General features: G+C 44.1%; 4 protein-coding genes across 13 annotated transcripts in view; 3 read left to right on the top strand and 1 right to left on the bottom strand.

Moving 5' to 3' along the window:
* The window catches only part of CDCP2 (CUB domain containing protein 2), an 11905-nt gene extending 3554 nt beyond the window's left edge, over window positions 1-8351 (top strand). Inside the window, 4 exon segments of the mRNA XM_018046499.1 lie at window positions 1-171; window positions 1365-1718; window positions 4650-4828; window positions 8025-8351. The exon segment at window positions 1-171 is cut by the window's left edge and continues 165 nt beyond it. Of these exon segments, the coding sequence (XP_017901988.1) occupies window positions 1-171; window positions 1365-1718; window positions 4650-4828; window positions 8025-8351 (1031 nt within the window).
* On the bottom strand, window positions 42440-90306 carry TCEANC2 (transcription elongation factor A N-terminal and central domain containing 2). 2 transcript variants are annotated; one of them, XM_005678377.3, is made up of 5 exons: window positions 87289-90306; window positions 85206-85348; window positions 68162-68303; window positions 50822-51015; window positions 42440-43478 (listed from the first exon to the last, which is right to left on the bottom strand). In XM_005678377.3, exons 2-5 carry the CDS (start codon window positions 85305-85307, stop codon window positions 43290-43292), a joined length of 627 nt encoding a protein of 208 aa, XP_005678434.2. In that variant the 5' UTR covers window positions 85308-85348; window positions 87289-90306; the 3' UTR covers window positions 42440-43289. The 2 variants fall into 2 exon arrangements, with proteins under 2 accessions (XP_005678434.2, XP_005678433.2); XM_005678376.3 differs by lacking the exon at window positions 87289-90306 and adding an exon at window positions 85936-86087.
* Window positions 86265-110965, top strand: TMEM59 (transmembrane protein 59). Of its 4 annotated transcripts, none has more exons than XM_013962817.2 (9): window positions 86322-86690; window positions 90313-90345; window positions 91346-91451; window positions 92963-93057; window positions 95768-95920; window positions 97927-98008; window positions 99673-99754; window positions 102075-102183; window positions 110322-110965. In XM_013962817.2, exons 1-9 carry the CDS (start codon window positions 86502-86504, stop codon window positions 110475-110477), a joined length of 1005 nt encoding a protein of 334 aa, XP_013818271.2. In that variant the 5' UTR covers window positions 86322-86501; the 3' UTR covers window positions 110478-110965. The 4 variants fall into 4 exon arrangements, with proteins under 4 accessions (XP_005678432.2, XP_013818271.2, XP_013818270.2 ...); XM_013962816.2 differs by having other exon boundaries at window positions 99670-99754; XM_005678375.3 differs by lacking the exon at window positions 90313-90345 and having other exon boundaries at window positions 86265-86690; window positions 110322-110964.
* On the top strand, window positions 118715-129668 carry LDLRAD1 (low density lipoprotein receptor class A domain containing 1). Of its 6 annotated transcripts, XM_005678380.3 has the most exons (6): window positions 118715-118832; window positions 119338-119392; window positions 122033-122161; window positions 124264-124401; window positions 126828-126956; window positions 128377-129668. In XM_005678380.3, exons 1-6 carry the CDS (start codon window positions 118812-118814, stop codon window positions 128526-128528), a joined length of 624 nt encoding a protein of 207 aa, XP_005678437.1. In that variant the 5' UTR covers window positions 118715-118811; the 3' UTR covers window positions 128529-129668. The 6 variants fall into 6 exon arrangements, with proteins under 6 accessions (XP_005678437.1, XP_005678438.1, XP_013818272.1 ...); XM_005678381.3 differs by lacking the exon at window positions 122033-122161; XM_013962818.2 differs by lacking the exons at window positions 122033-122161; window positions 128377-129668 and having other exon boundaries at window positions 124295-124401; window positions 126828-126950.

Below are 144179 nucleotides of genomic sequence, written 5' to 3'. Positions count from 1 at the left end.
GCACGTACGACTACGTGGCCGTGCTTGGGGGGCCCGGCCCTGCCCAGGGGCACCACTACTGCGGCAGTGCCAGGCCCCCCACACTTGTGTCGCTGGGCCACGAGCTGCAGGTGGTCTTCAAGTCTGACTTCAACATCGGAGGCCGTGGCTTCAAGGCCTACTACTTCTCAGGTGGGAGGACTGCAGCAGAACCCCGAGGGCTCTGTGCATGCTCGGGGGCGGGGGAGGAGTTCTACTTTTCTGCCTCTGGGTTTGGCACTTCCTGCTCTTTCTCTGCCTGAAATGTTCTGGCACACTCTTTCCTGCCTGGCCGATGCCAAGGCACAAGCATGTCACCTCCTCTGTGAAGACTTCCTGATACCCTCCGAATAATTCTCTTCCTTCAGCTCCTTTGAGAAGTGTTTTCATAGCAATGATCTAACGCTCATCACTTCTTTATGTGGTTTGCATGTCAATCTCCTCTGCCTGACTGCGAGTTCCTATAGATTTATCTTTATACCTGCTACATAGAAGACATTCAATTAATGTTTGTACAAATGAATGGATGAACCTTTGGGAATTAAACTCTAGTGGAGGAGATGGAGAAGAAAACAGTGAATACTCGCTGGGATCTGTGGTATCTAATAGTAAGAATGATGGATGACTTCCTGGAGGTGGAAAGAATTAAGCAGTGCTTTGAAGGAGTTAAACAGTGGCAGAAGGAAGGGAAGTATGTTCAAGAAGTGCATGGTTGCTTCAGTTGTGTCTGACTCTTTGCAAACCTAGGGACTGTAGCCTGCCAGGTTCCTCTGTCCATGGGATTCTCCAGACAAGAATACTGGAGTGGGTTGCCGTGCCCTCCTCCAGGGGATCTTCCCCACTCAGGGATCAAACTCATGTCTCTTAAATCTCCTACATTGGCAGGTGGGTTCTTTACCACTGAGCCACCAAGAAAGCCCAAGCAGCAGGATCAGTATATGGCATGGAGGACCGAGAGGGTTTGTGTGCTCATAGTGCTAGGAGATGTTTGGTGAGGCTGGAGGGTGGGGCTCAGTGAAAAGGGGCAAGGTCATGAACCACCTTGCCCATCAAGTCCAGGTTTGGACTTAACTCCAAGGACAGGTATTATACATTTTTATTGAATTATCAGTAGGGTCAACACTCAGGCAATGGATTACCCATTGGAGTGAGAGTCCCAGTTTTCAGCTAGTTACAGTTTAAAGCAGCCTTTGGGATTACTTGTCTGGTTTTCTGCATGGTGCCCACAACCTGCCAGGGTGGTTTTAGGATCCCTATGGTGCCTGCTGCTCAAGCTGTGGTTGCAGAAGGTAACAGTCTCCACCCTTCTCACTGTTGCTCCTTTGGACCTGCTCTCCCCAATCCAGGAGAATGCCAGGAGGAGTACACTGCAGTTCAGGGCAACTTCTCCAGCCCGCAGTACCCCAGCCCCTACCCCAACAACCTCCGGTGCCACTGGACCATCCGCCTGCCTCCTGGCTACCGGGTCAAGGTGTTCTTCCTAGACCTGGAACTGGAGGAGCCCAGCAGCCTGACCAGGACCTGCGACTTTGACCATCTAGCAGCCTTTGATGGGGCCAGTGAGGAGGCGCCTCTGCTGGGGAATTGGTGTGGCCACCACCTGCCACCCCCGGTCACCTCAAGCCACAACCAGCTCCTGATTGTGCTGCACACGGACCGTAGCACCACCCACAGGGGCTTCTCTGTGGCCTACATTGGAGGTCAGCTGGGGTAGAGGGTGAGGGTGTGCTGCGGGGGAAGGTGAAGCTGGGGTCCCAGGACTTTGCAGTCTCCTTCCTCCATCCCTCTTTCCTCTATTGCACCAATTTCTCTGGTGGCTACATCACTGCCGACTCCTGCCCTGGGACCTCTGAGGCTGTACCAATGTGACTCCTGCTTATTTTCACTATTATAGTGACCTATTTTTCTAGCTTCCAAATCTACGATTCCCAATTCCTCTCTATCTGTCCCCATGGGCCCCTGATTTCTCTTGTGTTATGGTTGATTCTCATATCCAGGGGCAATACACAAAATATGGTGATACTATTTATGTTCATAATGCTGAACAACGTTGCTTGTACAGTCGTAAGTCCTGACTGACCGTGGTTTGAAAAACTACTGATCTTTCAAGACCTTTGATCTCCTTTTATAACAAGAAGTCTAGAGCTAGTCAGCTGCTATATTGGTTCAGGGACTCAACAATATCCCAGTTTGCATGTCTGAGATTTTCTCAGCCTCATGACCACAATATGGCTGCCACAACTCCAGGCATCATGTCCATGCTCAAGCCTGGAAGAGGGTAGGGGAAGTGCCGGCCACAAATGTCCTTTTATCAGGAAAGTAAAAGCATTTTTGGAAGCACTCAAATTTCTCCTTCTTGATCCTATTATTTTAAGCTTGATCATATGGCTGTGCCTAGCTGAAGAGTTGGCTAGGGAACTTGGCCCTCAGCTTTTCCATCCTCCATAGTGCCAGTTAGATTTGCCAGCTGTCAGCATCTACCATCTATTCCCTCCTCTCACCACCCTTCCCTGGGCCATGGGCCCAGAAAAGCCTGTTCTCTGGACCCACTTTGCCCTCTACCTGACCAGGCTAGAGCCTCTTATGCAGGCGTAGAAACGGAAATGCAGAGAGGAAAGGACTTTGCTGATGTCACACAGGCAGCAGTGGCACAGGCAAGGCTAGGACTCACATTCCTGCTTTCTGTGTGGCTGAGAGGGACTGAGGGGAGGCTCATGGCTGAGCTCAGACAGGCTGGGGCCACATTCAAGTGCTGCTGGGCCTCCCCGGTGGCTCAAACAGTAAAGAACCCACCTGCAATGCAGGAGACCTGGGTTCAATTTCTGGGTTGGGAAGATCCTCTGGAGAAGGGAATGGCAACCCACTCCAGCATTCTTGCCTGGAGAATTCCATGGACAGAGGAGCCTGGTGGGCTACAGTCTATGGGACCGCAAAGAGTCGGACACGACTGAGTGACTAACGCGTGCACACACGCTGAGCATCCACTGGGGCTGACCTGTAGGGGAAGGAACCAGGAGAGCTGCAGCAAGCTAGCGGCAGCGAAGTGACCTGAGCAGAGCCCCCCTCTGTCTGCTTCAGTCACCTCCACCCAGAAACCTGCAGGAGGACTCTTCCTCTGTTAGAGTGACCTCTTCCTGGATGGCACTTGGAGATCCAAGTGCCACAAGCTCTGCCACAGCTGGCTGACAGGTCTCAGTAAACTGAAGATACCGGCTGAAGGTGCTGCAAAGTCCCCTTTGTTCTGATGGGCCTATTTCCAGGCCTGGGTTCTCTCCCAGCCGTGTGTGATCTTGGATAAGCCCCTTCTCCTTTTGGTCCCTCCAGAGACAGAGGGTGGGCCTCTCCTCTCCTGGCTCCTGTTTCAGATGCAAGGGCCCCACTCCCACCCACCCCCTCTCTCCCTGATGTCCTTGGGAGCCTGGGGTCAGACAGGGCATTCGTGCTGGGCCAGGATCCAGATGTGGCCCAGGCTGTAGCCGGCCTCCCGGCTGGAGGACGGCCTCAGCATCAATCAGGGGTGACACACAGTTCAGCGCCACCAAGATCATCGTGGGAGACGGCAGGCCCATAAATCGCCGACTGCCCAGACACCAGAGGCTGAAATATGTCTGAGGCGTTTCCCGGAGAGGGGTTGAGAGTTCCTGGCCTCTGCCTGCCAGCTCCTTCCTTTTCCTCCCTCCAGCTTCCCACCCCCACGTCCTTCCTCCTAACCTCACCCGTGACCCAGCAAACACCGCCCCCTACACACCCGCATGCGCACAAGCACGCACACGCAGGCTCGCGCAGACCCAGTGGCTTAGAGTCAGATCGTCCTTGCTGGGGGGGTGCGGGGGCTCCCGCGCAGGGTGGAGAGACCAGGAACCGTGGAATCTTTCCAGACTCGATGGTTAAAATGCCAGCTTGGACACTGCAGACAGTGTCACCTCTCAGAGCTCGGAGCTCTAAAACTGTAAAATGGACTTAGACGTGTCTGCCTCATGGGGTCGTTATGAGGAGGGAGAATGAGACTTTCTTCACTACCCTTTTCAAACTGCAACCCGCCCCCCCCCCCGCCCCACCAACTCCACCCATGCATACATGCTGCTCTCCTCATCTCCATCTTTTTCTTTCCTTGATTTTCCTTCGACTACTCTGACACTTAGGTGTATTTTACATCTTTATTGCTCCCTCATCCGACTAGAATATAAACTCGAAGAAGGTAGGCATGTGAGGCTGGTTTTTTTCTTTTCATTTCTATATCTGGCATTCAGGATTGTGCCTGGACATCGTAGGCTGTAAATACTTGTTAAGTGATTGAATGAATTGCCTGGTATATGGCAAACATGATCAGCAAATAGTAGCTTCCATTATGATTAACAAAATTCATTCATTCAATCGTATATTCACCTTTCAAGCTCTGGGCTTAGAGGACTCTGAGAAGTAGGAATGGTGCCTGCCTTGGAGCTCATAGCCTGATGGAGTTAAATGGATAAATACCTGTAAATATGTCCTTGTAGGACTGCATATGAGCCATTCACGCTCTTGGCCTCGGTTTTCCACCCACCACCCTTTGGCCAGGGGCTTGAGGAAGGTGCGGGGGTCAGACTGCCTGCCCACATGGCCTCCAGCTCCCCTCTCCCATCCATCCCCAGTGGTGCCCATGAATGTGAGCTGCTCCCGCACCGACTTCCAGATCCTGATCTCTGCACAGGCGCTGGCCCCACTAGAACGGACCAAAGTCTACCTGGGAAGCCGGAGCTGTGCCGCCCAGGAGATGGGCAGCAACTTCCGAATCCAAGCCCGCTTTGACACCTGCGGCACTGAGTCTCAGGTAGGGGGATGAGGGCTGGCACGAGGCTGGGGCCCTGATCCCTGGGGAGAGGCACCTGCCAGACTTGAGAATTCAGCTTCTCTTCCTGGCTCTGGTCATCACACCTCCTGGATATGGAACTCAGCCTCTTCTTCTCCTCAGCAAACTTGTTCAATGTAGACACAACAAGGAGCTCAAGTAGGGGAGATGGAGAAGGGCGATCCTGCTGCCGAACCTGCTGACGACCAACAGCCCCTACTGGAGGCCCCTCTGTCAAGGTCCTGACGTTTCTGGAGGCTTTCCTGCTGTCCCCTGTCCTCCCTGGAGCTCCCCAGGGCCACATAGTCCCCACCTCTAACATATAGGGGTGTTTGAGCACTACTGCCTCCCGCCTGCCCACCCCCTCCCTTGTGGGAGGGGGTCCCTTTGGACTACCTTTTGATCCAAATCGTTTTCTGGGTTCCACAAAACAAAAGAGCCCTTCAAGTGACAGGATCCACCTGCCTCCAAAGGCAGCGAGGTGTGCAAATGAAGATTTTCTACTATCCTTGTATTTTGGAAGCCTGGAACCCAGGTTTGGGGCCTTTAGCATCACTGGGTGGTTGCCCAAGCACCCAGTGTTTGTATTCTTAGGGGCATGTTGGAAAGGGGAAAGGCCTTGGTATCTGAGGATTCGTGATTTGGCAGAATCACCTGATTTCCAACAAACCGTGTTTCCCCCACACCCAGCATTAACCAAGTGTGTACCTCTGGCTCTTCCAGTTCCCCCTCTGCTCCCCAGCCTCCTGGCAGCCACCATCCTTTTGATCTGAGTAGAGGAGAAGTGGGAGTCAGTCTTGGCTTCCAAGATAATCTGCCCTTGCCTCTACCCTATGCCCTAAATCCCCGAGCGGTTTTCTTTAGGGGCAGAACCACATTCCATAGAATCATAAGGTGATGGGGACAGAGAGCACCAGAAGCAGGGAATCATGACATCTAGAACAAAGGTGGGTCTCAGAGTTGCAGAACCTCCGCTAGAACTTAGAGCCTCATAATCATAGAAGCTTGGCGTCAATATCATGGAAACATAAAAACCGGGAACCTTAGACTCACTGGTTCTTAGTGTAACACGTACAAGTCGTAGACCCATGAGGACCAGTCTCTGCATTGAGTTGCTTTCGCAGATGCACAGTTCAAGTGGCCAAAAGCAGGACAACCTTTCTGTGCACGCGTGCTTTGTTGCTTAATCATGTCTGACTCTTTGCGACCCCATGGACTGTAGGCTGCCAGGCTCCTCTGTCCGTGGGATTTCCCAGGCAAGGATACTAGAGTGGGTTCCCATTTCCTTCTCCAGGGGATCTTCCCAACCCAGGGATTGAACTTGTATCTCTTGTGTCTCCTGCATTGGCAGGAGGATTCTTTACCCCTGTGCCACTTGGGAAGCCCCCAACCTTTCTGTACTTTTCTTAAAGACCGCAGAGACTTGGTCTCATAACCATAACACCGCGTATGTGTGGACTGTCTTTCCTCCTCCAGTCTCACTCATCAAAAGCCCCTGACCCTTTCCCACACACCTGTTTTGTGTGGCTTTCTCTCCATTCTTATTACGTGGATTCACTTTGGCCCTTTCACTGGGCCCACTTTCACTCTCAGATCCTGTCTCTCCCACCCTCCCAATACTTTGTCACAAAATTTCAGGGCTCTGGTCCTCCTCAGAGAGTACGGTGGCAAGACAGGCTGAGGGCACCAGGCAGAAGACACGGTCTCAGAGCCTTTTGGGAGCCCAGAGTTGGGAGAGACCTACACGGTCTCCCGGTCCACCGAAGTCCAGATCTGCAGCTCGCCTTCAGTCTCTTCCTGAAAGGGCTGCCCAGCATCCAGTGATGGCAGCTTCCTCCTGTGTGTCTGCACTTTCTAGGCAGCTTTGATTTTCAGAAACGCCTCAGCTCATAAGTGGGACTTCCCAGGTGGTGCTAGAGGTAACGATCCTGCCTGCCAATTTGCAGGCAGCTTAAGAAATGTGGGTTCAATCCCTGGGTCTGGAAGATCCTCTGGAGGAGAGTATGGCAACCCACTCCAGTATTCTTGCCCGGAGAATTCGATGGACAGAGGAGCCTGGCAGGCTATAGTCGATGGGGTTGCAAAGAGTGGGACACCATTGCAGTGATTTAGCACACACGCACTGCTCAGCACTAACGCAACCAGACAGGGCAGTTGGGGCGGTCTGAGAAGTGTAATGGCTGCTCTAGATTTGGGGAGAGTATCCCGGCGTAACTGCAGCCTCCAGTCAAGACCACAACAGACTGTCTGTCAAAACGTTGTCCCTCAGTCCCCAGCCCCAAAGCCCCACTGTCTCAGGGCACCTGGACTCCTGTCTCCTTCATCCGTGCAGGTGAGGAGGGCAGCAGCGTGACAGGCTCCCCACATCTCACTCCTCAGTGGCTCTTCCCAACCCCTGGGTGATAAGCTGGACTGACCTGGACTCAACCATAGGGACACAGAATCGCTGTAGACACAACTGGGCCAAAAGATTCCAGAGGAAAGTCACATCACACCAGGGAGACGGCATCTCATGGGGAGGCAGGAGACTGGCTTCTGGACCTAGCTCTGGGCAAATTATGGCTTTGCTGGGCCTCAGTGGCCACATCTGTGTATTGCCAAGGAAGGGAGATTAAACTAGATACCCTGAAAGTCCCCTCTGGTTCTACATTCTTTGGTTTGAGTGAGGTGCAGTGGTTAACAGCACAGTTAAGAATCGAGCAGCTCTGGGGAGAATATATTCCCTATCACTCATGTGCTGTGTGACCTCAGACAAGGGATTGAACCTCTGGGCCTCACTTTCCTCATCTGGCAAATGGGGATATTAATGGTACCAATTAGAGGAGGTTGTCATGAGAATTAAATGAGATAATGCACTTAAATGCAGAGCGTGGAACATGGCAAATGTCCCTGTTGTTACAGTTGCTATCTGTCATAGACTCCACCTCCCTGAAGCCAGAGCAAATACTGACCCATCGAATCTCATACTGTCCTTCCAGACATCCTGGTAGTGCCCCTTTGACATGGAGGGGGGGCAAGGAGCTTGAGGCTCTGAGTGGGAAGGAGTCAGTGGCCAAGCTGGGACTGGAACCCAGACTCTGGAGTTCTGTCCCCTTGGCACTGAGTCCCCACATTGCTGGGGCAGCAGGGGCAGTCCTGGCCCCCTTAGGTGTGAGCAAGTGCCCCTTGACCCCCACAGAGAAGAAATAACACCTCAGTGATCGTCAGCGTGCTGTACATTGACTTCTCAGCTGGTGGGCAGGAGGACACCCACGAGTACAAGGTCCGCTGCGAGCCACGCCGCAAGGAGGCCTCCGTGCACCTGCTGTCCGGCTCCCGCTGGCTCGGGCCCTATGCTGCCACGGCCGAGCACCTTCAGGAGGCACCCCCCGGGGATGAGGCAGAGGCACTGGAGGGCCCCGTGGCCATGGTGGCCCAGGACACCAGTGACGTCGTCTTCCTGGGCCTTTGCATCCTGGCCGGAGTCCTCATGGTGGTTGCCATCGTGGTCCTGATGCTGCTGTAGGCGGGGGGACCTGGCGTCTGACATCCCTGGGACCCCAGAGTAGGGGTGAGAGCAGGTCTTATTGACTTGTTAGTGACCATGGGCAAGTCACTACCTTCTCTCTGAGCCTCAGTTTCCTGGGGCCCTTGACTCTATCCTGCTTATCTTGGTACAGGTTTGGCATGAGGCTCAGAGAAGAGCATAAACGGATAAGAGCTATGTAAACTATAGCATGCCATGCACACGTGTGCAATTGTTTTCATTGTCATTAACTTTAAAGATTTTCTGCTATAGAAAAGAACCCTCCTGTGTGTGTTGTTTGTCAGTGTATACGGTTGTGGTCACTGGTGACAGAGTTGACAAAACTGACTTGTAACTTGTATGAGAACTTCACCATTTCAGGATGCAAATAAGTCACCTCCTAATTTTCCAACTAATTGCTCGTCCTAAGCCCTCATTAGTGGGAAGTTCAGTATCCATCCAGGGGCCTCCACTCTCCTGAACCGACCCAGGAACCACGAGGACTTTGTCTAAAGCAGGCCAGTCCTGCCTCCAAACTCCAGGAACAGAGAGGATTGTTGAAGACGGGCTGTGTGCATCCTGACAGATGCCAGTCCCGCCAGGTGGACAGAGCCCTGCCTGTGGACACCCACACTGGACTCAGTAATGAGGCTGGAGACTGAGGACTGGTGGCTCTTTCATGCTGGTGTCTTTCCCTAAATATTCAGTGATCTTTTGGGCTTCCCAGGCGGCGCTCGTGGTAAAGAGACCGACTGCCAGTGCAGGGGTTGTAGCAGATTGGGGGGTGGGGCTCAGTCCCTGGGTTGGGAAGATCCCCTGGAGGAGGGCATGGCAACCCACTCCAGTATTTGTGCCTGGAGAATCCCATGGACAGAGGAGCCTGATGGGCTACAGTCCTTAGCGTCACATAGAGTCAGACATGACTGAGGCGACTTAGCAGGCACGCATACATAGTGATCCTGGCCTGAAACGCTGATTGAAATCCCATGTGTCTCTGCCCTCACCCTTAATGTCAAGCTTAGCTCACCAGCCCATCCTTTTCCTCCAGATGAGTTTTCTTTGGCGCCCTCTGACCTTCCCCTGTTATTGGACTTCACTCAGAGATACTCCAGTCTACTCAGAGCTACTCCAGTCCACCCACGTTTTTCCAGGTTTACACCACAGTGAGCAGGGGTTGGATTCCCAGTGCTTTCCTGTGAGAATATCTCTGGCATTTTCTTGTCCTCTCCAGAGCACTATATATCAAGAAGTGGAGCAATCTTGTTACTGAATAATGAACAAAAAATGCATTTATAATACATCACTTTCCCTTGTTCACCTTTATATTTGCATAATGAATCACTCAAGTGAGTCCTTTCATGGCACCAGAAATTGACTGTGCTGACCACTTGCATCAATATAAAAAATTGTAGTCCCATTACAACCCCTTCAACAATCCAACAGACATCCACTGATTTCCAGCCTTGTGACTATTACTGTCTTAGGCACCAGGCATACAGGAAAGAGCAGATCAGAGGAGATTCCTAACTTCCAGATGCTTACAGTTGAGTGTAGCCAAATCTGGGAGAGGGAGGCCAGACGAGTTGGTAACTTGCAGAGAAAAGAACTAGAGAGAAAAGAGCTGATAAAGTAAGACATGAATTAAGCAAGGGAAAAAGAGTAGTCTGAACATTGGGAGAACTGGGTTCAAGTCCACACTCTTCTTTCTAATTGAGTGAGCCTGAGCAGAGTACTTTGATTCTATGAACCTTGATATCCCCACCTGCAGAATGGGACCACAGGTCCTGGCTTGCCACGAGGGTGTGGCACCATGATGAATTAGGGGTCAGTCAGGGTCATGTGCCAGCAGGAGACTCTGGGGTGTTTGAAGAAGAGGCCCCAGGCTCTTTCTCTCCCACTGACCTTCTTACTCTCAGACTCCTCAAGCCATTGAGCCAGGCTTCCTTCACCAGCCTGAGTTGTGAACACCTCACAAACTTCCCAGGTCTCAATTTCCCTGAATGGGCAAGACTGGACACACAGCATGCCCTCTTTGAGGACACCTTTGTGGTTCTGCCCTCCAAGCACTATGGGCTAGATTTTGGGGCTGCATCTGGACTGAAGCTCACCTTGTCCTTATCAGCTCATCAGAGTGGGGGAGATGATAGCCCAGTCTGTGGCTGGGCTCAAGCTGGGATGGTGTGTGTGCACAAATCCGGGAGTCTCGATCTCCACCCTCAGCTGCCAGTCTTCAAGCGCTCCAGCACGGAGGCCAGAGCCGCGGCTCTGCAGACAGACCATCCCCAACTGAACTTCAGCCCCACTACTTGCTAGCTGTGTGACCTTGGGCAGGTCACCCCATCTCTTTTAGCTCAATATTGTCACCTGCAAAGTGACGCCAACGGCATCAGCCCCCTGGGGGGATTAAGTGAGATAATGCATGACAAAGCCCAAGTCAACAAAACTCTCACTTAATACCATTGACTTATGAATGTGACCTTGGGGGAGCCCGTTTCCTTCTCTGGCCTCAGTTTCCCTATTTCCAAAATGTGACTATCATCACTATCACCCCCAGTACTGTCACTGTCATCGCTAACTATTCTTAAGCACCCTACATGGCAGGGATTTAAGACATGTCATCTCACTTAAGCCAACTTGTGAGGTAGACATAGTTGTCTCCATTTTACGGATGAAGAAACTGAGGTTTGGGGAGGGAAAGTGCTGTGCTCAAGGTCACGTGGTGATGTTATGTTGAAACTAGGCTAAGAGAGACAGTGCATCGCTGAGCTGGGGGACAATGTAGCGAGCTGGAGCCTCTTGAGACCTCAGGCGAATGGCCTCAAACATGAGGGCTGTGCCCACCTGGAAAAGGACTGGACTGGCAGAGAAAGAGAGGATGGTTTTGTCTTCACAAACGTGCCCAGATACTGCCATTCCCAGCCCTCCGGGCAGCCAGCACATTGATTATCCTGCGTGAGCCACAGGAAATGACAGTCTTTATGACAGCGCAGTGTCTCCAGAAATGAAAGGGCTGAAATGATACCCATTAGCCAGGGCTCCCCAGCCCTGGAAGCGTCGGCATGGGAAACATGGCGCAGCTTTCCTGCTCACCGACTATTTCCCCTTTTCAGAGGGCAAGGGTCTGCGGAGAAAGCCGGCTTAGACCCCAGGTCCCTCCCTATTGGCATGTGGCCTTGAACTGTGCCTTCCCCCAGCCCAGAGCTTTGGCTCCTCCAGACAGCCTGGGCCTGCAGGGCCAATGTTATCGATGAGGGAGCCCTTGCAAATGGCTGTGCTGATCCTCGAAATACCTCTTCTGGCCTGTAGGTCAGGCAGACCTGAGTCCATTTCCAGTTCTTTCTCTGACTCCATGCAACCTTGGGCAGGTTGTTAACTTCTCTGAACCTCAGTTTCTTTATGTGCAGAATGGGGCAAGAAAGACCTTACTTATGAGGTCACGGTGAGGACTGAAAGAACAAGGGAGTGCACCCCACATGGGGCCTCCTCCAGGGTCATTCAGGAGGTGCTGCTGGCAGCTGCTTCTCTCAGGACAGTGATGGAAGCAGTCCTTGTGTCCTTGGCTTCAGAGTGAAGCCCACTGGACCAAGAGGGCCATGTGGTCACTCTTAGCTGTTGATGCCTTCTCCTGGGACACAGCCCGCCATGTAGAAAGGCTCTTGAACTGTTGGTACCACACACACTGTTCGGGAGTAAACCAGCTGGGCACAGTGAGCTCATGAGCTAAGTTCATGTCTGTTTCTGCCACTACCTGGCCAAGTAACCTTGGTCTGTCGACCCTTTGGTTCTCTGGGTCTCCTTAAGAGACACTACTCCAGCACCCACCACAAGCCCGAAACTGGGCCAAGGCACTGGGATCCAGAGAGAAGTGAGGCAGAGATGGTGTCAGAAGTTGGACTTAGGAGTAGGTTTCTCAGCTTGGCTCTGCCCTAACCTCTCCAAATCTCAATTTCTTTATCTGTAAATTGGGAATAATAGTAGAAGCATTTTTTTGAAGTTTAGGCCAGGCATTTTTCTAGATTTTTTTTGTATTTACTTCCTTCTTTAAATCTCTAAACGATAACTATGATTATTCTTTATTCAAAGAAACAGTGGAGGCAGAATTCAAACCCAGGCACTAACTAGATCTGTCTGCAGATCCCAGACTTAACAGGAGAGCAGATGAGGAGAGTCAATAAGAAAATCAGGTAACAACCGTAACTCACATTTGTAGCTGTAACAGAAAATATTTTATTATTTTTAAATATTTTTTTCTGTGTGTGTGGGTTTTTTTTTTTAACTGACAGAAAGGAACTTTAAAAAATATATATTTGTTTGGCTGCATCGGGTCTTAGTTGAAGCACATGGAATCTTCACTGCATCGTGCAGGATCTTTCGTACAGATTCTCTCTCCTTGTGGTACACGGGCTCCGGAGCTCACCAGGCTCAGTAGTTGCAGCACACAGGCTTAGTTATTCCAAAGCATGTGGGATCTTCCCAGATCAGGGATCGAACCCATGTCCCCTGCATTGCAAGGCAGATTCTTATCCATTGGACCACCAGGGAGGCCCCCAAAATACATTTCAGATATTGATATTAAACACTTTGTGCCTGGTGTTCTAAGACTCTGAGCACTTCCCATAAGCTAGTTCCTTTAATCCTCATAATAATGCTGTGGGACAAGAGTACTGTTATGAGGCCCATTTCACAGATGAGGAAATTAAAGTGCTGAGAAGTTGAGTAACTTGCTTGAGGTCACAGCTTATAGCTCCCATTAAAAAAAAAGGCTGATGCTGATAGCATGAATTGTTCTACACACGCTTGTTTAGGCCTCACAGGAGACGAGCTTGGGCAGAGAAGGTGGTGTTCCACCTACAGTCGAATCACTAGTTAGTGGTGGAGCAGGCTTCTAATCAGGGGTCTGATTTCAGAGTCTGGCAATGCTAGCACTTCGGGGCACAGTGCCCAGTGTGGAGCATGACTGCGGTAAGTGTTGACCAGCCCCAGCCTGAAGCTGCAAAATGATTCGGGATTCCCGAGGTCCCAGAGAGGCCCTGACAAACTGGGGCCCCATCATGGGTACCTGGTCAGAGGCTGCTCCTGGTGGAGCCTTCCAGAAACCCATGGCCACCCTGGTCTGCTATTTCGTCCCTGAAGGCCTGGAACACGTGGTGCCCAAAGCCAGGCCCAGCTGCCCTAGAAACTGAGCCTAAGGCCTCCCAGGGCTACTCCACATTCCCCTCTGAAGTCAGCGAGGCTCTAGACTGGCTCCTTCCCAGAAAATCAGTGGGCTCACTGCCCTCTGCTGGCTTCCTCCAAGCCCACCCAGGCTCTAGGAAGGCTGCTCCGGCCATCTCAGCACCCTGGCTTCACCTGGGCTACACTGAGCATGCCTGGCCAGCTCTGGGGGCTACGCTGCAAAGAGCCTGGACACCATCTCTTTTGGTCTTGCTGCAGAAATGGAGATATAACAGTAACTGCTCCCGCTCACCGCTCACCGAGTCCCCAGGCATGCAGGTGCCCCACCCACTCTAATCTGCACCACCACGCCACTTTACATATGAGGAAGCTGAGGCTCAGCCAGGCTGAGGAGTTTACCAAAGACCACCTGCTAGTAAGTGGTTGAGAGGGAACTTGAATTCAGCTCTTTCTAGGGCTCTTTCCACAAAATCAAAACCACATGGAATCTCCCAGATGGTCTTCCTGATGTTTGTGCCAAGAATATCCCCTTCAGGGATATTCATTCATGCCTTTGAGTACCTGATCCTGAACTTATAGGTGTTGGGGAAACAAGGCGATATGAATGGCGTGGGTAGCCTGCTCCTAAGCCAACAGTGACACAAGGAGGGTGAGCACTAGGACCAGCAGAGGAGCCTCAGCACTGCCTGGAAGCAGGGAGGGTCCCCTGGGGGTGGTGGCGCCTGGGTGGGGCTCTGGGGAGTGCAGAGGCACTGAACAGGCGAAGGGAGAGAGAGGGAGGGGAGGAAGGGCTCTTCAGGCAGGACATGGCTAGAGATTAAAGACTGGGGATCCCCAAGTCCACCAGGTGGGAGTGGAGGTGGAGGTGACAGGCCAGAAGCGCAGGTGGGGACAAAGCCTGGCTGTCGAGATACTTCCCACACAGCAGGGCCAAGTCCTGGGGGATCTGGGATGGCCACGTCAGGCTCCCCAAATCATAAATCCTGTGCACTGGCTTTATAGCTGACGCCCGGACAGAAGGCAATTGGCCTACGGTCACCCAGGAGAGCAGGAATCACACCCAAGTTGCCTGACTCCAAGCGACACCCTGTCCCTGCAGTACAGTCTCATGGCCCTTCCTCCTTCCTGGGGGGTGAGATTCTACCTGATCACCATGGGTAGCCATCGGGGACCCCAACCCCTGGGATTCCCCTGGCCACTCTGTTGACAAGGCCCCACCCGCATCACCTGGACGAGGGAGTTTCCCTGTCTTTGAATTCAAACACAAACAAACCCCAAACAGAAACTGCCCCACACCTGAGCTCCAGGTTTTCACAGCCCAAGCCTGTGGAGTGTACACACCTTTTGGCTCGCACCCAGGAGAGGGAAGGAAGCTGTTTGAATATAAAAACTCCTCTGGATGAGTGCCCAGCAGTTTACAGTTTGCAAACTGCTTTCCCCAAACATTCTGTTCTTTGATCCTCACACCTGTCCTGAGAAGGAGGTGTTGCCCATTTTGCAGAGGGGGAACCTGAGGCCTGAGAAGTAAAGTGATGTGCTCAAGATCACCCTGAGAGTTACTGATGGGGCTAAGGTTAGAAACAAGCAACTGCAGGAGGCTGTGCATGCTGACCCCACACCAACCAGGCGGCTCGATCCTGATGAGTGTAGTGGGTAAAGCCAGGAGCCCTTTGGTCTGGGTAGAACAGAAGAGGTGCCACTGGGGCTAGGTCATTCAAAGATGCACTGCAGTCACCAGGCAGAATGGGGAGGAGGGCTTTCTGGGCAGAGGGAGCAGCGTGGGCAAAGGCCTGGAGGTAGGAAACCAGGAGGATGGTCGCAAACAGGGAGTATTCCAAGAGGGCTGGTGTACAGGGTGTGTGGGGCCAAGAAGGAGGCTCTCCTCCGTCCCAGGGGCCCTTTTCTCCCTTCCTCTGTCTCCCAGCTGCCTCTGTCAACATCTGCCTTGCTGTCGTTGTCAGCGTTCAGATCTGTCTCCTCCATCATTCTGGAAGCTTCTGGAGGTCAAGGACCCTATCCAGTTCATCTCTGTGTCCTTGTCCTCTAGCACAAGCCTGGGCTGGCAAAGAGCTATAGTCAGTGAATGAATAAAAATGAATAAATGAATGAGCCCACAGTGCTGGTTGCATATGAAATAGCAGCCAACAGAGTTTTGAATATCAACTGTGTGCTACCAGGTGCTTGGCTAACTGCTTTCTACATGTATCCTCTCTTTAATCGATTGCCTGTTCTAGCTTTGAAATTTTATTATTCTTATAATCTGTTTTATACGTGAGGAGCCAGAGGCACAGAGAGGTGAAGTAACCGGAGCAAAATCACAAAGCCCAGAAGTGTCTCTGGACTTCAAACCTAAGCCACAGGCTCATCTGGGAGAGTCTGCCCATGTTCCCTGGTGGCTCAGATGGTAAAGAATCTGCCTGTAATGCAGGAGACCCAGGTTTGATTCCTGGGTTGGGAAGATCCCCTGGAGAAGGGAATGGCTACCCTCTCTAGTATTCTTGCTTGGAGAAATCCATGAATAGAGGGGCGTGGTGGGCTACAGTCCAGGGGGTCACAAAGAGTCTGACGCAACTGAGTGACTAACACTTTTACTTTCTCAGGCACGTGGAGTGATGTCCTCCTGCACACACACATGTACACACACACGTATGCACACACACAGCATGGATATCCAGGCCACAGGCCCGTGCTCTTGGGCACCCACTCCTCCCTGGGTTCACTTATGCCTGGCAGGGCTGGTGCCAGGCTGAGGGAAGGCGGCTGGGAAGGAGTCAGGGGGACTCTGAGCCTCTCACTCCCTTCCCCTCTGTTGCAGCTCCCTGTCCTTAGGTACCTCCAGCTCTGTCAGGGTTGTGGAAACGCTTTCTTTACAACTGACCCTGTCCATACAATCCCCAACACAAAATGTTGGTTCCCTGTCATGAAGGAAGTAAAGACTTCTGGTCTGCCTGTGGTGTAGCAGGCCCTGTGCCAGACGCCTTGCTAACTGCGTCACTCCTGGAAAGGTTCCTCAGGATGCCCATGGTCACCCAGAGTCAGAGGCGGAAAGGGAGTTCCAATTTATGTGGGTGGGACCCTCGAGACCAGCGTGTCCCTCACTGCCCAAGTTTCCCACTGGGACCCCCAAGCCTCTTTGAGGTCTGACAGAGGACAATCCAGCTACAAGGAGCAGAGTGGGGACCAGAGAGGGGAAGGCCTGGCTTGAGGCCACGCAGCCAGTGGAGAGGAGCTGGAACTAGGGCTAGCTGTGGGGCCAGGTCACAAGAGCACCTGTCCATCCAGAGCTGAGATCGAGGCTGGTTAGGGGCTAGTCTGAAGGTTTGGGGAAACCCTGCCTGGACACCCGTCCTCTTTGCCGGCTCCATCTCAAAGTGAAGGGAACCTGGAAGGAAGGGGCCCGCTGGGTGTGGGGTGTCCAGACCAGGCCTGCAGATCTGAATAGCAGGTGCCTTGGTGTGCGCGCATCCCTGCACTGGCTTTCACGTGTGCAGCCGCACAGGACCTCCAGTGAGTGCGGCTGGGGGCACAGGTGTGAGGGGCTGTGTGTGGCTGCATGTGCGGGTGCATTTGGAAACATACATGTGCGTCTAACATTACGCCCACTGCACTCTCACGTGTGCCCGGCCTGCTTGGCTCTGTGAAAGCCCGTCTCTTCCAGTGTCTCCTTTGATCCCCACCAAAGGGCTGTGAGGGAGTCGTGGAGAAAGGGAGGTTGAGAGGAAAGCAAAGGGAGGGGTGTCTGACTGCAGGAGGTGGCTACGTGCATGTGCTCACTTAAAGGGGTGCTCCTATGCATGTGTGTGCATGTTTGTGTACTCTGGAAGGGACTGGGAGTGGTGATCCCTGAGGTCCCTCCTGGTTCTACTGAGCCTGTTCCCCCAGAAATGTCGGGTTTGGGGTTTTTGGGGGCCTGTGTGGGCAGGAGAGTGTGTACATGCCTGGTGAGAGAGAGCCCTTGTGTGCACTGTGGGTGTCTTCCTCCACCAGACAGTTCCTAAGGACCTGAGGCCTGAGGCGGGTAGGGGAGCCAGCCCAGAGGGTTGGACAGATGCTTTGGAGGCCACTCTGCCCATCCACCTGGCAGAGGTCTGGGTTGGCGTTGGGCACAGCGCCACCTTGTGGGGCCGCAAGGTGGGCTCTGCGGCATCCCAGGGAAGCTGATGACCTCCCTGGGGAGGATGGAATGTGACAGGGAAACATGGTCTGAGGGATCTGGCAGGTCAAACCACCAAGGAGCCAGCCTGAGCAACTGCATCCTGGTTGTGCCAATTTCCCAGTAGAAAAAAGGCTTTAAACGCCTCCTGGAAGGTTTTCTCCAACATCCCAGACATGGCCCTGAATCCTCCTGGCACCCTTCACCTTGCTTTTAATCTTAAGTCCTATTACCGTTGCTGAGAAAGACAGACACTGACCAAATCCTTAAAACTGGTATGTGTGAGAGGTGATCAGTTGTCCCAGCTTGCCTTGGCTTGCCAGGACCGAGGGGCTCCCCAGGACATGAGACTTTCAGTCCTAAAATCAGGGAAGCCTTGGGCAAATTGGACTTGTCAGTCCCCTAGATGGGTGAGTGTGTCAAAGGGGCAACACCCAGCGCAGTGGAGACAATCTCCACTAGCTTAGTGTGAAGGATCTAAGGAGGCTTCTGTGCCCTCACCCAGCAGGCTCTTGGGCAGTCTTGTCTGTCCTGGGAGTTTTGTTACCATCTCTGTGGTATTTGGTGACTCCCAGTCTGGGTTCTCCATCCAGGCCTCTCTCCTAGGTTCAGTCCTCGTCCTCGTCCCCACAGGACGACTGCCACACAAGCCTCCAGGGGAGTCATCATGTTCCCTGAGCCTCCTCCCCTCCTGTGTTACTCTCTCAGTGAGCCACTCTGACAGATACCTGGGCTCCTCTTCGATCCCTTCCCCTCCCTCACCTCCCACATCCAGCCAGTCAATTGCACGTGTCCCCGTCTCTCCAGTGTGTTCCTGTCTCTCTCATCCCCACTGCCACTACGCTGTCACTGGTAACCTCTCCTGGCCTCCCTGCCTCCAGCCATTGCCCTGAGTTCATCTAGAACCTGGACAGACCACAGAGTCTGGGCATGGCTCAAAAATGAGTAAGAATGTTGGTTTGGACTTGGTTCCAGTTTCTAGGTCCTGAGAATTCTTGCCATGCTGGTCTGGGGACACTCCTTACCTACCCTGCACAGGAGGGATGGCGTGGGTCCCCTTTCTGTCCTTCAGGGTCTGTCTGGGCCCTAACTGGAGGCCCCTCTATTTCACCTGGGGATCTTCCTGCCCAGGCCCCTCCAGTGCTCCCCATTGTCCTCAGGATGAAGCTGGAGCTCCACAACCTTGCCCACAGGGCCCTGATGACCAGCTGTCATCGTTCTCAGAGTGATACTTGTACCCATTGCTCTACCCACTGTGCTGCTGGTTTTCTAACTATGTTCTGTAGAGAAAGATGCTATGTGTGTAATGGGATGTGTGCGTGTGTGTGAATGCTGTGTGTATGGTGGTATTTGTGTATGTGATAGTTGTGATGATGGTGTGTGGTAGGGGTGATGTGTGTGGTGGTGAAGACGATGTGTGTGGTGGTTGAGGTAATGGTGTGTGTGGTGGTGGGGATGGTGTGTGTGGTGGTTGAGGTAGTGGTGTGTGTGGTGGTGGGGATGGTGTGTGTCATGGTGGGGATGGTGTGTGTGGTGGTTGAGATAATGGTGTGTGTGGTGGTGGGGTGATGTGTGTGGTTGTTGAGGTAATGGTGTGTGGGGTGGTTGAGATAATGGTGTGTGGGGTGGTGGGGATGGTATATGTGGTGGTTGAGATAATGGTGTGTGTTTTGGTTGGGTGATGTGTGTGGTGGTTGAAGTAATGGTGTGTATGGTGGTGGGGGTGATGTGTGTGGTGGTTGAGGTAATGGTGTGTGTGCTGGTGAGGATGGTGTGTGGTGGTGGGGATGGTGTGTGTGCTGGTTGAGATAATGGTGTGTGTGGTGGTGGGGGATGGTGTGTGTGGTGGTGAGGATGGTGTGTGGTGGTGGGGATGGTGTGTGTGTGCTGGTTGAGATAATGGTGTGTGTGGTGGTGGGGGGGTGATGTGTATGGTGGTGGGGATGGTGTGTGTGCTGGTTGAGGTAATGGTGTGTGTGGTGGGATGGTGTGTGTGCTGGTTGAGGTAATGGTGTGTGTGGTGGTGGGGGTGATGTGTATGGTGGTGGGGATGGTGTGTGTGCTGGTTGAGGTAATGGTGTGTGTGGTGGGATGGTATGTGTGGTGGTTGAGGTAATGGTGTGTATGGTGGTGGGATGGTGTGTGTGCTGGTTGAGATAATGGTGTGTGTGGTGGGATGGTGTGTGTGCTGGTTGAGGTAATGGTGTGTGTGGTGGTGGGGGTGATGTGTATGGTGGTGAGTATGGTGTTTGTGGTGGTTGAGGTAATGGTGTGTGTGCTGGTGAGGGTGGTATGTGTAATGGTTGCGGTAATATGGTGTGTGTGGCGATGGGGGTGATGTGTGTGGTGGCCGAGAATATGATGTGCCGTGATTTGGACAGAATTGGGCTTTGAGACCACTCAAGTCTACTTCAACCAGACCATATCTACTTGTATGTCTTGTGTGTTGGGTCCTCACAAAACTTCATTTGTAAGGCTTCTGCAGCTCTGAAAGTTTTATGAGGAGTCACTGCCCTAATATGACTGGCTGTTCTCCGCTCCTTGTCCATGCCAAGCAGGTTCCCATCTCCATGCTTTTATCCATGCTCCTTGGAGGCCTCCATCTCTGTAGAAATTCTGTCTTCTCAAATGCCCATGCCTCGAAGAAGCTTCCAGGGCTCAGTGTCAGGGCAGGACCACTCCCTCCTCTGTATACACTGCCCTTCATCCCTACTTCTCGTGTTCTTGTCTGACTCACATACCTAGGCTGAGAGCTTACCGCCTCAGCCATCTCCACGCTAATGTTCCTCCTTTCTTCTCTGCTGACTCATACACAGAGATGCATAGAACCTCGTAAAGATCTGCCTGCAGCACAAAGTCCGGGAGGCAGGGGAAGACAGACACATAAATGGATGATACTGTGACATGAGTGTCATACGATGGAGGGGGGCCCAGAGGCCCTGGGACAGGGATGGGGGAGGGGGAAAAAGGCTTCTTAGAGAAAAGACTCCTCAGCATGGTTTAAAGGACGAAGTGTGAGCCTAGAGAAGTGGGAGAAAGTGTCCAGGCAGAAGGCATAGTGTATGCGGGGGCCCAGAGCATTACAGAGAATGGCTGGCTGGTGTGACGCACTGTAACTAGTGTGTGGAATAAAGAGTGTATGTGGGGAGGAGCAGCACATGAGGCCTGGGAAGTGGGTGGGGAGCCAGATTATAGACAGCCTTGGGTACCAGACTGTGGAGCTGGAACTTAATCGTAAGAACAATGGGGCCTTTTCAGGGAACTGAAAAGATACTGACAAGGTCAGATTTACTTAAAAAAATTTTTTTATTGTGGTAAAAATACACATAACATAAAACTTACCATCCTAGTCATTTTTGAGTGTGCAGTTCAGTGGTATTAAATACATTCACATCGTTGAGGACTTTCTGTGGTGGTCCAGTGGCTGAGACTCCGTGCTCCCAGGGCAGGGTCCTGGGGTTCGATTCTTGGTCAGGGAACTAGATCCCACATGCCACAACTAAGAGTTTTTGTACTGCAACTAAGACCTTGTGCAGCCAAATAAACAATTTTAAAAGCCTATAAAAATAAAGCATTTAAAAAAATATCCACAGGGAGCTCAGCTCTGCGCTCGCTGATGACCTAGAGGCCTGAAATGGAGGGTTAGGGTAGGAAGGAGGTTCAAGATGGAGGGGATATACATACACATAGCTGATTCACATTGTTGTATAGCAGAAACTAACACAATGCTGTAAAGCAACTATACTCGGATTAAAAAATAAATAAATGAATACATTCACGCTGTTGTGTAGCCAGCACCACCATCCATTGCCCTCTCTCCTTTCATCTTTTAAATCTGAAACTCTACCCATTCAACAAGACCTCCCCATTCTCCCCTCCCCACCAGCTCCTGGCAACTACCATTGGCCATCCTAATGAGTGTAAGAAGGTATTTTAAAAAATAATTTACTGAGATGAAATTCACATAACATAAAATTAACCATTTTAAAGCAAACAGTTATGTGGCATTAAGTACATTCACAATGTTGTTCAGCCAGCAACCAATTCCAAGACATTTTCATGACTCCAAAGTAAAATCCCTTACCTGTTAAGCAGTTTCTTCCCATTCTTCCTCCTCTCAGTCTCTGGCAACAATCACTCTGCTTTCTGTCTTTATGGACTTTTCTATTCTGGACATTTCATTTATAGAACCATACAATATGAAACCTTCTACGTCTGGTTTCTTTCCCCTTACTTAATAGTTCTGAGGTTCATCTGCATTGCCATCTATCAGCACTTCATTCCTTTACATGCTGTGCTGTGCTAAGTCACTCAGTCATGTCCAATTCTTTATGACCCCATGGACAGTAGCCTGCTGGGCTCCTCTGTCCAGGTGGATTCTCCAGGCAAGAATGCTGGAGTGGGTAGCCATTTCCTTCTCCATTGGATCTTCCCAACCCAGGGATCAAACCCAGGGCTCTCGCATTGCTGGCAGATGTTTTTCTACTGCCTGAGCCACCAGGGACGCCCTCATTCCTTTATACGGATGAATAAATCCCACTGTATGTACAGTTGTCCTTTGGTATCTGTGGGGACTGTTCCAGGACCCCTGTGGGTATCAAAATGCACAGATGCTCAAGTCCCTTACATGGTATAAAATGGCACATTTTCCAGTATACTTTAAATCATTTCTAGATTATTTACAATATCTAATACAAAGTACATAGTTGTTAATACAATGTGAGTACCGTGTAAATTGTTGCCAGCCCTTGCCAAATTCAAGTTTCATGTTTTGGAACTTTCTGCAATATTTTCCTGAATATTCTGGATCCACAGTTGGTTGAATCCGTAGATGTAGGACCTGTGGATATAGAGGGCCAACTGTACGTACTACAAATTGTTTATCTGTTGATGAACCTTTGGGCTCTTTGGGTTTACTTTTGATCCCTCTAGCTGAGTCCATGCAGTTGTTTGGAGGGGACAAGTCTGGATGAGGAAGATGGATGCAAGCATAGGTCACTGACATGGGAAGACAGAAGGGCTGCACTGATTTAGAAGGCAGATGTTGTAAGTGCTAGAGGGAGGAGTGAAAAATGTCTCCCGAGTTCATTGCTCTTGAGACAAGCTATAGGGGAAGATAAGTTTTGGGAGAAGATCATGAGCTCGGTTTGGACCTTGCAAATTTGAGTTGCTTGTAGACCATCAGGTGCAAATGCCCTCCAAGGGGTTAGAGATGTGGATCTGTGTGGATCTGGAACTCAAGAAAAAGTCTGGGCAGAAGAGGGGGGTGTGACAGTCATCAGTTTGTAGCTGAGATTATCAGGAGGGAGTAGAGAGGCGGCAGGTGGGAGGAGGCTCAGAACAGGACCCCGAGGGTTCTGGAAGGCAGTTCCTGCTCATCCTGACCATCTTGCTCACCATTGAGTAACCAGGCCCAAGTGCAATGACTAACACAAACAAGTAGCAACATAAATCCTCGTTGAACAAATGAAACAATCCACAGAGGCCTGAGAGACCTAAGAGGAGAAACCAGAAGATTGTGATGTCGGAAAAATTGAGAGGAATTCAAGGATGAAATGGTCCACAGTGCCGATGTTGCAGCCATTATTCTGGGTAAGAACCAATGACCTTGACTTCTATCTGGGAAGGAGGAAAGCACTGATAACCCAGGCAAGTGACACAGATTTGCAGTGGTGCAGAGTAGGGACAATCCCGAGAGGCCTTGCAGGAGAGGAGCTCGGAGCAGAGAGGGTGAGCTGCAAGGTCCTGTCTGGTCAGTCTAGGCTCTGGTCAGGAAGCCAGGATCTGACTGAGTGACTTGGCTGAGTCCCTTCCCTCTCAGGCATTTGAAAGGCCGCTCCTGGAGAATCTGCAGTGACTGCTATACATCCTCACTAGCTGTAACCCCACCTCCCAGAGCCTCCGTAGGACCTCCTCACTTCGCAGGTCCCTTGGCTCTGCACAGGGAAGGGCTTATCTCAGGGAACACTAATGAGTCCCTTTTTTTTTTTTTTTAATATTTGGCTGCATTGGGTCTTTGTGGCATGGAGAATCTGTGTTGCTGGGCAAGGACTCTGTAGTTGTGGTGGTGAGGGTTTAGTTGCTTTGCAGCGTGTGGTATCTTAGATGCCTGACCAGAGAGCAAACCCACATCCCCTGCATTGCAAGATGAATTCTTAACCACTGGCCCGCCAGGGAAGTCCCTGGGGTCCCCTGTCTATACGTGGCCCTCAGAAGTATGTAGGTGGAGAAGGGAGAAACAGAAGCTTCTGGCAGCTCGACCAGCATTTCCAGGGTTCCATAACAGTTTTCTTCTCCTTTCTCTAAAGCTGAGGTTTTTCATAAGCCCCAGGCACATCAGATGGGAAGAGGAAAGGTATGTGGGAGAGGCTGAGAGACCCCAGGAGCACTAAAAGTTAGAGGGAGGGCTGACCTTGCATCCAGATGGCTCACAGGACACCCCCCACACACTTACACACAACTCCCTGCTAGCTCAGAGAAGATGCCCACATAGGTGGTGGGAGATCTAGACACCCGGGGCTTTGGATCTGGCTTCTCTCTGCTTCACTAAGTGACCTTGGGCTAGAGCTTCTCTTCTCCAGGGCTGCTTCTCATCTCTACCATGGATCCACTTGGCCACCTCATGCCCTGACATTCTAGGGCTTCAAACTGCCATACCAAGACCAATGTGGACACAGCACAGCACGGCAGATCCCAGCCAGTGAGGGGCTGATACACTCTCCAGCTCCCTCACCCCTTGACTGGGACAACTTTGAGGCACATTCTATGTCATCATCCAGAATTCCTTGGTGGAATCCTTGGTTATCGGAAACTTATTTGAGGGCCTTCCTGGGTGGCTCAGTGTTAAAGAATCCACCTACCAATGCAAGAGACAGGGGTTCAATCCCTGATCCGGGAAGATCCCACATGCTGCAGGGCAACTAATCCCACGTGCCACAGCTATTGCATCTGCACTCTAGAGTCCAGGAGTTGCAACTACTGAGCCGGTGTGCCATAGCTACTGAAACCCGAGAGCCCGTGCGCCGCACCAAGAGAAGCCACCACGTGAGAAGCCTGCTTACTGCAACTAGAGAGTAGCCTCCACTCGCCACAACTGGAGAAAAGCCTTCATGGCAACGAAGACCCACACAACCAAAAATAAATAAATTAAAACAAAAAAATTTAAAAAAAAATTGATAACATCCTCCACTTCTTTCCTTTCCTTGTCTCACCTTCCAACATGCCTGCAGGTGCTCCCTCTTGTCTCAAATCCTTTTTTAGGGACTGTTGCTGGGGAAACCCAGCCACAGACAGTGCAATAATAATGGTGAAAGTCGCTCAGTCGTGTCTGACTCTGCACCCAGTCCTATCGAATGCAAGGAGTGGACCCCCTTGTGGACTGAAAGCTTGTCAACTAGGAGTCCTGGGTCAGGCCACCTCCCCTCTGAACCTGAGGCATCTCAACAGAGACATGGGAGGGGGTGCAGCTAGTAAGGATGTATAGTTGTCATTGCAGATTCTCCAGGAGTGGCCACTCAAATTCCTGAGAGGGAAGAGACTCAGCCAAATCAGTCAGATTTTGGCTTCCTGACCAGAGCCTAGGCTGACCAGACGGGACCTTGCAGCTCACCTCTCTGCCCCGAGCTCCTCTCCTGCAGAGGCCTCTTTGCAACCCCATGGACTCTAAAGTCCATGGAATTCTCCAGGTCAGAATACTGGAGTGGGTAGCCTTTCCCTTCTCCAGGGGATCCTCCCAACCCAGGGATCACACCCAGGTCTCCCGCATTACAGGTAGATTCTTTACCAGCTGAGCCTCAAGGGAAGCCCAGGAATACTGTAGTGAGTAGCCTATCCCTTCTCCAGCGGATCTTCCCGACCCAGGAATTGAACCAGGCTCTCCTCCATTGCAGGTAGATTCTTTATCAACTGAGCTATCAGGGAAGCAATAATAACAGTAACTGCCATTTACTGAATGCTTGATATGTGCCAGCCTTCATGTATATATACCTCATGTAATCCTCCCAACAAGCCTTCCAAGGGGACGTTATCACCTCTATGTCTCTGTTGAGATGCCTCAGGTTCAGAGGGGAGGTGGCCTGACCCAGGACTCCTAGTTGACAAGCTTTCAGTCCACAAGGGGGTCCACTCCTTGCACTCGATAGGACTGGGTGTCAAGGAACCTGAACCCAGGGGCCTGGCCCCAGTGCTTATTACACGCAGAGCAAAGGCAGTGTGGGGCACTTTTAAGCCCTGACACTGTCCCCATGACAGCACCGTGAACAGTGGCGGCAGTCGACTCCTTCCAAGGGTATCACTGGCTGAGGATACTGATGAAGACGGAGTCCGAAGCTGGAGAGGAGGAACAGGCAAATATGGTGGCTGCCATCGACAGGCTGGCTTGCGGCTACTCTTGAGGATTCCTCGCAACACCTGGGGGCCCTTTGAGAGAGAGAAACTCCCACGTATGCAGAGTGAGGCTCAGGATCATCGTCCTTTGGACAAAAATCAGACTCCATTTTGTAATCACAGGTCATTAAACTTGAGCAGTGTTTAGGCTGCGTCCAATACATTCTTAATGTGTTTGTGTAGACAGACTATGCCTTTGTTTATGGAAGAATAGAGATGTTTTGCTTTCGGTTTAGGTTTCAAAGCATGGCTCCATAGTAAATATTTTAATTATATAAAAAGAAAGTTAGGGATTTCCCTGGTAGTCCAGGGCTTAAGAATCCACCTTCCAATACAGTGGATGTGGGTTCAATCCCTGGTCAGGGAATTAAGATCCCACATACCGCCTTGCAACTAAGTCTGAGCGCTGCCAACTAATGAGCCTTCATGCTCTGGTGCTTGCAAATCACAACAAGAGAGAAACCCAAACACCGCAACTAAGACTTAATGCAGTCAAATAAGTAAATAAATATTTTTTTAAAAAGTAAAAAGAAGCAATAAAAATTAAACTCGTGTTATTAAACAGAAGAAAGCTATTTGAGTAAAATGAAGTAATATACTCATGTACAGTAAAATAAGCTCCCTTGATGGTATTGAGGAGGCTACATTCCACTTCACACTGGGCCTATTTTCCCAAGTGCAGCTCGGAGTAAACCCTCATTTCTGGCCTCAGTTTCTTCACGGGTGACAAGCGGAGCCCCTGGGTGAGCCCCAAGCTCTCTGAGGTCCCAGACTTGACAGGGCCAGTGGCTCTCCCCTGGGGCTGTTCGGCAAATCTAGGCAGGTTCCTGCCCCCCTGTCTAGCCTAGAAGCAGATCTGTAATTGAGCCTGCAGGGTCACAGTGACAAGCACAGTCGTAAATCTCAGCTGAGGAAGCAGCCCCTGGGAGATAAATTGTACTGCGGCTGGCTCTTTCCTGTCTCTGGGGTTAACATGGAGAGAAAGGGAGCCGACAAAACCGTTCCCTGTGGATTAGACAGTCCACAGGCTGTGGGGCCCCAGGACCCAGGCCACCCATGGCCGGGAGGGAGTGGCTACAGAATGCTCTTTGCTCCTCGGAGCCCTTGAACATGGGCAGAGGGTGGTTTAAGCCAAACAGCGACCCGGTTAGAATGAATGCTTTGTCATGGAGTGTCTACATGTTTCTTTCCTCCCTTGGATTCTGCAGCCAGAGAGTGCGTCTCAGTCAGCTTGGTGTGCTCAGCACAGGGGCTGGGAGAGAGGAGGTATTACTGAATACCCATGAAAGACGATAACAATGAGAACTAATATTGAGTGCGAATTCTGTGTCAGCCCTGTGCTTATTGTTCTTCATGTATTATTTACTCCTCACAACAGTGCCAGAAGGTACCCTCAGGAGACAGTTGAGAAGATACAGCACAGAGATGTTAAGTAACTCATCTAGCATCACTCAGCTAGTTGGTGGCTGAGCCAGGATTTCAACGCAGGCAGTTTGGCTCCAGAGACGGGGCCCTGGGTCACAGTGCAAAGTGGTCCACAGCGCAGTCATGACAACAACAGTGCAAACAGACTGGCAGGCACCGATCACGGGGACTGTAGAAGGAATTAAGAAGGATGGCAGGAGCCCACCAGGTCGTCTGGCGGTGGGAGCACCGGGTGAAAGACAAGGGGCTGAGAACAGCCATTGCCATTTGAGGAACAATGATACACTCGGTAGATAATCGGGTGTGCTGAGAGATGAACATAGGAAGCGGGGGCCTGATCCCAGTGAGCTCAGGGGCCAAGCTAAGGAACACGGGCTCTCTCCTGCAGGAGAGGGCAGAGCATTGACACAACCAGGTATGAGGACCCACCTCTCACTAATTCTGTGACCTCAGGCGAGGCACTGCCCCTCTTGGAAACTTGGTTTTCCGAAACTAAGACCATGGCATTTGGTCCCAATCACTTCTTGGCAAATAAAAGGGGAAAAGGTGAAAGCAATAACATATTTTCTTTTCTTAGGCTCCAAAATCACTGCGGATGGTGACTGCAGCCATGAAATTAAAAGATGCTTGCTTCTTGAAAAGGAAAGCTATGACAAACCCAGACAGTGTATTAAAAAGCAGAGACATCATTTTGCCGGCAAAGGTCCATCTAGTCAAAGCTATGCTTTTTTCCAGTAGTCATGTACTGATGTGAAAGTTGGAGCATAAAGAAGGCTGAGCGTTGAAGAACTGATGCTTTTGAACTGTGGTTCTGGAGAAGACTCTTGAGAGTCCCTTGGATAGCAAGGAGATCAAACTAGTCAATCCTAAAGGAAATCAACCCTGAATATTCATTGGAAAGACTCATGCTGAAACTGAAACTCCAATACTTTAGCCGTCTGATGTGAAGAGCTGATTCTTTGCAAAACACCCTGATGCTGAGAAAGATTGAAGGCAAAAGGAGAAGGGAGTGACAGAGGATGAGATACTTAGATAGCATCACCGACTCAGTGGACATGAATGTGAGCAAACTCTGGGATACTGCAAGACAGAGGAACCTGGAATGCTGTGGTCCATGGGGTCACGAAGAGTCAGACACAACTTAGCGACTGAACAGCAACAAAGACTGGGGGTGGTCGTTCCTGCTGCATTCCGCCTCTCAGGGCCCCGGCAAGGACTAATAAGACAAGAGACAAAAACGATTGTTTAAATTGTAGCAGATCTGACAGATGCAGGTTGGTGGGAGGCATGGAAAGAAGTGAGCAGACAGCAGCTGTGAGAGTAGCCAGCTGTTTTCATCTAGAGACTACCAGATTGCCTCCAACTTTTATTGTTATTAAAAGGAATAGCATTTGCATGAGGCCTTGCTACTGCCATGTGGCTTTTATCACCTCAGTTGAGGGTCCTCAAACCTTTTAAGTTAGATGTAATTATTCATCTTGGGCTTCCCTGGTGGCTCAGTGCCTGCAGTGCAGGAGACCCGGGTTTAATCCCTGTGTTGGGAAGATGCCCTGGAACAGGAAATGGCAAACCACTCCAGTATTCTTGCCTGAAAATCCCATGGATGGAGGAGGCTAGCGGGCTACAGTCCATGGGGTGGCAAAGAGTTGGATATGACTGAGCGACTTCACTTTTATTCAGCTTACAAGTGAAGACACCGAGGTGCAGAAAGATGAGGTGATCCCCGCCCCTGCCGAGCCCTACAGGCCAGGGGCAGAGCTGAGCACAAGTTTGGGGTTCCAGGTGCACAGCTGTGTCCTTTCAGGATCTCACGTGACCTTCTTTATACTGTCAGCTTGTCAGAGCCAGAGGGCAAACCAAGGGCACGAAGGTACCAGGAGGCAAGAAACAGCAAGAACTGAAGACGAGAGGTATTTGAGGTCTCTAGCACTGGTCAATAACCTCGAAGGTCTGACAGGTCATAACTTGTCATTTTACTGAGGTCCAAATCTGAATTCTTTGCTGCAAGACTGATAAGTGAGGCAAAACCTGTCAGAGAGGCCACCCGGCGGACTGCCCAGTGGGCGGTTCTCAGCTCAGCTGCCCGGTTTTCTTCCTAGCGGAGGCAGAGAGGCCTGGGGTTGAAGTTGCACAGGGTTAGAGGCAGTCCATCTGGGGAGAAATCCCAGCTCTGCCACTTGAAGCTGTGTGAGGTTAAGTGACTTCCTGTCTCTGAACTTGTTTCCTAATATGGGATATAAGAATAATAACATCTACTTCCAACGATGTTGAGAGGATTAAATGAGATAGTCATTCATAGGCTCTCAGGACAGCCAAGGAACTGGGTGGTACAGGGTAGCCTCTGGGAGAGGAAGTGGGAGGCAGGGATGCAGAAGAGGGAGGAAGGCTTACTGCTTACCATATACCTTTTTGTAATCTCTTGTTTTGTTTTAATCATGTGTAGAGGGTTCCTTTTCAGATATATTAATAGAATTTCAAAAAGTGAGATAATGCATATAAAATACTTGGCACAGTCTTGACGTATAACACCCCATAACTCTTAGCCTTATAGTTGTTATACATATTAGTATAGTTATTATGAACTCTTTGTGGAAAATGACTCCCTCCTGCAAAGATGAAACACTTGATGGAGCTGAGGAGGAGGATGCTAAAACAAGGGGTGCTTCTTACCTAGAGTTTCATGGAGTTTCAGGGGAAATACTAGCCTTTGACTGGGCTTCTTGTTAAGAAAGGTTAGGCTGACACCTGGGCACCTGGAGGATCATGGCAGCCTCATTGGAGTAGGAGGCTGGCCTTGAACGTACATCAAACCATTGGTCCATAGGCCTGGGCTTGGCACCTGTCTCTGTCATTCACTGGCAGAGTAACCTTGAGCAAGTCATGGAACCTCTCTGAGCCATCAGATTTTCAATTGACAAATGAGGATGGTGAGAGTGGTCTGCCTTGCAGGGCCATTGGGAGGATTTTGAGAGAATTATGTGGTACCTCCCATCATCACATCTTCATCTTCATCACTGTAAGGCTTTTGTCCTTCATCCGGACACAGCGGGAGCCAGTTAAAGGTTTCTGCCAGGCGCAGTAGGGTTGGATTTTAGGCATGAGAGGTCACTCTGGAGGTCAGTGTGGACAGGGGACTGAGTGAGGAGGGGACTGAGAAGGATTCTGTGTGGACCCCCATGCCCACCCCACTTGACTTCTCTGAGCAGCACCTTCGGCCATGAATTGTACTTACCCTGGAAAAGGACTGTTCTGGATGTGGCAGGGAAACAAAATCTGATGTAACTAACAGAGCTTTGCCTTATCCACTTGCCTGGGATGATATTTATGTTAATCCTATTCCAAGCTAAAGCAACTCACTAATAAAAGCAGCGCCTCGGCTCTGGGCTCCACACCATCTGTCAGTTCCACTCGGGAGGCGCTCTTCCCAGGGAGCAAGGAGCCCATGGCTGGGCTTCATGGGCCCTTGTGGGCCAGCCTGGAAGTCCTGTTTACCTTGCACATACATACAAAGCCCTGCTGGGGGCCAGGCACTGGGGACCCGAAGGAGAGAAAACAGACAAGGTTGCAGGTGCTCTCATGAAGCATGGGAGCTCCCAAGCATTCTGTTGCTGCTGCTGCTAAGTCGCTTCAGTCATGTCCGACTCTATGCAACCCCAGAGATGGCAGCCCACCAGGCTCCCCTGTCCATGGGATTTTCCAGGCAAGAGTACTGGAGTGGGTTGCCATTGCCTTCTCTGTGCACTCTGTTAGGAGAGGCAAAAACAAAAGCACAAGTAAGTAAATAAGTGACTAAGATAAGTTCAGATGGGGTTAAATCCAATGCAGAAAAAAAGCCCTCATGTGTCAGAAAGTGGCCTAATGAGAGAGTGAGGGGAGGCCTTGTTGAGAAGGTGAATCACCCTGGCCCGTCAGGTGTGCCAGGCAGAGGGAACAACAGAAGCAGATCCCCCAAAGAAGGGCCACTGTCAGCAAGTCTGAGGACAGAAACCAGAGCACTGGAGCCGGGGTAGGAGATGAGACGGAGCCCACCGGTGGCAGGGGTCAGGACATGGGGGACCCTCTGGGCTGTGGAAGGACTGTGCGACGGGAACCACAGGAGGGTTTTGACTGGCTGCTGGGTGGAGAATCCATTGCAGGAGAGACAAGACTGCTCCCAGAAGACAGATAAGAGGCTCTGGCAACTGGAGATGGGAGAGAAGTAAGGATCGGGGTTCCCTTTGAGGGTAACAATGTGAATAAGATCCAGAGTGTAGTTTACCTAGCACAGCATCTGACACTCCTCGGGAGCTCCCTCCATGACGGCTGGGAGTTTGATTATTAATATTTTGATTCTCCTCTGCCACAGAGCTTCTCCAAAATAATACTCTTTAAAAATGCTGATATTTGATCAGCTCAGGCACAATGCTATGGGCACTTTCCCCAGTGGGCTGGCCTCCAATCATGTCCCCAGTGGCCACGTGGGCTGCTGACCTCTGAAGTGACCCTCCCAGGAGCCATGCATTCATTTCCTGGCTCTGAAGCAATCCAACATTTAGTGCCTCCTCAGCTCTCTGCTTTAGGCAGGAGGGGGTGGGACTCTTGAACGTAGAGAAATTTTGAACCTGACACAGTCCCTGCCTTGGAGTGCATATTAAGGTGGAGGGGGAAAGTGTCTGATGCGCTACAGGTGCTCCGTATCTGTTGATTCACAGCTCCCACGTATTAAGCCCCTCCTACAGTACCTATAACTTTACTTGGGTATTTCCTCATCTCAAAACCTTTAAACTTCTCCAAGTAGAAACTCCCAGCCCAGAATTCAGGCCCTTCATAGACTGGCCCCTACCCCATTCTCCAGTCCCACTTCAGGCATTCTTCCCCTTCATGCACTTTGCCTCCTGCCACAAGACACTGGGCCTTCCCTGGTGGCTTGGTGGCAAAGAATCCGTCTGCCAATGCAGATTTGAGCTTGATCCCTGGGTCAGGAAGATCCCCTGCAGAAGGGAGTGGCAATCCACTCCAGCATTTTTGCCTGAGAAATTCCATGGACAAAGGAGCCTGAGAAATTCCATGCACAGAGGAGCCTGAGAAATTCCATGGACAGAGGGCTACAGGCCATGGAGTCACAAGAGTCAGATATGGCAGCGACTAAACAATAACAGACACTTATCACTGTCCCCTGTTCTCTGACATTTCTCTGACTTGCACTACCTTTCCTTGTACCTAGAATATCACTTCTCCCATTCACTACCTGGTAAACTCCTATACATCCATCAAAGCCCAGCTCCAGGGAACTCCCTGGCAGTCCAACAGTTAGAACTCTGTACTTTCACTGCCGAGGGTGTGGGTTTAATCCCTAATCAGAGAACTAAGATTCTGAAAGCTGTGCGGCAAGGGCAAAAAATAAAAAAGGTCCAGCTCCATCATTAGAATCTTCGCAAAGCCTTTCTGATTGTCTCCAGACTGAGACACTTAATAGGCAGTGTTGGTCCCCACTCCACGATACTCCCAAAGTCTTCATTACTCGGGCATGTCAGACTGCTGTGGATCAGTGCTTCAGTCCTTCCACTGGACTGTGAGCCCCTAACTGGTTCATCTCGGTGACCCATAACAGGGCCTGGCTAGAGGAGGGAAGTGGTCAGGGAGCAATTTTGTTGGGTGACAAGGATATCAGTGTGGCCACAGTTACAGGTAGATGAGAGGCAAAAGCATGGGGCCAAAGTGGCCAGCAGACGCCTGTAGGGCAGGGCCTTGGATGCCAGGGCTTGGGTGGATTTCAGCCCCTGGAGAGAAAGATGAGGAAGAAGAGGAAAACCAAATCCCACTTAAAAGAGCTGGGAAGGAGAACTATATGGCATGATGATAGGGGATATAAATATTAATTATGTTTCCACAATGTTCTCAAAGGCTATTAGCTCTGGGTTCATTTTCCAACATAAATAAGAGAAGATAACCCTTGCCATTAAGAACTTCAAGTCTACTAATAGGTAACAAAATAGCTGTGCACCTATAAACATATAAAATTGTCTCTTTCTTGACCTCTGACTTCATCTCATCAAACATTCCCTTATGCAGATGTAGAAATCGAGTCACGGAGAGCTGAAGTAGCTTGTCTAAAGTTGTTAGTTGAAGCAACAAGCCAATGACTACCCAATTCAAAGGCAGTCGTGAAGTGCTTTGGAGGAAGAAATCTCACCAGTCACAGCACTTGTTTTTCATCCAGTATGGTTGCTCGTGTTTTCTGCCTTATACATGGGTTGATAGTCACTGTGAAAAAACCCAGATTGGATTACAACCCAAAGTGTAAAATAAGTATGAGTCCATACTACATAAAATAAATAATGACTAGGGAGGAATGGGCAAGTCTTCCTTAGGAAGAATTCCAAATAATATATGTAGATACTGTACCCTCCTCCGGGAGGTAGAGTTCGATTCCCATCACTTTTGAGTATGGTCTGGGGAGGAGAGTCTGAGATGAAGATGAGCACACAGGAAGTTTATTAGGGTTTGCTCCCAGGTGGAGGGAGGGAAATGGGTAAGATTAGGCAGAGGTAAGTTGGGAGATGGAGTAGTAAGACCTCAGCTGGTGCCACAGAGCTGTGAAGCTCCGGTCCTTCAGAATTGTGCTGAATTGGGACAGTGGAAATAAGCCTTTATAACCGGGAATCAACCTGCCCTGGGGGAGGGGTCTGACCTGGGGGGAGGTAACTCTCCTCAGCTGAGGGAGTTCCCAGAGAGCAGTTGCTAGCTGAGGGGGAAGTGGGTGTCAGTCACAGGGATAAGGTCTGGGCAACACAGGGCAGCACCCTCCAGAGCCCACACTTGTGCCAGCCAGCCCCAGTTCATTTAAGTTCTGGGAGCATCTCTTCGGGATTCTGGTGGGCCTCTTTTCCTGTGGGAAACTTATAGAGAAAAGCTGGTGAGACAAACTGCCACCCTCACCACTGTGACTGTCTGCGGTTGATACTCAGCTTCCTCTTCTGTTACCTGTTCTAGACTCCCTGTACCCTCAGCTAGCACCTCTTCTGGGCTCAGTGACCTATGTTGGTGGCATGATCTTACCCTCCGGCCTGAGAGCCTGTGGTCACCTGATTCTTCTCAGGCCACAGCTCCTGCACTGTCTGTTTACTGTAAGTATTGGGAAAGGATCCCCTGGAGAAGGAAATGGCTACCCACTCCAGTATTTTTGCCTGGGAAATCCCATGGACAGAGAAGCCTGGTGGGCTAGTCCATGGGGTCATAAAAAGAGTTGGACACAACTGAGCGACTAAACAATCTGCCAAGGGAATGCCAAGGGATTTCCAAATGGATTAGCTGGGTATGAAAGATATACCTCTCTGCTCTCCAGTGCTTAACAGCAGCCTTATCACTTCCCGATGATCAGGGTTAATTATGCTGAAAGAATGGTGACTCTGCTTCTTGCCTGCTGGTCCCTGGAAACGAGGATCTCAAAGTACCTGGGTGTCAGACATGGTGAAAAGTTCAATAGTCATCTTGATGTTTCCCCAGCTGAAGCGTTGCCTCTTTGGGAACCAGACCGCCAACCCTGCAGATGCCAGAGTTGTGGGGAGTGATGATAAGTATGAGACCACTCCTGCTTTCATCTTTGGTTCCTGGACCCAAGTATTTATTCTCCCTATTGGAGACAAAGCACTGTGTAACGGTCTTTGATATACTGCTTCTAGGAGGATGGCATCCTGTCCTCACAGAGTATTGTTTCTGAGCTGGTGGCTCAGCCGGGCCTTCTACAGACAGTTCCAAACTGGCAGCTTAAGGACAGTGCAGTGTGTGGAGGGATGAGTTGCCTCCATGGCCATGTGCCTACTGATGTAGAGTCATGCTGGATCCCACGCCAGTAGCTTAAACGCCCTGTAATCTTTGCAGAATTGTGCAGGATGAAGCCCTACAAAGAGATACCTAGGATATATGTCTATTTCAGGAAGGATGAATCGCAGCTCTTTCCAGGGTAGAAAGGGTTTAACGTAATCAAGTTGTCAAGTGGCTATTTTTCTCAAGGAAGGAGACATATCTAAGACTGAAAGTGGGGTTTTGTTACTGGTAGCTTTAACAGTTAGCATCAGCAATAGCTAGACGAGTCTTGGTGAGTGGGAACCCATGCTAATGGGCCCATACATTCCCTCTCTCCATGCCATCATGGTTAGTGTTTACTGACACCCCTATCGCCAACTCTGGGATGGTCTTATAGGCTGACCACATATACATGGTTGTTTAATGCTTCTCCCACTGTCTGGTTGGTGTTAACACAGAATTCAATGACCTTCACACTTGGTGCCCATTTCCATAGGTCCATCCATATGCCTCTAGCCCAGCTCTCCTTGTCCATGGTTTTCTAATCTTATCCTTCCAGACCCACAACCAAGCAGCCAAACCATGCACTGCTACCCATGAGATCCAGTAATACTCCATCCTTGGGCCCTTTTTCTTTCCACAGAGTGGATGACAATGTGTGCTATTCAAAGCCCTGCCCACTGGAATTATTTTCTCCTCTACTGTCTTTCAATGACACCCCTATGTGAGGCCTGCAGTGCAGCAACAGTCTATTTTTGGCTTGCTCACACGTACTGAGCCTACCCACTCATAAACAAATTTTGGCTTTTTTTCCTCCTTCGGCTGGATATAAGGAGCTCTCCAGGCAGCCGTAGGTGAGCAGAGGAAGAGACACTGGTGCAAAGGCGGGGGGTGGCAAGGTGTCTGGGCCACCTGTTCACGCAGCTGCCTTCTGCCCTGTGGTCCTGTGACCAGTCCCAGCTGTACCACATCTGTCTCATGATGAACTACTGCAGGCCTTGTCTGACCTTCCGACTTGGTGGATCTGATAGAACCCAGCTCACAATGAGCAGCCCTGGCTATGTGGTCAGCTTGATGATGCAGAGTCAGACGATCTAACCTGGTAGCAAATCGGGAGCTGTATTTTGAAAAGTGTGTCATTCCTGGCTAGAGATGACATGGCCCTGCTCCAACCCCAGGGGTCTAGATGGTGATTCTCCTACTAGGCCTTGTCATAAACTCCACAGGCATCTTTTCCCACTGCAGCTGCCTCAGATACCATGGGTTCTGCCAGATCACATGGGCCACACAGCAAAGCTACTTGTCTCACAGCCTGGACCTGCTGCTGCATTCCGACCTAAACTCCGGGTCCTGATCTAAATAGACAGCCTTGGGGGCTTCTCTGGCTCAGGTGAAGAATCTGCCTATCAGTGCAGAAGACTTGGGCTGGACCCCTGGTCTGGGAGGATCCCACATGCTGTGGAGCCACTAAACTCGTGAGCTGCAACTATGAAGCCTGTGCTCTAGAGCCCAGGGGCCACAACTACTGAGTCTATGTGCCCTAGAACCCTAGAACAAAAGAAGTCACTTTAATGAGAAGTTCACGCACCACAGCTAGAGAGTAGCTCCCACTCCCTGCAACTAGAGAAAAGCCTGTGCAGCCGTGAAGACCCAACACAGCCAAAAAAACAAATACATAAAATTATATATTAAAAAAAACCCAAACAGGCAGCCTCTGTGTTATCTGATACATGGGAGGATATATGGGAGGAAATAGTATGTACTCCTAGGTACGGAACAGGCTTCCTCCAAAACCCAAAGAGGCATTGAGCTTCCTTCATAATGGAGGAGGAGATGCAACACTTTTGTCTTTTACTTTGGAGGGAATGTGTCTGGCAAATCCCCGATGACCGGCCCCTAAAAATTTCACTGATATATCAGATATGCAGATGATACCACTTTAATGGCAGAAAGTGAAGAGGAACTAAAGAGTCTCTTGATGTGGGTGAAAGAGGACAGTGAAACAGCTGGCTTAAAACTCAACATTCAAAAAACTAAGATCATAGCATCCGGTCCTATCACTTTATGGCAAAGAGAAGGGGACAAAGTGGAAACAGTGGCAGATTTTACTTTCTTGGGCTCCAAAGTCATTGCGGATGGTGACTGCAGCCACAAAATTAAAAGATGCTTACTCCTTGGAAGAAAAGCTATGACAAATCTAGACAGCATACTAAAAAGCAGAGACATCATTTTGCCAACAAAGGTCCATCTAGTCAAAGCTATGATTTTTCCAGTAGTCATGTATGGATGTGAAAGTTGGACCATTGAGCACTGAAGAATTGATGCTTTCAAACTGTGGTTCTGGAGAAGACTCTTGAGAATCCCTTGGACAGCAAGGAGATCAAACCAGTCAATCCTGAAGGAAATCAACCCTGAATATTCATTGGAAGGACTCATGCTGAAACTGAAGCTCCAATACTTTGGCCACCTGATGTGAAGAGCTGACTCATTGGAAAAGATCCTGATACTGGGAAAGATTGAGGGCAAAAAGAGAAGAGGGCGGCAGAGGATGAGATGGTTAGATGGGATCACCAACTCAACAGACACGAATCTGAGCAAGCATCGGGAGATGCGGAAGGACAGAGAAGCCCGTGTGCTGCACACCATGGAAGTCGCAGAGTCGGACACAACTTAGCAACAACATCAGGCTCCTGAATCTCGGTAGCGTTTTCTCCCATTCTCTGCAATGTGTGTGTCTCACTAAGGTTTCCAGTATACTTGCTGTTTCTTGCTCATCTGTTTCAATTAGCTGCTGGGTTTAGTACAATAGATATGTGTGATATTCTGCAAGACACCTAGTTGGTACTGGTCTTTCAAGACTAGATTGTAAGACAGCACGAGAGTTAGCCCTGGAGCAAGACTGTAAATGTATACTTCTGTCTGTTCCAAGTGGAAAGAAGAAAAACACTCGCTACATCAGTGGCTACATACTATGTACTGGAGAACATATTAATGTACTCCAGGAAAGATACCACATCTGCCATTAGAACGACCACCTGGCTGATCTTGCTGGGTTCACTGTCACCTTCCAAGGTACATCTGATTTTTGTAGGGGACAGACCAGTGAATTAAATAGAGAGACAAAGGTAACACTATTCCTGCAATGTTTAGGTCTTTAAGGATGGCATTAATCTTTGCCATTCCCTGATTACCAGTGAGGTTGAGCATTTTCTAATATGTTTATTGGCTTATTTCCTCTTCTTTGAATTCCTGTAATTCGTAATTGTTTGCTTTTTAAAAATGGTTGCTCTATCTTAGTTATCCCTGTGATCCTCAGACTTGGCACATGAGAACTCAATAAATATGCACTGAATCAAAGGTTTTCCTCTCTTTTTTTTTTCGCCGATGCTGCCCGACTTGTAGGATCTTAGTTCCCCAGCCAGGGATTGAACCCGGGCTTTCAGCAATGGAAATGTTGAGTCTTAACCACTAGACTGCCAGGAAAGTCCCTAAATCAAAGATTTTAACAAGATGAAAAAGTAGCATTTGATTGGACATCCTGGTCATCTGGGATCTTGAAAGCAACCTCCCTAACTTATGGGTAAGCCTATTCCTGACAGCAATTGTATCATTTTGGTTGATTTAAAAAGAAAATACAAAGTTATCCAATCAAATCATCTCTCGTCTGAAACCGAGGCAGCGTCACCAAACTAATCGAAGCTCCAAAGCCTTGTTTTCTGGATGGACTCCCTTTGATAGCAATAATGGGCAGTAACGAACTGATCCCTCAGCCCATCTGGCTGTGATAAACGCATCCAAAACACATTACAGATCTCAGAGTGAGGCTCTGAGGCCTGAGGCTGCAGCAAAAGAAAACCAAGGCTGACAGGCACAAGTTTAAAAACCTGATATTTCATAAATGAAAAAAGGCCAGCTGCCTGTTCCTTCACCACTGAACACAGTAAATGAATTATCTGAGCTTCCTGCCATTTTTCAAACTTGGGACTCTCAGATATCATTAGAGTGTATCATCAACTCTAAACTTCATTTGTCCAAAAAATAAAAAAAATCTCTAGTTTACTGAATCTCTAGTGTTTCTTTCCTTTGCCTTAAATTGTTTGTTGTTGTTTCTAAATCATTAAGTTTTTTTTCTTATGTATCTGTTTATACAGGAGCATCTTTATCTTTTTAAAACACACATCTTATTAGGTCTCTCACTTCCTCAGAAACTTCTCATGCCTTCCCATGATCTGAAGGCCAAAGTCCAAACTCCTTCACAAGGCCTCCAGGGCCCTATCTACCTTTTTTGCCCAATTTCTCTCCATTCCTAAGACCCTTAAGCTTCTACCACCCATTTTATTTGCCTTTACTGAAATAAGCCATGTACTCTATATCTCTGTGCTTTTGCACACATACTGACCCCTCTGCTAAGAACTCTGTGTGAAGACTTCCTTTCCCTTAGAATGGTGTTAATCACCACTTTCTCCATTTTCTCAACATTGTAAACAAATATCTACAGTAAGCACTTAATATGCTATACTGTAATTATTTTCCTATGTGTTTGTCTCTCCACCAGACTAAGAATTTCTGAAAAGTAGAAACTGTATCTTAATTACTGCAGTTCCCCCAGTGCCAGTCTAGTCCCTGGAACAGAGGAGTTGGGCAACATTTGTTTATTGAGTGAATGAACAGACAAGCTCCCTACTCCGAAGACCAGGACCTCCAATTTAACAACCACAAGAAAAGGATCAATAAGCTGCTGGAGCAGATTCTAAGAGTATTTACTCACCCGAATTTTTTCTAGCAACTGAACACACTTAGAAGACATATTCATGCCTAGACTTACGGGCAACTCAGAGGTCCCAGGAACTTCCCTCACTCCATTTCATGACTTGACCCTTTCATTTTTAAGAGGCTGGAGCTCAGAGGTGCTCCTTAGTGGGTGGTAAAGCTTGGGTGGATGTCGGCAAGCTTCCTTCCCTTCAGCAAGCACTCAGAATAGCTCCATTAGTGTTCATGGAAATTCTGCACAGGTATCAAGGAGAAAACAGCCACAAATAACACAGCCTGCTTTCCAAATCTCCAAAGCACATCTCTGCAATCATTTTACTTTTCAACTATCACCACCAAAGCCTTTCAGCCATAGAGCGATTTGTCTTCAACTTACTCTGGGCTCCTAAGTTAGCAGAACCCTTTGGCTGTTTATAAATGAAGCTTCCTATTTCCAGTCTCTCTCCCTGCTCCAGCTTCTCTTCTACACAGCCACTTATCCAAAATACTAACCAGTTCCTGCATGGCATCAGTCCAAATACCTTCACTTGATGCTCAAAAGACCCTTCAAACTTGATCCTGGAAATCTAGGGGTTGACACTTGGGAGACAGGGATGGGCTGAAGATACAAACTGGAATTGCCACCAGCATGTAAAAGATGCTTGAAACCAGGAGAGTGGATGAAATCAACCAGGGAAGCTATATATAGGCAAATCACCTGAGTTCTGAGTCCTAGATCTGCTATTCACCATCCGTGTGGCCTTAAGTAAGTTATGAAACTATTGTGAGCCTTACTTTTCTCTTCTTTAATTGGGTATTTTAAAAAATGCCCAGCACAGTGCTGAGCAATTAGTATTTAATCTCCCAGAGTTACTAGCAATGGGAAACTGAATAAGATACTTCTGCTTGTTAAGCTTCAGGGTCTCATCTGTAGCTCCTGCTAGGTATCCACAAGGCACCATGGAATGGGTGCTCAGCAAATGACTGCCAAATAAAAGAAGAAATCTTAAAAAACTGAAACAAAACTTAGTAATAAAATAGATGAGATGATTCAACAGGCTTTTTTAAACTGTATAAAGATCACTGTAAACGCTAATAAATTATCTTAGGAAAAGGTTCTAGCACTTAGAAGGTAGACAATGTTAGGCCCTTTCTTTCTGTCCTTGCTTTAAAAAACAGACAAACAAGTTTCTAAAATAAACAAATCTCTGATAAGCTTAATCCACTATAACAGCAAAAATACAAACACAAGTACATATAAAATCATACAAATACATTCAACATCATTACATTGGCATATTTCGTTTTGCTACAGACTTTTTTCTTCCCCATCTCCTATTTTCTCTCATGCCATCTTCCGGCTCCCCTCTCCTCCCTAAGGCAGCCAATGGAAATAGTCCGATACATACCCTTTCATACACTGCTCATATAATCCTGTACAAAGACATGTATTCACATATAGGATTCTTTTCTTGTTTCCTTTTTATAAAACTGGATTCTTATTAAAGACATTTCTCTGTAAATTCTCACCACCCCCACCCCCCCGACTCCGCACCCCTGCACTTAATGATACATCTTGGTCAGTCCTTCAGGTCAGTGGGTGCAGAAGTCACACTTTCTTTTCAATGACTGACTGCTCACTGTCAGTCTTCCTCCTCCCACAATAAAGCTGCGCACAATGTCCTTGCAAGGACTGTCCTTGCAAGAGGTTTCTTTAGGAAACGTCTCTGCTGGGTCAGTGTATACACGTGTCTTAAATATGAGCAAATATTGGCAGATTATTTTCCAAGAGGGATGTGGTCATTCATATTCCCACCATCAGTGTAAAAAGGGACCATTTCTCCACATCTTCAACAGAAGCTGGCATTTTAATTTTAAATCTTTTCCAGTTTTATTGGTGAAAATGGCATTGTATTATTGCTTTATTCTGCATTTTCTTGAATATTTTTGAGGTTCAGCATAGTTTATTGTTTACTGGTCATTTGTGATAAAGATCTTCGATGTATACAACTTACTATCAAGAATATCAGAAAAAAACTGTGTGTATGAGAGAGAAAATGAGAGCAAGACGGTGTCCTTGCTTTTTTAATCTCTCTCTTCCTTTTCTGGATTTTAAATCTCTTTTTTTGGCTCAAGTCCCAAGGCTAGCAGGACCTTAGAGGTCCCTGACCAGGGAATCCAGAACCCCTGCAGTAGAAGCAGAGAGTCCTAGCCACTGGACACCAGCGAAATCCCCAAACTTCTTCCTTTCTACTGGCTCCTTCTTTTCAGATTACAAACATGCTCCAGTCTCCCCTAGCCTAAAGTCTTTTTTGGGTCTCATTCTATCTCCCTAAATTCCTGCCTAATCATTCTTTATTTTCACCAACTATACTCTTTCTCACCTCAAAACACTTTTCAATGAAAAAGCCATATCTTTGGTTTTAGGGGAAAAAAGCCCCAGTTTATTATTTTTTTTAAAAAAAGCAAGTATCATTTCCATAATTGTTTAAGCAAGCCTATATACAGGTATTTTGTTTTAAAAAACATATGTATATAATTTTTCTCTTACAGTAATTCATTTCAAGAGCAATTTCATTTTGTATCTTCTACAGAGCCCTAAATGGAGGCAGCCAGCATATTCAAATAAACTCCAAGGAGTGGGCATGCTTCAGGCCAGCTCCTCATTAGAAACCCCAGCATGGGGGCTCTGGAGACCAATGCGCGGAAGGTCTTCCAGGGAGAGCTGAAACGTTCAGATAAGTCAGTTCTGGAAAGAAGGGGTAGCTGGCGGGCTCCGGCAGGCTCACCCCTGGGGTAGCGCAAAGAGAACAGACAGGGGAGTTCTGAGAGGCACTGGAGCTATCTAAACTCGGGGGGATGGAACCGAGTGAGCAGCAGCGGTAATTGAGTTTCAGTTACCTGCAGGGTGGTGAAATAAAGCAGTAACTTCATCTGCCTGACGTGGGGGAAGTTTAGAGGTGTCCTTGGCATACTCACAGTGAAATCCGTCACCCTTTCACTGTGTTGGGTGATGGCAACCGTACTGCGCTTCCTAGTGACAGCGAGCACTCGTCCTGTTAGGCAGCCCCAGCGCACTCCAGCTAATGAAGCATTTCCTGCAGGCCTGTCTCCAGGGCTCTGCATCCTCTGTCTGAAGGAATGGCACCATGGGAAAATTTAGCACAGCCAGCATCAACTGTTGCCCAAACTCAAAAGAATCTTTGAATGGCAGAGAGAGGCCCATTTTCCTTTCTGCCCAGCCCAGTGCTGGAACCACCCTCAGGTCACTTTTTGTGGGTCTGTACAAACGTGCCGACTGGCAGCATGCCGTTCTTCACCTGCTCCCGGATTTCAGCTCGATGCTTTAATGTGAAGACCAGGGCTCTCACCGTCCGCCGGTATGGCCCATTAATGAGGCGGGAGCAGAGATGAAACGTTTCCCGTTCAATATTTTCAACCAGTAGGTGATCCATCTAAAAAAACAGAAAAATTATCAAATTAGGGCCTTGCATTGCATAAAGATTAAAAGTAAGAGAGGCTGGAGCACTTTGCTCAGAGGCCTCCATTAATCAACTGAAATTCAAGGACATCTACTTCCTGTCACAAGAGAAACAGGAAGAGCAAATTAATTCCACCCTGGCAATTAAGGAACAAGGCCATGTGCTTTGTGACAGGGACCTCATTCACAACCCCTGCCGGGTGGTAATATTTGCCATTATAACAGGAAACTGGCTTGAACCAAGCAATGGGTTCTGGGCTCTGGCCCCTGTACTTTACCAACCAGGAAACGAAGACCAAGGATAATAAATCAGTGTAAGAGTTTATACTTTTTGTTTGTTTATTTGAAAGTGCTTTTTAACCCCTTATAGCATTTTTAAACACTGGGTCTGGATCCTAAATGTGTGTTAAGCAGTTTATAAATCACTTTTCACATTTAACACTTAATAACTCCTATTATCTCATTTTACAGATGAGGAAACAGGTTCAAAGGTAAAGAAATGCTCCAGATTTTACAACTATTAAGAGGAGAAGTTGGGACTCTGACTTGAACACTCATATTTCTTCCCTTTTACCATACTCACTGCCCCCATAACCTCCTGAGGGACCATGTGAGTTTGGAGAGACCCCGGCAGGGTCAGCTAAGCAGAAAAGGGCCGAGAGGACAGGATCTGTGGCTATGCTGGGGTGTGCGGCTCAGGTCCAAGCCCTCCTGAAGTCACAGGCCTGATCAAAGAAGGACAGGTCTGGGATTTCGTCCACATGATCCATATCTAGGCCAGACTGGACTGCTGGTCGGGGACCCCCTCACTTCCTGCCTTTCCAGGCGCATTGCTCACTCTTTGCCTCCTGGTCCTGACTCCAGCCTAGCCTGAGCGTGCTCAGTTGCTTTCACACACCTCTACACCTCTGTTCAGGTACTTGCTCCCTCAGCCAGACACAATTTCCCAGGAAATGCATTCCTATTTGTATGTGTAGCTAAAAAACAAAAAGCAAAAAAGCCAATCCTAGTTTAAAGGACTACAAGTTCTTCTCAGGGCTGCTATAATGTCCTGAGCTCCCCGTAGTCATTTTCACAACAGAACGGTCTTGTCTTCCCTGAGAATGAATTCCTTGAAAGCAGGAAACAAATTTCTCTCTCATTAGCTTTTTTTCCTTCACTCTTTCCCTCCTGCCCGACCATATAGTCAGATACTTACTCAGCACTTACTATGTGCTTGGGCTGAGAAAAGAGCAGTGAACAATGTCAATACAGCTCTTGACTTCACAGAGAGCACGGGCCAGCTGGAGACGGATAGGAGTAGGCCCTGGAAGTGTAGCGCGTGCTACGAAGGGGAACAGAAGCAAGTTCTGGGGCACTGAGGTACAGCAAAGGGACCCAGCCCAGGAAAGAGTGAGTGCTTGATGTGAGACCTGGAGAAAGAGTAGCATCAGGCCAGGTGACGTGGCCATTTGCTTGGTGATAAATTCAGTGAGCTGTACATATATGTACTGTACTTATACTTTAAAAAGGGAAAGTTTTAAGAAAAAAATGCACCAAAATTAAAAAAGGATTACCTGACATTTGATAAAAAGTGTCCTAACAAAAAAGAGAGAACAACAGACCAAAATGAATGAAGAATCCTGGAAGAAATGAGACCCAAGCAGGGGAGCACAACAGGACCGAGAAAGAGAGAGAGAAAGAAGATGAATATCCAGGCCCAGACATCTGCTTAGATGTAACAGACGAAAGACGTTCAGGGAAGTTTGTGGTCCTGATGACTCACTGATCATCTCCAAGGATGGTGCTGGAGTGAGTCGGCTTGGCACCACAGCTCTCTAAAACCCAGAGTCCTTGAGCGTTCAGGGCCTCCTGGGTGGGCACTGAACTAGCCCCCAGCCTGAGGCAGCCCTTGTACCAGACGACTTTACAAGGTGGAAAGGGTGGCTGGCCATCTGCCCAGCATTTGTCCAGCAATATTTGCAAGAGAGGCTCCTCACCCCAACGTGGGGTTCCTCATGCCAGGGTGAGGACAGTTACTCACTGATTGTTTAGAGATTCACTTAATATAACAGGCAAGAAAAAAGTCTGTTTTTTTCCTTCGTTTTGAGGGGAGTGGTTGTTCGGGGAAGAAGGGTTTGTGTTCCTTTGCAAAAATAAATCATGGCCATTCCATTAAGTTATAATATATATATATGAAGAACCTGAGAGTACCTTGAAATTCCCAGAACTGAATACTTCTTCATACTTCATTCGACAAATAGCTATTGAGTTACTACTGAGTATGGTCTGATTTAGATATTTGAGACACCCAAGCAGAAAAGACCTGACACCCTACCCTTAAGTCACACCCTGGAAAAGAGAGGCACGTACCCAGAAAACCATGAAGCAGGAGGACAGGTGCTATCCCAGCGATGTGATGGGAATGAGAAGCCATCAGCTAACAATTTTCATGGATGCCTCTTGTTAAGTGAAGGCCAGTCAGAATGAAGACATGAAGAAAAACATTTGTAATATTAAAATGTAAACCATAAAGGAAACTGATTCATCATGGATCCTTGTGTATAATGTGTTCATTGCACAAAGTGAAAAATGCCTATCTTATAATGTCTTTGGACATTCCAAACCTACCCAAGCTAAGAGTCTTTCCCAGTGGGTCCTAACCTGGTCATTTAGGTAAGCCCCTTTGGATGAAGCACTGAAGGCGAAGCTCCAATACTTAGGTCACCTGATGCAAAGAGCTGACTCACTGGAAAAGACCCTGATGCTGGGAAAGACTGAAGGCAAGGAGAAGGGGATGACATAGGATGAGATGGTTGGACGGCATCACTGACTTGATGGACATGAATTTGAGCAAACTCAGGGAGACAGTGAAAGACAGAGAAGCCTGGCGTGCTATAGTTCATGGGGTTGCAAAGAGTCAAACACGACTTAGCGACTGAACAACAATAACAACTTTAGGTGAAAGGACCAGAGTCTTACTAAGACCTCGAGAAAAAGGGATTTTGCTATGGGATACGTGTATGAATGGGAACAAGAATGCTGTAAGAAACCTAGGGAGATTTATTTATGGACCAAATCCTTTCTCTGTGTCTCTCGTGATCTGCCTGATCTCTTTTTCACGTATTTTTGCTCCTTTTCATATGCCTTACTATCAATTCTAGCTGCCTTATTCTCTCCTCCTGTTGTACTTCTCTCTATCCATAGCTTCTGCTTCCTTGAAACTCCTCCAAGGTTCCTTCTGTTTCAAAACTTTCGTTGTTGTTTCTTGGTATTTCCTGGGTCAGTTTCCCAGAGACAGAAAATCTGATTTGCCTTCCTTATGTATTTGTACCTATGGGTTGAATATGTGTTATTCAGTTGTCCAATCATGGACAAACTGGGAGAAGATATAAAACACATTCACCCTGAGCTGTCTTATGTCAAGGATTTTGGACTCAGAAGAAATGGTGCCATAATCAGTTAGTGATGTCTGCCATGATTGTAAGCTTTTTAAAAGCAAGGGAAGAAACTCTTCTTAGTGTGTTTATCTGAAGTGCAGAACTTCCCACACTGTATTATAACTTCTATTTGCCTATTTCCCTCAGAAGATTGTGAGTGCCTCCAGGGCTGACACCATGCTGGATCCACTTCTAAATTCCCCATGCCTAGCATAGGTACTGGCACATATTAAGCGCTCAGTAAATATTTGCTAAATGAATATCCTCTTTCCCCATGTATACCTCCCCCCTTTCCTGCTCTTTCAGTAACATCCTATATATAGGAGATTAAATATGTTTCTATTTTATATGCATTTTCTAGTGAGCAAATTCCAACCATTCTAAGACTAGTTCAGCTGCTGTCTTTCCCATGGAGTTCTCCCAGATTCCCCCATCAGATTTCACTTTTCTGTCCTTTGTGTGTTTACACCTCTTCCTAGCGCCACTATTTCAGACACATTTCATCCTGCCTCATATTATTTGAGGGCTCTTAGTCAGCAGACAGTAAACTTTCTTAGGATAAGGACTGCGACTCATCTATGTTAGCATTCTCCGCTGGCACTAGCAGTAGCAGAACCAAACACTCGGGGAACTGAGTATCCACTAAAGGAGACTTTGTATGAGTTTTCCAATAGCACGACTGAACGTGTACATATATACCCACACTCCTTTTTGACCATTTGAATACATTTATTAAAGAGCTGGTCAAAACCAGAGGTACAGTCTGAGGCCATTAAGCAAAGAAATAACTAACAGTCCCATATGGGGATGTACGCCTGACCTGGGTCTCATTAGCACCATCTGACAACCAACTGGGCCAACCAGCCAGTAACAGGCTCACTTTGAGAATCAGATTTATTTTTTTTAATGGCATAATAGGAAAATGATCACAGGCCGTGAGGTAGGAAGGGGAGTGGATAATGAGGAAGGGGAAGTAAGAGAATGACACCACAGGGGACGTTCATATGAGGAAAGATCTAAAATACAGGGAAGAACAAAGAAGATCTAGAAGGGAGAAAGTAAAAGGGAATGGAGCGTGGGTCTCAACAATGGAGTTTTTATTCATCTATTCCATTATTCAAGAACAAGGAAACAATCCATGCATCTGGAAAGCAAGATCTGTAGAGTAATAGAGAGATGCACTTTGGGGCTCTGTGTATATATTCTTCATCTGTGGCTTTCACTACTTAGACCAAAACAAATATCATGGAAACATTACTTTCTATAAAAATGTAATAAGTAGATTTGAAAAAAAAAACACATGCTAAAATCAAATTGCAAAAGCTTTTAAGTCACTGGGCCAATAACTTACCCAATGGTTCACTACTGCCTGATAAAATACATTTATGGAGATCTGATGTCTGATTTGAATGCACTCAACATTATTTATTGTCAAAGACCAGATACTGGATTAGATGGTTCATTGATTTACCCTAATATGAAAATGTTTCAGATGATGATGAGTGTTAAGAGTTAACTTTATGTGAAAAGTGTTTGTATTTATCTTTTCTGATGTATCAAACTATATATAAAAATACTATAAGGTGCTGTTTATGCAAGGAAAAGAGATTGACTTTCTTTGGCCAAGAAAGACAGTAAGATGCACGCTTCTAGTTTTTAAAATTTACTCTTTGGGAGCAAAACCATTCAACTATGCTTAATCTGATATTTTTTCCAATTATATTGGAAAGCACTAACAAATGTATCACTTTTTTAACTTTGCTTTGTAACACTTGAGTGCTTACCACTTGATGTGCCATTTAAAGGATAATTAATGGATAAACTAAAAGGATAATTATTATGGAGTTTAATATAGCAGGCAAACTGCTCATTAATCCTCACAAGCATAGCTTCGTTATTATCATTTACTTTAAAAGATACCATAGGGAACTGGTATTTACCACCACATTAACTACATATTATATATCCACACTCTATGTTTCTGCAATAATTTTGGTTTATTTGAAAAATAAACTTCTCTTAAAATATCAAATACCAAGTTTTGTTGGCTAATCAATGACTCTGGAAAATTAGACTTACGATCTTTGTATTTTTTTCTCTCTTCCAAGGGCTTAATGTTCATATTAATGCTTCTTTAGGAAAAGTTAAACAAACTTACAGTATATTAATTCACTGAACCATCAAATATACATTAAAAGTTAAAAACGCAAAAAATAGAGATAGATAAAAATAATAGGAAACTATATACAAGATGATACTGATACTGATCAAGATTAAATATAACATAAAAATAAATAATTGTCAAGTTTGGGCAATGTCATTTAAATAATCAATAAAAATACTCGACGGAACAGCTGGCACATAACAGGCTCTTAATTAAATCTGGGATAATCATAACTTGACCACTGTTCTTTGAAAAAGCTATAATAATTTACCAACAGGAAATGCACCAAAATGTTAACAAGATTATGTCTAGATAGTAGGTTCAATGGTGACTTTATTTTTCCTTTCTAGATTTTTCCATTTTCTATCACGTTTGAATTAAAAACTCAAAATTTTGTTTTTAAATAAAGTAAATAATATACACAAATCCATTTGCCTCTCTTTTGTGGATGCATAATTGAGACAGAAAGGCTAAAATATTTTTTTAGAGAGTATAGTGACAGATCTAGTCTAGTATTTAAATCAGACTTCTGAATTGCTTCTTTTTTGATAATATTATTAAATCATTCTTTAAGGATACTTTATTAGGGGTACCCCAAGAGGAGGAAAAAATATCAATGTTATATGTCTGATTTTCCCAGAATACTAATTGAATATAAGATTCATTTGATGATGATGATTAATATTATTGCTAATGAACAAAAATTTCTCTTCTAGCACTGGTACCTCAAACCACTAACACCATCTAACTGCTGGTCACAAAGATGACAGAGATTATGTCTAGTCAATTGATTATCAGCATTAGAACTAAAGGTAGAGTGCTGACAAAAATTGTAGCAGAGTCTTTGCAAAAAAACAGTTATTTATTGTGCCATTGATATTCCATAATAGATCCATCTCAGAATTTTTGCTTCAGTGGGAAAGAATTTTATTTATTTATTTATTTATTTTTATTGAAGTATAGTCGACTTATAGTGTTGTGCCAGTTTCTGGTATACAGCAAAGTGATTCAATTATATGTATGTATGTATATGTGTGTGTGTGTGTGTGTATATATATATTCTTTTCCATTACTGTTTATTAAAGGATATTGAATACAGTTCTCTGTGGTATACAGTAGGTCCTTGTTGTTTATCTATTTTGTATACACTGGTTTGTATCTGCTAATCCCAAACTCCTAATTTATCCATCTCCTAATTTCTTTCCCCTTTGGTAATCGTAAGTCTGTTTTTTATTTCTGAGGGTGTTTCTGTTTTATAAACAAGTTCATTTGTGTCATATTTTAGGTTCTATATATAAATGGTATCATATAGTATTTGTTACAGAAAGGATTTCAAAAATCGGAAAGAACCAACATTCATGAAGTGACTTCTAACCAATAGGCACTATACTGTTCTTTTGAACATATAGTTCATTTAATCTTTTCAAAAATTTTAGTAGAAATTAAAATCTTCACTTTACGGATTAAAAAATAAAGTCTTTGAAATGTGAAGAGTCTTGCCTAAGGTGTCACAACCAGTACATACTAAAGCCAGTGTTTTAATCCAAGTCTTGCTAGTTCCAATGCCTGCACTCCTTATATAATACTGTCTCCCAGAATGTTTACAAATCCAGAATCTTTTTAAAAAAAGTTAGAATAAAGTTATGGTCCTAAAGAGTATGAAAGTTCATTGTGAAAATGTGAAGGTCATTTAACCAAGAATATCTAATAATCACATTCCAACCAAGACATTACCTCTAATTCCAAGGCTTCTGAGAGTAATTTCTGGGCATTTTTCCTAAATGTCTCAGTTTTGACATCACTTCGGACTTCTATGGAAGGTCTATTGACATGTTTTTCCATGAAAGTTCTCCACTCAGTGTAAACTTCTCTGGCAAGACAAGCCACTTCTGAATCTGAGTGTTGACGCATCTTGTTCACAGCATGACCTGGAACAAGAGAACAGAAACCAAAGGAAACATTGTTCTGTCTTCTGAGAAGTATAGGACTGGAAGGACTGTGTGGCACTTAGCAAGTCATTCACATACCTAAGGATGTAGAGGCTCTTGTGCAAATGAAGACCTGTTTCTCAAAGGCTGAGACAATGAGATAATCACTAGCGAAGAACCACTGGGTTAGCTAATGCAATAAGTCATAAAACAGAAGCATGATCAATAGATACTTAAAACGGAACAGCTAAGATACCAACTCCTTAATCCAAAACTTGCAATAAAAGAAAATGAATTAAGCATTTATCTTGTCTTTTCAGTACATATTATATTTTAGGACAACCAAACAGTCCCAGTTATTGATAAAATGTTCTTTATTCAGCTAATGAATGTGGTAAAATGGACAGTATTTAAAAAATTTTTTCTGGCCCACAATGAAATAATTTATTCAGGTGACAATCAATAGTGGATGAACTCAGTCAATGAAAAATTGATGGGGAAATTTACAATGGAAGGATGAGCTGTCATCACCTCCACTGATCAATCTTAGCGTCCCTGAGTGGGATTATCAGACGGAGGCAGCACTTCACAGACCTACCTACAAAGTAGTCTTGCACTCTCTTTCTGAGGAAAAAATGAACCATAACCCAACTAACTCAGCATTCAAAGCTAACCTCCAGTTAATAGAAAACATATGAGTCAGAGGAGTAAGTTAAATTATAGCACAAGAGACAAACCCAGAATGCAAGGCATTCTGCAGGACAATGGACCTGGTTTCTTTACCTGTCAATGACATTTTTTTATAAAAGGGAGCAAGGTTATGGATTGTTAAAGATTAAAGGAGTTTTTGAGTTCAAACTATCAAATGTGATGTGCAATCCAAATCCTGAATGGAATAGGCCAATCAAAGTACATTTTGAGATAAACAAGGAATACGCATATACATTGGTTATTAAATTATGCCAAGGAACTACTGTTGATTTTGTTAAGTATGATAAGAAAACATATTTTTCTTATGCTATGTAAGAAAACATAGTTTTTAGAGATGCATACTGAATGAAGTATGAACTAAAATGACCAAAGGTCTGAGATTTTGCTTAAAAATACTTCAGTAACAGCACAAAAACACAGGAAAGGGAAAGGACCAAATTTTAATAGTAGGTGAAAAATGAATCAAATATAGGGGAAAGGCCTATGTGAGTCTGTATTATTGTCTTTATTTTTGTGACTGTCTGAGATTTTCATAATAAAAATGGAAAAAGAGGGAAAAGGTCGAAAAATACCAGAGCAAAAATACTTACATAAAAATAAACACAGAAAAGCCAAAAAAATCAAGTAAATACTTAGAATTAAAAAGTATAAGAATATCAAGGTAGGTGTATTTTTTTTAAAAAATCAATAGCTTTTTTATGTTAGCCATAAACAGAATATAACGGAAAATCATGCTTAAACTAGTGAAAACCATAAACCACTTAGCAACATATTAACAAGAGGGGGCTGTATGTGCCCGCGCTTGCTGTTTGCGTATGTGCCTATCTCCTTCGTAGCTCTGGAACCTCTCCTAAACGCCACCTCCATCGCCACGGCCCTTGCCTTAGGGCATGTTGCCTCCAGATGACTCCAGCAGCCTGCTGGCCTGTCAGCTGAAGTCTGGAACCCTGAATGCCATCTTCCACACTGTAGCCAGAGTGACCTTTATTTAGCTTTATTATTTTCTCTTTCAGGGATAGTTTTTCTAAAACATTAATCTGACCATTACACTCCCCCACTTAAATCTTTCAATCGCATAACCCAAATTCTTCTCTCTTGTCACACAAATACTTTCACAAGCTGCCACCCTCCCATCTCCTTCCCAGTTTTGTTTCCAGCAATCAGCCCACTGTCATGTGATACTCTAGCTACTGCAGTTCCTAAGACACTTCAATAATTTTCTCACCTCTTTACTTTTGAACATATACTCCAAAGAGCATTTTGTCTGCCTAGAGTATGCTTTCTTCTTTCTTCATCTGGTTAACTTCTATTCTGCCTCTAGCTCAGGAGTCCTCTCATCCACGAAGTCTTAATAACCCCCAATCTTGGTTGGTAACTCTCCTCTGTGATTCCTTAGCATCTTGCACTTCTGTTCATCACAATAACTATTATAATTACTTGTAATTATCTAATCAGTTATCTCTCTTGCCACCAAAGTGAGCTCCTTGAGGGCATGAGCTGTGACACATTCATCTTTGTATCTCCAGGAGAAAACACAGAGGCAGGAAGTGAGGGTCAGGAGAATGGGTGTTTGGTAAATGTTGAGGAACGAGAAACCCATATGAAGAAATACATATGCCTTTACAAAAATATACAACAGAAAATGTGAATGAAAGAGGAACATATACCATATTATATGATGGAAAGACTAGTACAGAGATGTCAATATAAAAATTAATTTGTAGTTTTAATGTAACTATGATAAAAAAAATCTCAGTAGGCTGCTTTTATTAGAATACATCCAAATAGCTTTACACTCATTTCATTAATTTTTTATTTTATATCTGAGTAGTAGGCCTCTTGAGAAACCTGTATGCAGGTCACGAAGCAACAGAACTGGACATGGAATAACAGACTGGTTCCAAATAGGAAAAGGAGTACGTCAAGGCTGTATATTGTCACCCTGCTTATTTAACTTATATGCAGAGTACATTATGAGAAATGCTGGGCTGGAAGAAGCACAAGCTGGAATCAAGATTGCCGGGAGAAATATCAATAACCTCAGATATGCAGATGACACCACCCTTATGGCAGAAAGTGAAGAAGAACTAAAGAGCCTCTTGATGGAGGTGAAAGAGGAGAGTGAAAAAGTTAGCTTAAAGCTCAATATTCGGAAAACGAAGATCATGGCATCTTGTCCCATCACTTCATGGGAAATAGATGGGGAAACAGTGGAAACAGTGGCTGACTTTATTTTGGGGGGCTCCAAAATCACTGCAGATGGTGATTGCAGCCATGAAATTAAAAGATGCTTACTCCTTGGAAGAAAAGTTATGACCAACCTAGACAGCATATTAAAAAGCAGAGACATTACTTTGCCAACAAAAATCCGTCTAGTCAAGGCTATGGTTTTTCCAGTGGTCATGTATGGATGTAAGTGGACTATAAAGAAAGCTGAATGCAGAAGAATTGATGCTTTTGAACTGTGGTGTTGGAGAAGACTCTTGAGAGTCCCTTGGACTGCAAGGAGATCCAACCAGTCCACCCTAAAGGAGATCAATCCTGGGTATTCATTGGAAGGACTGATGTTGAAGCTGAAACTCCAATACTTTGGCCACCTGATGCAAAGAGCTGACTCATTTAAAAAGACCCTGATTCTGGGAAAGATTGAGGGCAGGAGGAGAAGCGGACGACAGAGGATGAGATGGTTGGATGGCATCACCGACTCAACGGACATGGGCTTGGGTAGACTCCGGCAGTTGGTGATGGACAGGGAGGCCTGGTGCGCTGTGGTTCTTGGGGTCACAAAGAGTCAGACACGACTGAGCAACTGAACTGAACTGATAGCTGATTAACAATGCTGTGATATTTTCAGAATTTTAGACTTATTTTAGAAAAACAAGTAAAGAGTATAAAATACTATTTTGAAAAAGAGGAATTCTGAGGTATAATTAGACTTTTAAGATACTAGAACATATTATAAAGCCACTAAAATTATATGGACTGGCACCAAAAAACAGATGGATAGATCTACGAATAAAAAAAAACGAAGCTCGGGAAAAAATCCTATTCTACACAAAATTTAATATATAATAAAAGAGGCATCAATGAACAGAAGAAAATGGAGAATTCAAATTTGAGAAGATGGTCAAAACATTCAGAAAATTTCTCAGATCATGCCAACTGCATAGTTCAACACTTGCTTGATTTATTTACTTCCCACATGTCGACTGAAGGCCTACTCTTTGTATAAGGAACTACACTAGGCACTAGTCATGTGGGGCTGAATGAGAAACTGTCCCTGCTTTAAAGGTTCTGTGAGTAACATCCTGGAGGTGAGAACAAAATGTAACTTTTAAGGGAAGACAAGAGTCTTTAACTTCTCTCTCTACCCAATTATCTGTCAAGAATTTTCACCTAGTCTTTCTACTGCCCAGGGAAAGAAGTACATCAACACTCAATACACAGAGGAAGGGGAAGGGGAGGAATGCAGAGCCCTCGTTAGAAATGGCTCAAGGTGCTTCCTAGCTGGCGATGCTTTAGTGAAGCGCTTTTGAAACACATGGCGTTTAAAATTTGAAGTCACTACTCAACACTTTTCTTTTCTGGGTAGAGTTCACATCCTTGAGATTATTCATTCAGAAAACAATTTTTTGTGCTGTTGGTCACTGTTGTGGATGCTAAAAACACCAAGATAAATGAGACACTGCAGGAAGTCAAAGACCTAACTTCAGAGCATTTTGTAACTTTATTTCTTTTTGGCTGTGCTGGGTCTTCATTGCTGTGTGGGCTTTCCTCTGGTTGCAGCAAGCAGGGGCTCCTCTCTAGCTATGGTGCACAGACTTCAGTAATTGCAGAAAGTGGGCTCAGGGGTTGCAGCTCCCAGGCTCTAGAGCACAGCCTCAAGAGTTGTGGTGCCTGGGCTCAGTTGTTCCACATTATGTGGAATCTTCCTAAGTCGGGGATTGAACAGGGGGAATGATCCGGCATTGGCAGGCAGATTCTTTACTACTGAGCTTTCAGGGAAGCCCCAGGGCATTTTAACACTTATATTGAGCACCTACTAACTGCCTAGTGCTGTAGATACAGATGAGTGAGACACAGACTCTGAAATTTAACCTACACACAATGCTGCTAATGTGTGCAAATTAGATTCATGTATAAAAATATCATTACAGTACTGTATACAGCAGCAATAAGCTAAAAACAACCTACAAGCTCACCATTAAGGGTCCAATTTGTTAAATGAAAGGAGTACATCAAGGCTATATATTGTCAACCTGCCTATTTAACTTATATGCAGAGTTACATCATGAGAAATTCCAGGCTGCATAAAGCACAAGCTGGAATCAAGATTGCTGGGAGAAATATCAATAGCCTCAGATATGCATATGGCACTATGCTTATGTCAGAAAGCGAACAGCCTCTTGATGAAAGTAAAAGAGGAGAGTTAAAAAGCTGGCTTAAAACTCAACGTTCAAAAAACTAAGATCATAGCATCCAGTCCCATCACGTCATGGTAAATAGATGGGGAAACAATGGAAACAGTGACTTTATTTTCTTGGGCTCCAAAATCACTGCAGACGGTGACTGCAGCCATGAAATTAATAGATGCTTGATCCTTGGAAAAAAAGCTATGGCAAACCTTGACAGCATATTAAAAAGCAGAGCCATTACTTTGCCAACAAAGGTCTGTCTAGTCAAAGCTATGGTTTTTCCAGTAGCCATGTATGGATGTGAGAGGTAGACCATAAAGGAGGCTGAGTGCCGAAGAATTGATGCTTTTGAACTGTGGTGTTGGAGAAGATTCTTGAGTCTCTTGGACTGCAAAGAGATCAAATCAGTCAATCCTAAAGGAAACCAATCCTTTGGAAGGACTGATGCTGAAGCTGAAGCTCCGATACTTTAGCCACCTGATGGGAAGAGCTGACTCAGTAAAAAAAGACCCTGATGCTGGGAAAGACTGAAGGCAGGAGGAGAAGGGGACGACAGAGGATGAGATGGTTGGATGGCATCATCGACTCAATGGACATGCATTTGAGCAAGGTCCAGGAGATGGTGATGGACAGGGAAGCCTGATGTGCTGCAGTCCATGAGGTCGCCAAGAGTCAGACATGACTGAGCGATTGAACAATGAATACTCTGCAGCCACTAAAGACTGCAATAGCTCTATATGTAGTAACATGGAAAGATGATTATTTACTCAGGTTCTCAGACGAGCCTGCATAGTATAAGTCAATATTTATTTTTAAAATTACATTTGTATACACACACACACATACACATATAAATACATATATTTGCTCACAGGCAGAGAAAGAGTCTAAAAAAATTTATAATGAAATTATTTACAAGGGTCTCTTCTGAGTAGTGGGACTGTGTGTATCTATGCAGTTCAACTCACAGTCTCATGGGCTGGCTCAACCTGTAAGGAATCCTAAAAAAGCATGGTAAATGCTATACTACAGGTACACTTGAATTTCTTTGGAATAGAGATCTTTCCCTTCATGTGTTCCCCAGCTTATCCTTTTCTCTTCCCAAGAAAGGCACTGTTGATCCAGCTTTCTCCTTGAGAAAGGAAGATGCAGAAGCCCCTCAAGACGAGAGTGCTTCTGCTTGTCCACTGGACCTTTTTATCGTGATGTTACTTTATCACTCTGTGGCACCTGGCACTGCTGCCTTCTTCCTTCTGAAATATTCTCTTCCACTGCTTTCTGAGGTGTTAATGGTTCTCCTCTTCCTTCTCCATCTCCTCTGCTGGTATGTGCCTTGCCAAACCTTTAATTACCAGTGCAGCCTACCTGGGGCACTGCCCTTGGCCTCTTCTCTTCTTTCTTCAACTGTTTTTCCTGAGTAATCTTACCTGCTTCTGGGGCCCAACTACCATCTGCAAGCAGATGACTTCCTAAGGCTCTCACTGAGCTCAAGATCCATGTATCCAGCCCCTGCTGGACAGCTCCACTTGCTTATTTTGCAAGCCACCTCTAGCTCAACATTTCTAAAATGGAAAGTGGAACTCATGACTTTCCCCTCAGTCCCTCCTCCTGTATTTCATGGCAGTGCTACTCACCCGTCATTTTATCTCCTTAACATTTCTTATAACTCTTCCTTTCTCACTTCCCGCTTTAGTCTCACTGCTGCCCTGATTCAGGTCCTCATCACTTCTTCACTGGTCTACTGCAGTGACTTACTAACCAATCTTTGTCCCCAGACTGGCTTTCTCCAATTCATCCTCCATATTAAAGTTAAATTAAGCTTCTAAAAACACAATTTGATCACATCATTCCCTTACTGGAAGCCCTCCAGTGGTTTTCTCCTCTGTCTTCAAATTAATTTCTCAGTATAGATTCAAGCCCTCAATGCCCTGGAACCTCTTTGGCCATATCTCTTACCATGTCTCTCTCTTTCCTCGCTCCCCTCAGTCTCAACCTTCCTACACCTTGCCCCCCAGGTACAAAGACCTAGTCATAGAGAACAGTTTGCATGTCCTTGTTTGGGGTCAGGCTGTCTGGCCTTCTTACATTTCTGTACCTTAGCTCACAGTTTCCTCTGCCTAGAAAGGTTAAATGCTCATTTTTTCCTCTAAGCTTGATGTAAACATCTTGGGGGCAGAACCCCACACCTTACTCCTTACTCCAAGATACATTTCCAGCTCCCAGCACAGTGCCTACCACAAATCATTCAAGAAATGTTTGCTGAACTGAATCAGTTACATTTAAAAAAACAAAAAAGTTTACATTTGGCTTTCAAATTGGCTTTGTAGTAACATCTGAATATGGATGCAGTTGATTGGGAAAATCACACAATTGCAAACAAAATAATGAACTATGCTGTAAAGTACTGAATGAAGAGGTTCTAATTCTTACCCACTGCTAAGAATGCTTCCTGCTTACTACTCCAAAGTCTATAGGAATTATCTCATTTTTAAATAACTAAACAATGAATTAAATACTATTGTCATATCTCTTTTTACAAGTGAGAAACTGAAGCTCAGCAAAGCAACCTGCCCTGGCCTCACAGCTAGTAAGCATGTGAGCCAGAATCTGAGCACAGCCGCCTGACCCTAGAGTCTGCACACTTAACCCAACACCCTGTCCTCCTCTGTCATTAGGGACTGGCATATAGGGAGTGTTCAATAAAGCTCTGTTGAGATAATGTTGTTCACCTTCTTGATATTCCCAAATCAGAAGAGCACAGGTCCTGAGAGGTGGCCAAATGGCAGAAGCCTCGGGCTCTCAGGCCAGGACAAGTGATCACTGCTCCTGGCCCGCAGAGGGCAGTATACTCCACAGTGTCCCCCACTGCAGTCCCACCCAGCGTGGTCAGAAGGCTCTCCCAACACCAGGGAAACACTCCAAGCAGGGCCGGGACAGGAGGAGAATGGGGGATGCAGGATGTGCCAGCAACAGGGTGACAAAGGGAAGAGTGGCAGCAGGGAAGGCCTTCAGTCTGGGGCAGGAAAAGAGAAGAGAGGAGGCCTAAGGAACCACCTTCTATAAAAAACAAGGCAAAATGAATCTTTAGATCAGACAATGAATTTCATGACAATAACGACAGCTAGCCACTGCACTGAACACTTTACACTTAAGCCAATGAACTCTCAGAACAACCCTATGAGGTAGGTGCTATGACGATACCCTGTTTGGCAGGTAAAGAACCTGAGGAACTAAGAGGTTAAGGAACTTGCACAGGACACAGCAAATAAGCAGCAAGGCCAAGTTTCAAATGTAGGCAGTCTGGCTCGAGCTCAAGTATTAAACCCATACTGTTGCCTCCAGTGATCATATAGTCCTACCTCCTCCTGATTCAGATGAAAAAATGAGGCTCCATGACCTTTCCCCAAGGTCACAAGTTGGTCAGTAGCTACATCAAGGAAGTTAATGATCTGCAAAAAGTCATTATTTGCTCCATGAAGTTTATGTTTTAAAGCAAGCAGTGCCACTGGCTGGTCTTATGATCTAGGTCAAGTCCCCTGGGTTGAAGAGTATGGGGTTTCTGCATCCCAGCACATTGTTAAGACAAATTCCCTGCAGGAAGTGGTCTTTTGCTCTTTTAACAAACATTATCAAATACTTAGTAAGTACCAGACCCTGTGCTAGACCTTGGGATAGAATGTTGAACAAGACATAGCCCTTTATTCAAGGAGCTCCACAGAGGTCTAAGCACAGGAGAAGACATCTAAACAAAAACAAATGCACCAAAGTGTCACAGGTTCTAAGACAGTATTGAAAGGGGAACCCAAAGGAGAGTCAAAAGGACACAGAAGTCAATCTGGCTGGCAAATGGACCAGGGAATAACATGCAAGAGGCAATTCTTGTCCTAAGTCTTGACAAGCAGTGGAGTGAACAAGAGCAGAGAAGCTGAAAGAGCACAGTGTAATTGGAGCGCTGTGATAGGCAAAATAATGTTCCCAAAGATATCCATGCCCTAAACCTCAGAACTGTGAATCTGTTGCCTTAAAAGGAAAAAGGCGTGATTAAAGTTAAGGACCCCAAAAGGAAGAGATGAGTCTGGATTACCTAGGTGGGGCCAATCTAATCACATAAGTTCTTAGAGGCAGAAGAGTGGGTCAGAGAGATGAGGTGTGGGAAAAATCTAACCCATCATTGCCAGCTTTGGAGATGGAGGAAGGGAATCACAAGCCACAGAAAGCAGGTGGCTTCTAGAAACCAGAAAAGGCAATGAAACCGATTCTCCCCTAGAGTCTCCAGGAGGAATACAGCCCTACTGACACCGTGATTTTAGCTGAGACCTGTACTAAAGGTCTAACATACAGAAATGTAAGATAATAAACCTAGTGTTTAAACCATTAATTTTCTGGCTTTTGAACAGTGGTGCTGGGAAAAACTCTTGAGAGTCCCTTGGAGAGCAAGGAGATCAAACTAGTCAATCCTAAGGGAAATCAACCTTGAATATTCATTGGAAGGACTGATACTGAAGCTGAAGCTCCAATACTTTGGCCATCGGATGCTAACAGCTGACTCACTGGGAAAGACTCTGATGCTGGGAAAGACTGAGGGCAGGAGGAGAAAGGGGGTGACAGAGGATGAGATGGTTGGATGGCATCATCGACACAATGGACTTGAATTTGAGCAGACTCCAGGAGATAGCGAAGGACAGGGAAGCCTGGCGTGCTATAGTTCATGGTTCGCAAAGAGTTGGACACGACTTGGCAACTGAACCACAATAGCAACAACAATTTTGTGGCAGTTTGTATGGCACTATTCATAGATAATGAATACAAGAGCTTCTCAGTAGTTCAGGATTGCTAAAACAATGTGAATCTATAGAACAACCTGAGAGTGGAAGGCTACTGGAAAGTACCTTTCCACTAAGTTACTCTGTGAACTTGGGCAAGTCAAATCACATCCCCAGTCATTCATTCACTCACTAACTCATTTATTCACTCAACAAACACTTTTGCTTCGCCAAGATTATGTTTCATCTGGGCGTTAAAGGTCCAAGGTGCCAAGCTCAAGCACCTTGAGCTTGCCAAGGTACATCTTTGGGTTTCAGGAGGTAGGAAGACATGGCCTAAGTCCCTCTTAGTTTTATAGCTTATTTTGTTTCCTGAACTGAGGCAAATTACTTTAAACTCTCTAAGCCTCAGTGTTCTCATTTGTAAAATGAGAAAATAATAATATTTACTTTAAAGCACTGTTATATAGATCAAATGAAGTCATAGTGTGTTAGTTACCCAGTCGTGTCCAACTCTTTGTGACCCCATGGACTGTAGCCTGCCAGGCTCCTCTGTCCATGGGATTCTTCAGGCAAGAATACTGGAGTGGGTTGCCATTTCCTCCTCCAGGGAAGTCATAGTGGGGAAAGCATTTTTTAAGTATAGGGTTTTTTGTTGTTAATCAATTATAAATGAAAATCAGATCAATATGATTGACTTAAAACCTTTCCCAGATTATTTATGTCTACACTGTTGCAGAAGTAGAGCATGCTCGCCTTGTAGGCTGGGTGCAAGGCCTAACTACATTGCCTTATCAGCCATTTACTTGACACTCCCTGCCCACTGGTTTCCTTTATAATAAAGATATTCAAGCCACAGAGGCCCCATTAAGAGGCAGATCCAAAGGCTTTTGCCCAGCTAGCCCTCAACTTCCCAGACCACTTGAGAACAGTGAGGCCACTCACTTTTCCTGTCTCTTAAAACACTCTCCTCCTTAGGCCACGCGTCACTGCACGGCCCTGGTTCTCCTCCTCTAATTACACTCCATCCACTTCTTCAGCAGCTCCTCTTCCTCTTCCCACTTTCCTTGCACGGATATTCTCCTCATTTCAATCCTTCAGCCCTTTAATCTTTTCTTTTACTCAAAGAATTCATCCACTTAAATGATTTCAAGCAAACGCCTCCAGGCAAATGTGTTCCAAATACAGATTTTTAGTCTAAATATCTCTCATCTGAGTTTCAGTTCTCCATCTCTAGCTGCCTATTGGACATTTGCTCCTAGAGAGTTTATGTCAGAGCAAACACTGACTAAAATGAAAATACTAGGAGAAAACTCCCATATGATGCACACAAGAAAAGGCACTAAATTCTGATTTAAAAGAGGTGAGCTTGAGCAGATGGCAGAACCCATAGAGATAGTCCAATAAAATAAAGGCACATATGGCTGGGATTCAGGGCACAATGGCAGCCTGCTAACCAGGAAAGGACACTGCCCCAAGAGACCTAGATTCTCATGACATCGCCGGTGCTAACCTACTGCGTGGCCCTGGGTAAGTCACTGCATCTGTCCGAGTCTGAATTTCCTCGTTTATAAATTGAGGTAGCTAACTGGATTTGAAGGTTTATGACACTGACATTTATAAAGTTCAAATACAGATAACAAAAATTATAAGATCTCAACAGACAAAGAACACAAAAATTCACACAAAAAGGACAGAGTGCCAATAAGCCAATAGAAAACAATCCATTCTATACAGCAAATGAAAACAAGATGTTATTGGAAATGGTAGTAATATAAATTGGAACAGTAATTCTAAAAATCTAAGATTCAGACATGGATCGGGACAAGAGATGCATATCCAGGAGTTGTCTGAATTAAGGCCTCAGTTAAGCTGAAGAAGTGAACAGCCTCTGGCGAAGTGCTCTAAAGCACAGCCTAAGACTGTGGTCTCCGAGCTTTATGAAACAGTCCCCTCTGAGAGGACAGGGAACAAAGATGGAAGAAAGAGAGAAAGGCAAGAAACAGGAATACAGAAAGCTAGAAATACCATGGAGAAAACCTTGTTTGACTTTGTCATTTTCATTCATTTGATGAATATATCCTGAGCACATGCCACATTAATGCTTAAAACACACTGGTGAATAAAATATACAGCATGATCCTGCTGGCACAGAGTTACTGTAAATAAAAAACAACAAAGTAAATAATTAAATAAGTAATTACAAACTCAGATAAGGACTTGAAGGAAATAAACATTGATAAAATAGATAAAGAATTAGCAACAAGTTCAGTGTCATTTATGTTAACAGAAAAGAGAGTAATTAATGGTCTCAAATTCATGGTTCTGGGAAGATGAGAACTGAGACAAGACTATTGGATTTGGATAGAATGAAATCACTTGTGTCCCAAGAGAGAAGAATAGTGGTTGTGGGTGAAGCCAGCATGGAATGAAAGAGTGGAAGAGCCAGAAATGGGAGTTGTGATTATTAATCATATTGAAAGGAATCTGACTATATAAAGAAGAAGAGAAACAAGGTATCTGGAAAAGATGGTAGACAATTAAAGGAGAAGATTTAAGTGTATGTGAAGGCAGAAAGCAAGCGCCAGTAAAGAGGCTATGAGAGGCATCTTGGCATTCTCATTTCCACAGTCAATTCCTGCAAAGTCTGATCCATTCTCCCTGATTAAGTCCTCCCTACAAACCTGATTCTCTATTTCTAAAATTAGAAATTTTTAAAACCCCACATTCCTTTCTGATACTGCCACCTCTCTCTTTCAATACTAAACTTCTTGAAAGAGTTGTCTATTTTCACAGTTCATTTCCTTACCTCCTCTTCACTCAAGCCTCTGCCTTTAACTATGCCTTTGAAACTGTCCTTAGCAAAATAATTAATGGCCTTACTTTGCAAAATCCAACATGCAATTTTAGAATTAGTTTCTTTGGCCTTTTGACAATGATGGACAGTGCTGACGAATCCCCTCTCAGAAGCACTCTCTCTTTCCACAGCAACATTCTCTCCTGTTTCCCCAGTCACACCTTCCCATCTCCCACAAGCCTCTTGCCTGTTGGTGTGCTTCAGGATGTGGGATTTGGCTCTTTGCTTTTCCTACATACTCTTTCTGGGCAATTGCCTTGCTTTCTCACTACATGCTGATGGTGACTCTCAAGTATATATTTATAGTCCCTCCTTAGCTGTAGCCTTATATATCCAACATTCTGTTGGATATTTCCTCTTGGATGTCCCACAATATGTCAAACACAGTGAGTCCAAAATTGAACTTACCATTCCCCCCACCTCCAAACATGCTGTTTCCTATCCTAGTGAGTAGTGCTGCCATACACCTATTTGTCCATATCAGAAATCTGGGCCTCAGCCTTCACTCTTTTCATTCCCCAACATCCAATCAACTTCTAGGTTCGCTGGATTTTAATGCATTTATGTCTCTTGATTCCAACCACATTTCTCCACCCTCATGGTTACAACTCCTTTCAGGCCACCCTAATTTCTCATCTAGATGTTTTAGTAGCTTGCTAACTGGGCTTTCTGCCTCCATGTTTGCTTTTCTCAAACACTCTTCCCCTATGGCAGAGACAGGTATTTCTAAACTGCAAATAAGAATTCAAAAATCCTTTGATAACAACCACTTATGATCTTTAGGATCTGAGGCTTTATAGTGGACTAAAGCTACACTTTCACTGCAATACAATTTGATTCTGGATAAAAATCATCTCAAAAAAAATAAGCGGAAGCTAAAGGCATAGGGTTATCCTAAGGGCTGACTAATAGGAACACTACTGAAATACTTTGCTTTGGGTCAGTGGTGAAATGAGAGAGCTAATGTTGGGACTCTGATTCTGAGCTAGGATCCTTGAGTGGTGTGCTAAAGCATTTCAGGTCAGAAGTGGTCCTTGACTACTGGCACAAAGAAAAAAAGAAGCTAATCCCCTCTACGGAGAAATGTTTCCAGTTTAGCCTCACAGAATTCCCACATATTGAAAGAAAATAATGAACTCACAATTAAAAATCAACAAGCAAGGAATTCTCTGGCAGTTCAATGGTTAGGCCTCTGTGCTTTCGTTGCTGAGGGTCTACACTCAATCCCTGGCTGGGAAACTAAGATCCTACAAGCCTCATAGCACAGCCAAAAAACAAAAAGAAAAATCAACAGGCACAGTGAAAGGCAAACACCAGGAGAGTCAACAGAAACAGTAAACAATAGAGTTAAACCCTAAGGATAACAAATATTAGAATAGTCAGATGACTACAGAAGAACTATACACTATATGTTTGCAGAAATAAAAGGCACAATCACAAGTGTGTACAAATAACATTTAAAAGAGACAGATTTGGGGAAGAAAGAAAGCTTGCAAAAAAAAAAAGGTTTCAGAAAGAAAGAACTTAATGAATGAGTGAGACAGCAAATTAGAGTCAAGTGAAAAGAGGATTAGTGACTTGGAAGATATACCTCTGAAGAAACTGCCCACAATTTTATGAGAGACAAGGAGACATATGAGCTAAAGAACATGGGAAACAAAAGCTCTAACCTATTTCTAATTGTAGAATCCCAGAATGAAGAAATAGACAATGAAAAGGAGGTTCTTTGAAGAGATAACCACTGTAAAACTTCTACAAATGAACATAAATCTGAAGGTCCAGGAAGAAGAATATACCTAGGTTAAATTTAAAGAAACACATGCTGTGATAGCCAGTCTACAAGACAGCCCCAGTGAGCCTCATCTCTTGGTATTCATAACCCATGTGTAGTTGTCTCGCAAGCTGCACCCAGGTTAGTTTGTGTGATCAACAGAATATAACAGAAGCAATGGTATGTCACTTCCAAGATAAGATGATAAAAGATACTGTGGTTTCCATCTTGGTTACTCTCTCTTGGATCACTTACTCTGGAGAAAGTCAACCACCATGCCATGAGCAGCCCTATGAAGAGGCCCAGGTGATGAGAAACTGAGGCCTCCTATAAGCAATCCTGTAAGTGAGCCATCAGGAACAGATCTTCAAGCCCTGCTCAAGCTTTCAGATGACTACAGCCCCAGCCAACAGCTTGACTGTAACCTCTTAAGAGACCATGAGTCAGAAGCACTCAGTTAAACTGCTCTCAGATTCTTGACCCTCAGAAAACCTGTGTGAAACAAGAAATACTTAAGCTGCTAAACTTGGGGGTAATTTTTACACAGGGACAGGTAACTAATACACAAGCTAAGACTAAACACTTTTGCTTTTTTTCCCAATGTGCAACCCACTGCAGTGCCTGCAGCCTATAGACAGAGGTCAGGCAATGGTCTGGGGCCAGTTTGCTCTGTCATGGGATGCTATGAGAGGCCCAGGGCGTCAGCCTGCCATAAACCCAAACCCATGCCTAAGACCAAACAGTTTCAAATGACTTACAAGGAATCATTTCCATCTGATCCAAACTCTCTAACTGATTACATTTCAAATATACCAGACTTCTTAGTCTCTGCAATGCACCATGTTCTCTCTGTACAGCTCACCTGACATAGCCCTGCCTGGCACATTCTTTAACATCTTCCCTACTCTCAACACATGTACTCCTTGATCTAACTTCTCCTCGTCATCAGAGCACTCATAGAAATCTCATGGGACAGGGACAGGAAGGACTCTAAAGGTGGGAGAATGGAAACATTCTCAGGCAATGATACAAATGAATCTTCAAGCTAGCAACTACCGAGGAACCCTTATATTCCACACAACCTCAGGTTTAGGCAAAGCCTGGGATACGGTCAAGACTCAAATGCTGGATGGTTTCCAGGTCCTCCTAAGTCATGCCCCCTTGTTGTGGTTTCATTATGATCCTTGAATTGAAATTTCTGAACATCAGACACGCCCATTCTTGAAAGCATACTCGTAATTGTACTTAGCATACTTGCAACTGTACTCAAAGGACAAACAGAAATAATTTTTAAAACTGTCATCTGCTCTGTAGTATAGGATAACTCCAGTCAATATTATGTTGACATTTAAGATCTGATTGTAAGTGTATTTGTGGTGTGCCTAAATATGAACATATATATACACATATGTACATGTACACATCATAAAATATTAACCACTAGTACCCTCTACTGGTGGAAATACCTTATCTGCTCATATGAATGGTCTTATTGCCCTCTAGTGACCACAACCAATAAAGAGAAAATCCAGCAGCAGATGGGAGAATCTCCTTGGCTATAATGATAGGGTTTTATGTTCTTTAAGCATCTAATTTTCTCAGATTCTGGTTTATATTACAGGGGTGCAACTCTCAAGACTCTTGGGGGAACCTCTGGGGGATTTCACACAGCTCTTGCCAGCTGTTAGCGCCAATCTGAAGCTACTCTCTCTCCTGCTTCTCATGAACAAGAGGTCAAGGGGAGGCAGAGAAGGCAATGGCTGCACGGGTGAGGGCAAGAACAGCAGCTGTGAATGACTACCCTGGACTCCCTGGGGACTTGGGAGCAGCTTGAGAAACACATGCTGGCCCTCCCTCGCATATTATTCACAGTTGTGTACTGTACTAACATGGTAATTCGATGCAGTTCCTGACTTACCTCTTAAGATAACTCCAATGCTGTAATAAGTGACGTAGCAGCAAAAGATGCTGTCATTTTGCTTTTACAAACCATGCTTTGGAAGTTACTTCTACTCAAGACAGAAAAGCCAAGATTTAAGTGACCTGTTGCCTCTTCTACGGAGTTTTTTCTGAATTCCCCAGATGTAAGACTACTCTGTTCTCTGTGCCAGCATACACCTTGCACAGATCAGAATGGTACCACAGACATTATTCATATGTTTTTATTTCTAATCTAAACTATTTTACTACTTACATTTGTCTACTTGCTGGTTTCTCTACCAAACCCTAAATTCCTTGAGGCCACAATCATGTCTTCTTCATTTTTGTACACCCAGCATCAAGCACATTCAAAACATGACCCACCGATCATGCAAAAGTACAGAAACTGAAATAAGCATTTAGAAGCTTTTATAGTAGTCTGACAAAGTACTTCCACATCTGTTGAATCTAATTTTTTTTAGAAATAGGGCTTGTACTCCTTATATTTTAATTTCATTTACCTGTTAATTTTTATTATACTATAAAAGTATTAGTCTACAGTCAACGGAGAATTTTTTAAAGAAAGGTCTCTCACCACAGACAGCTTGAGAAGTACTGATACACAGATAACTATGTTTGTGAGAGGGAGGAAAGAAGAAAGGAGGAGATAAAACAGAAGCACTTCTCATAAAATTCAGAAGGAACATACCTATCTTTGTTGACTTTAACACTTCTTGGGAAGGTATTTTCTTCTTTAATTCTCGTAAGGCTTCAACTAGATTCTCTTTGCTTTGATTAGGAAGCTCCAACATAGTTTTCCATCTTTTTATGTCTTCTATAACCACAACTCTCTGGGAAAAAGAAAAGTCATTTGGAAAATGGAACATTTTCATTAGAAAGACATCTGCCTTCACCTGAGCTAATGGGGCTCCTACGGACATATGAATTATTGATTATGACCTGAACCAAAGCACAGTATGTATGATGGCCCCAAATGATGGGTAATTGCTTAAAAGCAGCCCCTGCTTACTGCAAATCAGGAAGAGAGTTACATCTATTAGGAAAAGTGCAAGTTTTAATCTTACCACGTCAGACACCACTGGCACTTAGCATTGAAAGGCAAAAAGGAGGACAAGAAAAGAAAAACGATGCTGAGGTGAACCAACCCTATAGCTCACTTAAGTGTCTTAATCCATAGCGGAGGACAGACAGCAGAGAAGTCAGAAAGACATAGTTATTTCAACAATAAAAAGCACACTTCAACAGCTCCCTACTTCCTAGATTGTAAAACTCAAACCGTCTCTTGTATGAAGAATTTTTAAAACTTCAAACACAAAAAGTTAGCTACTCACCGCTTATAATGAAAAAGTTACATTTTGCCATTTCACATAAAACAATAAAACACTGTAAAGTTCAAGTCTCCTTACACCCTTCACCCCTTAATCCCTTCCTTCCATTTCTAGAAAAAACTACCATCTTAAAGTTGACACGAATCTTTCCATTAAGTGTAAAATATTAACAAGGAATCCAGGTGAAAGGGATGAGGAATGTCTTTGTACTATGTTGCATTTAAAATTATTTCCACTAATAATTTTAAAAAATAAACTGGGAGACAAAAAATAAAGTTGCTTTTATAATTACAAAAATTTTTTGTTTCTTGTTTTGTATCATTATACCTTGGGGTGGTGGGCCAGTTAGGGTCTGGGAAGGGGCACAGGGGCTTCTGGTACATGTCCTGTTTCTTGATCTGGATACTGATGACACAAATGTGTTCTGTGAAAATCTTTAAGATGTACACTCATGATTTGTCTACTTTTCTACATGCATGTGATAATTCAATAAAAAGAAACCCTCAAAAGTCTTCATTTACCCCCCTGGGCAGGGTCTAGCATAGCTGCCTGTGCTGGGAGAAGGGGATGTCTGGGGACTTCTCTATTTCCCCACCTTTGCTTCTCCTCCTTCCCTAGCTGCTTGTTTGCTTTAGTCTCTGATCCTTCCAGGTTTGAAACTGGGAAAAGGAGGAACAGTAACAGACAGGAAAAGCCTTACTTCTGGTTGTGGTGTGATGTGATGCTCACCAGTTTTCAGTACTCTCTAGACTTGGCAGATAGTCAAAAGCTGTCTCATGAGCTGTTTCTGTGGTTCCATGGCGGCTCCCAGGGTTGAGCTCTGACCTGTAGTGTTCCCACAGCACTGGCAAGGTCTCTCCCAGCCAGCCACATACAGGTCCACCGTAAGTCTCTAGCTTCTGGCAACCAGCTTCATACATTCTCTGAAGGGGTTCCATTACCCTTCCAAGGGTTCCTGTGAACCAAGCCCCTTTAATTCAACTCCAGGTTAACCAGTATTTTCTCGGCTATGCCCCCATCTTTGCCCTGAAAAACTCTGAGCATAACAGCCTTCCAAATGCAACCACTTCCCTTTCAGTGGCATCAGTAAAAACCCTCTGGTTTTAGACTTTCCCTGGCACAGGTCTGGTCTCTGTCTACCAACTCCAGGAACTGAGGTCAAGTTCTCCAAAAGAAAATACCACAGCTGTCCCATTTTATCCAAAGGACTTTTCATGCCTTTCTTTCTTTGCCTTCAACTTTCCTTATTACCTAAGATAGGTGATAGGTTCAGGAGTCCAAAACTGGTCTTCACATACTGCCTTCACAAGTTCTGCAGGTGGTCTAGAACAACTTTGGGGAACACCACTTTATACCTAATGTTTTGTTCTCAAGGCTTCCCAGGTGACGCTAATAGTAAAGAACCCACCTGCTAGTGCAGGAGATGTAAGAGACATGGGTTCGATCCCTGGGTCAGGAAGATCCCCTAGAGGAGGGCAAGGCAACCCACTCCAGTATTCTTGCCTGGAGAATCCCATGGACATAGGAGCTCGGCAGACTACAGTCCATGGGGTTGCAAAGAGTCAGACATGAATGAAGCAACTTGGCATGCACACATGCACACTTCGTTTTCAGTCCTTAGGAGCCCTAACCAAAATTGAGACAGAGTGCTTTTCTATGACCTGTTACAATATAAAATAACATTGGTGTTACATGGCATGAAAGACAAATAAATGAAGCTAGGTAAGGGATATTTTCCGAGAAGGCAACGGCAACCCACTCCAGTGTTCTAGCTTGGAAAATGCCATGGACAGAGAAGCCTGGTAGGAGTCCACAGGGTCGCGAAGATTGGACACGACTGAGCGACTTCACTTTCACTTTCATGCATTGGAGAAGGAAATGGCAACCCACTCCAGTGTTCTTGCCTGGAGAATCCCATGGACAGTGGAGCCTGGTGGGCTGCCGTCTATGGGGTTGCACAGTCGGACACGACTGAAGTGACTTAGCAGCAGCAGCAGCAGCAAGGGATATTTTCAGTAGGAAGTAGACATAAATATCATATTATGCAACTTGCACTTCTCATTCAATATAGTTTGACTTACCCATACTGATGTGTATAAACCCAGTTGATCTGTTTTGATAGTATTGAATATTATTCCATTATTTTTATATACAATGTCTCAGAATATTAAAGTCTATTCCCCTAATGCATATTTAGCATTTTCTCCCCCTCATATTTTTCCTATTATAAACACTGCTTCAGTGAACTCCTGCCTATTATATACTCATATGTCTTCTATCCTTCACTTTCAACTTTTCTGGGTCATGCTTTAATAACTTATGGCTGCTTTATTTTGCTCCTCCTTCCCCATCCAATCTGAAAATTTCTATTTTTTGATAGGCATGTTTAATCCATTTGCATTTATCGTCATTACCGACGGTTACCGGACACACTTTCTCTTTGCCTTTCTTCTCCCTTTCTTGCCTCTCATCTCACAGCCTGAGCTTTCTTTAGCCTTGCTCCTCCTTTCATGGCTTGGGAGTTACACACTCCATTTCTATCATTTCAGCGTTTGTCCCCACAATTTTTAAGATGCTCAATGAAATCTATACCAAGTCTCTACATTATGGGAAACTCCTGTTAAAAACATACATGGCCTCTCTGCCTGTCCTTCAAGTCTCTTAACTTTTCTGCCATATTTCTAGTTCTGTGGGATGCATTCTAGTGATTTCCTCGGGTCGCTAAGAGTCCGGCACAACTGAGCAACTTCACTTTCACACACTGGAGAAGGAAATGGCAACCCACTCCAGTGTTCTTGCCTGGAGAAGCCCAGGGACGGGGGAGCCTGGTGGACTGCTGTCTATGGGGTCGCACAGAGTCGGACACGACTGAAGTGACTTAGCAGCAGCAGCAGCAGCTTTTAATTTGGGCTTCCCTGGTAGCTTAGATGGTAAAAAATCTACCTGCAATGCAGGAGACCCAGGTTCAATCCCTGGGTTGAGAAGATTCCCTGGAAAAGAGAATGGCTACTCCAGTATTCTTGCCTGGAGAATTTCATGGACAGGGGAGTTTGGCGGGCTACAGTCCATGGGGTCGCAAAAAGTCAGACATGACTGAGTGATTAATACTTTCACTTTTTTCAGCTTTCAATTCAGTATTTCTCTCCATAGCTATGACTTTACTTTTAAGCTGTCCAATGTACTTGTCAACAAATATGCTTTTTCACTGGACAAATTCTGTTTTTTTCCCCTCTAAATCTGCCCTTTTTTTTCATACTATCCTATCCTTACCATTTCTATTCCTTTCTTTATCTCTGTGAATATTTTTAACACATTTAAGATCTCTTTCAGACTGTTACCTATGTTTCCTGGAGTAGAAATTCTACTACTTAAATCTACCTGCTCATTCTCCCTCCTGGTAATTTATTTTACTGTAAGTTTTGACCATGAGTACATTTTTAATGTTTTCCATGGGAATCCTATGTACTCTAGGCTTAGAAGTGTCTTAACATGGAAATTTCACCTTTGCCTTTGCCAAGCTCCTTGGATTTCCCTGGTTCTGGACCAGTTTTTATGTTAATTTTTCAGCTTTGTAGATAGTATGAAGTTAAATACACACACACACGGTAATAAGCGTGAGGTTCTAGTTTATTATGGGGTCAACTTTTTTTTAACCCAAACCCTGACATGATACAGTCTTCATGCTGATTCCTTAGACTGGTGGATGGAATTTTTCTAGTTCATTTTTCAAAAATATGGTAGCCCTATGTTGACTTCCAGCTCCTTATCTGCTATCCTCATACTGGCCCTAAAATCCCAGCCCCCAAACTCTGTACCTGGTTTCCATAAAACTATATAGAAGTATACCTTGTTTTATTGCACTTCACTTTACTGCACTTTGCAGATATTGCTTTTTTTTTTTTTTTTTTTAACAAATTGAAGGTCTGTGGCAACCTTGCATCGAGCAAGCCTACAGATACTATTTTTTCCAACAGGTGCTCACTTCGTGTCTGTCATATTTAGATAATTCCTGCAACATTTCACACTTTTTCCATTATTATTATATTTATTATGACCTGTGATCAATGACCTTTGATGTTACTATTTTAATTGTTTTGGGGGGTGCCATAAACCATGCCCATATAAGACAGCAAACTTAGCTAATAAAACATTTTGAGTGCTCCACCAACCAGTCATTTCCCCATTTCTGTCTGCTCCTCGGGCTTCCCTATTCCCCGAGACCCCGCAACATTGAAATTAGGTTAATTAACAGCCCTACAATGGCCTCTAAGTGTTCAAGTGAAAGGAAGAGCAGCTTGACTCTCACTTAAAGTCAAAAGCTAGAAATGATTAAGCTTAGTGAGGAAAATATGTTGAAAACCAAGACAGGCCAAAAGCTAGGCGTTCTGCATCAAATAGTTAACCAAGTAATAAATTCAAGGGGAAAGTTCCTGATGGAAATTAAAAGCGCTGCTCCAGTGAACACACAAATGATAAGAAAGCAGAACAGACTTAATGCTGATGTGATAACATTTGAGTGGTTTGCATAGATCAAACTAACTACAACAGTCCCATAAGCCAAAGCCTAATCTGGAGCAAGGCCCTACTGCTCTTCAAGTCTAGGAAGGCTGAGAGGTGAGGAAACTGCCGAAGAAAAGTCTGAAGCTAGCGGAGGTTGGTTGATGAGGTTTAGGGGAAGAAGCTGTTTCCATAACATACAAGTGCAAAGTGAAGCAGCAAGTACTAAGGTAGAAGCTGCAGCAAGCTATCCAGAGGATCTATCTAAGATAATCAATGAACACTAAACAACAGATTCTCAATGTAGATAGAATAGTCTCATACTGGAAGAGATGACATCTAGAACTTGCATAGCTAGAGAGGAGAAGTCAATGCCTAACTTCAAAGTTTCAAAGGACTGGTTGACTCTCAGGGACTAATGTAGCTGGCGACTTAAAGTAGAAGCCAATGCTCACTCGTCATTTTGAAAATCCTTGGGCCCTTAATTATGCAAATTACTCTTCCTGGGCTCTATAAATGTAACAAAGCCTAGATGACAGCATACTTGTTTACAACATGACTTACCGAATAGTTTAGGCCCACTGTCAAGACCCACTACTCAGAAAAAAAGATTCCTTTCAAAATATCACTACTCATTGACTAATGAACCTGTTCACTCAAGAGCTCTGACAGAGACGTACAATGAAACTAATGTTGTTTTTCTGCCTGCTAACACAACATCCATTCTGTTGCAAGGAGTAATTTTGACTTTCAAGTCCTAGAAATATATTTCTAGGACACATACATAGAGATATACATTAGAGATACATTTCATAAGGCTGTAGCTACCATAGATAGTGATTTTTCTGGTGCAAAGTAAATTGAAAATCTTCTGGAAAGAATTCACCATTCCAGATGCAATTGAGAATATTCATGATTCATGAGATTAAGTCAAAATATCAACATTAACTGGAGTTTGGAAAAAGTTGATTCCAAACTTCATGAATGACTTTGAGGGGTTCTAAACTTCAGTGAAAGAAGTAACTGCAGATGTGGTGGAAAGTGCAAGAGAACTAGAATTATGAGTGGAGCTGAGGATATGACTGAATTGCTGTAATCCCATGATTAAACTTTAATAGATAAGGAGTTACTTCTTATGGATAAGCAAAGAAGGTTTCTTGAGATGGAATCTACTCCTGGTGAAGATGCTGTGAAGTCTTTTGAAATGACAAGGAAGGATGTAGAATATCACATAAACTTAGCTGATAAAGCAGCAGCAGAGTCTGGTAGGATTGACTTCAATTTTGAAAGTTCTACGGTGAGTGAATGCTATCAAACAGCATTGCACACTATAGAGAATCATTCATGAAAGGAAGGGTCAATTGATATGGCAAACTTCACTGTTTTAAGAAACTGCCACAGCCACCCTAACCTTTAGCAACCACCATCCTCATCAGTTAGCAGCCATCAACATCTAGGCAAGACCCTCCAAAAGGCAAGACCCAGCAAAAAGATTCCAACTTACTGAAGGCTCAGATGATGGTTAGCATTTTTTAGCAATAAAATATTTTTAAATTAAGGTATGTACATGTTTTTAAATATAACACCATTGTACACTTAACAGATTATACAGTATAGTTCAAACATAACTTTTATATTAACTGGGAAACCAAAAAAATTCACTTTATTGCAGTGGTCTGGAACCAACCCTGAAATATCTCTAAGGTATGCCTTCAGCTCCCACTTATAGCTCTGCATTTGGATTTCCTCTCTCTTCCTGGCACCTGAGGGTTTCTCTTTTTTCTTTTCAAGCTCAGCTCTGCTCTGGAGACATTCTGCTGGTGGTTTTTTTTTTTTTTGGTCGCACAATGTGGCATGCGTGATCTTAGTTCCTAATCAGGGATCAAACCCGGGCCCCTACAATAGAGTCTTAATTGCTGTACTGCCAGGGTAATTTCTGTATTGGAGGTTTTTTACTGAGCATTTCTACATGGCTGGAATGAGGTTGGGGGTTCCACATCAGATTATTTCAACATACAGGACTAGAGACGTTTAAGCTCTTTAGCATGGCATAAAAGGCCTTACATGACCTGGCTCTTGACATCCTTTTCAGCCTCACCATTGGCTCAACATATATCAAACAATTTGAAACTGCCTAAACCAATCACAGTATTTGACATCCTCTGCCTGGGATGCTCTTTCTCTGCCTGAATCACACGATAAACATCTGTTTATTCTTAAAGACATTAAAGAATCAACTACTATACAAAGACTTTCTTGCCTCTCTCCAACCACATTTAACCAAACTCCCATGGAATCTGCAAAGACATCAATTACTGCATATGTGCTTTCTGCAAATAAGGCTGTCTTCTCCACTAGACTATGAACACATTGAGGGCCAGAACAATTTCTTATTTCTCTATCCCCAATGCACAGTAGATACAAGAAGAAGTGAAGTTGCTTAGTCATGTCCAACTCTTTGCGACCCCATGGACTGTAGCCCACCAGGCTCCTCCATCTGTGGAATTTTCTAGGCAAGAGTACTGGAGTGGGTTGCCATTTCCTTCTCCAGGGGATCAGCACATGTAACTGAATAGTTATTTCTACCCTCAAGGACTAACTATAGTAGTCTTCAGATCTGAGATATTAGACCAAAAATAGAAAAATATAGCAATTAGTTCCAGAGAAGAATTCCACATACTTACAAAGAATGTTTCTCTATTTCTGTCCAAATATGAGCCCCAAAATAGATACTGCAAGTTCTTATCTGAAATATTTAGAGGAAAAAAGGGAAGTGGACATGAAATATCAATGGGAAAGCTACTATGAGTAGTGGAATGGTTACTGCCAGAAAGAAAAGGTGCTTCCAAAATCCCATTTGGTCCTATAGTTGCTTTGCTCATAAGCAATAACATGGGCACCATTCCACTGGTGGGGGCAGGGACAATATTGGCTAGTCAATCCTACAAGGGGAGTGAAGACTTACAGAGCATTCTTAAATGCAGAACCTAAAATAATAGGCATATTTCAGACTCTTTCAATTTAAAAAGTCTCCTATTGCAACCAACAGAAGAAATCACTTTCCCTTAGGGAGTAAGAGGAGATTAACCAAATTAACCTTTACTATTCAAATGCACACCACATGAGCTCTATTGAGTAGCACTTTCATTGAATGTGATAAGGCTAAGGCAAAATTACTTCTAATATGCTGATAACAGAAGTACAATGGTCCTAATATCCCAAGATTTTTATACCTCCTTTGCTGGCATTCAGAAACCTCCAACTTTTTTTAGTTCTCCCAATAGGAGGCAGACTGTGGAACCAGATTGTCTAGTTCAAATCCCAGCTCTACCACTGACAGCTTCATGACTCTGGACAAGCTACTTAATCTCTCTGTGCCTTAGATTTTTTTAATCTGTAAAATATAAATGATAAAAGCATCCATTTCACAGTGCTATTATTAGAATTTAGAGTTATTATGTGTAAAGCACTTAGCACAATGCCTGGCCCATAGAAACAGGCTCAATAAATGTAAGCCGTAATCATTACTATTATCATCACATCACTACCATCATTCTCAGCTCTAGCTTTACTACACAGCCTCTTTTTTTTTCCATATAAGAAAAGAGAGAACTACTTACTAGTTTTTATTTTGTGCCAGGCACAATGCTTAGCCCTTTCAACATGCATTTATTTATTTAGCCCTCATAACAACCCTGCAGGTGAGACAGTATTTCTGATGTTACTGATAAGGAAATTGAGGCTTGAACATTCAGCAAATTCTTAGCATTAAAACATAATGATGGTGTGTGGGAAGAGTCACTTGGCAAAACGTGGATCTAGCTAACTCTCTAGAATTCAAATTTAACTTGTTTTTAATTCGTACTGTGCACACAGGAAAGCAAGCATGCGTGCATGCATAAAGGGAAGGGAACAGTAGGCACAACTTACTGAACGGCTAGGCATCACTAACTTCCCTCTACCTAGCCAAAGCTTTCCATCTGTTTAAGAGTCTAACCCCTAAAACAGACACTGAGCTCTCTCCTAACTCTTGACCCTTACTGTCTAAACAACAATTTGGTAATGGAGCACATATGACTTTGTATCATTACTTTTTAATTTCTTATGATGTCCTAAGAAGTCCCATAAAGGCTCACATACTTTTATCTTAAAATTTTCTTATGTTCTTTAGAGTGCCTAGCATAGAACTGAGTATAAAGCTGTTTCACAATAGCATTTGTGGAGTAGCTTACTATCTAGACCCAGCAAGAACATCCCCAAATAATGATGATTATTGTTTACTCAATGAATTTTTACATACAGTGTAGAGGCCCTGTGTTAGGGCTTAGAGCAGAATCAGAACACAGTAAGATACTGCAGTCCCAGTCCTAATAGTTCATGATAGACTGGGGAAACTACAGGTAATCAGGCAATTACAATACAGTAAGGTAAGTGCTAAAACAGATATTTGAACCAAGTGCTAAGAGAATATCAAAGAGGGAAAGATTAACTCCCCAGAAAGCATTTCAGCATTCACTTTTTTAACAAGTATTTACTTACCACTTAATATGTGCTGAACACTGTCTTAGGTCCAAGGGTAAGAGGTAAATAAAATGTCCAAGGCCCCTGTATTTATGAAGCTTATAATCTAAGATTCACTTGAGTGGGTTGACAAATGAGTAGGAATTCACTCTGTAGAAGATGCAGGAAAGGGGATCAGCATCAAGTCAAAGCCCTAGAGACATGAAAGAGAGGAACTAAGAAAAAGAAGAGCAAGAAACGAGGCGTGGCTGGAATGCATTCCTGTTAAAGGGGAGCTATAAGAGACAAGGGGAGATGGCACCTCAGACAGAACAGAAGAGAAAGGGTTTCATATGCCAAGTCCAGGCTTTTAAAGTTTTAGCTCATTTGGTTGTTCAGAAAAATGCACCATGGCCTTCTATATGCCAAGTCCCATGACAGCTACTGGGGCCACAAAAACATTAAGACATAGTCTTTCCAGATGCGGAGAGTATACCAGGACACACGCATGGAAAGGAACACGTTTCCATCACAATACTGTAAAGTAATTATCCTCGAATTAAAAAAAGAAAAACACCTTTTACAAAGCACAAGAAGTGCGCTAATGGGGCACGTTAAGAAAAGGGATAGCTTAGAGAAGGGAGTCATATTGGCTCTGTATTTGGGGGACAGAGGGTGGCTAGGAAAGACCTTCTAATAGAGGAGACTCTTTACTAGGTCACGGGGACAAAGGATTTCATAAAGTAGCTGATAACAAATACTTACATAGTACTTAGTACTAGCCAGGTTCTGCTCCAACCACTTTACATATATTGACACATTCAAACTTTGCAACGAGCTTATTAAGTAGATGGGGCTTCCCTGATAGCTCAGTTGGTAAAGAATCCACCTGCAATCCAGGAGACCCCGGTTTGATTCTTGGATCGGAAAACTCTGCTGGAGAAGGGATAGGCTACCCACTCAAGTATCCTTGGGCTTCTGTTGTGGTTCAGCTGGTAAAGAATCTTTCTGCAACGTGGGAGACCTGGGTTGGGAAGATTCCTTGGAGAAGGGAAAGGCTATTGACTCTGGTATTCCGACCTGGAGAATTCCAAGGACTGTATAGTCCATGGGGTTGCAGAGTCGGACATGACTGAGCAACTTTCACTTCAGTTCAGTCGCACCTGACTCTTTGTGACCCCATGGACTGCAGCATGCCAGGCTTCCCTGTCCATCACCAACTGCCAGAGCTTACTCAAATTCATGTCCATCGAGCCGGTGATACCATCCAGCCATCTCTTCTTCTGTCATCCCCCTCTCCTCGCGCCTTCAATCTTTCCTAGCATCAGGGTCTATTCAAATGAGTCAGCTCTTCCCATCAGGTGGCCAAAGTATTGGAGTTTCAGCTTCAGCTGAAACTGAATGATATTCAGTTGAATATTCAGGACTGATATCCTTTAGGATGGACAGGTTGGATCTCCTTGCAGTCCAAGGGACTCTCAAGAGCCTTCTCCAACACCACAGTTCAAAGCATCAATTCTTTCAGGCTCGGCTTTCTTTATGGTCCAACTCTTACATTCATACATGACCACAGGAAAAACCATAGCCTTGACAGACCTCTGTGGACAAAGTAATGTCTCTGCTTTTGAATATGCTATCTAGGTTGGTCATAACTTTTCTTCCAAGGAGTAAGTGTCTTTTAATTTCATGGCTGCAGTCACCATCTGCAGTGATTTTGGAGCCCCCCAAAATAAAGTCTGACACTGTTTCCCCATCTATTTCCCATGAAATGATGGGACCAGATGCCATGATCTTCGTTTTCTGAATGTTGAGCTTTAAGTCAACTTTTTCACTCTCCTCTTTCACTTTCATCAAGAGGCTTTTTAGTTCCTCTTCACTTTCTGCCATAAGGGTGGTGTCATCTGCATATCTGAGGTTATTGAGATTTCTCCCAGCAATCTTGATTCCAGCTTGTGCTTCTTCCAGCCCAGCGTTTCTCATGATATACTCTGCATAGAAGTCAAATAAGCAGGGGGACAATATACAGCCTTGACGTACTCCTTTTCCTATTTGGAACCAGTCTGTTGTTCCATGTCCAGTTCTAACTGTTGCTTCCTGACCTGCATATAGGTTTCTCAAGAGGCAGGTCAGGTGGTCTGCTATTCCCATCTCTTGAAGAATTTTCCAGTTTATTGTGATCCACACAGTGAAAGGCTTTGGCATAGTCAATAAAGCAGAAATAGATGTTTTTCTGGAACTCTCTTGCTTTTTCCATGATCCAGAAGATGTTGGCAATTTGATCTCTGGTTCCTCTGCCTTTTCTAAAACCAGCTTGAACATCTGGAAGTTCACAGTTCACATATTGCTGAAGATCTCTAGTGTTTCCCATTCTATTGTTTTCCTCTATTTCTTTGCACTGATCACTGAGGAAGGCTTTCTTGTCTCTCCTTGCTATTCTTTGGGACTCTGCATTCAAATGGGTTTATCTTTCCTTTTCTCCTGTCTTTCGCTTCTCTTCTTTTCTCAGACAACCATTTTGCCTTTTTGCATTTCTTTTTCTTGGGGATGGTCTCAATCCCTGGCTCCTGTACAATGTCACGAACCTCCGTCCATAGTTCTTCAGGCAATCTATCAGAATCTAATCCCTTGAATCTATTTGTCACTTCCACTGTATAATCCTAAAGGATTTGATTTAGGTCATACCTGAATGATCTAATGGTTTTCCCTATTTTCTTCAATTTAAGTCTGAATTTGGCAATAAGGAGTTAATGATCTGAGCCATAGTCAGCTTCCGGTCTTGTTTTTGCTGACTGTATAGAGCTTCCCCATCTTTGGCTGCAAAGAATATAATCAGTCTGATTTTGGTGTTGACCATCTGGTGATGTCCATGTGTAGAGTCTTCTCTTGTGTTGCTGGAAGAGGGTGTTTGCTATGACCAGTGCATTCTCTTGGCAAAAATCGGTTAGCCTTTGCCCTGCTTCGTTTTGTACTCCAAGGCCAAATTTGCCTGTTACTCCAGGTATCTCTTGACTTCCTACTGTGCATTCCATTCCCCTATGATGAAAAGGACATCTTTTTGGGGTGTTAGTTCTAGAAGGTGTTGTAGGTCTTCATAGAACCATTCAACTTCAGCTTCTTAGGCATTACTGGTCAGGGCACAGACTTGGATTACTGTGATATTGAATGGTTTGCCTTGGAAACAAACAGAGATCATTCTGTCATTTTTGAGTTTGCATCCAAGTACTGCATTTCAGACTGTTTTGTAAAAGGAGTACGTCAAGGCTGTATATTGTCACCCTGCTTATTTAACTTATATCCAGAGTACATCATGAGAAACGCTGGACTGGAAGAAACACAAGTTGGAATCAAGATTGCCGGGAGAAATATCAATAACCTCAGATATGCAGATGACACCAGCCTTGTGGTAGAAAGTGAAGAGGAACTAAAAAGCCTCTTGAGGAAAGTGAAAGAGGAAAGCGAAAAAGTTGGCTTAAAGCTCAACATTCGGAAAACGAAGATCATGGCATCCGGTCCTATCGCTTCACGGGAAATAGATGGGGAAACAGTGGAAAAAGTGTCAGACTTTATTTTGGGGGGCTCCAAAATCACTGTAGATGGTGACTGCAACCATGAAATTAAAAGACGCTTACTCCTTGGAAGAAAAGTTATGACCAACCTAGACAACATATTCAAAAGTAGAGACATTACTTTGCCGACTAAGGTCCATCTAGTCAAGGCTATGGTTTTTCCTGTGGTCATGTATGGATGTGAGAGTTGGACTATGAAGAAGGCTGAGCGCTGAAGAATTGATGCTTTTGAACTGTAGTGTTGGAGAAGACTCTTGAGAGTCCCTTGGACTGCAAGGAGATCCAACCAGTCCATTCTGAAGGAGATCAGCCCTGGGATTTCTTTGGAAGGAATGATGCTAAAGCTGAAACTCCAGTACTTTGGCCACCTCATGCAAAGAGTTGACTCACTGGAAAAGACTCTGATGCTGGGAAGGATCGGGGGCAGGAGGAGAAGGGGATGACAGAGGATGAGATGGCTGGATGGCATCACGGACTCGATGAACATTGAGTCTGAGTGAACTCCGGGAGATGGTGATGGACAGGGAGGCCTGGCGTGCTGCAATTCATGGGGTTGCAAAGAGTCGGACATGACTGAGCGACTGAACTGAACTGAACTGATGGCTACTCCATTTCTTCTAAGGGATTCTTGCCCACGGTAGTAGATATAATGGTCATCTGAGTTAAATTCACCCATCCCAGGCCATTTTAGTTTGCTGATTCCTAAAATGTTGATGTTCACTCTTGCCATCTCCTATTTGACCCACTTTCAATTTGCCTTGATTCATGGACCTAACATTCCAGGTTCCTATGCAATATTGCTCTTTACAGCATCAGACTTTACTTCCATCACCAGTCACATTCACAACTGGGTGTTGTTTTTGGTTTGGCTCCATCTCTCCATTCTTTCTGGAGTTATTTCTCCACTGACCTCCAGTAGCATATTGGGCACCTACAGTACTGGAGAGTTCAACTCTCAGTGTCCTATCTTTTTGCCTTTTCATACTGTTCATGGGGTTCTCAAGGCAGGAATACTGAAGTGGTTTGCCATTCCCTTCTCCAGTGGACCACATTTTGTCAGAACTCTCCACCATCAGCTGTCCATCTTGGGTGGCCCTACACAGCACGACTCATAGTTTCACTGAGTTAGACAAGGCTGTGGTCCATGTGATCAGATTGGTTAGTCTTCTGTGAAATTGATTTTCATTCTGTCTGCCCTCTGATGGAGAAGGATAAGAGGCTTATTTTAGGTTATTATAAAATAATGGTTAGAATTCCCTATGCTATACAGTATATCCTAGTTGCTTATCTATTTATTTGAGCTTCTCTGGTGGCTCAGCTGGTAAAGAATCCGCCTGAAATGCGGGTAATCTGGGTTTGATCCCTGGATTGGGAAGACGCCCTGGAGAAGCGAATGGCTACTCACTCCAGTATTCTGGCATGGAGAATTCCATATAGATTATTATAAAATAAAATAAAGATGTTCACTTCATACTTCATTTATTAAATAGATATTATTATTAATCCCATTTTACAGATAAGGAAAGACACAGAGAGATTAACTTGCCCAAGGTCACACAGGTCGTTTAAGTGGCAGAGCTGGAATTTTAACACAGGCAGTTTGGCTCCAGAGTCTGTGTTAATTACCACACCATACTGACTCTAAGACAAGAGCAAAAAGCCATTCAAGGAAAACAGAACAGCATATGCAAAGGTGTAGAGGTATGAAAGAACACGTCTTTGAGAAATTGTGAGTGGCTGGCACTGGACGGAAGGTAAATAAGAAGAGCAGCAGCGCAGGCAGGTGCCAGGTCACAGAGAGCCTTTGGGGTCACGCAAAGAAATGTCTTTATCGAAAGGTAGTTTAAAAGCACTGAGGGAAGGGTTTCCTTTGGCAAGGAGGTGACCTGAGTAGATTTTTTTTTTTTAAGCCTTATTTCTCTGACTTAAGTGTGGAGGTTGGAATGATAGGGGATGCCAAGGTCAGGGAGACAAAGTTAACAGACCACAGAACTGCTCTAAATTCAAAAAGATTTTGAAATTCAGAGAGAGAGATGTAAGGGCAGAAAGGATTTTTAGGAGACAAAATTGAAAACTGGATATAAAGAAGAAGAATGAAGGGTGGTTTCTAAATTTGTAGTCCCCGTTACTTGGCATATGGATAAAATAAATACGGGAGGTTTGGAAGAAAAGCCACTGCATTGAAGGAGAATGTTACTTCATATGCCTGTTGTTTATTCTGACTCCACAATCTTCACATGACATATTCTCATCATCACACACAGTGATTCTCAACTGGGGCCCACCTGGGGACACCAAGGGCAGAAGGGACAGGTGAAGGTATATTAGAATCTGGGTGTTTGTATGTTGAGTGTACATGTAGGTCAATTACTACTATCCCTTTTTTCCTTCCAGACAGTCTGATACCACAGTCCTGCGCACCACTGTCTCTGAGAATTACATACAGTAGTGACTATATACAATATACAGTCTACAATTATTTGTGGATACTCTGACCAAACAGTTGAAACACTTGAACGTGTTCTAGGAATTCACAAAACTTCAAAACTCGGGGAGATTTTAAAGATCATCTTGAGCTTAGTAGGTCTCAACTAAGAGCTATTTGTAAATACGTGAGGGCATTTTCAGTCATCACAATGGGAGGTGCTACTGGCATTTAGTGTCTGAGGGCCTGAGATGCTCAACTTTGTAAAACTCACAGGACAGTTTCAAATGATGAAGAATTATCTTGCCCGAAAGGACAACAGTGTTTGTTTGAAGAAACTCTGACATAGGCCAACAGAACCCAGGGTCTTTGTTTACACTTCCCTATATTGCTTTCTAATCTGGGTCTGGTAAACCTGTGGTATATCTAAAAGTCCAATGGGGTACTTAAGTCAAGTACTCAGAAAGCCCTCCACACCATCACAGTCTTTGTAAATTTTTCTCTAGCCCCTGATCCCCCTCTCTTCAGAGACCTAGGCCAGAGGTGCAAGTTTGGCAGTCATCAGCATGGCAAGCCTTAAGATGAATAAGATTACCCTGGCCAAATACATAAAATGTGACAAAGCTCTGCAGAGCACAAACATTAGCAGTCTAATGGAGAAAAGAGGAAGCAATAAAGGAAATCAGAAAGAAAAAGTCCGTAATGTAGAAGGAGAGGTTCCAGATGACAAAGGGAACTAATTGCAAGCAGTTTTCTGCTTGTTTTTAGTGAAGTAACTTGTTGTTCACTCGCTAAACCGTGTCCAACTCTTTGCGACCCCATGAACTGCAGCACTCCAGGCTCGCCTGTCCTTCACTATTAAGTGAAGCAATAATTACCATTAATTACATTACATTCATTGATTCACTGTTAGTTGTTTATACTGTATTCATGACGCCTTGCCTCTTCCTTGCCAACATAAGTCAGACAGTTTGAGGCTGCAAAGAGTCCAGTTTAACAGTCTCTTTTTCAGTCTCAGATGTGGCTATGAAGGCCACGTGATACAGTTCCGGTCAATATGCTATGAGGGGTGGTATCATCATCCAATCTTACTGAGTTTGTACAGGGTACACAAATCATATTTGGTACTTGAACATTCCATTTAATAGACAAGAACATCTTGCAAAAGAAGAATAATTTCAGAGGATATATCCTACCGGTTAGCGAAACATACCACAAAGCTAAAGTAATTAGAAGGGTGTAACAAAGGTCCAGAAATTGATAGTGTATGGGGGAAACAAATTTGGAGCAGTCAGGAGCACGGTGGGGAGGAAGCACAGAAATAAGGAATTCATAGGTCCTCCACAGTAGAGCTCCTCCAGACCTCCTTGCCATCCCAGTCCTTTGCATTTTCTCCACTCCCGGATCCCCTCTCACCTTCAGAGATTCAATGGTGGCCTGCTTGTAAATCTTTCCTCCAGGATCTTTCTTCTGAGGACTATTCTGGATTCTGGGTGTTCGAATGACGAATTTATCCATTCCTAGGGGACTCCAACTACCTTCACGTGCTTTACCGTGTTCTGCTCAACAAAGAAGGCAGGTTCTAAAATGTCACCAGAACTTCAGTGATGTGTGCTCCCTAAAGTGACATAATTGGGTCCTACATACTCTGGAAGCATTCTTGAATTATTAGGACTCTTGGATGGAATTTAAAATAAGATTTCCTCTCAAAAATCTTCCTAAAAACTGAAAATTGTATACAATGACCGGTCTACTTCCTGAATTAAGAGGTACCTAGTGCACACTGTTAAGGGGGCTACCAGTAGAGGGCCAGGCGATGAACCTGGTGACTTCTGAAGCCTCTTCCATTTTAGGTTGCGTTGTGGTAGGGTTAGCTTTCCCCCAGGTTCAGTGAAGCTCTCTTAACAAATACCCTACCATAGCCACAACCCCAAGTGTTCCTCTTGTAACCAATATTCAACAACCTCCTCCAGATGTCAGCAGGGTCCTCACAACAACCAGTCATCTCCAGGAAATGCTCCACGGTCAAAGGACCCTAAAGACTGTCCTGCTCTAATCCCATAGCAACGGGAACCACCACCTTCCTCTGCCTTCAGCACTCAGGAGCCCGGGAAGGGAAAGGCTAACGATGGCACGTGAGACCCACCAGGAAAAGCAGCCCTGCCAAGCAGCTGGGCCTCTCCGGCACGCACCCTCTGAGAGGCTTATGGGGTCGGAACACCTTTCAGGGCTGGCAGTTTCTCAGTAAAAGCTCCGCCAGCCAGCTGAAGTCCAAAGCCAATCAGCGGAGGTTGGGGGGAGGGGGGACGGCGGACGGCTCGAACCAAACCACATTCCCCAGAATACACCGCGAATGGGCAGGCTCGGGAGCGCCTAGGGCAGCTGGTAGTTCCCCGAGACCAAGTTCCCCAACCACCGTGCGCCTCCCGCTTGAAGAGAACTACATGCCCCAGCATGCCTCGCAGAGGGAGGAGTCGTTTCGCTCTAGTACTCGCGATGTTTGGATCCACTTCCTCTCGCCAACCTAGAAGTTCGTAGAGCTAGAGGTGGGGCGGGAGGCGGCAGTTTCGGACGGGTCAGGGCGGAGCTGAGAAGACTACAGAGGCGGAAGCAGCGGCCCGCGGGGCGGGGAAGGGGCTGGTCCCGGAAGGAGGAGGAAACCTTGAAAAGAAAACAGCAACAAGCTGTGCTGCTGTGACAGAGGCAAACAAAATGGCGGTGCCGAAGGGGAGCCTATGGCTCAGGGCCCAACTGGGGATCCCGCCGCTGCTGCTGCTGGCCATGGCCCTGGCCGGAGGCTCGGGAACCGCTTCGGCTGAAGCGTTTGACTCGGTCTTGGGTGATACGGCGTCTTGTCACCGGGCCTGTCAGTTGACGTATCCCTTGCACACCTACCCCAAGGTAGGGCCCGTCCGAACCGGGCTACAACCCTTCCCTGGCCGCCCATCTTTCCGCTCTCCCGCACCTCTGTCGTTTCTGGGAGCCTGACTGTTGAACCCACCCTTCAACCTTTGTCTCCCATCTCTGTGGCCCCTTTTTTCTTCCCTAATGCTACCCGCATCCCGCTCCTGCTGTAATTACCGGAAGTTTGTGCCGCACCTACCCTGTAATAGGTCGGGGACAGAAAAATAAGCAAGACACGACCTCTTTTTTCTGAGGCTTTACGGGGAAGGGTGGGGAGGAGGATCCAGATGATTAATGCAGGTTCCTCACTTTCCAGGGATGGCGGGGCGGAGGAGAGGGGCAGTTGCAGATACGCCAGTCCACTAAAAGATTAGTTCTTAACCCCCTCTTCCCATAGCGCCTCTCTGGGCTGGAAGCCTGTAGTCTGTACCTGGAGTCAGACAAGTAGATAATTCCACCATAGTATGAAATGTATTGAGTTGGGAGACAGGAAGGGCTTTCCGCCTATGTTGAGTAACTGTGTGCTAGGTGCTGACACTGGGACTGGGATAGCTTAGAGAAAAAACAGTTAGGTTTCTACATTCGGAGAACTTACCTTTCGGTGCAGCAGAAGACAGGGAGGGGACTAGTAGAGTGGGAAAGAAACGAGACCTGCCCTCGCCGCGGATCACATATTACGAAGAGTGTGACCCTTCCTCCCCTCCCTGTCCGCCCTAGGTGCAGCCTTTCCTTTAATTCCATTCCACTTCTCAAGTTGTTTTTGCAGCTTGAAAACTGTTGACTGAGCATCCTAAATTGCGTGGTTTGTCCCCCACCCTTCCAAACATGTGATTTCGGTATAAGCCCCGCCCCGCACACCACTGCCTTTCTTTATAACAGCTTGTGCTGGTCTTTCTACCCTTGTTTTTACTTTGTCTTCCCTATAATATGTGCTTAACCAAGTGGCTAGGCCTCTTTGCTCTCTCAAACTACAAAGTGACTAGGAGGAGAAGTTTAGGATGTTTCTTGTTGGCAAGTGCTTTCAGGCTTTTGAAATGAAAAGTTCTACATGCTGTTTCTGCCCATATGTCTGTTTACTGCTGGGTTTTACATTGCTTGAGGATTATCAATCTTCCAGAAAAAGTGTGGGAGAGGGGATGATCAAATTATCAGAGACAAATATATTATTAGCAATCAAGAGAGAAAAATGGGGAATTCTGACTTCTAACCTTTTAAATCAATGTGTACTGCTCCTGAATACATTATTTTCTTCTCTTTTTATAAACCACTGGTAAGTAAGAGGATTGTATGAGGAAATTAATAGTGATTTGACCTGGAATTGGGCAGATATTTATTTTGTATCTTTTTAGTGTTTAGATGTACTGGCCTTCCCTCCCACCCACCCTCGCCCTTTTTTTGAGATTTTCCTAGCATATTTGTAGTTACTTGAGTACATATGCTGGAGAATAAGCAATTTAAAAGGCTAGACATTTCTGGAACCTCTGAGTACTTTTATAATATCCACTACTTTGTAACAATTGATGTGATATCTATAAATCTTTCTTTCTTTTTCAGTAAAGCTATTCTTCCTAGGAACTCTAAATCACCTGGTTTCCTGTCCTGGACTTAAAGTTTACAAACTGCCTGCTGTCTTATTAGCCAGTATGATGGGAGATTTACCTCCCTTATCCCTAATTCTCACCCTGCCAAGTTGGGCTTGTCAGCTGAGGAAATCAAGGCTCTGACATGTTCAGTGACTTGACCTAGGTCACATAGCCAAGAAGTAGTGGAGTAGCAGGAATTCAATCCTAAAACTGGCTACACTGTACTGCTTTCTATTAATAAAGTTGTAGATTAAAAATATTTAATTATTTCACTGATGTCCTTTGGTCCTCCATCAAATTATTGTGCTTTATGGTTTGGAAAAAAGCAGTGGGTGTTATATTATTTAAATGTACAAGCTCCTAAAGCCTCTCTTGGTCTGGTATTTGTGACTGGCAAATAGAAATCTCATTTTAATGACTCTTTTTCAAAATTACTTGTTGCAAGAAAGCATGGTACTTCACTTGTTTGTAGTAGGTACTTAAAAATTATCATATTTCACCCTTTAACTTTCCTCAGAAGTAGAATTGTGTAACTTGTCTGGGTCCAAATACAGGAGACGTAAGTCCTGTTAATAATAAAGGTAATTAGAGGCAGCCTGGTCATTTTTAAGAGTGTGGGCTCTGGAACCTTACAAACCTGGTTTCATTCCCGGCCTTACAGTTACATATCTCTGTGTCCTTGATAATCACTTCTCATGACTTCATTTTGTCAACTGTAAAAAAAAAAAAAATCCTTACACCTTGTGGAGTAAGTGTGAGGATTAAAGATAATATACATGGTACTCTTAGCACAGTACCGAACACATGGCAACAGATAGTGGTTTCCTTTGTCAAGTGTCATAAGGCCAGTTTGGTATGTGCAGTATATTAGTAGTGCTAAATAAGAGAGAATAGTTAGCTTGACGCAGGATAAGAAAATGCGTGTAAAATCTATAGATAGTAGAGTTCCTTTAAGGAGGATTTGGTCTAAATTAGAGAAGGTATATTTTATATAAGTGTGCCATAACTTTGGATGCCTAGGGCATGAAACATTGTCTAAAACATGAAACACGTATTTAGAACAAGGATATGACTTAATAGCTACCAGTTGAGTGCCTGCTCTGTGCCAGGTATCCTGTGATATATTAAGTGTTAACACCGTATCTGGTACATTGTGGGTGCTCACAAAATATGTTATTAATGTCATATCTGTTTATTAGATAGTATAGCATAATATTAATGATGCTATGGATATAAAATATGTAAATAAAATAATAAAATATAAAATCCTCATCATATTTCAGGATTGACATGTAAGTATTGTCACTGTTCTACAACTAAGGAAATTCAGGCTGAGTGAGATTAAGGCCCTTGCCTAAGGTTGTGCAGAATAAGTGATGAGGCTGAGCGACTAACCAGGGCTAATTCCTGAACCTAGACTCTTTCACCATGCTACACTCTCTTCTGAAAATCGTACTGGAGGGCTTATTGGATTGGTTTAATAAAAGAAAACATATCTGAAAGCAAAATGGCTTGCAGTATAGCTCATACTAAAGAGCTCATACTTCTCCATGCCATAGTAGGAAGCATGTGATGCTCCAAAGACATGAGAGAATTCTACTGTCTTACAAAAGCTACTCAGGTATAAAATTTACTTTAATGGTTAAAATTCTTTCAGTTTCACTGTAACAATAAATGCAGCTAGAACTGACATCCAGAAATGTACTACCCTCAAAGTTTTATAATAAAGATTGTTCAATATTAGACAATTAGGATGAAATGGTTGGATGGCATCACTGATTCAATGGACATGAACTTGGGCAAACTTCAGGATGTTGAGGGACAGGGAAGCCTGGTGTGCTATAGTCCACGGGGTCGTGAAGAGTCTGACATGACTTGGAGACTGAACAACAATAAGTACTAGACTGCAGCCATCTCCTCTTAACGGACTGTTGCTGCTGCACAAATTTTACTAATCCTGCTGGAAAGAAATGCATAGCTTTGTATTCCATTGGTCGCTAACTGGTGTATGCACATGCTGTTTCCTTCCTTATTAGGTGCCTGCCAGTTTGTACACAGTGGATCACACAGTAAGTTGAGGGGGCTTCCCCACATATACTGGTTTGTTTCAAATACTATACATTTCACCAAAGGAAAGCCTGTTGAAGACATTGTCATTAGTCTTACTGAACAGTTCACATTTTCCAGCAATGAAGAATCTTTCTTATCTTGAGCTCTCACACAAATAAAATGATGCCTACAATTTTAAAAATGTATTATGATTAACACTACTACCACTTACTGAGCACCTTCAATGTTCCGGGCACTGCACTAGGAATAGGTGTCTTCCAGCATTATTGAGGGGTTTAGAGATAATTTATAGCTTTTATTTCCTTTTTGACGTTTGTCAGTAGATAGGTAAAGTCACGTGCATGCTGACCTGAAAGGTTTTCATCCACGTCTGGCTGATTCCAGTGGCCTTTTCCATATGTCACATGTTGCCTTTGTTTGTTGTGTTTTCAGTTCAGGTAAACTGAGCATAAAAAAATCCTTTTGTTCAAGCATTTTTCTCAGTGTGTACCTCACTTTGTGGGGGCCTTTATAGCACTATCTGCTATGTAAAACCAGTCATGATATTTTTCCTGATAGGCTTGATGATTCGTATAAATATTTATGTGGCAGAAGTACACCATTGATCCTACAGTAGTTGTTTTCTCATTTTTGCCTGTATTAAAGTTCTGATTATGTCAGTGTTGTTTTTATTTTCAACTTTTGCCCCCAAAATATGACCATGGAATGTAGGAAAAGGGTGATGTTTTTACGCACTCAGTTTCCTGATATCACTTAATTTATTTATTTGTTTTGGATATCACTGTTAAAATAAGAAATTAAAACTTCTTTATATGGCAGACTATATAGTCTTAAGTATTACCTGACTTCTATCATTTTTCTTTCTTTCAGTTATAAAACTTTTATTGGACAATTTATAATAAACCCTACTAACTTTGCTTTCTTTTTGACTTTTTTTTTCCCCCCATAAGGGAAAAACACTATTTTTTTGTTAATCCTCCCTGTTCTTGACCTCCCTAGGAAGAGGAGTTGTACGCATGTCAGAGAGGTTGCAGGCTGTTTTCAATTTGTCAGTTTGTGGATGATGGAATTGATTTAAATCGGACCAAATTGGAATGTGAATCTGGTAAGATGCTATGCTAATGACATCAGCAGTATATAACATTGGTGTTTTCTTTGAGTTGTGTTATGCCTTTTATGTATTTTCCTAGGAAAATGACAAGCATGCTATTTAAACTAGTCATCAAGCATATTTAAATTATTATAAAGTTGAACTTCTAGTAGCTGCTGCTAGAAATTTCATGGGCTTTAAATTTCATCTATTTGTTGAGACACTGTTTATTTTGTACTATAGATAGGAACACCTTTGTTTAACCAAGTATTTGGTTTAGACAAATGTAATAGTGATTACCCTTCTCATAATTCATCACTATCGTTTCAGTGGATAGTATAATTTTCCTAAGCCTTTCAATCATAGGCTAGTTGACTTAGCTCCCAAGTTTTTTTTTTTACTGAATCAGGCTTTTGACTCAGTATTTAATAGTGTATTCTTTGTGAGTCATGCCAATAAAAGAAGTAACTAGAGTCTTTGTCATCTCTTAAGCCACTATTCTTACCTTTTGCCCAAAGCGGTGTGTTTAATAAAAGAAACCTGTAATCAGGACAAAATTGATATTTAGCTTTTTAAAAACTGTAATGGAATTTTCTTCATTCATCACCTTACACTGTTTACTCAGTGCAGTGGGCGGTCGCTTTCTCCCTGTCACTATGCCGCTATTTCCAGCTACCCTGTGTGATGTCATAGCCTCTTTTTATGGCTCAGTCTCCTAGCTGGCCATCTTTATACATGCATAATACTGTTCAGCTTATCATCTAGTACCTTCGAGAAGTATACTACAAATGCATGACTGGGTGGAAAGAAAAATAAAATTGTGGTGTAAAGTGTTACATCACAGGAAAGAAAATTCTCTAGTGAACTAAATGAAAAGTGTGTATGTGGTAGAGACTCATTCCAAGTTTGGAATCCTGCTGCAGAACATTTTCAAAGTTCAGTTTTCTCAGAATTTAGGATGTTAGTTAGACTGATTGTTTTATTTTTCTTTGCCTTGTGAATACCCTTGTTGCTGAACTCAGTGATCTAGTTCTTAACAGTAATATCATATATTTGTATAAATACTAAAGTATATCATTTTGTTCAACCCCATAAAGTAGGTGGTATTAATTCTGTTTTAGACATGATAAAAATCAATAGTCAGAGTGGTTAAGTAGCTCTACCTAGGTCACATACACAGCCAACAGATGATAGAGCCAGAATTTCAGGATGCCAATTCAGTGTTTTTTCTTTTCTGCAAACCTTAGCTATGAGGTTCACCTCATATGACTGTCATCATAGCCAGAGCCTGAGTGTATAATTAATAGGTTTCTTCCTGAAACATTTGACTTGTGGGAGGAAGAAGATATGGGATTTTAGTAAAATAAAACATTTGCTGTTATTGCCAAATATGAAAATTCATATTAATGAAATACTTTTAAAGTATAATAAATTGCTTTATAAAATGCTAAGTTCCTTACTTTCTAGTCTATCCCTTTTCTTTCTCTCCTCTTTTTTTCTTGTAATTTACTATTTTTCTCTTCCAGCATGTACAGAAGCATATTCCCAATCTGATGAGCAATATGCTTGCCATCTTGGTTGCCAGAATCAGCTGCCATACGCAGAATTGAGACAAGAACAAGTATGAAACAATACTGCCCTTCAGAAATGCCTGCTTAGATTGCACTTTGTATTGAAATGTATATTGTTCACATGATCCTATTTCAGTATTATATTTTATAATTAGTTTCAGCAAACAAATTATTTTTGCAAATAGAAAAGTCAGCTACTTTTGTATAAGGCTTTAATGTTAAGAGGTATGTTCACACCCATAATCTCATTTTGTTTTTTTTCTTGGTCTGGTGACAATATTATCCCCATTTTGCATATGAAAAAACTGAGGCTCAGAGAAGTGGAGAGTTCCTTTTACCTTATCTGCCGTTACCTTAGCAGCATCATTTCTCATCTGTATTACTAAATTAGCTTCCAGTCTGTTTTCCCACTTTAGCCCCTTCTAGTCTATTGTTTAGTCTGTGTCTGGATATTTATTTTCTAAGTGGAAATCTCATGTCCTGATTCTATCTTATATTCTTCAGTAGCTTCCCATTATATACAGGTTTAAGTCCAAACCATTTATCACAGCCTGGCTTCTGATTACCTCTTCTATATCGTCTCTTAGAATTTCTGCCCCTCTTACTCTATCCAAGCATTTGGGGAAAAGTTTTTGAATTAACTTTGACATAGGAAATACAACTGCATGGTACAGAATTCAAAGGTGAAAAAGAAAAAAAAAATGTATATATATATATATATACACACACACACATACAGTTGACCCTTGAAAAACATGGATTTTAACTGCAGGACCGTTTACACTTGAATTTTTTTTTTCTTAATATTGTACTGCACTACATGATCTACAGTTGGTTGAATTCTCAGATGCAGAATCACAAATATGGGAGACCAACTATAATCTGTGTATATTCACAGATTTCAGCACCCCTAATCCCTGCCATTGTTCAAAGATCAGTTCTTTAGCGAAAAGTTTCCTACCCCTGTATCTCTTAGCCACCCCATTTTCCTCCATTAATGTAGCCACGGGTCACCAATGCAGAGGTATTTTATACAAGGATACATGTATTCTTTTCTAAAATATAATTAAAGACTGTCTACCCATTTCTTTGCAGTACATACATATTTCATTATATGGATGTATCATTTATTTAAGTAGTCCCTTGTTTATGGACATGTAGGGTTGTTTCTGGGTTTGGTGGACAGCCGTCTATGGGGTCGCACAGAGTCGGACGCGACCGAAGTGACTTAGCAGCAGCAGCAGCAGCAAGGTTATTTCTAATTTTTTAGATTTACGTATAATGTCTATTTTCTACATTTATATTTCTAGAATAAAATCATAGGAATACAATTGCTGAGTAAAGTATATGCATTTTTAATTTTGAGAAATAGAGCAAAATTGCCTTGTATGGAATTTCTGTCAGGTCTTAAAATTGGCATATAATTCATACTATAAAAATCGTTCTTCTGAAGTATTCAGTGTAGTAGTTTTTAGTCTATTCCAGACTGTGCAACCATCATTACTATCTACTTCCACAACGTTTTCATTATCAAAAAAAGAAATCTCATACCCATTAGCAGTCACTGTCTTTTCCTCCTCCTCCCAGTCCTTGGCAATGTAGTACTTTTATTACAGTTTTAATTTGTGTTTCTCTTACGAGTAACTTTAAACATATTTTCTAATTTTTAAGACCCTTTTTTATTTCCCTTTAATTATGTACATACTGAGAAGTTCTTAATGTTTGTAATATGTTAATGGTGACATTATTTCTTGTTTCTTCTATTCTCTATCTGCCTAGTGAATCCTTTTGACTCAGGGCAAGTATCATGTCCTCTGTGAAGCCTTCTTAGCCACCTCTCACCCCAGTTTGGGTTAGATGCCTCTCCCCACAGACATGTATCACACCGTGTTTCACCTCTGTCCTGCGTAGATTAAGCACAGACACATGTGGATGAATAAAACACATGTGGTTTCTGACTCTTAAAACTTATCTCAATGAATGCTTACTTAGTGAACTAATCAATGAATGATTTCACAGCTTTTAAGTGGAAAAATTTGATCACGAGTACAGATCTCTTCTGATTCTAAAAGCTCTTCTCTCTTAATAACCCCATAGTGTCTTTCTTTTGAAATATAGCCAGAACCAAAGCTATCTCTAGAGTTCAGTGAATGGTATCTCATGCTTATTCTCTAGAGGGGCCCACTGTTGTTGAATTAGTCAATAGTCAGAATTAAAGGGGAGGCGATACCAATTAATGTAAAAATCTCATCAGTAGCTTACTGTATGTAGTCAGCCCATAAATATTTCCCTCCCTCTGCCCTGTTATCAGATATCTCACATTTTATGCATATATTCCTTGGATTGATTTTTTTCCTTCCTTTTTTCCATTGGTGTGTGTTATGGGATGGTTCATTTTACATGAAAGTATTAAAGATTTGTCCCTTCCTCTTCTACCTCTTGAGGCCTTGCTAATCCTTATTTAATCAAAAGAGAAGAGTTTAGATTCTCTACATTTTTGGACCTAATTCAAAAGCCTGTTAATTTGATAGAGGTTGACAGGTAGCTTATATTGTATTAGGTGATACGTTAAAGGATCCTAGGAATTTAAGCTCATGGTTAATTGCATAGATAATGAAGAGTTTACTCTGATGCTAATGACGATAATAGAATCACTTGTTTTATACTCTGTCCAAATAAGGATTTGATTATATTGTTCTTTTGTATATGTGTATATAAAAAATAATATATTTCACCTTGATTTAATTTTCTTTTTTTAAGCTCATGTCCCTGATGCCAAAAATGCATCTACTCTTCCCTCTAACTCTGGTAAGATCATTCTGGAGTGATATGGTGGACTCTGCACAGAGCTTCATAACCTCTTCGTGGACTTTTTATCTTCAAGCTGATGATGGAAAAATCGTTATATTCCAGGTGATAATGTGCTTCATAGAGTCATTTAAATACTAGCAGTAGTAATGGAGAAGGCAGTGGCACCCCACTCCAGTACTCTTGCCTGGAAAATCCCATGGACGGAAGAGCCTGGTAGGTCGCAGTTGATGGGGTTGCTCAGAGTCGGACACGTTTGAGCGACTTCACTTTGACTTTTCACTTTCATGCATTGGAGAAGGAAATGGCAACCCACTCCAGTGTTCTTGCCTGGAGAGTCCCAGGGATGGGGGAGCCTGGTGGGCTGCTGTATCAGGGGTCGCACAGAGTCGGACATGACTGAAGTGACTTAGCAGCAGCAGCAGCAGCTGCCCATTGGAAATCTATTTAAAGCCTATTGATCTGTATCTAACAAGATCTCTGAGTCTTCTAAATTTTAGAGTGGTTTATTGATAAAATGAAACCTATAGATATAAGAGCGGAGAAGGCAATGGCACCCCACTCTAGTGCTCTTGCTTGGAAAAAAGGAGCCTGGTAGGCTGCGGTCCATGGGGTCGTGAAAAGTTGGACACGACTAAGTGACTTCACTTTCACTTTTCACTTTCATGCATTGGAGAAGTAAATGGCAACCCACTCCAGTGTTCTTGCCTAGAGAATCCCAGGGATGGGGGAGCCTGGTGGGCTGCCATTTATGGGGTCGCACAGAGTCGGACACGACTGAAGTGACTCAGCAGCAGCAGCAGGTATAAGAGATAAGAAAAATTAATGTAGTTTGAATGTAAATAATGGTGTGTATTTATACCACATATGGATATTAGAGAAAAGCAATGGGACATAATTTTTAGTTGTTAATAGTGCTTTTCCTCTTAACTCTGATAAGAGAGTTTGTTGAAGAAGCATGTTGCCTTCTAGAGAGAGAACTTTTCTCCCAGTTCATTGTTTATCATGGGATATGATAATTATAGCTGCTGTTTAGTGAAGGTTCATGTGTACTAGACATTTATATGTATTGTCTCAGCTCTCCAAACAACTTCATGAAGTTGCATTGCTGCTGCTGCTGCTAAATCACTTCAGTCGTGTCCAACTCTGTGTAACCCCATAGACGGCAGCCCACCAGGTTCCCCCGTCCCTGGGATTCTCCAGGCAAGAACACTGGAGTGGGTTGCCATTTCCTTCTCCAATGCATGAAAGTGAAAAATGAAAGTGAGGTCACTCAGTCGTGTCTGACTCTTTGCGACCCCATGGACTACAGCCTACCAGGCTCTTCCGTCCATGGGATTTTCCAGGCAAGAGTACTGGAGTGGGATCCCATTGCCTTCTCTGTGAAGTTGCATTACAGCTGTTTTATTGATGAGGAAACTTTGAAGTTTAAGGTCATACTGCCAGAAGTAACAGAATTAGGAATCAAACCTGGGTTACTTTAGCTCCAGGGCTCATATACCACCCTACCATGCTGTCTTCTTTTTAATTTGGTTGTTAAGTTCCTCGAATTTAACAGTGGGTTGCTATTTCCTTCTCCAGAGGATCTTCCCAACCAACCCAGCGACTGAACCCACATCTCCTGCATTGGCAGGCGGATTCTTTACTGCTGAGGCACCAGGGAAGCCCTAAAGTATGGAGTATTGAGCTATAATTTATGAGTTATTCATAGGTAGAAAAGAACAGAATGTTTCAGATGAGAAAAAATAGAGATGTCTAACCAGAAATTTAGGCAGTCTGCCAAATGATTCCTGATAAACCAGAATTAGAACTCATTTTTTTACAGGGTATGATACTTAATGCATTATGTTGTAATCTAGTTTTTTATTTTGTCAGGAAATTAAACTGACTGTTCTTGATGACGATAAAAATCTGTTTCTTTGCAAGACACTGGATCTAGTGTTCAGCACAAGCAGTTAAAATATATTGTAGTTACTGTGTTTTATTTTTTATACCATACTTCTATTACTTTTTCTCAATTTGAATGTCTATAGAGATGATATGTTACAGAACTTGGTACTGAGAAAGGCTTAAGAAGTACAAACGACTTAATTGCTTTCTTGTCATTTTAGTCTAAGCCAGAAATCCAGTATGCACCACAGTTGGAGCAGGAGCCTACAAATTTGAAAGACTCATCACTAAGCAAAATGTCCTGTAAGTTTTATTTTCAGTAGCCTAGGATTAAACACATGAGCAGTCAGATCTAATGCTGGTAGAATTGGTTGTATGATTGTTGGAAGGTGAATAAATGACTTAAAACCGTGGTACCCTGGAGAAGGAAATGGCAACCCACTCCAGTATTCTTGCTGGGAAAATTTCGTGGACAGAGGAGCCGAGCGGGCGATAGTCCATGGGGTAGCAAAGAGTCAGACGTGACTTAGTGACTGAACAACATATCCTATATAGATATACCTAGGGCCTTTATTTAATATCCTCTTACTGTGCAAGTATTTTAAAATATATATTTATTTGGTTGCCTTGGGTCTTAGTTGCAGTGTATGGGATCTCTCATTCCAGCTTCTCTCTAGTTGTAGCTTGAGAGCTTAGTTGCCCTGTAGCATGTGGGATCTTAGTTCCCCCACCAGCATTGAACCCATGTTCCTTGCATTGAAAGGCAGATTCTTAACCACTGGACCACCAGGGAAGCCATTGCACAAGCATTTTTATAAAAAGTGAATTGTTCTTGTGTGTGAGCTTAAGTTACAGAGTACTGTCAACAACAACGACAAAAAACACTGTGGTCCTCAAACTTTACTGTGCTTTATGATCTGGGGAGCTTATTAAAAGCATTGCTGAGCCCCCCTCCAAAGTTTCCAGCGTACTCTATCTGGGATAAGACATAAGAATTTGCATTTCTAACAGATTGCTAGGTTCTGTTGGTGGTCTGGGGATCACACTTTGAGAATCACTATTCTAAAAACATTTAGTTTTCCTTTAAGGATGTTTTGCGTATGAACTAAGGAGATGTTCTGGTATCTTCCAATAAACTAACCAAATAGTGAAACTACCCTGAAAATATGTTTTTATTCTCTTTTTATTTCTATGCTAGAAGTGAATTTAAACTCATAGAAATATAAAACATCAAGCTGAAACTATGCTTACCTTTTTAAAGGTATTAGCTCATTCCTTATCTTAAATACTGATTTTATTAACTTTTTAATTATTTTGGTGGGTGAATGATAACAGCACACAGCACAAAGCCATCTTTAACTGTATCTTTTTATTTTTTAAAGATAGATTTATGTATTTATTTTTTGGCTGTGCTGGATCTTCATTGCCTCTTGTGTGCTTTCTCTAGTTGCAAAGAACAGGGGCTGCTCTTGATTGCAGTGTGTGTGTTTCTCTTGCTGCAGAGCATGGGCTTCTGTAGTTGTGGTGTGTGGACGTGATAGTTATGCCCCCCAGGCTCTAGACTACTGACTCACTAGTTGTGGTGCATGGGCTTAGTTGCCACGCCGCATATAGGATCTTCCTGAAGCAGGGATTGAACTCTTGTGCCCTGCCTTGGCAGGCGGATTCTTAACTATTGGACCACCAGGGAAGCCCCATCTTTAACTTTAGATTTGAACAAACCATTCTATTATTACATTCAGACATGGAAAGCATCAATGTCAATAAAAATTTTTAAATAAAATAGGAAATTCATAATGTTGTATAGTATCCAGTTGGTTTTTAATGTGCCAGAGGAACTTGCATTCATTATACCAGATTACATTTACAGAAATAACTGGGTACAGTGTGTATATCTAGAAGCAGTCATTTGAGACCCCCTTTTGGAATATAGGATATGATTAACTTGTACCTTATTATTTCAGCAGATCTGCAAATGAGAAGTTCACAAGCACATAGGAACTATCTTGAAGATGAAGAAAGTGATGGCTTTTTAAGATGCCTGTCTCTGTATGTATTCATCTTCACTTATGTGTACAGAAGATAAAATCTGGCTTGTATCATAGAGATATAGTCCTTTTTATTAATTCAAAGTTATATTAACTGCTCAAAAGTAAAAAACTTTTTTTTCCGTCTTTTCCCTACCAAAACTGTACTTTTGGATATTTTGCTTTGTTTAAAAGGTGATACTCACTCTACTTTAATAAAACCCAAGGTTTTTTTTTTTCTGCAGTACAGAAGCACTCTTGTTCTCGTTGGGAGTCTTTGATTTATGTTACAATATGCACTTCTTCAGACATCTCAGTTAAGCTTTAATTAATTTAGTTGGAGGGCCAACTGTATATTTATTGAAAAAAATTCACGTGGATTTTTTTTAATTAAACAAAATTTTAAAAAATATAAATAAATTCTCCCACATAGTTCAAACTTAAGTTGTTCAAGGATCAACTGTATTTACATAGCATTTACATTTTATTAGGTATTATAAGTAATCTAGAGATGATTTAAAGTGTATGGGAAAATGTGTGTAGGTTATGTGGAAATACTATGCCACTTTATCACCCTCAGATTTTGGTATAGGAGAGGGAAGCGGTCCTGGAATCATTGCCCCAGGAGTGCCAAGGGATGACTCTGTATTTGAATGGTTTGAGGGTTGGATTTTCAGTTTTTATCTCCATGGCCAGACAGGAGGCTAGGGAAGGTGGATAAGGGCTATAGATTAACGAGGGCTCTGTGTTCTATACTGAGTGTCATCTCCATGCTGAAGATTCTTAAGGATGGCAAGGGAAAGTGGACTGGAGAGGGTAATGGGTACCTTGTGCCCTCTTCTGAAGAAATATCAAGCCTTCTAGAGGGAGGAGGGTTTTATCAAAGTATGCAACCTTCTACTCCTCCAAGGAGTTCTGATATGAGCCTTCCCCCGACAACCACCTGCAGCCCCTCGCCAAACACAGGGCCAGTAGCACTTAGTGATGGTTGTCTACCCTGTGTCAGACACCAGGTCAAGCCTTTGAGTGGAGAGGCAAACAAGCAGACTGTTGTGTCTCAAGTGCAACAATTCAGTAGTACAGACTGCATGCTTCCTATAATTTCTTAGAGCAGAAATAGTTTCTTGACAGGTTTTAATCAGATATCAGATACTTTTTAAAGACTAGGTAAGAAAATAAGTATTGAACTTCAAATTTTCCCTTCCTTTAACTTCTAAACCTGCTTTTGATTTTGTACCAAAAAAGGGAAGTTTTTCTCTCATTCAGTGTTTTGGATTTTGTTGCAGTTTGATGAGTTTTATGAAACCTAAGTTATTGCCTAATCTTAAGTTACCATTTATTGTTTTTTCCTGTTTGGTCACACCACTCAGCTTATAGGATCTTAGTTCCCCGACCAGGGATCAAATCCAAGGCCCCAGCAGTAAGAGCAATGAGTTCTAACTGTTAGACCATCAAGGAATTCCCTACAGTTTATCCTTAATACTACACTACCTAGCATCTTACTGGTGCCTTACTACCCTAATAAAATTTTCTCATTATATGTTTTCTTTTAAATCTAACATTTTAAAAATAGCTTTTTATTTGAATCTTAATCTATAGTTTGGCAAACAATAGGTCAATTATGGAAAAAACTCCAGTTACTAATTCTTGTAACTAGCCTTCTACACTGAGATATTTTAATCATAAGAAAAACATAACTATCTTTTTTTAGGATATGCTATGATGAACACGGAATGCCTCATAAGAGATATACTCTTGTAAATTGAAATTCAAGTAAATTGTGGCAAGTTAAATATTTGAAATATAGTAGAGAAGTTAATTTCTGGAAGCCTGTTGTGAATCCTTTTATAAAACAAGTTATTGTTTCATGATTTACCTATTCTGTACCTTAATTCTTTGGGCTATTGTGTTTTCTTAAAGCAAATGTTATCTTAATACCTTGCAAATATATATATATTTGTGTAGCAGTATATAGTTTATAAAACACTTTGATTTGCTTTATCTCATTTAGTAATTTTTTAAAATCCTTAACAGTAATTTGCTTTAATTTTATATATATAGCAGAAAGCCAATATGTCTGATTTTTTTTAATTATAAAAGTTATATGGCCATGTTATAGAAGCTTGAGAAATGGAGGAAAGGACATTATATCACCCTAATATAATAGCTATTCTAATGTTTTCTTCTGTATGTTTTTTTAAAATAGTTTTAAGGATAGTACACATAAAATTTTGTATTATTAAACTAAGTATACAAAATTGATTGCCTTTAATTGTTAAGAACGTTCTGTTCTTAATGTTATGCAATTTTAACAAAACTGTTGAATTTTTTTTTTTTTCCAGTAACTCTGGGTGGATTTTAACCATGACTCTTGTCCTCTCTGTGATGGTGTTGCTCTGGATTTGCTGTGCAACTGTTGCTACAGCTGTGGAGCAGTATGTTCCCTCTGAGGTAAATTTAATTCTAACCCTTAGGCCATTTGAAGACTGAGCCATATCATTCCCTTTTTTTTTTAAATGTTTTGTTTGTTTAACTAGAAAAGCAAAATCTTCCTGCTAATAGAATGAGAGAAAACTTGGCGATTTTAATCACACACATGAGGGTTGGCACACATGAGAATTACAGGTTTGCAGCATAAGCATCACTTCCCAGTTTTCTGTTGTGCTAACTACTGTAGTGACCAGTGTACATTGGCTGACTTGAGTTCAGTGTCTCTCTTCTCCCTAGGTCTTTTTTATTTTTTGATTTTTGGCTGTGCCACATGGTTCGAGGGATCCTACTTCCCCAGCCAAGGATCAAACTTTTGCCCCCTGCAGCGGAAGCACAGAGTCCCAACTACTGGACTGCCGGGGAATCCCCTCCATAGGCCTTGGAGACTGAAAAAAACCCATTGACATGTTTCTAAGGTGATATGTGAGAAAGAAGCCTTGTGGAACTACTTCAAATTTTAAATTTAACATTGCCACAAATGTTAAGGAGTAATTGTTGTTTTAGAAGCATCAAGGCTGAAGCGTTTGATTTTGAGTAATGTGTTTTGCTATACTCTGAGAGAGATGGAACACTGTTTTGACTTTCTTGTTAATTAAAATTTAACTGGCCCAGGAATCATAAGGTAAAGAACTTTTGTTTCAGAAGAAGCCTCTAATTTGATGATTCAACTTAGCTTTAAAGGAATAAAAATTACTTATGTAACTAAACATAAGATAATAAATTCTACTGACATCACATCCAACTGAAATAAACTTTAGTTCTCGTGTGCCTCCAAAAATCCAGTAGAAAAAGAGTGAAAAGAAGGAAGGAGGGAAATTAAAATAGAATCTGATAATAAGTAGTAGTTGTCCCTAGCATGATGCTTGAACAGTACTCTTATGTTCACAGACTATAAAGATATGCTATAAGATTTACACATGAATAATGATTCGGATAATATTTTTCATGTTTTTGTTAAAACCATATGGGATATAGGCAGGCAGAAACTGGGACAGGATAATGTTGATAACTAATATTTATATAGTTGTTCAAAATTTACAAAGTGTTTTCATGAATTTTTACATGTCCAGCACACCTCTACAGCAGGTTTTATTATTCATTTTGTAGATGAGTAAATAGGCTTACGAAGTTTAGATAACTTTCCTGGGGTTGCACAGCTATGAAAGTTTTGAGCCTGGAATTAAGCTCCTGTCTTTTGACTCTGCAACTCCTATGTCTTTTCCTATATACCATCTTTCCTCCAGCTGATCAACTATTTAAGTGGCACAAATAATAAATATATGAAGTGTTAAGGAAAGCAGAGAGTATGTGTTGGATTGTCGGGATAGGTCATGAGGGCCTTGACCTGAACTTTGAAGAATGGTATGGATTAGCAGAGAGAGAAAAGTGGACAATTTTTAAACAAATGGATAAAATTAGACAGGATAGCCTTGAATTGTGGAAATATTAGAGAATGGGTAAATTTCTAAAAACTCATCTGTTTATGATACCATCTGAATATCCTCTTGCTTATTACCTACTTGTGTTCTTGTTTTAGTTCTGATGTCCTTATTTTAATCATTTTTTGTTACTGATAAAGTAGAAGTTAGACATCTTACATAGGATTGCCTTTGCCTGTTAACTTACGTTTGAGCTGCCCCATGCACTCTAAATCTTCATGGCAGCAAAGCTACAAACCTATAGTAATAAATCTTTGTTTTACCCTCCATCACTAAGGAAATTGATAATGTGACTCATATCAGGAGCTCATCTTCTGTGTAACCTCTCTGACACTAGGAATTTGAGTACTACCAGCAATACATGGTTCATGTTTTTGAGCCAGGATGCTCAAACTCTTACTGAAACACTTCCTAGATGGACTTTTCATAGTTCTTCCTCTCTTAATCTCCTTACTTGACTTACAGAATTGACATCTTCTGGTGGTGTTTAGACATAGCAATGCCTCTCATTGGTGTTTGATTACATCTTACAGACCTGGGAATCTGTCCCTCCTTTTCAGATGACTTTTGAGCTTTCTCTTCCTTTTAGATGTTGTCTCTGTGATAAATTTTGTCTTGATTGTATAGTTTTAATTCTATAAGTTCTCTCCCCTTATTTCCAAGTTGTTTGTAGAGCATCTCACTGTTTCTGCATATGCCCCCCACACCCCTGGATCATGAAGCCTAAAGCATTAGAACCACATGTGGAGGCCTATTAGCAGTTATTACATTCCCTCCTGATATCTGCTTATGGGTGTCACTTTGCCCCTTTACTCTTGCCTGGAAAATCCCATGGATGGAGGAGCCTGGTAGGCTGCAGTTCATGGGGTCGCTAAGAGTCGGATACAACTGAGCGACTTCGCTTTCACTTTCATGCATTGGAGAAGGAAATGGCAACCCACTCCAGTGTTGTTGCCTGGAGAATCCGAGGAATGGACCCCGTCTATGGGGACGCACAGAGTCGGACACGACTGAAGCGACTTAGCAGCAGGAGAACTCTTCTTCCTCTCCTTAACAATCAAGAACATGGTGACACCGTCAAAGAATATATACTTTTCTAAGATATATTTTCAAGAAAAATGTATCAAAGACAGCTATTTGTATTCACTGCTTTTAGCTTTTACTTTGTATTTGAAACCACACTAGCTAAGTAGTAATGTTTTTTCAACTCTATTTTTAATTATAAAAGGTCTGTATATTTGACATAGAATTTATAAAGTTATGTATCGAGAAGCAGGAAAAAAAATCTAGAACTATTTTGTATTGCCATTTTAGTGGATTTCTTTTCACTGAACTGTATCAATACATATTAGAGTTTTTAAAATATTGCAGTATAGATACTCCTTTTGTGATATTTTTCTCCTTAATTTACTGTAAAAATAGCTGAGAATTTAAGTCACCTACTTTAAAACTTTAGTTTCATAGAACCTTTTCATTGATTTTATTTTTGGAACATAAATTACTTCTGACCCCTCTCCATAGTAACATGAGAGTGCATTTTAACTTATATAAGCAATGAGCAGTGCTATTTATATTTTGTTAATATAGTTTGCATATATAATCCTGTGTGTTTATAGGAAATCAGAAACCTGCTGAGAGAATATGTTTGTCTTCAGTATAGACCTGGTATCTTGAGCTCAAACATGAAATATTAAAAGCTTCCTTTTCAGTCACTACAAATAAAGCTTAAAATGTTTATAATAAAGGCCAGAAATGTAGTCTTGGAAACTTATGAACAGCTTTGCTCTTCTTATTTAGGAAAGTTCTGAAATAACTTATCTTTAGCCTCTTTTGCACATGGTAAATATTCATCACATATCATTTAAGAGTAGTGCCAGAAAGAGTTGGCATTGGTTGATCTTAAAGCAGTATCATTTTGAGTAACTTGACTTATAAAGGTTTTGATCCTTATTTCTCCACTTTCCCCCCTGTTCTTTCACATGTATGATGTCGTTTATTTGGGAAACATCATGAAATAATAATGCTTTTCTCTTGTTGAACTATCTGTTTAAGATAGTAAAAAGTTCATAGTGATCCTTGTCAGGCAGGTCAAACCTGACTTATAAAAACAGGGTTCAAGTATTGGATATTCCTTTCTAGAGATCAGGCAGCCTCAGAAGAGTCCTGAAACAACAAATAATCATAGAAATGCTGCCTCTGTTATCTTATTATCTGTTCACTTCTTTTTTTATTTGTGAAACCCATGATCATCTGATTTCACATGGTCAGTTTAAAAAAGTTTTAGAAGACTCCAAATAATATTCATGTTAGTAAATCACATATACTTACTGGTAACATACAGTGTGCCAGGCCCTGTTCAAAGATTAGAGAGACAATGAAGAATAAGATCACAATGAACAAAGTTAAATGTTAAAGATTTCAAAGACTCGAGTAGAATGAAACATGTTTTAAGCTATAATAAACATTATTTTCTTTGTCTTAAAAAAAAAAGACCAAGAATCTTGCTATTTCGAATCTTTAAGTCTCAAGAGAGACAATCAAAAAATTTTATAAATGCCAGAGCTACCATAGCCTTTTAATCTAAATTCTGTTAAGAAATTTAGTTTTGCTGTTTTTTGTTGTTCTTTCTCAAGCCTTTATCAAATGTAGTAAGTTTTTGTATAATATATATAAAAATAGTATGTATAATATATATATTTTAGGAAACCTATGGATTTTTGCCTAGTTAAAAAATGTATGACATTTTGATTCCACTTGTCTAAGTATGACTACAACTTCTATTCTAAATTTCTAACTTATATTCACTCAAAACTTTGATATAGCTCCATTTTTTCTGGCATCTAATATTATTGCTTAAAGACTAGAAAGCTTATTATCTTCGTGATTCTTTTTTTAAATAGAGGCTTGAAATTTCTAATCCAATTTGAGAATATAAAATACTTGTAACAAAGTAACAAATACTTTTGTTGTAAAACAAAACAAAGGAAAATAGGAAATTAACATGTGATAATAGTATTATTAACTAAAGTGCAGATTTTGTTCAGATTTCACAAAATTTTATGCTAGAGGCCATTACTTGTTTTGTTACCTTATTCAAGATTCCATCTTGTATTTAGTTGCATTGAGTAGCTTTAGCTGCATGTAACAAACTCTGATAAATTCAGAATTTTCATTTTTATTCTGTTACAAATATTTTCTAATTTTCCTTGTTATGGCTTATTAGATACATCCATCATTTAAAAGGTACATTTAATTTCCAAATACATGGTGTATCTTTTGATACTGATTTCTAACATAATTCCACTGTGATAAGAGAACACTCTGTAAGATTTCAGTACCTTTAGACCATGAAATTTTTGACCTTTGTTTTATGACTCTGCATATGTTCCAGGGTCTCCTGGTTTATATCTATGAGAACTTAAATGGAATTTGTGTCCTACTGTGTGAAAATTATATAAACCTTAATTATGTTGAATTAGCTCATAGTTGCTTTTCAGGTCTACTGTATCCTTCTACTTTTCTATTTGTTCTATTAATTTTTGTGAGTTTGATATTGAAATGCCAGATAAAAATCTTAATCTGTCTACTTAAAAAATAATTGTAATATATAGTGGAACTATATGTAACTGTGTTTTTTCCAAGTCTTCATAAATGCATTATCTTACTTTCATAATTTAAGAAAGAAAAAAAATTGAGTCTAGAAAAAGATCTGTGTATAATAACTTGCCTAAGATTGCCAAACTGGTTAGTGAAAAGCCAGGCCTAAAGCCCAAATACATATTTAGTAGTTAAATGTAAGTTTTAGAACTAATACATATGACATAAGGGGCTTCCCTGGTGGCTCAGACAGTAAAGAATCCTCCTGCAATGCAGGAGACCTGGGTTTGATTCCTGGATCAGGAAGATCCCCTGGAGAAGGGAATGGCTGTCTACTTCAGTATTCTTAACCTGGAGAATTCCATGGACAGAGGAGCCTCGTGGGCTACAGTCCAGGGGGTCACAAAGAGTCACACAACTGAGTGACTAACAGTGAGCAACTAATAAAGCTGATTTCCTTTTCCTCAGTTCTCAGATAAACCAGTCAGTAGTTTTAAAACATTCTTCCATGCAGTTGCCTTTTTAAAATTTTCTGTTTTTTGCTTTTAATAATTTTAGACATTTATCTGATGTCCTTCTACTGTAGATGAGGAGTTAACTCCCTTACACTGCCTCTCACTTCCATCTCTTCACTTGCTAGTTTTTATAATGTGTATTATTATTGTGCATACTTTTAGTGAATGCTTTATAAATTTCTGTTGGCTCCTTATTATTGCTTTTCTCTTTCTTCCCATACTCTTAACTCTCAATTTTCATTAGATCCTTGAGAAATAAAATAAATTCATTCTTCTGTATATATACTTTCAGACTCTGCTATTGGTGGATCTGAAAATTTAAAATCCACTAGACAGCATTTACAATATTATAATTATGTAGATATTCAAAATAGAACCAAGTACAGTGGTGGTTAGAGTCACATGAAAGCAAATTATAAACCTGAGTTACTTAAAAGTGTTCCCAGGAGAATCTTCCAAATCTCTCTGCTTAATGGAGTGGTTTTATTTTGTTTTGTTCTGGCTTTCTTCCCATAAAAGTCATCTCAGTTGCCACTGTTTCTTGTATGTTGCTTTCTTCCTTAGATTTCTTTTTACTTTTGCTGGAATACCTCAAGTAATTTTTTTCATAAAGGATACTTGGGCAGTAAACTTTCCAACTTAACACATTTGAAAATACCTTTATTGTACCCTTGTATTTGATTGATAATTTGGAGAAGGAAATGGCAACCCACTCTAGTATTCTTGCCTGGAAAATTGCATGGACGGAGGAGTTTGGTGGGCTACAGTCCATGGGGTCGCAAAGTCAGACACAAACGGAGGAGTTTGGTGGGCTACAGTCCATGGGGTCGCAAAGTCAGACACAACTGAGCAACCACTTTGACTTTCACTTGAGAATACAGAGTAGCCACAGAATCATTAAATGTCCTGGTTAGAGGTTATCTGCATGCTCCCATCCATTTCTCTGCACAGATTTTACTCTTTCTCCTTACTCTTCTAGATAGCTTCTTCCATACAGATGCTTGAAATCATTTAAAGTTTCTGTTACTGTTTCAAGGCTTTTAAATGTTAAGTAGTATTTTTAAAGGCTTTTAAATGTTAAGTAGAATTGTGAAAGTTTTTCTTATTGTGCCTCAGAGCAAATTATCAATTTGTCTTGAAAATTTTCTCTTAACTGGAGAAGTGTCAAGTACTGGGCCACCTCCTTGTTGAAGGATTATTACCTTGAAACAGTAGGTAGCAGACCACATCAGAAATGTGTTCAAGTAGGCAGCCATCATGACAATCACTTTTAGAACATTTTCATCACTCCAAAAAGGAAACTCAAACTGGTATCACTCGCCATTTCCTCCAAGCATCTTTACCAGCCGTAGACAATCCATGTCTTTCTGGCCTCTTTCACTGAGCATTATGCTCCATATTGTTGCACATATTGGTATTATAGATACTTAAACTTCGAAGGTGCTCTTTATTCAACACCTACTAAAAGCATCTTTCCAACATTAATGCTTCTATGTGGTTCTGTGTTTTTTTAATACATATTTATTTTTTGCTTATTTATTTATTTGGCTGCACTGGGTCTTAGTTGTGACATGTGGGATCTTCTAGTTGTGGCTTGTAAACTGTTGGTTACAGCATGTAGGATCTAGTTCCCTGAACAGGGATCGAACCTGGGCTCCCTGCTTTGGGAATGCAGAGTTGTAGCCACTAGACCGTCATGGAAGTCCCTGTCTCTTTAATATAGTTAGTTGCCCTGTCAGTAATATCAGCACTTCAGTTTTTAGCTCACAGAATCAGAGATTTATTGCCACATGCGTTAACAACAAAATCTACCCCATCTCTTAGTAAAAACTTTTCTTTTTCTACCTTTAGGAGATAGACCTGTATCTAAATAGAGGTACTTTCAAAAGATATTAGACATTTCCATTATACTTCAGGGAGTTTTGTGACATTTGCCCTGATACTGTTTATGCTTTCATTCTCTCATTTTAGTGTCTTTTTGAGTGTGTTAGTAAAAATTTGAACTTTTATACATTTATGAAGACCTTTCTGTCAATGTTAAACTATTTTGTGTATATTTTTTATTCTACTCACAGACTTAAAATCGTACATACCAATTTTCCATATATGTTAATTTAGAACATTCAGTAGCAGAGGAAGTTACTCCAAATCATTTGACCACTTGGTTGGAGAGGTAAGGTCTTAAAGGAATTGATCACTCAAGGCATCAAGCATCCGTAATCCATGCTCCAGAATCAATACCAGGTGTGGTATGACCACACCTACTCCTTTTAAACCTGAGCAATTTTCCCTGATACTCAGTTGTTAATTTTAAGTATTTTAAGTCAGGACATGTGGAAAATTTTTATTTGACCATCCACTGGGAATTGAATCACATATGTATAACACTTTGAGTAAAAGGATTCTTGAGGATGTTTATAGAAATTCTTTTTTTTTTTTTTTCTTCAACCAAATCTTAACATAATAAATTGCTATTTGAAGCCTTACTTGGAGAAGTTCCTAATTATCCAAATTGCTAATATTCATTGATGTTTTTTTTCTTTTGCAGAAGCTGAGTATCTATGGTGACTTGGAATTTATGAATGAGCAAAAGCTAAACAGATATCCAGCTTCTTCTCTTGTGGTTGTCAGATCTAAAGCTGAAGATCATGAAGAAGCAGGGCCTCTACCTGCAAAAGTGAATCTTGCTCATTCAGAAATTTAAGCTTCTTTTTTTTTTTTTTTTAAGAAAAGTGGAATAGACATCTAAATTTCCATTCCTCAGAAAGCTTTTTAAAATGGTTTCATTGGATATAGGGCTTAAAAATCACTATTAAATGCAAATAAAGTTACCCAAATCTGTGAAGACTGTATTTGCTATAACTTTACCTTCAGTTTTTTTCTAGTAATTTAAGAGATGGCTATTTGGGATTGTATTTTTATTTTACTAATATCTGTAGCTATTTTAATTGTTATTTGCATTGTTTTGTTTGTTTCCTTTCTTAGCCAAATTCTGTGAGCTGATCATTGTTCTTCTCCACCGCCTGCCATGTCAGTCACCTTAGTTAATAAGCTGAATACTCAGTAGGATATGATGCTGTTGCTCAGAAATGGCCAACAACTTGTAATTTTAAATTTAGTAGAAAATACCCTTTAATACACTACATTTTCAGTTGTATTGAACTGAAATCATTAAAATTTTCTTTGAATAATTATGTGCTGAAATTTGAGTTAATATGCAGCTGATTTTCCAGATTTTCCCTTTCGCCACTGCCCAACCCAGAAAATAAACAGGAAATGTTCTATGTCTGTTTATTGCTATATGATCAGGAAGCAAATGAAAGCAAAAAATGATCTTCTCACAAGTGTATTTTATGTTATTTTGCACAGACTATAGATTTTTCTGTTGGATGGATCTTTCCAAAGAACTATTTTTCTCTATTATAAAGCATGTCAAGTATAAGTTATTTTCCAAGAACTTCATTTTAACAGTAAGAATTTGACTCTAGTGATGCAGGACTAAGTTTAGATTTCACTTTGCAGAAAATGGTGGTTATTATCATTCCATTATTATTATCAATAATACAGATATAAAAATAAGAATGACATCAGGTAACATAATATACTTCAGTCTTAAAGTGATTCAGTGTCATTATACCATCAAATCTTAAATGACTTTGCAAACCAATATTTTTTCACTCACGTGGGCATTACTGGCAACTGCAGTAGTGCCAGTTGACTGAAGAGTGAGTCACTAACTTACCTTCAGCCTAGTCGTTAGCTTTCTCTGAGTCAAAAGAAAATACAATTAACCAAGTAAGGCTTTGGTCACAAGATAATAGGTTTTGGTTTTCTAAATAGTACATTGTCTAGATTTGGTAGATAGAGGGTTAGAAAGTATGCAAACACATTCAAATGGGGAAAAGAGAAATTACTAAGTGGTTGCCAGGCAGTCATTGTCTCTTTCTTATTTTGTGTGAGAATACAATTATATAAACAAGAAATGGTCTGGATTTACCTTAGGGGAGAAAAAAAAGCCCAGTTGTCTTATTTACCACTTACAACACACACTTGTGTTCATTAATCAGACACAGGTTTAATTGTAGTGCACCAAGTGAGGGAAACGGGGATACATTCATAAGCTGCAGATTTGTAGGAGTCAGCCTACTATTAGGAAAGGCCTCCCTTATAAAAACCAAATAATACAAAAGATAAGCTGAATAAGAGCAACTATATGACTATCCTATATTCTTCCACCTTCCCTTGGTTTTGTTTCTCTTTGCTTCCTGAATGAAGTACCCTGAGACACCCTCATTCCTCTTTAAAGTATTGATCCAAGTTTAGACAAACTTTCTCCTCTTGTTTATGAGACCGCTCCTTTTATGTAGAAATACCCAATCATTCCTCTATTTGGTAGGCACTCAAATATTTACGTCCTGTCTTTTTATTTTAGCATGATTAACCAGACATTTTCAAAAACAATTTTACTTTAACAAAGAAAAATTACCACCCCCTCCCCCAAATGTATACAGTATTAAAATATTTGACTTGAAAATTCCAACAAAAGCAAGAAAACTGGCCCCTTTGCCTAAAGTAACAGTTTGGCCCTTTCGGTGGACCCAACTTTACCTGGTTTCCCTTAGGTATCACCTTTCCTACCACACAACATCTTGAGAAGCTTGCCTTTGCTCGTATGCAAATCATCAAAACTCGAGTTGGTTCAATCCTGCCAGAAGGACTTCCTAAGGTCCTCCTTGTTTCAGGTCCCTGGTCTAAGAAATACGTTGATTCAGATGATTACAAAGATGGTAGTAATCCTAATGCATGATCTAGGCCAAAGATTCCCAATCTTTACACAAAACTTCATGGATACCCTCTCAATATGGTATATTTTTTATAAATCAGAAATTACCGGATTATCTGGTCTATTGATCTTAGAAATCCTTATGTGTTATCTGCCAATCTGAGCTGCGTATTAGCATGTTGAAACCTGGTACTTTGGCTCAGCCGAAAGCAAACAACTTTATCCCTTATTATTAGTCTGTGTGGCTTTATTCTAGGTAAATGTGCCATTTCCACTGTGATTTTTTTAAATACATAAAATAATTCCCATTATAAATTTTGTGGGCTCATGTATTTTAGGATCACATGAGGGGAATCATTAATACAGAAATTTGTAGACCTTTTTTAATAAACCTAGTCAGCCCACCCACCAACCTTTGGAACAATCTATAAAATTATCAGCTATGTCCCCATTGTCACCACACCATGGCAGTGATTTTGCCAAGATATCCTACTAGAGATCCAGTTTAACCATTCAACAACCACTTGAGAGCCTGAGTGTCAGGCCCTGTGCTGGATGATGGGACTGCAACAACAAAGACCCAGTACCCAGCTCTGGTTGCTCAGATTTTAAAGGAGACAAACTTATTAATGTGATATGACTAGATAAGCATGAAGTACTGTGGGAGGACCCCTAACTTCAGTCATACCCAAGCTTAAACCTAGAGGGAGAAGGAAAGCCAGACAAAATACAGGGAGCAGTGCACCAGTGAGGATAGCATGCTCACACCTAGAGGCAACAGGTGGGGAAATGCAAATGGTTTAGCAGCCTGAGATAGCACATGCAAAAACAGCAATAGATGGGGCTGGACAGATCACAAAGGACCTCAGTAAACCCGGACCTGGTCCTGAGCAAGATGGCAGGCACAGAAAGGGTTTAAGCACGAGAGCTGCAGTGCTTTGGAACAGTGTGCTGGACAACAGCACTCCTGATAGACTAGAGGGGCATTAGAGAGGACAGCAATGTCTTAGCTCAGTAGTCACCTCCAGGATCTGTTAAGTTTTGTATTTATCCAGCCAAAGGGAAATGGGAAATCCCATTTGCTTCCAGGGTGGGTTTTTTTTTTTTTTTTTGGTTTGTTTTTTCAATGCCCAATAATCCTATTTCATTTTGTTTCACATATATTAATATTTTTGAGCTCTTAAGTATAAGGCTGTCTGTTGCTCCACATTATTGTTTGGATGGTAAGCCTACTCATTGGGTCACAGGCACAATCTGAGTATTGCCAAGCAAACTGGAAGGCTGTCCCATGGACTCCTAAGCTTCTTACCAGACTTCACGTTGGGCTAAATTTTTAAACCACAATGCTTGGTCTACTTATTATTGTCCTCAAATTCTAGGTGTGCCAGCCCAGCTTCTACTAACCCAGGGTATTCCTGACCCCTTGCCTCCACATTACCAGTTGCAGAGCAGGTTATGTTTGCATTTGAGTATCATCAGTAGAAGCTACCTAGACTTCCCTGGTGGCCAGAGGTTAAAGCGTCCGCCTCCAATGTGGGAGACCTGGGGTTCGATCCCTGAGTCGGGAAGATCCCCTGCAGAAGGAAATTGCAATCCACTCCAGTATTCTTGCCTGGAGAATCCCATGGACGGAGAAGCCTAGTAGGTTACAGTCCACGAGGTCGCAAAGAGTCGGACATGACTGAGCGGCTTTACCTTACCTTACCTTACCTTCTACTTCTAGACTAGAGTCTAGGGGTGGTGGTATGTGAAGGAAAGTTACACGGCTCAAAATAGCCTGGAGTTAAAACTCCCCTCCGGGTCCTTCCCACCACTCTATGCAAAACAAAAAACTCTCTCACCTGAAGGAAAAAAAATGGACGTTAAGGTTGATTAGCCCAGCTCCCAGCCAGTCCAGCCTCTGGCCGATCTCCAGAATTCCTTGCCCTAGCCATTTAAGAGATAACGACTCCAAACAACCTTGGAGAAGAACAGGCCCCCTTAAGACAGTAGATTTCCGCATATATGGCTATATATGCTTACTATTTTCTTAGGTTAGTGCAGCAGCTCACTAATCTGACTCCTGCCCCTTCTCGCCTTATTAAATGTGATCTGTTCCTGTAAAGTGCCGGTGTCTTTCACTTTTTCCGAACCTTGCCTTCTCAAACTCCCTTACCCTACAGTATGTACAGTGACAGAGACAGCAGATTGAGATAGTGGGAAATGCAGCCTTCTGTGAGAAGCTAGATTGTACAGTTAGTGTAGATTTTGTGACTCTTTGCAATAATTAAATTCTGAAGTGCTGTTTGTATACCTTCTCTGAAATGTATAATTGTTGAAATCAGCTTTACTATTTCACTATTAAGTATTCTCTTCCTGTGATGTTAATGAATTATCTGTTTAGAGCAGGCGATCTTGACCTTTTTCATGCCATAGACCTTTTTGATAATCTGATGAAGCCTATGGACTGACTCTTCCTCAGAATAATGTTTTCACAGGCATAAAACCAAGCATAAAGGATTGCAAAGAAAACTAATCATATTAAAATACAATTGTTATTTTCAAAATTTTTCAATTATATATATATGTACTTCTTTATTAACACATAAAATAAGGCCTAGCGGAGAAGGCAATGGCACCCCACTCCAGTACTCTTGCCTGGAAAATCCCATGGATAGAGGAGCCTGGAAGGCTGCAGTCCATGGGGTCACTGAGGGTCGGACACGACTGAGCGACTTCACTTTCACTTTTCACTTTCACGCATTGGAGAAGCAAATGGCGACCCACTCCAGTGTTCTTGCCTAGAGAATCCCAGGAATGGGGGAGCCTGGTGGGCTGCCGTCTATGGGGTCACACAGAGTCATACACGACTGAAGTGACTTAGCAGTAGCAGCAGTAGCAGTGGTGGTCCTAAAACTATTGGAATTTCAAAGTTATTTCAAATTTTATTTTGAAATCTCAGCAACAACTGTAACATGTAAATATCTGATTTCTGTTGGTGATAAAGTCACAGGAACTGCTCACAGTACTATCAATCGTTGACTGTGTTCATAATTAAAGACATGCTATATTTCAGTTAGAAGTTAGTGAAAATATTTAACTTTTTTCTCTTCCAAGTTACTGAACCTCTGCTTTAAGGGTTGTCTAATTTTACTTTGTTATTTTGAGAGTATAATATTTTTATTTGTTCACTTCTAAATGATTTGGGCTTATTTTACTATTATATGTTTTATATACTTGAATTGTTTTGCAACATTGTAGCAATAATTGAAGGCATGGGTGGAAAGAAATCAGCAACTGATTAGAAATGAAAGGTTTCAACAAAAACTCTTGAAAATGTTACCTCAAGAGATACCGTCATGCAGTCATTACTGGAGCCCCACATCTGAAAATTTCATAATGCTTAAGTATGTATGTGTCAAAATTTGGTTCATCTGCACTGAGAAATATTATAATGCTATCTTGTAAAAGTGTCTACTTAGATATTTCATGATGAAGTTTGTATATTGATTCCCCATGACTTTTGCAAAGCCCTTTAGAGTACTCTCACTGTCACCTTTAAATGTGTCTTTACAGCATCCTTCTGGGAAAGCAGGATGGGGTTTAACATCTCCGTGTTAGAATTGAGGAAACAGAGTCTCCACGAGGAAACGCATCCAGCCAGGACTCTCAGAGTTATGGAAGGTACAGTGATAGATGCTGAAGCAGGGACTGAGCCTCACCTCTAGGCAGGTCTGGAAGTTGATGTGACAGGTGCCTGGGTCAATCTAGTTGTGGTACCCACTTACTATTGACCAACCCTGAGCTGCGCCCTGGACTACAAAGCAGTCCCTCCCTCAAGCAGATCTCTTTGTAATTATAAACAAACCAAGCCATTCAGAAACAATATTGTACTCTCCCAGGGTGCAGAACACCTTCACGTACGTGCATTACTTCGTTCTAACCACAAAATTCTGAGGTAAGTATTCTTATCTCCATTCTTCAGATAAGGAAACAGAGAGGCTGTGACCTGCCGCCTTAAATTAGGTAGGTGTTAATTTGGCAGATTCAGAATAAAAACCCAGGTTTGTCTGACAAGCTGAAAACTTGCTGATCTTATGGGCAGAGGATCTCCGCTAGCCATAGCCAGGGTCAGATGGAGCCCTAGACCATAAGGAGTATCAGTTCAGTTCAGTTCAGTTGCTCAGTTGTGTCTGACTCTTTGCAACCCCATGAATCGCAGCACGCCAGGCCTCCCTGTCCATCACCATCTCCCGGAGTTCACTCAGACTCACATTCATTGAGTCCGTGATGCCATCCAGCCATCTCATCCTCTGTTGTCCCCTTCTTCTCCTGCCCCCTATCCCTCCCAGCATCAGAGTCTTTTCCAATGAGTCAACTCTTTGCGTGAGGTGGCCAAAGTACTGGAGTTTCAGCTTTAGCATCATTCCTTTCAAAGAAATCCGGGGCTGATCTCCTTCAGAATGGACTGGTTGGACCTCCTTGCAGTCCAAGGGACTCTCAAGAGTCTTCTCCAACACCACAGTTCAAAAGCATCAATTCTTTGGCATTCAGCCTTCTTCACAGTCCAACTCTCACATCCATACATGACCACAGGAAAAACATAGCCTTGACTAGACAGACCTTAGTTGGCAAAGTGATGTCTCTGCTTTTGAATAGGGAAAGGCAAATCTGAGGAGGTGGGGAGAGTTGGAGAAGGCTTCATGGAATAAGATTCTTGCCTGGTTCTGGACAAGAAAGATGGATTTAGAAAGGTGGATGGAGCCAGCAGAAATCACTCTAAGCAAGTGACAAGCTACATACTGGGAGAGATGTGTTTGATCCATGCCACAAAGAATTCAAAGTCAGCATAAAGAAACCCATAAGTCAATAAGAAAAAGATAAGTCACCTATAGAAAAATGGACAACAGATAGGAAAAAGCCTTTCACGAGGGAAGAAATCCACACGACCAATATATTTTAAGAGGGCAACATTACAGCATGGGCTGGGGCAGGGCTTTTCAAACTGAATATACATTTGAGCCTCCTAAAGCTCTTGTTAAAATGCAGGTTCTGGCTTTGTGGGCCTGGATGGGATTCTATCTCTCACGCATGATGAGGTCCTGCTGGTCCAAGGACCACACTTTTGAGAAGTGAGGAGATAGGTAGAGGTAATGTGTGAACTTCTCAGCCACCCACGTCTATAACGCAGCTATGCCTCCTTTCAACTGTGAACCTTGGGCAAGTAACAATGTTCTGTGCCTCATCTGTGAAATGGAGATGATAATAGTCTCCATCATTTGTGGTCGGGAGGACTAGGTGGGTTAACATATGTAACACCTGTAGTGCAGCATGTGACAAGACAAGCGTTCAGTACATGTTAGCAGTTGGCGGTGGCCATAGGAGTTACTAGAGAAACGCAAACTAAACCACAGTAAGACAGCATTTCACACCCACCAGAGGCGGATGGAGGTCAGAAAGTCTGACATGTTCAAGACTGAGGACACAGACACTCTCGTCACTGCTAATGGGGGTGCAAACCGTTACAGCCTCCTGGAAGAGTGGTTGGGTAGTATCTGGTGAAGTTGGGGGCCCCTGCAGTGTGATTCCAGATGTAGTGTGTGTGTATTTCTAGAGAGTGTGTTGGGTGTTGAGTGGGGAGGACAAAGAGATCCATCTACGGGGGCACTGCCTTTCTTCAGGAATGAGGGGAAAAGAAGTTTCGAGAGACAGACGAAAAAGCTGAAACTCAGGTTAAGTGACCTATCATTTTAGTGGAAAATATATATTCCTTCCATACAGATTATGTATTTCATTGAACAAACATCAGTGAAAGCACGATCCCTGCTTTTTAGCCACTGGAACCTTAATTCTGGGTATTTCCGCCTGGATCTTCATGCAGCTGGGGGGGACCTGAGATCCTCATCTCATCATCGATGTGGGGAAAAATCACACACTGAAAAATTTCTGGGTTCAGCTTCCCTCTCAACCCGTGCACCGTGTGACTCAAGGGCAGTTTCTCGCTCTCTGAACCTCAGGCTCTTCTCTCACATACAGAATTCTGGCGTTGGAGCGTGGCTGTCAGCCTGCAGAGGGGAAAGAGGCCAGGCCAGAGCAGGGCCCTCCTGCCCTCTCCTCTTCTCAGGAGGCAGCCTGGGAGGAGCCTACCCACAGGGAGGGTGCGGCCAGGAAAGGCCTCCTGTCATTCCTCCTCCTGGCTGCCCTTGGTGACAGGCCGGGAACCTGGCGAGTTTTCCGCACTGCCAGGGCTGGAGACTGGAGCTGGGGGCCGGAGACATGAACAAGATCTTCCCCCAGGTAAGAGCTGCCCCGAGACGGCTCCTGACCTGGGGGGCGGGGCGCGGGGCAAACCCCGGGATAATGGTGGACAGTAAAGAGGGGAGACACTGAGGTCCCCCACCGCCCCGGAGGCTCTCTACCACATTGTAGGGAGATGCAACAGGTGAACCAGGTACATGGTTCAGGTGGTGAGAGCTGGGAGGGGACAGGAGGCTAGGGGAGGGAATGATCAACATTAAGGTGGGGCACCTGGGGAACTTCTCCAAGGGGGTACCCCCTGAGCTGGTTTGAAGGATGAACGTTTGCCAAATAGGCAGTGGAGGAAAAGGCTTTCCGGGAAAGGGCACAGTACAGGCAAAAGTGTGGGAACATAAAGCAGACATGAGTGTGGGGCAGCCGAGTGGGAGGGACAGTGTTTCCACCCAAGGCTCTTGTGAGGCTTCTGAAAAACTTTTCAGTCTAGCCGCCTGAGGCTGGACCTCCCCTCACCTCAGCCCACCCCACATTCTGTTCTCTTGGGCAGGGGGATGCCAATGGCAATGCTGCTGCTGGAAGCAAAGCCCTCCCTGGAGGGGAAGGTAAAGGCCGGGGGACCTGGGGCCAGCCCCTCCCCCACAAGGGACTTCCTTGATGCTGGGCGGTTGCTATGGAGACACAAAAGCGGCTCCCTAAGGCTCCCTCTGTCTCTCAGACCTCTGCCCCATTGTTGATGTCATCCATTCCCAGTGTCCCAGCCATCTGTACTGATGGCCATTTGCTAAATGCATAAGCTCATGTGCTGCCCACCCCACAGACATACACTGCCCCACAAAACCCATAGAGGAAAGCACTCTAGAGGCCAGTCCCTGACTCAGGGTGACCCAGGTGGGTCTCTACCTCTGAGGGATAAGGTGGGAGGGATCTCACATTTATTGAGCACCTGCTGTCAGCCACGGGCTCACCAAGTGACCAGGACAGTGTGCTTTACTTCTGTGGAATAAATAAGAAAAGAATACTTTTATTGAGCACCTACTATGTGTCCAATCTTGACTCTCACTTGACCACTGAGGGAAGAGATCCAGAGAGGTAGCTACTATTAATAACTACCAAGGATCAAGGCCCTACTGTGTGCCCAGCACCATGGGGCCTCTTCTACACCCAATGGTCAGCTCCGAGGGGGTCTCCTGTTAGGTGCAATAGCAGATGAGGCAGCTGAGGTGACGTGAGGTCAGGTGGTTCAGCCAAACTGGGATCCCGCACGGATGGGAGGCATGAGGCAGGGTTCAAGTTCAAATTAGGGTCCCTCGGCTTGCAGAGCCCCAGTATCTTTTTGCTCCACAGTGGCGCTCATTTATTTCAAGCCTGCTTCATGAAGGACCTGGCGTGGAATAATGGCCTCCTTTTCCCATCTGTCCCCAGGGGGATCAGCACTTAAGGGCTTTCAGGCTTTGAAGTGCGACCTTCACCTGGCCATGGACCCCGAGATGCTCCTGTGATCCCTCCTGCCCCACCTGTGCTGCGCAAATATTTGAGAAGCAGCTGCTTGGCCGACTGACCAGGACGCTTCTCCTTGCCAGCCTTCTCGCTGTCTCCCTGGTTACCCGAGTTTACAAGGGAGCCACTGACCAAGGCTGCAAGGAATGTGGGCTTTAGATTTATGCTGTGTCTCCTAATATGTCTCCCTTCCCAAGGTACCCCCACCCTGGGCTTCAGCCACACTTTCTGTCCCCCACGTGCCATCGGGACCTCTACCCTCCTGGGCCCTCTACTTGGACTGCGCTCTCCCTGCACCTTCCCCTCCACCCGCCCATGGAAATCCCATCCTCCTTCAAGTACCCAGGACACCCCATTCACCACCTTGGTCACCTGGCTGTGCGAGCTGCTGGGGTACAGGTACTGGTCTGACTGATGGACCAGCACAGAGCAGGCTGCTCTGAAAATGTGAGTGGACTGTATGGAAGAGACCCGAACTGACTCGAACTGGGTTCTTCCCAAAGCACCTATCGTGTGCCTGCTGCTGGGCTGACCTCTGGGGACACATGCTCCTGCCCTTCCCTCAGATAATAGTCCCCAGGGGACAGAGGAGCACTCACGCTCTTGTTTTTGTGTCCAGACCTTGTCTTCTAAGTGCAACTGCAAGCTTTTGGAGGGCAAGGATCAGAGATGTGCTTGCTTTTATGTCCTCTACAGAGCAGGGCACCTGGTGTTAGTCACTCAGTCATGTTCAGCTCTTTGCAACTCCATGGACTGTAGCCTGCCAGGATCCTCCAGGCAGGAGTACTGGAGTGGGTTGCCATTTCCTTCTCCAGGGGATCTTCCCTACCCAGGGATTGAACATGGGTCTCCCATGTTGCAGGCAGATTCTTTACCATCTGAGCCACCAGGGAACTTAGAAGGTCCCCAATAAGATTTTCTTTCATTATTTCAAAAGCCAGAAAAAATTCAGAAGCAAAGTCAGTTAAGGGTGTCACTATCATTTCCAGATTGGCACATAGTAGACGCTCAATAAAGACAAATAGTAGCTAGAACCTTTATAGCACTTACTATGTACCAAGCCCTGTTCTGATCCAGTACCTAGCTCAATCCTCTCAACAATTCTAATGTAGGCATTGGAGCGCCATTTCCCACACGAGGAAAACAGGCACAGAGAAGTAAAGGGGCTTCTCAGTGTGGCCCAGCTGAAAAGTGGTGGAGCTGGGATTCCAACCAGCATCCTGGCAGGTTCCAGAAGGAACAATCAGCTGACACCATGGAAAGAGTGCCAATTTTGGCAGCAAACAGATGTGGGCTGACATAACAGCTCCACACAAGGGGACCTGGACTTTTCCTTCTCTGAGCTTCAGTTTCCTCATCTGTAAAATAAAAGTTGTCTTGAGTAATGAAATAATGGCCATGAAGGGCCTGCTTTGGCTTCTGCCCTACGGCAGGAACTCAGTAAGCAGGTGTCCGTGTCTCCTTCCTCATCTCCTGAGACTCATGGAAGGACACGGGGCTTAGAGGGTGGAGCAGAGACCTGGGGCCCTTGTCCCGACTGCCACTCACCAGCTACTGGATGTGGGCCAGGCCCAGGCATTTGGTGGAGTGGGTCCACAGGCAGAGCTGAGAGCCTCTCAGTGGGCTTGGGAGCGCCCTCCTCCAGGGAAGCCTGTCCTACCCCAGGACCCCAGTGAAAAGGGACCACTTGTAGGGCTCAGGGCAGGGGACTGGCTGCTCCATCACGGGTTTCCCACCCCACACAGCGAACTGCAGCCCTTGCTGCTGCTCACGCCGAGGGGCCTGCCTCTCAGCCTTCCTGATGCTCCTGCTGACCACTCTTGCAGCTCTGATCGCCCTGGTCGCCATCCTTGGACCCCCACCTCGCACACCAGGTCAGGGTGGGCAAGAGAGAGTGGGTCAGACTTGTTGGGAGGGTAGAGGGAACACAGAGCTATGGGGGAAACTGATCCTGCCTGGCTTCTCCACAGAGTGACTTCTGAACAGTCCCTTAGGGTGCATGTACAGACACACACTGACTCTGACAAGCACACACCCCTGAGCTTCCATCTGCACATCTGTAGCCTGAGCTGTTGAAGTGGACCCAGCTATGATGCCACCTCCTCCAGGAAGCCTTCCCCTGCCTGCCTTGTTTAGGAGCCTTGTTTCAGCTCCCATTGCTCTCACACTTCCTCTCCCCCCAAGCCCAATCACCCAGAGTGGTGGTGTCCTTCTGTGTGTCTGTCTTGACCACAAAGGACAGGGACCTGTCCAGTACATCCCTGAGGCCAGGCAGGCTTCAGCAGTGAGCCCAACACCAAACATGACCTTGTGGAGCTAATAGTTTGCAGAGTGACACGGAGGTTAACACAATAAGCACTTTAAGGCAGGCTTAGTGGGAGCTCTGAGAGTCTGGGATGGGGCTCTGGCCAGTTCAGGGATCAGGATGGGCACCTTGAGAAGTGAACGGCACTGAAGCATGAAGGGAAAGCGGGGTTGGTTGGTGGAGGGAGTGGCGGGAAAAGCATCCAGGCACAGGAAACAGCATGTGTGGGGTGGAAGGAAATATGAAGAGAAGGTCAGTGGGCTTGATGGACAGGGCAGCGGGTAGGGCCAGGGGCCCAGGGCCCAGTGCCTCGAAAGCTGCACTGGGGAAGGAGGTCACCATCTAGAGAGCCATGGGAAGGAATTAGCTGGAGGTGGGATGTCACCAGACCTACCTTTCTGAGAGATGTCTCTGTTGCCTAGCAGGAGGTGCTAAGGGAACACAGTGAGAATAGGGGTAGAATCCACGGTACCCTCGTGCCCGTGCATGGACACTGCGGGTAGATGTGAACACAGGAAGAGCTGCCTCCATGCATGTACCTGAGTGTCTGTGTGTACATGTGTGCAAGCATCTGTGTGCATGCACGTGTTTGTATGTGCAGGTACATATCTGTGTGTTTGCCCTTGTGTGTGCATGTCTGTGTTTGTGCAAGTGTGTCCAAGCGTGTATGTCTGTGGGCTGTTGTGTGTGTGTGACAATGTGTCTCTGAGAGCCAGCCCCCTCACACTAGCTGAGGCAGTTCCAGGAGATGAGCTGTGATTCACATGCGCACAGACCCACATAAACTCACCCCTACCTCCAACCCACACACACGTGTGTCTGCGTGCACAACCTGCAGAACTGGACCTCCAGGCTCCTCTGTCAGTTTCTCTCCCCTAATTCTTTGGAGCAGCCCCAGGGCTGGGTGCTCCATGCAGTGGGACAGAGGGAAGACTCTCAGAGGGAAGACTCTTAGAGGGACAGACACTCAGACGGTCCCCACCACTTCTGGGCACTGCGGAGGCAGCCCTACCTCAGGAAAGAGAGAGGCAGCAGCCTGGTTATTAGCTGTGTTGCCAGGCCTCTCAAACCTCACCGAGTCTTACTTTTCTCAGCTGTAAAATGGGGCTAGTGACAGCATGTCACAGGAGGGTTCAGGGAAACAATAGAATAAAAATGTGAAGGTGTTTGCAGCCTGTACAGCTGTCCCAGATATAAGGACTGTGGCATAACGGTCACTAGCTGGCCCCAGGATGTTGCCTCTGACACCCTACCTGCACCAGGAGCCCTGCCATGAAAACTCCATCACTGGCTTGAGGCCTGTCCTGAGGAGCTTCTTGTGAGATGGTTGTTCGATAGACATGGGAACCATGACTTTCTCTGCACTCTCTCCAGGCTTATTCACAGAGACTTTTGTGTAATCTCCCCAGCAGTCCCACAGGGTGTGTGTTATGCTCCCCACTTTGGAGACAAGGAACCTGAGGCACAGAGAGATCAGGTCACCTGCCCATGGTCACACAGCTGGCAAGCGGTTGAACTGGGGCTTGCACGCTATCTTCAATGCAGAGCTCAGGGTCCTCCCTGTGGCCCCAGCCCCTCGCTCCAGCTCAGGTGGGGCTCAGTGGGGAGAACTTGGTGATGCCCTTGTGAACACCACCCTTGACCCTTCCGGGGCTGGCCCCGCCCACTCAGGGGCCCAGGCCTGTGTGACGCAGACAAACAGGACAGGCTTCCTGTGCGATGACCGGAGCAGCTGCATCCCAGCCAGCAGGGTCTGTGACGGCGTTCGCACCTGTGCCCGCGGCGAGGACGAGGAGCAGGCCTTGTGCCGTGAGTACCTATGCCAGGGCCCCTTGAGAGCTGCCCCAACTCCAGCTCTCCCTGCAGCTAGACTGAAGCTTGACCACCCTGAATGTACCAGGCATCCTTGTGTGCTTCTATGCCTTTGGTTATATACTGCCAGGAACATTTTCTCCCACCCTGTCCCAGTCACATGCACACACATATGCCCACACAAGGGAATGCCTCCATTCTAGGTCTAGAGAAACTTTATGCAACCCTCACGGCAGAGTTCAAGTGTTACCTCCTCCAAGAAGCCTTCTCTGACTCCCAAACTAAATGCTGCTGCTGCTCAGTCGCCTCAGTCGTGTCTGATTCTGTGTGACCCCATAGACGGCAGCCCACCAGGCTCCCCCGTCCCTGGGATTCTCCAGGCAAGAACACTGGAATGGGTTGCCATTTCCTTCTCCAATGCATGAAAGTGAAAAGTGAAAGTGAAGTCGCTCAGCTGTGTCGAACTCTTAGCGACCTCATGGACTGCAGCCCACCAGGCTCCTCCACCCATGGGATTCTCCAGGCAAGAGTACTGGAGTGGGGTGCCATCGCCTTCTCCACAAACTGGATGAAGTTCCCTTTACTGGACTCTCATAGCCCCCGTGCTTACCTGTGTCCCAGCCCCAGTCACATTGATTGTCAATCTCGTTTGGCATGTTTGCCGCCACCATCAGACTGTGAACTCCTCTGAGGCAAAGCTAGTCTGCTTGGGCTTGGGGCCCAGGGCCTGGCACAGGGCTCTGCACAGAGAAATATCTGGAACGATTTGTTGAATAAATGATGAAGTTAGTGAATCAACCAATGAATGAATGGGAAGGTCTAACCCCAGACCTTAGACCTGACAGTTCTCAAGAGAGAGGAGTTGCCACAGAGGAGGGAAAGAGTGAGTTAGAGTGGGTGGGGCGGGGTAGCTTTTGAGGGAGGGTCATTGCGTCGTGAGCCCTCAAGACCAGAAGAGGCCTTAAATTCATCTAGCCCATGTTCCAGCTCATGCCCCAACCCCTCTGCCACCCAGCCTCTGCTTGCACACTCCCAGGATAGAAACTCACTACAACTCGAGGCAGCCACTGCTGTCACTCTGGTTTTCCAATGGGGACGTCTCCCTTGTACTGAGTTTAGGGCTACCTCCCAACAGCACCCTTGACTGGTTCCAGCTGTAACCTCTCACCAACCCCTGCCCCCCAAGAACCATATGTCGATCTGTTTCCCATGACGGTGGCACTGCGTGGACTGGAGGTTGTTGTGTTGTCCCACATGAGTTTCCTCTTCCCTGACCTACATTCTGAACTCCCAGTCACCCCATGGTGATTGGTCTTTCCCACTCCACCAGCATCCACAGAACACAAACCAACTGCCCATGTCCCTCTCCCTGAACTAGCTCCAGAAGCATCCGTGACACTTCCAGCTGGCTCTGCCCAGTCCAAAGAACAAAGACTTTTCCCCTCCTAAGTCTGGGTTATATCTCTAGTGATGTGGCCTGAGTTTGTGTTAATTTTTGGTAGCCCTGTCACACTGCTGTCTAATACAGAACCCACTTTCAAGAACGGTGTCTGATTCCCTCTCACAAAACATGTGAACGCACATGCCCTGAGTTCCGGGATCCAAGTGCAAGACTTCACATCTGTTCTTCTTAAAAAGTGTTTATTCTGCTTATCTGTGGCTGTGCTGGGTCCCCACCGCCGATCTGGCTTCTCTAGCTGCAGAGGGCAGGAGCAACTCTGGTTGCGGTGCTCGGGCTTTTCACTGCAGTGGTTTCCTTGCCGTGGGGTGCGCAGGGTCTAAGTGCAGGGGCTTCAGGAGTTGCAGCACGTGGGCTCAGCAGCTGTGGCTCTCGGACTCTGCAGCACCGGCCCAGTAGTTGTGGCTCACAGGCATAGTTGCTCCATGGGATGTAAAATCTTCCCAGATCAGGGATTGAGTCTGTGTCTCCTGCATTGGCAGGTGATTTCTCTACTGGTTAGCCACCAGGGAAACTCCACATTTATGCTTGTTGTGTTCCAGTTGGAGGAAGCTTCCTGGAGGTGAAGGAACTTGAACCTGGGCTTGCAGGTGGGATGGTTTTGGACAGGTGTCAAGAAGGACATTTCTGGAGGGAAGAGGAGAGTAAGACATGCTGTGGATGGGAAGGAGCAAGAGCTGAGTAGGCGTGAGGAAGGGAGGAGCAGCTCTGGGCATCCTGTTGGATGAACAGGGAAAGAACCCTCCTCTCCCCTTGACTGACCTCCCCAGGAAACATTCTTCTTGTGTTCTCCTTGTGCCCTTCCTGCATGCTCAGTGACCTTGGGTTTGTCAGCTGCCGGGCTGGTCAGGACAATCTACCTCCGTTTAGCTGTGAGACACCTGCAGCCTCAATGTACCAGCCTGCCTGTACCTGAACTTCAGCCGGATGTGGACTTGCTCCTGCTTCATCTCTCCCCCTGTAGGAGCTGTGCCCCAGAGCCTCCCTGGCTTTCTCGTGGCTCACTGTGGAGACCCTGCTTCCTGGATCTACTCAGACCAAATGTGTGATGGGATCAACAACTGTGGGGACTGCTCAGATGAACTGAGCCCAGGTCGGGGTCTGGGCATAGGCTGGGCTGGGAAACTGGCCAGGCAGCGGCCAGAGGGCAGAAGTTAACCAGAGAATCTCTGAGGTTCCCCCTGCATCCCCTGTTTTCATTCTAGGAAGATGTTTTCCACTTCTGCTTGAATGCCTCAAGTGGCAGGGTGCTCATTACCACGACAAGTGGTTCCTTCCAGAGAGTTATTCTTCTGTGGTGGGGAGCTTAGTTTCAAGGTCTCAAATGAGGAAGCCAGGAAGCCCAGAGGGCAGTCACAAAAAGAGTACATACGTAGCCCAACTGGGGTTTGAACCTGGGCTTCCCTCATCTCCTTTGCACCACCCAACAATCCTGTGAGGAAAGCAGAGAAGAAATCACTGGCCCCAATTTATATGTAGGTAAACTGAGGCCAGAGGGGAGAAGTGACTTAGTAAAATGAGTGATAAAGAGGGAGCTTGGGTATGAACTCAGGTCTCCCAACTCTAAGATTTGAGTTCTTTCACTGCCCCAGAGTTTGCTTCCAATCTCTTCCCTGGCATTCAACCCACAAATATGTTCTGAGCACTGCTGGGGGCTGGTCTGGTGCTAGGTCCTGCTGGGAAGCAGCCAGGGGTCAAACATACGTCCTATCCCCAGGACTTACATCATGCTAGTGACTAAAGGTAGTGCCAGGGGTCCTGGAGAGGTTTTTGTTGCGGGGGAGGGGAGAAGAAATCATCAAGGGAGCTTTCTCAGAAGAGACTGTATTCAAGCAGGCCTTAAAAAATGGACAGGGTTTCACCAGGCAGAGGCTAAGTTTGCAGCAGAGAGCCCTGGAGGCCCAGGGTCCAGGGTAAAGGAGGGAGGCCTGCGAGGTTCCCTCGGGGAGTCGTAAGTGGGCTGGTGCGACCAAATTTAGGGTGAGAGGGGACGATGGGAGATGATGGGCACCCGTTAATATCTGAACACTGACTGTGGGCCTGGCACTTGGCTTATCTTTCTTAGTAACAACCTCAAGCAGATGAGGAAACTGAGGCTCAGACAGGGTGAGAGGCTTGCTTGAGGTCACACGCAAAGTCACACAGAATTTTAGCCCTTCTGGATGGCACATATATGATATATATGCCACTTCCTTCTGCTTTGGTACCTAAGGCAGATATTACTAGGCTTGGACACAGCCTCAGTGCTTTTCTCAGCTCAATAATCCTAGTGGGGCCCACTGATGGATCACATGAGAGGTACATGAGACAGGGTATCTGTCACCCTGCCACTAGGATGCCACCCCAGGAGGCTCTGAGCTGAGTTGGGGAGTCTAGATTCTCTCTTCTGCAGGAAATAAGGAATACAGTCAACCTGTGTCAGAGGGGGTAGGGCTGTGGGGGCTATGGCCAGTTGCAGGGCTAAGGAGTGCCCTGGTGGATGGGGCATTCCAGCTGTTCTTCTGTCTTCCCAGGGACTACCTGCCCGCCCTGCGGCCCTGGGTGGTGGCGCTGCCCCTCGACTGTCTTCAGATACTGCAGCTGTATCCCCAGGAGCCTCTGCCGGGATCGTGTGCAGCATTGCTCTGACTGGTCTGACGAGTACTCCTGTCCTGGCCCTGACTGAATCACCCAGGCCAGAGAGGGCTGCCGGCTGGAATGGTGCTGCTAACCCTTCACATGCGCCATGAATCCAAGGGCAGAAAGGAGTCTTTGAGATCACATAGAGGAATCTGCACACCACTGTCTCTGAATAGGAATTGCCTCTCCTGCTTTCAAGTTTTTCGTCCTCTGCTAGGATTCTTCCAGGGATGGGGGGCCCATTACCACGTTAGGCAGCTCCTAACAAAGATGAGGGAAACCTGCTTCCATGATTTGCAGCCCGCCTCTGGCGACACACAGAGGAAATCTGCTCCTTTGCTCCAAGACACGCTTATAGATCCTGACCTTGTCACTCCTTGGAGGAAAAATAAGTTTGGGGCTTGAACACCAAGCTGAGAAGTTTAGCCCTTCTGGATGGCACATATACGGTACATAATGCCACTTCCTGCTGCTTTGGTACCTAAGGCAGATATTGCTAGGTTTGGATACAGCCTCAGTGTTTTTCCCAGCTCAATAATCTAGTGGGGCCCACTAATGGATCACATGAGATGTACATGAGACGGGGTACTTGTCGCCCTGCTACAAGAAAGCCACCCCAGGAGGCTCTGAACTGTAGCAAGAACAGCCTGAGGAACCCCTCCTCAACCCCTTCCATCCCCTCTCCTCTGGACCACTTCCACTCTCACCCCAAGACCACATGCCCAACCAAAGAGCCCAGGTTCCTTCAAGTTGGGATTGTATTTCAATCCCAAAGCCTGAGTGAACCAGCTGTTTCTTGGCATACATTCCGGTTTTACAACACCCAGGCAGGCAAGGATGAATATATCCATTAAACAGATGAGGAAACTGTGGCCCCCAGGATCGTACAGCAAAGTCAGGCTCAGAAGTGGGACTCAAACACGGTCCATGGTGTCCCAACCCCAAAGTCGTTTCTGCTACCAATGTGACCCTATCTTGGCCGGGGTGGAGGCAGAGTCTCTGGGTTATTAAAAATGTAGCTTGAGGGTCAGAAAGTGTCCCACCCTTATACTGAAAGATGGACTTGGAATCTGGCTAATAAGAGGGTTCCTGTTGATGGAGACAGACATATCCCTGTTGGAAATTAATATAATCAATTCTATGTAGTCTTCTGTGAGATTTGAATTAAAAATGGACATCTGAGAGACAGGTGAGCTCCGGTTCATTCATTGCCGCCTGAGTCAATTCATTTGCTCACTGAACAGTCTCTGTGTGCCTATTCTGTGCCAAGCCCAGTGCCAGGCACCCAGAAGTGAACAGACCTGGACCCTAGCGCCCAAGGAGAAGAAGGTGTCATGGAGGAGGCCCCTCACACTGGAAGGACGGCTGGGGCAGCAGGAAGTGCTGGGCTGAGGGCACCAAGGAGGGGACTTGGAGAGCCAGGATATAACCATATTTCTGACTCAGATGAACTGAGGGCCAGCTCGCGGAACAGGACACCTCAGAGATCCTGCCTGAGCGAGGCTCAGCCCTGAGTTCTGGCACCTTTGGCTGAGTTTCTCTCCAAGGGCAGCACAAATGGGGCACAGCCAGCATGCTCGAGGCATCCTCGGTTCCGAAGACGGATCCAGAGGAACTGACTGACCCCTCAGGAGGAAGAAATGAAAATTCACTTGGACAGAGTGCCAGGCGGGCTATGAACCATGGGGCAACAAAGAGTCGGACACAACTGAGTGAGTAAGCATAACCCGGGGAACGAGAAAAGGTCCAGCAGCTCATGCCCAGCGTTCACATGCCAACATGTTCCCGGTGCCCGGAGCATTAGATGTTGAAAACAAGGTCACTGAGGGGGAAGCCATGGGAACAAGAGCCTATGCTAGCTCCCACTGAAACCACACAGCTTAGATTGGGCTCACACTCCGCCAAAACCCAGGCTGGGACTTGAGCCCACTGCCTTGTAATTGAGGTCACACGCCTGGTCTCAGGACTTAAGGAAGCTCAGATTCTTCAGGTCTCTTCACAGAAACAATTCAGGGATAGGTAAGAAGTGGGTTTATTTAGAGAGACACATATTCTGCAGACAGAATGCGGTCCCTCTCAAAAGGTGAGAGTGGCCCTGGGAGAAACACACTCACACGCAGAGCATGGGCCATCTCAGAAGGGGGAGGGCCTGAAACACGGGGCGGCTAGTTTTTATGGGATGGGTGATTTCATAGGCTAACGAATGGGAGGATTCTTCCAACCATTTTGGGAAAGGGGAGCTTTCCAGGAATTGGCCCACCACCCACTTTTTGACCTTTTATGGTTAACCTTGGAACTGTCATGGCACCTGTGGGTGTGTCATTTAGCACATGCTAATGTGAGTATACAGTGAGGTCCACTGGAAGTCAAATCTTCTGCCAAATTGGACCTAACAGTTCCAATCGGTCTGTGTTGTATCCTCAAGGGCTATGCCATTCTTTTGAAGGTTGTGCTCTGACGGTATTTCAATACCAGTCAGCCTTGGTGTTTCAATTGCAGGAGAGGCCCAGTTCCCGCCAGGGGCTGGTGGTGCAAAGGTTGGCCCCTGTGGGAGAGAGATGGAGAGACCTCAGTGGTCATTCAGTCCTGAGCTCTTCAGTGGGCTGCAGCTTTCTCAGAAAAATGCTCAGAGGCGCTCAGTTGCACATAATTCTATCCTCCGCTCCCAATCAAGCCCATCCATGGGCCTTTACAGGAAGAGGGGCCCCTTCCCAGGGCCTGAAAGTGGGCTCCTTCCTAACACTCAGAAATGAGTTGTCCGAGAAGGCCCACAAACTGACAAAGCAAAAAACTTGATTGTGAATGGGCCCCAGGATGGACAGCAATAGGGAGCCCAGGAGGACTGCTCTGCCACGTGGCCCCAGTTGTACTGTGGTAATGGGGCTAACTTCTGGGCTGTCTCTGGGCAGTCACTGTGTTTGGCCCATATTTGGTCTGACTCAGGGTCCTTACTGATGGGACCTCCTGTTGTGAGACAACTCATGAGCAAGTTATCGTTGTGTCTGGCCAAGGTGGATGGTTTCAGTCAACCATTCCCTAACAGGCCCGTGGGGTTAAGATGTTTCAGTTTATAGGATGAAGAAACCAAAGCTGAGACCAACTTGCCTGAGTCCATTCAGCATGGCAGTAGCAGGGGAAAACCAAAACCCAGCTTTCTGGGTGCACACAGTTGACACTTGCTGAGTGCTCACTACTAAGCAGGCACCGTGCAAGAAGAACTTTACCTCTCATCCTCCAACAAGGCTCCGAGGGGGGTACAGTGTTTATGCGAGGTTGAGAGAGGCCAGGCAGCCTGTTGAAGGGTGCACGACTGGTGAGCGCAGAGGCAGGGAAACAGAATCCTGTGGGGTCGCCCAGAACAAAGGCCTTTCCGTGCCTCACCCCCTCATTTCTCACTTGGTCTCCTAGGTCTTTCCCGAGTTACAAAGAGCAGGCTCAACCAGTTACTATTAATAACTAGGGATGTGAAGAATATAGAAACAAAGGAACAGCAGTTAAGCAAGAAAAATAATGAGAAAACAAGAAAAGTTAAGAAAGGGATAAAACAGAGTCCTACTTCCTCCTCAAGGCATAAGCATAACAATCTGATGCCTATCTTGGAGTTGTTCTGTAGCAGCTAAGACCCCCACACTCAGATGGAGGCTGGTGGCCACAGACTTAGCACAAGCGCTAGGCCCCAGACTGTCCAGAACCAGAGGGTGGATGGTGAAGATTCCTGGAACACCACACTGTTACTTCACAACCTACCAAGGAGAAGAAAGTCAGGAATCCTGGAGCCTTCCTCCCCAGATGTTGCCTTTAAAAATGCTCCCCTGTAAAAACAAAATGCTCCCCTGAAAGCCATTGGGGAGTTGGGGTCTTTTGAGCCTGAGCTGCCTGTTCTTGCTTGGCCATGCAATGAACCTTTCTTTGCTCTAAACTCTGACACTTCCATTCATCTGGCCTCACTGTGCCTCGGGCACGTGGACGTGGGTTTGACAACCCCAGGAGTCTGGACGCTTAGCTATGGCAGTTGGCTGTTTCCTGCTAAGTTTCAGGAGGTCTGGGAAGCTTCCAGTGGCAGTGACCCCTGAGCAGGGCCATGGAGGAGCCAGAGACAGGGCAGACCAGGCTGAAGAGCTGCAGGGTGCCAGTGCAAGGAGGGAGCCGAAGGGCACGAGAAGCAGCCCCGCGGCTGGAGCATCAAGAAGGGTCTTGGATTCTGAGCAGGAGGGGTGAACCTGACCCTGGACATGCAGGGTGCTGGCAGAGGTCTTCAGCAGAAAAAAACACGTTTGCTTCCCTTTTCTGGAAGAGAGGCTGCAGAGGCTCTCCTCAGAAGGCTTTCCTCCATACATGGATGTCACGACCAGACTACTTTGCAGGCAGGAGGGGGAGAGGAAGAGCCAAAAGGTGAATTCCCCTGGGAAACAGTAAAGCTTCCAGCAGAAGAAAGGGCAGGGCCTTTAATGAGTATGTCGACAGAAGGAAAATATACAAGTAAAAGTTGCAAGTTGTTTTACTCAGGGACCTTACTGAAAACTATAGTCCAGGAGACAGCCTCTCAGATGGGTCTGAGGAACCACTCTGAAGAGATAAGGGAGGAGCCCGGTTATACAGCTTTTTTTTTTTTCCTTGCTGGGAAGACAAACAAACGCATGTAGTTGAACACCAAAAGATTACTGCTAATCACAAGGAAAAGACATCTCAAATGAATGATTTTAGCACTTTTCGATGCATGGGAAGATACAAGACTCTGGGTTCACTGAAATCATTCTTTACATATGCATCGTAACTGTCTCGGGCCCGTATCCAAAGCACAGAGTATTTCCTGGTTTTCTCCATTCTGGATTCCCCTCACGGTGCACCATCGGTGGGAGGCTGCAGTGGCTAATGGTTTCATCTTTACAGAAGTGGTATGTATAGTGGGCACCACTCTTTGTTTACTGGAATGGCAGGCAGCAGTACCTGTCTACAAATATTAGCAATATTTGCTGAGCATTTAATACATGCCAAGCACTATTACAAACTTCTATGTCTTAGCTCTTGTACCCCATTTTATCTTATCCTCATAAAGGAACCTGGCTTGGTATTCATACTTCACAGGGGCTAAGACAGATGAAGTTGCTGGGCTAAGACCACACAGCTTTTAAAGGGTGGTGCCAGGATCAAACCTTGAAAGGCCCAAGCCCAGAGCCCACTACCCCCACTCCTTGATGGCTCACTGTTTCTTAGCCAGGACTCCCGAGAACAGAAGGCTGGAGCCTACGCTGGGGGAGGCAGCCTGTCAACAGGTGGTGGCTGGTGCTGCAGATGAATGGTGTTTGTTCTTTTCTGGTTTATTGGTTCTTCTTTTCAGAAAGAAGCAGGTGCTGTAGCAACCTCCCAAACAGCATTCCATAAGCTAGTCCAGGAAAACGCAGAGCCCAGGGTGATCAGCTAGGCCCCTCCCTTGGTTCATATCAGCAGAGCAGGGGATTTAATGCCACAGCCTGCAGAGAGCTCACGCAGCCAGCGTCAATATTTGCCATGTCCCAGCCTCCCTGGCCTCGGCTCCAAGATCAGTACGTTAAGTACGACAGGTTCTTCTCTGTGCAAATACACAGGGATAGATGAATGGAATTTAAAATGGCTCAGGCTTCGCCGCAGGGTCTGGACTGGAAATCTGGCCTGGTTTAACCTTCTGCTATCACTGTTTGCCTGGGGCTCTCCATTCATCCTTAAATTCACCGAACCACATACATCAGAGCTGGTAAGAAGCTCAGAGTCCAGCCAGATTTCTGATAGGAAGACACTGCTTCCTGGAGAAGTAGAGAGGGAGGGGACCAGCCCAAACTGGCACTCCCTGGTAGCCATCTCTGGGATTCTGAGGGCCACCCAGCAACTCCAGGCCAGGCAGAAGTGATTTCTCTTCTAAAAAGAGCGATTTCTCGTCTAAAAAGAGCGATTCCTCTTTTTTTAAAAAAGTTATTTAAAAAACACACCTTTATAGTTATATTCACATTTAGTGAAATACGCAGATCTCAAGTGTATGGTTCAGTGAGGTTTTTTTTTTTTTAATTTGGCTTCGTTGGGTCAGTTGTGGCATGGAGGATCTTCCACTGTGGCTCCTGGACTCTCTGATTGTGGCACGAGTCTCAGTAGCTGTGGCGTAGAGGTTTAGTTGCTTCGTGGCTTGTGGGAACTTAGTTCCCTGACCAGGGAACAACCTGTGTCCCGTGCATTGCAAGGTGGATTCTTAACAACTGGACCATCAGGGGGAGTCCCTCAGTGAGTTCTTTCTTTAAAAAAAAACAAACAGGTTTATTGAAGTATGATTGACAAACAGTAAGCCATACATATTTAAAATGTACACTTTCATAAGTTTTGGCACACACATAAACCCGTGAAACTATCACATAATTTCATGTCCATCGTGAACATGTCCATCATCCTCAAGAGTCCTTGTGCCCCTTGGTAATCCTTCACTCTCACCCCACCCTGATCCTCACTTCCATATTTAGACAAACACTGCAGAGTACATCATGAGAAACCCTGGACTGGAAGAAGCAAAACCTGGAATCAAGATTGCTGGGAGAAATATCAATAAATATTCAGATGATACCACCCTTATGACAGAAAGTGAAGAAGAACTATAAAGCCTCTTGATGAAAGTGAAAGAGGAAAGTGAAAAAGTTGGCTTAAAGCTCAACATTCAGAAAACTAAGATCATGGCATCCAGTCCCATCACTTCATGGCAAATAGATGGGGAAACAGTGGACACAGTGGCTGACTTTATTTTTTTGGGCTCCAAAATCACTGCAGATGGTGTTGCAGCCATGAAATTAAAAGACACTTACTTGGAAGGAAAGTTATGACCAACCTAGATAGCATATTAAAAAGCAGAGACATTACTTTGTTAACAAAGGTCCATCTAGTCAAGGCTGTGGTTTTTCCAGTGGTCATGTAAGGATGTGAGAGTTGGACTGTGAAGAAAGCTGAGCACTGAAGAATTGATGCTTTTGAACTGTGGTGTTGGAGAAGACTCTTGAGAGTCCCTTGGACTGCAAAGAGATCCAACCAGTCCATCCTAAAGGAAATCAGTCCTGGGTGTTCATTGGAAAGACTGATATTGAAGCTGAAACTCCAATACTTTGGCCACCTGAGGCAAAGACCTCACTCATCTGAAAAGATCCTGATTCTGGGAAAGATTGAGGGCAGGAGGAGAAGGGGACGACAGAGGATGAGATGGTTGGATGGCATCACCAACTCAATGGACATGAGTTTGGGTAAACTCTTTGGGAGTTGGTGATGGACAGGGAAGCCTGGTGTGCTGTAGTTCATGGGGTCACAAAGAGTTGGACACAGCTGAGAGACTGAACTGAACTGAACTGATTTTCCATCAGTATAGGTTAGTTTGCACTTTTCTAGAATGTTATGTAAGGGAAATCATACTGCATATACTGTTTTTTTGGTCTCTCTGGCTTCTTTCACTCAATAGTTCTTATGAGATTCATCCACGTTGTAGCCTGCCCATAGTCACTGGTTTTTATTGCTGAGTAGTACTCCACTGTATGGATATACCATCATTTGTGAATTCCAGGCTTAAGAGATATACTCTCCATTTATCCATTCATTTGCTAATAGGTTTTAGGCTAGTCTCAGTTTGGGCTATTACAAATGAAGCTGCTCTGAACATTTTTGTATAAATCTTCGTATGGACATATACTTTCATTTATCTTGGAAAATAGAATGGCTGGATGTGGTAGGTGTATGTTTAACTATTTATGAAACAGTTTGTTTTCCAAAGAGGTTGTATCATATTCTTACCTACACTTGGTTAGATGGGTCTTTATTTAATTTTAGCTGTTCTGGTGGGTAGGTGGTAACATCTCATTGTTTTGCTGTTATTTGTTTGGTTTGTGGGGGTTTTGGCTGTGCTACTGGACCTGCAAGATCTTAGTCCCTGACCAGGGATAAACCCATGCCTCCTGTAGCGCAAGCGTGGATTCTTAACCACTGGTCTACCAGGGAAGTCCTAACAGCATTTCAGGGTGATTTTACTTTGCATTTCTCTAATGTTGAGTATCTTTTCATGTGCTTATTTGCCATCCATATATCTCCATTGGTGAAAAGTTTGTTCAAACAGTTTCTCATTGCTTGCTTTTTCATTATTGGGTTTTTAATTTTTTTAAATTTATTTTGACTGTTCTGGGTATTCATTGCTGCACGGGCTTTCTCTCTACTTGCAATGAGTAGGGGCCACCTTTTGTTGAGGTGCTAGGGCTTCTCATTGCCGTGGCTTCTCCCGTTGTGGGGCACAGGCTCCAAGGCATTCAGACTTCAGTAGCTCCGGCACATGGGCTCAGTAACTACAGTTTCTGGGCTCTAGAGCACAGGCTCAGTAGTTGTGGTGCATGGGCCTAGCTCCTCTGCAGCATGGGATCTTCCCAGACCGGGATCAAACCTGTGTCTCCTGCATTGGTGGACTCTTTACCACTGAGCCAACAGGGAAACCCCATTACTGGGTTTTGAAAGATCTTTATATACTTGGAGCAGACACCCTCTATTAGATTGTCATTTGCAAATACCTCTTCCAGTCTATGGCTTGTCTTTTCATTCCCTTAACAGTGTCTTTCAAAGAGCAAATTATTTTGAGAAAGTCCAATTTGTCAAATTTTTCCTTTTCTGGATCATGCTTCCAGTTGTTGTGTTTAAGGAATAATTACCTAATGCAGGTCACAAAGATTTTATACTATATGTTCTTCTAGAGTGTTCATAATTTTAGGGTTTTTCCTTTCCAAGAAAAACTCCATTTTATAATGGAATGATAAAAAAAGCTCCATTCTTTTGTTTAGATAAATTTCAGTAGTGTCTAAGCTGATTTCTCCACAGGGAGAAAAAGATACTCTTTCTTTGAAAAGCCATTGACACCAAAAGATTCAAGTTCAATTTGGTTTCATCCTGAAGGTCTGAAGTGAAACAATTCTTTGCAAGGATTTATAAATAAGACATTCATTGGTTAAACTTCACCAATATCACTTTGGATTGAATAACAGTGAATTCTCTTAACCACTGGTGAGATTCTGGCACATAAACTGATCAATTAGACTTGTTCAGTAAAGCCATTTTTAAAGCCTAGAAAAAGAATCCAGGAGTTTCCAATGACTCATCCTCCATGTTGAATTACTCTCAGTTTTGGAATCAAATATTCAGCATGTACTTACAGTAAGGGAATTCTGCTGTGACCTAGACAGAGCTGTAAGTATAAGTTAGACAACCTACTTCTAGTATCAGTATTTGCTATTTGGAATAGCTATCCAATACATCCAATACATCCCATGTCTGGAAGAAGAGTCTCCTGGGAACTCCATGAGTGTTTTCAGAGTTCTTTCACAGAGCTGAACGCCTGTCCTGACGTCTTCTCCAGTTCTGAGGCAACCTCAGTGTTTTAGTTTTATAATTAGGTTTATGGTTAACTTTGAGTTAAATTTTGTATATGGTGCGAATAATGGATCAAAATTATTTTTGTTTTGTATTCACACACGGAATCCGATTGTTCCAGCACCATTTGTTGGAAAGACAGTCCTTCCTCTATTAGATTGTCCTTGGTGGTGGTTAGCCACTAAGTTGTGTCCGACTCATGTGACCCCGCGGACTGTAGCCCGCCAGGCTCCTCTGTTCATGGGATTTCCCAGGCAAAAATACTGGAGGGGATTGCCATTCCCTTCTCCAGAGGATCTTCTCAACCCAAGGATTGAACCCAGGTCTCCTGAACTGCAGGCAGTCTCCTGCATTGCAAGCAGTCTCCTGCATTATAGGCAATCTTCTGCATTGCAGGTGGATTCTTTACTGACTAAACCACCAGGAAAGCCCTTCATTTATCCTTGCATCTCTGTTAAAATATGGTGATTCATATACTTGTGGTCTATTTGTTCCATTGACTTATTTGTCAATCTTGATACCCATACCACATTGTCTTGATTCTGGTTGCTTTACAGTAATGCTTGAAATCATATCGTCTGTGAATAGACAGTTTTCTTTCTTTTTTAATCTGGATGCCTTTTATTTCTTCTCATTTCAGGCCATTTTAACCTGCCATTAATGTCAATAATGCATTTTCATTTTATACAATGTTGTTTTCATTCCGAGGAGCTTGATTTGGGTCTTTCCTGTATCCTCCATGCCTCTACTTTCAACACGTAGAACACAATTACTTTTAATGTCTTTCTCTGATGATTCTAATATCTGTCAGTTCTGGGTGAATTTAGTTAGATTTTTCTCCTCACTATGCTGTGCTTAGTCATGTCCAACTCTCTATGACCCCATTATATTTTCTTTCTTTTCATGCCTGGTAATTTTATTTTTCATATACTATAACAGCTATTGGAGAAAGCAATGGCACCCCACTCCAGTACTCTTGCCTGGAAAATCCCATGGATGGAGGAGCCTGGTAGGCTGCAGTCCATGGGGTCGCTGAGGGTCAGACACAACTGAGCGACTTCACGTTCACTTTTCACTTTCATGCACTGGAGAAGGAAATGGCAACCCACTCCAGTGTTCTTGCCTGGAGAATCCCAGGGACAGGGGAGTCTGGTGGGCTGCTGACTGTGGGGTCGCACAAAGTCAGACACGACTGAAGCGACCTAGCATAACAGCTATATTGTGGTATAATTTACATATCACTCAACTCACTGCTTTGAAATGTGCAATAATCTTTAGTATATTCATAGAGTTGTGTAACCATCACTATAGTCATTTTTAAAACATTTCCATCACCCATTAGCTGTCTTTTCCACCCAGCCTCTCCTCCCTAAGCAACCACTACCCTGTCTCTATAGATTTGCCTATTTGGGGCATTCCGTATAAATGAAATCATACTAAATGTGGGGTTTTTTTGGTAGCTAATTTCTTTCACTTACACACTTTTGAAGTTCATCCATTTCATAGTATGTATCAGTACTTTACTCCTTTTCATTACTAAGTAATATTCCACTATGTGACTATCTATCTATCTATCTATATATCACATTTCATTTATCAGTTCCTCGGCTGATGGACATTTGGGTTGTTCCTAGTCTTGAGCTACTGTGAACATTTATGTATGATTTTGTATGAACATTTTAATTTCTCTAGGAGTGGGACTGCTGGTTCATATGTTTAACCTGGTCATATGTTTAACCTTTAAACATATTTATGCTGGGTCATAAATATGTTTGACCTTCTGAAGAAGTGCCAGACTGTTTTCTACAGTGGTTATGCCATATTACATTCCCATCGGTAGTATATGCACAAGGGTTCCAATTTCTCCACCTCCTCACCAATACTCGTTATTGTCTCTTTCTTGTTATAACTATCCTAGTGGGTGTGAGGTAGCATCTCATGTGGATTGTGATTCTGATTTGCATTTCCCTGGTAACTGATTATGTTGAGCATATTTTAATGTGTTTATTGGCCACCGGCATATCTTATTTGGAGAAATGTCTACTCAGCTACTTTGCCACTTTTTTAGTAATTTATTTTATTGTTGAGTTGTAAAAATTCTTTATATATTCTGGATACTAAAGACCTTATCAAATACATGCTTTGCAAATATCTTCTGCCATTCTGTAGGCTGTCTTTTCACTGCTGTCCACAGAAGCACAGAAGCTTTTAGCTTGGATGTAGTCTAACTTTTCGTCTTTAATTTTCATTTTTGGTCAATTGTGCTTTTGGTGTCATATCTGAAGAGACTTTGCCTAACCCAAAGTCATGAAGATTTATGCCTATACTTTCTCTTGGACTGCAAGTAGATCCAACCAGTCCATCCTAAAGGAGATCAGCCCTGGGTGTTCATTGGAAGGACTGATGCTGAAGCTGAAACTCCAATACTTCGGCCACCTTATGCGAAGACTTGACTTGTTGGAAAAGACCCTGATGTTGGGAGGGATTAGGGGCAGGAGGAGAAGGGGATGACAGAGGATGAGATGGCTGGATGGCATCACCGACTCGATGGACATGAGTTTGAGTGAACTCTGGGAGTTGGTGATGGACAGGGAGGCCTGGCGTGCTGTGATTCATGGAGTCACGGAGTCAGACACGACTGAGCGACTGAACTGAACTAACTGAACTTTCTTCCAAGAGTTTTATAGTTGTAGCCCTACACTTAGGTCTATGACCCATTTTTAGATAAATTTTGTGTTTGGTATGAGGAAAGGGTCTAATTTTATTCTTTGCTTGTGGCTATCAAGATATCTGGCACCATTTGTAGAAAAGACTATCCTTTCCCCATTGAATTATTTTGCACCCTTGTCAAAAATCAATTAACTGTAAATTGAGGGTTTATTTCTAGACTCTACCTTCTAAATTTTTATTGGATGCTAGACATTGTGAATTTTAGTTTGTTGAGTGTTACATTTTTTGATTTCCTGTATTCTTGATATGGCTCTGAAATGTTGTTAAGTAACTTATAACACTTGATTCTTTAAGGTCTTGCTTTTAAGACTTACTGAGCAGGATTACAGCCATGTTTGCATGAGTGCATGCTAAGTCGCTTGTCATATTCTACTCTTTGTGACTCTATGGACTGTAACCCACCAGGCTCCTCTGTCCATGGGATTCTCCAGGTAAGAATACTCAAAAGGGTTGCCATTTCCTCCACCAGGGGATCTTCCCAACTCAGGGAGTGAACCCAGGTCTCCTGCACTGCAGGCAGATTCTTTACTGTCAGAGCCACCAAGGAAGCCCAGAGCCATGTTTAGTCTTGCCTAATTACTATCTGGGACTAATTATTCTCCACTACGGAGGTAAGAATTTTCTGAATTCACTACCTTGGATAATGAGGTTTTTCTACTCTTCCTAGTCCTGTGTGGCCATCCAGTACTGCTTCCTCTAATCCTTCTGGGTGGTTCTTTCTCTGGCTTGAAGTAGTTTCCTTACATGCAAGAGCTGATCAGTACTCTCTGGAATTCTCGAGGCGCACTCTCTGCGTATCTCCAGAGTTCTCTGTGTCTGTAGCTTTCTCCTCTCTGCTGCTCTGTCCTGTGAACTCTAGCTGCCTTGTTTTTTTCTGAATTCTAAGCTCTAACTCAATTCATGGATTATGCTAGGCTCTGCCTGGATTCCTTGTCCCTTTGCTGCAGTCTAGGAAATCTCTCTAGGCAGTAAGCTGGAGCAATCATAGGGGTCATGTTGTATCCTGTCTCTTGGGAGTCACTGTCCTTTATTGCCAGTGTTTCTAAACTGTTGCTTCATATATTCTGCCTGCTTTTTTGGTTGTTTCAGGCAGGAAAGAAAAGCTGGGCCCATTATTGCATTGTGACTGCCTTTTGAACCCTTTGAGTAAATCAGAGGGAGATACTTTCCCAGAGTTTTTCAACCCCACCAGGCCAGAGGTCTATACCTCCAGATTTGTCCTACCTCATTCACTGACAAGACAAGGTCCAACCATCATTATTTCATTTCATAGGTTGGGAGACTTAGGCAATGACTCAAACCTCCTATTCTTTTCAGATGGGAATGTGGGAATGAATGAGATTAAGGCCTACAAAATTCTCCCTTTTGGGCTGCACTCTGCTGTGGGGAAATACTGAACCGAGAATCAATGTGAGATTACATCTTGACTTTCCCAAAAAGGACCCACTCCCCTCACATCTCTGAGACTAGTTTCCCATCTTCTGCTGCTGCTGCTGCTAAGTCGCTTCAGTCGTGTCTGACTCTGTGTGACCCATAGACGGCAGCCCACCAGGCTCCCCCGTCCCTGGGATTCTCCCATCTTCTAAGCACACTGAAATTACAGAGCACTATACTTAGATCATTATTACCCTCATCCGTCATCTTCATTCAGTGTCTCAAAAAGGAGTCCTAGGATCTGCCACATCAGAGTTTTGGGAGGGGTGGGAATGTGTTGATTAATTAAAATGCATGTTCCTGGGGCCAATTCACTTTCCAGAATCAGAATGGAGGGGTGGAGGTTAACTGCACTTTTTTCAAGATTTTTTTTTAATGTGGATCATTAAGTTTTTATTGAATTTGTTACAATATTGCTTCTGTTTTACATTCTGGGTGTTTGGCCGCAAGGCACGTGGGATCTTAACTTCTCGACCAGGGATGTAACCTGTACCCTCCGCATTGGAAGGTAAACTCTTAACCACTACCAGGGAGAGCCCCTGATTTTTTTTTTTAACAGGTTCCTTGAGTAATGGCAACCCACTCCAGTACTCTTGCCTGCAAAACTGCATGGGCAGAGGAGCCTGGTAGGCTACAGCCCATGGGGTTGCTAAGAGTCAGACACGACTGAGCGACTTCACTTGAATGATCTCTGGGAACTTCAGGGAACCACTGATCCAAACTCTTAAGTCAGCAATTTTCCTCCCAAGATGTACAACACTTGCTGGATGTGTTATCTTGTTATCCCTTTTTGTTCCTAACCTCATGAGCATTATGTGGCTTGATTTAAAAATATATATATATACATAAATCAAAATAGTCTTTTTGATCATTTCACAGAATTCTTTGAGATGACCAGGGAAACCTAAGTGCTTGAGATTTCCAAGCCTGGAAAGGACTTTGAAAGTCATCTAATCCAACCCCCACCTGATGTTTGCATTGTTTATGTACCAGTCTTGCCAAAAAATCACCCAGCTTCTGTATACACATTTCAGAGGACCTTGCTACTCCTTCCCATAGCTGTGCTACTGAATAAAATCTCTTAATTAGTTCTGGATCCAGAAAAATTATGTTCCCTCTGCCCCAAGAAAGCCCTCCCTCTGAAAACAGTTTTGTATTTTTTAATACAAGACTCCAGATGATCAAAGCTGTGTTTAACAATAAAAAGGCAGTGGGGAGAATCTCAAGATCAGAGAAAAGAGCTACAAGCTAACTGTGAAACTTGTCAAGATGTTAAATTGTCCCAAGCATTTCTATGATTGGAAAGCATTTTTTAAACACTCCCCATGCTTTCTTATTCTCATGTGTTTTCCCTCTGTCTGGAGGCTTCAGGGGGAGAATCTATTTCCCTGCCTTCATCAGCGCCTAGAGGCCAGCCGCCTTCCTTGGTTTGCGGTCCCTTCACTGTAATACTCCGACCTCTTGGCTCTGTCGTCACATCTCTCTTTTGACTCTGATCTTCCTGCCTCCCTCCTAGAATGACCCTTGTGATGACAGGATAATCTCCCTATCTCAATATTTTTAATTTGAGCACATCTACAAAGTCCCTGTTACCATGTAAAGTAACATTTCCAGAGGTTATGATCTGGACATCTTTGAGGAGGTCATTGTTTAGCCTATCGCAATGAGTCATGAGTATATGAGGGTTTGTTCTATTCTTTTAAATGTTTGAATGAAAAAAATGGAAAGAAAATACTCCTTTGACCATAAGACCCCAATTACTAAAACAGTTTGGAATTTATACTCCTTCATGTAGCATAGATGGACAAGACATGGCTTGGGAATTTCTCCTGTAGTTCTTATTACCACCTTATCTCCCATTCTCTTTAATCTACTCCAGTTGGGTTTTTAACATTCCCCTCTCCCCTCAACCCAATCAAAGCCATGGACAACCTCCAATTTGTCAAATAATTTGTCCTCATTCAAACTGAAGTACTCAATTCACTATTCCCATCACAGCACTTTCACTTCTAGGCTCGTACTCTCCTGGTTTCACCTGTCTTCAGCATCCATCCCGCCTCCTTTGCATGACCTTCAGTGTGGGAAGGCCCTAGGCTGTGTCTCTTTTCTATCTACACCTCCCCTAGGTGAT

Source organism: Capra hircus, chromosome 3 (assembly GCF_001704415.2).
Source record: "Capra hircus breed San Clemente chromosome 3, ASM170441v1, whole genome shotgun sequence".
Lineage (NCBI taxonomy): Eukaryota > Metazoa > Chordata > Mammalia > Artiodactyla > Bovidae > Capra > Capra hircus.
Note: the sequence above shows the minus strand (reverse complement) of the source record. Positions and strands in the feature narration are given on the sequence as shown.

Coding starts and splice junctions, on each gene's coding strand:
- TMEM59 (XM_013962816.2), top strand. CDS start 86,502: ATGGCGGTGCCGAAGGGGAGCCTATGGCTCAGGGCCCAACTGGGGATC. Junction 91,452..92,962: donor CAAATTGGAATGTGAATCTG/GTAAGATGCTAT, acceptor TTTCTCTTCCAG/CATGTACAGAAGCATATTCC. Junction 99,755..102,074: donor TTTTTAAGATGCCTGTCTCT/GTATGTATTCAT, acceptor TTTTTTTTCCAG/TAACTCTGGGTGGATTTTAA.
- TCEANC2 (XM_005678377.3), bottom strand. CDS start 85,307: ATGGATAAATTCGTCATTCGAACACCCAGAATCCAGAATAGTCCTCAG. Junction 68,304..85,205: donor CCACCATTGAATCTCTGAAG/GTGAGAGGGGAT, acceptor TCTTTTTCCCAG/AGAGTTGTGGTTATAGAAGA. Junction 43,479..50,821: donor CAGAAGCCTTGGAATTAGAG/GTAATGTCTTGG, acceptor CTGTTTTTTTAG/ATGGATCACCTACTGGTTGA.
- LDLRAD1 (XM_018044441.1), top strand. CDS start 124,023: ATGCTCCCCACTTTGGAGACAAGGAACCTGAGGCACAGAGAGATCAGG. Junction 124,402..126,827: donor CGAGGAGCAGGCCTTGTGCC/GTGAGTACCTAT, acceptor CTCCCCCTGTAG/GAGCTGTGCCCCAGAGCCTC. Junction 126,957..128,376: donor CTCAGATGAACTGAGCCCAG/GTCGGGGTCTGG, acceptor CTGTCTTCCCAG/GGACTACCTGCCCGCCCTGC.